Source organism: Lepeophtheirus salmonis, chromosome 10 (assembly GCF_016086655.4).
Source record: "Lepeophtheirus salmonis chromosome 10, UVic_Lsal_1.4, whole genome shotgun sequence".
Classification (NCBI taxonomy): Eukaryota; Metazoa; Arthropoda; class Copepoda; order Siphonostomatoida; family Caligidae; genus Lepeophtheirus; species Lepeophtheirus salmonis.
The window spans coordinates 21,469,848-21,599,300 of NC_052140.2; the positions used below are offsets into that span (position 1 = coordinate 21,469,848).

Below are 129,453 nucleotides of genomic sequence, written 5' to 3' on the forward strand. Positions count from 1 at the left end.
TATTTTTTGTAAAACAAGTGTAATAAGTACCATGATGGTGTATGACTGAACTAGATTACTTCTCCTTATACATATATTCTAGACTAACAACCTGAATTGAAGCCAGTGTATCACTTTTATAAAAATGTGAAAATATAACTTCTTTTTTTTTTGTACAAACCATATAAAATGTCTAAAATACATCTAGCAGTACAATGACCAATTTCAAAGAGTCGTCTTCTCCCTTCTTTGATGCCATAGAGGGACCTTCATATTCCAAAGATTGATTTAATTTCCGATCTTGGTCGGATTTCAACAAGTTGTTAAATTTGTGGAAACTACATTTTTCTATTCAGCAGTGAATGTGATCAACATTTTAATAACAGATAAAAAAATTGCTACTTTGGAATGAAATTATTGAGTTCCCTTTCTCTTTGAAAGAATAGATATGGTAGGAAGACACGGATTTCTACCAGAGCCAGATTAATAGTGGAAGCAATGTTAATTACTTTATGGTCATTATTTAGAATCAATGCACCTAAGAAAACGATCCAAACCAACAATCCAAACTTAGCCTCCACATTTATCTGACTTTGAGTCTGGCGATGATTTTTTGCCTGAGTTGGGATCTACTTATTCGTGTTTCTCTTTATGTCCACAGTACAAGCCAAATAAAAGAAGATCAGAGTGCACAACAGCAAATTTACCGGCGTGTAGAAACAATTTGCAACTATATTTGTACAAGGGTATAACATACCCAGGCCATGTCAGTCAACTATCTGGAAACAATAGACAAGATAAAGCAATGACTACTATGGACTTAAACTAGTTGAAAGAGTAACGGAAAGTGGACATCGGAGGGGGTAATATAAAAAAAAGAAACTGCTTCCTCAGAATTTAGTAGTATTTTGAATTATATTCTTTTTTATAACCTCTTCGTAGAAATAATATAGAGTTTTGTCTCCTCTAGAGTTCCTCTGCTGTTGTGATACAATGGCTAAAATATGTTGTGTGCCTGGATTTAAAACAGGGCATAAGAATGAAAGGAAAGATCCAGATGTTATTCCTGATAATTGTATGCAATGAAATTGTATTTTAATGGTCAAATAACTTGCAATGAATTTTTTAATGATCAAATAACTTGCAATGAATTTTTTAATGATCAAATAACTTGCAATGAATTTATTAATAGTCAAATTACTCACAATCATTTTACCTGACAATGTAAATGAAGTTAACCATTGACCGCTTTACTAGAAATTTTATAGATTTCTAAAGCATTTGTAATATTGCCCTAGCATTCTGCACATTACCTCCACTAACGAGTATTTTGCACACAGCCTGTAACATATATACTAGCAAAAGGTTACCCGACGTTGCTGAGGCCAAGGAGGAATCCTTAACCACTTTGGAAATTGGCTTTGAAGGCCTTGATGTTTGGACGAATAACACGGCATGCCTTTCCCTCGACATGGATCAGGGCTGTAGGGGACCAAAAGTGTCAAAAAATAGTTCATAAGACTCATTCAAAACTCTTCCAAAATAGTCTTGCCACGAAGTTGTTTCTTTCATTGCCTCTCCACCATCACCAGTCTCTTTGTAACCCTTTTTTATAGCTCTCTGGATAGAGCAAGGAAAATATTAAATGCTATTCAAAGGGAAGCACTTTTCGGAATGACTCATACATTTTGATCTAACGCAGAAATGGGGGCAGTTTTGGATGTTGCTCCTCTTGAATTATACATCTAGGAACAGACAACGAAATCAAGATGGAGAACGAAGCATATATAACGTAATACATGGGATGGAATTTGTAATCTTCCAAAACGTCGTGGGGATCAGTCGATAGTGATAAATACTTATATATCTCTGAATGGATCTCCTAAGTGACTACATGAAAAGTAATTGCATTTGGATAGATAATAGTCAGGTTAAGAATCCTGACGTGATAATCTATACGGAAAGGTCCAAGGATATTTGAAATAAAAGGTTAACGCATCATGTAAACGGGCTGGCTAGAATTTTCAATCTGATATATTGAACTGATTCCTGGGCAAGACAGGTAGATTTTAACAAACACTCATAACTTATGACGTCACCATTGCTAGAATTTTTATTTAATGTATCGTACCGAATGCTGTGCAGGAAAATCCAGATTTTGACAAAACACGCAACTACTCATCTACTTTGACGTCAATTTAATAGGGTGGTGGAAATCAAACAAGTGGCGTATACACGTTATGTATAACCTTGTATATCTATTAACCTTGGAACGGGTCTAAAGACCAAGACAGAAACACTGGGGCTGGATGGGGATCAATTTTTCATTCAATGGCCTCAATTAATTTATAGGTTTCTTTGTTTCAAGCAGAGATTTTCGACATAACACTAGGCGTAGAATCTTTTCTCAAGTACGGAAAAACACTGAACAATGTAATAATCAGATCAGACTCTCAATCAGTAATTGCTGCAATCTTTAATCCACTTAGCACTAGTAAATAAGTTTTTCAAAGTAAAGAAACCTTCGTTGAAGGAATGAGTGAGAAAAATATACATCTAGAATGGTGCAAGGGACACTCTGACATTACAGGAAACAGGATTACAGGCAACCCATCTTGCGAAAAGGGTACTGAGAGCCAAAACCAGTTTGCTCTTGGGATGTCTCCAAGCCAAATAAAGAAGGTACTTTATGACTTCTTTTATCAATATTGGCTTGACCGAAAAAATATCAAAGTATGAAACATACACATACTATGCTTAATAAACCAAAGTCGAAATGTAACATTTTACAAGCCTACACTGGACTTGGCCCTTTTCTAGCCTAACTAAGCAAGTGGAAGGACATAAGATCAATCTACAGTAAGTCTTATCTTTAATCAGGAGTTTCCTTATTTGAAATATTGAGAGGTTATGATATAGAAGAACGTACAAATGATGAAGGATTTATACTCAACAGTAAACAGGGGTTTCAGGACTATTTGCTATCTCCATTTCCTTGTTCTCCATTTGTCCTTCAGTATAGATTAGATATTGGATAATAAATCGTTTATGTGGAAATATGTTTTGACCCAAATAAGTGTTTATGGAATAGAGAAATATGGGGAGCTAAGATAATGCTGCTTTGACTACAAGAATATATGAATATTCTCTGTAAGCAAACCGAATTATGATATCGAACATAAAGGAGCAGGAAAAATTTCCCGCCGAATTTTAAATTTTATTTGGCTACATTTATTTTAACACTCCCTCTAAGGATATCGGTAAAATGTTTAATTCGACAGTGCAAGCCTGGCTCTCAACATTGAAAGAGAGTTTATCACGCTGAATGTTCCAAAGATTACAAAGAAATTTATCACCCCTTTATTGTTATTCGGACTCCCTTTTACAAGCCGTATTACTCAAAAATTTATTTATGAATATGCTATTTCAAGGTGCAAAAGCTTGATTGCAGAAAAATTAACTTTTTCAGAACCCACCAGGGTAAAAAAAACATAGAAAAATCATAATGGGGGCTGCAGCAAAAACCAGATTTCTAATAATGGTTTAACTTCATGGAGCTATACTGAAGATCTAATAAGATATCATCCCTCTAGCTCATATGAAACTTTTAAGTTCCTGCGTCAATTGGTTTGCAATTTTAGAAAGTTTCAAAATGATATAGTCGGACTCAATATCAAACCAATGAAAGTTATTTTTTCCCCTCATGAGATCTGGAAGAAAAAATCAAAATCCCAGCCCCTGGCACTTGAAAATGAAGGGCTCTCCATCATCCCATGTGTGCAAAAAAAATATGTAGCAACGCTAAGACTATCAAACACTTGGCTGATAAGAATTAGGTAATCCCTGCGTAGAGTAATGGAAGAAAACAAATTTACTTCACAATTTTTCCGCAAGATATTCTGCTTTTTGTCTCAAAATCCCAAACTTGTATGGTAGCTCCTGGGTGCACGCCCTGGAAATGATTCCGTATCATATGTCTGATTCCCTCCAATACTATTCGAAGTTGAAGAGGATTGTTTGACGGTAGGAAGAGATCAACGTTTTAAATTGAGGAATTTTTCACAAGTTTCACATTTTTTATCTCGTCTATACTTCTGGTTGGGTAGTCTAATTCTAAGCTGTATTGCTTATTTGTTTGTTTTTTTAGTACGCAATTGATCCCAACATTTTAAATTATTTTAAGTCTGTATCTATATTATGAGCAATATGAGTAAAAACATTATTTTAAAAAAACAAAACAATTTAACATATTCAGTTTATTGTTCTTTGTTTTTTGTTGTTGTTTTTTTCCAATAGTTTTTACTTCTTGAATAAATTCCCCAATTTGTATCCTATTTATTTTAAAGGCCTTGTATTTGAAGTATAGATATATTTCATTAGAGTAATTTTATTAATCATTATACCTATGTCTCAAACATCATAATTGTTTTCATGTTCATAACTTTTTTTTAAAGACTCAATTATTAACTAGAATTTCTTTTTTTGCAAATGTTATGTATGCAATCTCTCTCAAATGAATAAATTGAAAGAAATGCGGATTTGATATCTTTAAAACGTTAGGAAAATCTTGGAAAGACATGGTTTCTAAGCCCTTTATATGGTATATGTAAAAAAACTTTAATTTCTTCAAATGAAGGTTACGTATCCTAAAACCAATTAATTAACATATCTTTATTTTATATACCACATATATATTTATTTTTTTACATAGAGAGCCTTTTATCTAAATCTGAAAGTGAATTGATCCCATTAATTTTCTTGTGGAATGAATAATATATATCTAATTACCATATATTTAAATTTATAACCACTATCAGCCTTTGAAGTCATAATTCAACTCAAATCAATTCGAAGAAACACATTTCTAAAAGTTATTTGGAGTCCTGATTTCGAGAAACTTTTGATCATCAAAAATGTATTGGCAATTCCAGGGAAATTTATCGACTATAGTATTTATTTCTAATGTCGTCGTTATACTGAATCTTTAATAAGTAAATATTACTACATATATATCATTGGTAATCTAATGCACATAGTGGAAGGATGCAGGCTTAACCAGCTTAATCTTGTTTTTGTTATTTCCCATTCTATTGGTGCTCATTCTAAGCAAAATGTAGAATTTTGTGGTTGTGTGCAATACTCATTGTTGCAAAGTTTGGGATAATTTTATCCAAAATAGAAAGGCACCGTAAATCAAATTTAATTTTTGTGCCAAAATTTTAAATACTTAAAGGATCAACTAAAACCAGACTTCCGGGACTACCTTTATAAGAAAAGCAGCCCCAATGCATAATTGATCCATCAACATGATTTACTTTAGGTAAAGTGTTCCGAGGAGAGAAGATCTCTACAGATTTACTCCAAACAAACTGGGTAGAGCTGTGACCAAAAAGCTTCATTCTATTTACGAAAAGGTCATATCTTTCTCTAAGGATTCTTTGAAAAACTTTTATATTGATCGAAGGTGTCGAAACTTGAGTAATGAAGTCTTTCTTGTACGTCTTACATGATAGCCTTTCTCTGTGAAGTATTCTAGCTATCTTTCATTGTGAAACAATAGTTTCAACCTTCTCTAAATCATAAAAAACACTTTGCTAATTTTTCTGGGGTTAATTTTGACTTCCTTGGCCACTTTTCTGTGCCAATGAGGCAGAAGTTTTGATGACCGACCAGTTCTCTCACAATTACAAACTTCTCTATATTTTTTCCATATTTCTTGATTATATTACGAATAGTTGATTTAGGAACATCCAAATGTCTAACAAATCGGTTTGTATCCATTGCCTTGCATAAAGAATTGAACAATCTTCTCTCTAACTTGAACACAGATTTCTTTGGTCTTGTCCATACTAATACTGAGGTAGTTCATCACTTGTAAAAATATTGTTAAAGTAGGATTTCAAATACTCAGATTAAGAAGCTCTCAACTCTCCTACTCTTCTTGTTTCTGTAAAAGAATATTTACCTCTTTGAGTTTACAGAAAAAAAAACGAAGCCTAAATAGTTTTCTATTCATTAGTGAAAAAATATAAAAATTGATGGAGAGCATCAGTTTTTATGAGAATTTCAAATTTGTAAGTGCTGATAAATTATAAGAGGTATATCATGTTTGTGTTCTACTTATTCTTTTCCAGTCACTGAACATCCTACAATACACATCTATGCTGGTGTAGGTTTCGTGATTCAAACTACGACAGTCCTAAATGTTGAAAGGCCATATTTTGAGTGAGATAATAATAACAAAATCCATCCGTCATATTTAATACGCCCGTCTTAAGAAACCAGTTATTTATACGTATAATTCAAGGAGAAGACGGATTAAATTTTTGAACATGAATCTCCGAATTTCTCAGTAAATAGACAATGGATTTTAATCATTGAGGTATTTAATGGAAGAAGCACTCCTTACACAACGTAAAAAAACCTTTTCAAATTCATATTTTGACTTTTTTCAGTCTATATACCTACATATATACTTAACACACTTTTATAATATATAATTTTTCCCCCATCCACACCGTACTCTGTAAGAATACTCCTCTCTATAGCCTCTCTAATAGATAGAATCCTTGAGGACTTGTAGAACATGTGCTATTAATACTTGATATCATATCATCAAATTGAATACATATATAAGTTGCCCAACCGGTAATATCCATCTAAACGATGGGGAACTAGACACCCCTGGCAATTATTTGTGTTAGAATTGTAACAGAGAATTAATAGCGTACATAATGCATTTGTATATATTCAATGCATTAATTATTTGATCATACATATATTACAAAAAAATGTAAATTTTTACAAACAGAACTGTATCTAATTAGACTTTTACGAGAAAAATAAATCTAATTTGAAAAGTGCATTTTTATTGATTCATAGCATCTATGCATTTATCAAAATTATAATAATTTCTATATTAGAATTCAATCAATATAAAATAAAAAAGCCTAAAATTGAAAAGCAATCGAATAATATTAAAAATATCGAACTTGTCAATAAAAAAAACAACATATGATGATTAAAAAACGTAAAATTATTAGCATAACTCTGCACAGGGGTAAGCAAAAATTATGAGGGAATATTTTCAAGTAAGTTTATATATTAGTAAATATCATTTTAAAACAAAGTGTATAAGTTATTAAATTTAGATTAACCCTTGGGTTGTCTTTATTTTCTGTACACACCTTATGGCCAACTATACTTTGCTATACAATTATTTGACTTTTTTTAATATTTTAACGACTACAATTCAGTTTGCCAGAAGAACCACTTTTTAGTTCACAAAAAAATATCATTGAATGATTGTTTTTACCCTGCCCAAATCAACTTTATAGCTAAAATAATAATAAAAAATATGGGAAAGCAATTTATTTCTACATTTGTTTTCAATTTTCCTCTAAATAATTATAAATACTTACAAAACAATGACAAAATAATATAAATAGTGAAATAAATTCATCTATTGAGCACATGATGAACAGTATGATAAGGAACAGCCTTTGCATATGTATTTAATGCATTTAAAACATGTATTATTCGTCTTATTGTCCTTCTCTTTAGGGCAAAACTGGCAACTTTTTCTCCTGCTTGCATTGAAAGTAGAAGTTGAGGCTTGATCATCAGGTCGATCCATAAGTCCAGCACTCTGAAAAGCTTTCACAATCTGAGCTGAGGCCTCTGTTTGGGGGACGTTTTTCCTTCTTTCAATGAGTGGAGCTACAAGTGCCTTTCCTACCTGTTCCAGGAATACTCTTCTCTTGTGGCTCTAGTGAGACATCCAGGTCGGATTGATCTCTCTCCAAATTACAAAGGCATTGTAAGAGGAAATGTCAATGATATAGTGAAAGATGGCCAGGGGCCATCGGGCAGTCATCCTTCTGCAGCTGTATGCTCCAATTACCATGTCTAGATTGTCCACACCTCCTTTGTTTCGATTGTAGCCCATAATTATGATTGGCTTTCTATCGACACGATCACTAATGCTCCCGTCTCTGTGCAGTGTGCTTTGAAGAACTACATTTTTGTTTTTGTTAGGTAAATAAGAAACTAAAGTGGTAGTGGGTGTGAAGGCAAATTTTGATGAGAAGACTTCTCCCTCTTTTGATGGAAGCAATACGGGTGGGAACTCAGGCTTGTTTTTACGACCCGTACCAACAATGGTAATCTTCCTCTTCAGGAGCTGTTGTCCGAGTTGATAAGAGGTAAAAAAATTATCACAAGTCACATTGTGACACCTCAATCCCTTGGTCAGATCAAGTACAAGACTCATCCCTTGGTTTTTCTCTGGGGGTCCATCGGCCAACTTTCCTGTATGTACCTAGATTTTCCAAGCATAACTTGATTTGGCATTGCAAGCCACCCTCCTCCAGCCGTCCTTTCCTTCCAGTTCGGAATCAGAGTTTTCTTCAAGTATTAGCATAAGAAATTGCGTATTAGAGAGGCTAATCAAACAAAGAAACATTTTTTATTACGCAACTACTTTTGTAAGTTTCAATTCTGTTAAAATTTTATCATGGGTCATTTTGGCCCGAAAGACAAAATCTTTGTGCATTTTTTTGTACTGCTTACACAGAAATGTTTCTGCAAATTTTTTTTTAATTTTTTAAATATTCCGGACAAGTTTGGAAAAGTCAAAAACAATCAGGCCGAAAAAACGTTATTTTATTGGTTTTTATGGTTAGTTAAACTATGCGATGGGTCATTTTGAACCGAAGACAACAGGAGGGTTAAGCAATTAGGTGTTGCATCATTCAATATGAGCACCCACGGCATTCATTGCCAACTATATACGGAGTATAAAGGCTGACAGGCCTTAACAACATATTCATTGTAGAAACGGAACATGTTCCTTTACACAGAGAGCTTAAGGGATCTCAACGAGCTCTGGGAATGTTCGTTTACCTTCTTTCTCAGCTCTGACCCCAACTAGAAATCACACGGGTTAAGGTCAGATCTGTTTAAATGCCATTCATCAGCTTTGATAACGACGTGAAACTGGCTGTCCAGGTAATGAGTGACAGTTTTGGCAACATGACAAGGTGTTGAGTCTTAAACCACCATAACCCTTGTATCTATAGGCATTTAGGTTCTAGACATGGAGTCACATCATACCTAAGAATGTACTAGTACACTGATGAGGTCAACTCTAGAGCATTGTCAAAATGTGACCCAGCATGACTTTCCTGTTATTGGCGACCAAGCCAAACACAAATTTCGTGTAACATGTCAACAAGTGTCATAAGTGCTGCCATATTTAAATGTATTTAAGTATAATATGATAAAATAAAGCAACTTAAATGACCATATATGACCGTACTAGTGGGGGAACCTCCTCTCCTCATGGACAACTCAGATAACTATATCATAAAGGTTTTGTAAGAAAGAAGAAAAGGATTTGTAAAAAACAGGCTAGCCCAGGAAATCTCAAGAAGCATTCAAGATGCGATTGTTGAATCAAATAAAAGGAAATTAAACTATACAGTGCTTCTAATAGATGTTGAAAAGGCATTTGATAGCTTCTTGCACAAGTATATATAAGAACAGTTGTTGAAATATAAAATCACTCGGAAATTTATTGTCATGATATCTTGTACGATGAGAAAGACAACTTCCCGCATAAATGTAGCTGGATGCAACGTAAAATTTAATTTAAGTAGAGGAGTTAGACAACTTGGTATTCATCACAGGAGGAACATTACCGTTGTCCTCTCCCAGCCAGCAATCATTCTTTGGGCTGTAGGAAGCGTTCAAGGTCAAGTTTGGCTCATCACGGAATACCTTTATTATGCCTGGATTTGATTTACAAGTTTAGCAGAGTTTCTTAACCCTTTGCAACTTCCTTCATCACCCTTTCATCCTGTAGAAAACCTTTGACAACAACTTACTTCTCTCTAGACAGAACACTGAAAATGAGTCGTTTAATCGGTCTTCTAGAACAACAATGACCTAAAACATATCGCAATCTGTACCAAGTAGTGGCTCAAGAAAATCGCAGGCCAGGTCATGGAGTAATATAGGCAATATCTTGACCCTAGAGCATAAATATAAGCTCCTTCAGAAATACTATCACTGCATTGCTTGTAAAGCACTTCATTAGTGAACTAGGATTTTCGGCACCCCAATATAGTTAAAAAAAAATTAAATCTGATTCAAATATATATTAATGCAGTTTCCAGCATTAATATATTCCTGAAAAATGTATCATAATAAATTCAACTTTTTGTGATTACAAAAATGTGTTTTTTTGGAACTTATCGAAGTTTTTGTAATTTTTAATCATGGTTGGTGAATTTAAATAATTTGTTCACGTTTAAAACACACTGAAGTAGTACATGGGCTGAAAAGTACCCAGCTTCACACATGGCTCTATATACTTTTAATCGCCTCAATTCAGTTACAATCAACCTTCAGAAAAGACAGCTGTCAAAATTGTGCGTAACTTATTTTCAAAATGTATTGCTACTTTTGATATTTCCAAAACAATTGATAGAAAAGAATATCATGATTTAATTTTACACTGCGTTTGATACGAAGGGGGTGCTGCGTTAGCTGATTGTTGACCAAAAACAAAAACGTTTGGATGACTCTGAGCAGTGTTTGGCCATGTTCAAATGTAACATACCGGAATTCTTACGACAGTATGTGATAATGGATTAAATTTGTGGCTATCATTTCACTACAGAATCAAAACGATCATCATCTGAATGTCAAGCAACTGGTGAACCTCGTCCAAAGCGCCCAAAGCACATCAATTGGCTAAAAAGGTTATGGACTCTTTATTTTCACATGTGCATGGCACAATATTCATAGACTACATTAAGACAGTAAATATTATATTGTGATAGAAGACCATTTGAAGGAAGATGGAAAATTTCATATTCTGGAAGTTAAAAAGCTTGACACTTTTTGACTTCTGATCAAACAGGTTGATCGTAGGAGAATATATTTGAGGTAAATTATAGACTTAAATCTATTAACCAGCAAAATTTCACTCAAATAATATTAGTATACAAACCAGAAATTGAAAAAAAAATGTATTCGCTTATTCAATATTAGTAAGCATGTGTTGTGATGTATAGTATGTGAATATTTACAAACTCACAGCACTATCTAATGTTCAAGTAGACTGAACAAATAAATAATCACGGAATGTCCCAGAATTGTATGTGAGTAAACTCTGTCTCCAGAGCGGGGACCCAAAACTTGCAGTAGCATTTAATTACAATTTTATTCCTGTTATATCTAATTATAAAGTTTCATTACTCAATCAAATGACAGTTGAAACAAGAATAAGCAAGTTATGTATTTATCCCATATCTCTAAGTGTAAAAATGTGAAAGCAAAACAAAAAAATCGCGCGTCCGATCTCCTCTACGCTAGTATCAGTGCCGATAATGCTACAGAGACCGTTGGCATTTCTATCCGGACAGTATACAACATGAAAAAGTCAATTATATCTCCATAGATCCAAGAAGAACCATAATTTATAGAGCAACAATATGTCTCACTTTTGAACTGCCTCCTTGAGGCAGTCCTGCAGTCCTTTTCCAGACACTCTCGAATAAGCAGTTTGAGGCTTCTATTCGCCGTTCCGAAAAAGTATAATGTACAGGGTGTCCACAATAAATTGGAACTACTTTAAACTTCATCCAGATCCATAATGTGGATATTTGGGGTTAAATCATACTAATATAAAAGATTGCGTGAACAATACACTATAACTTCCACCACAATTGTTTTGGCAACAAACAATAGTCATCATGGAACAAGCAAGGAGAGACACCATCCTCGAATTGGCGTGCGCGGGACACAATCCCTCTGCTATCTACAAGCTTCTCAACTGCCCCAAGACCACAGTGTACCGGGTCTTCAATTCCTGGGAGGTTGAGGGGAAGGTCTGCTGCAAGGCCCACAACATGAAAAGAGACCGAATCCGCAATCCCCACTTCCTTGAAGGCCTCTGGAAGTCCATCAAGGCAAGGACTTCCTTGTCCAGATTGGCCAAGAACCGCGGAGTGAGCAAGCAGGTGGTCTCCAATGCTGTGAATGAGGACATCGGGTACAGGTCATACCGAATGACCAAACAACACATCCTCATGGCATCCATGAAGACAACCAGGATCACCAATGGTAATTGTCTCCTCAATGATCTGAAGAGCCATGGAGGAAGAATCATCTTTTTCTCCGACGAGAAGAACTGGACTGTCAACAGAAGCTACAACGTCCAGAATGACAGGTGGCTTGTCAAGGAGAGAGAAGAGGTCCCTGTGGTCTTCACCACAAAGTTCCCGGCCTCCGTGATGACCCTGGGTGTCATCTGCAGCACCGGTGAGGTGATGCCTCCTTTCTTCTTCAATCCCAAGGAAAGGGTATACGCGATAAGGTACTGCGAAGTCATGGAGGACTTTGTCATCCCCTGGATGAAGGATACGGCCGCTGGGAGGGAGTTCATATTCCAACAAGACTCAGCTTCCGCACACATCGCCATGAGGACCACTAACCTCTTCAACTCCCACTACATCACTTTTTGGGATCGCAACACCTGGCCCTCCAACTCACTTGACCTCAATCCCTGTGATTACTACTGGTAGGGGAAGTTGGAGAGGTCAGCCACAAGAGCATCGTAGCCCTGAAGGGCTCCATTACGATGGAGTGGAATGCAGTCGATTCCATGGAAGTCATCAGGGCATGCAAATCCTTTAGGGGCAGGATGGAGAAGATGGTGGCTGCTGAGGGAGGACATGTTGAATAAATTTATTGTTTAATATCATGTCTAACTTTTTCATATTAACAAATACACGCCAAATTCCATTTTTATCAAGCAGGTTGAATTTAAAGATAGTTCCAATTTATCGTGGACAACCTGTATTGCTCAGAGCTGCCATCATGGCATTGTGGTACGCCATGAACACGGTTTTATCATCGTAAAGAGCTGAAGAAATGTTTTTTGACGTATGATGGTCTGTGAAGGGAAATATATTGAGTATTGAATATAGCTAAACTTGATTTTGAGTTATCTTATGTTGATTCTACAAAAATCACATTTTCGTAATTTATTCATCCTAGTAAAAGTTTTGGGTCCACACTCCAAATATCCAACCAATTAAGATACCTTGTGTGTCTTTACATATTTTATCTTTAATTACTTAATTAATTTGTAATAAAAAAATACGTAATGGTGTTTTTTGATGTTATGTTAACATACCAACGAATTACACATAGGCTCATATGTGTATTATATATATTTAATGTAAGAAAAAACTGTATACTTTATTTTTATCAATGAGGCATGTAAAAGCAGCATGGGATTTTTTTTTTTTTTTTTTTTTTTTTTTTTTTTTTTTGTGCGTTATTGTGAACAATTTTTTTCTACTTTAGATACATTTGTATAAATAAAGTTAGACGAGTACCAAATAAAAAGAAGTTTATGTAAAAAAAAAAAAATTCAATATTTAGGAATTTTAAAAATACTATGTTTCAATCATAAATGTAATGAATTCAAGAAAATTAAATTATTTCCGTATTCTTTCTAATTATTGAAGAAAAGGTGAAAATTATCTTATTATATCCCAAGTTATTTTAGTTTATTGCTTACACTATAGAAATAAGATTTTATTAACATGTTGTAGGCATTAAGGATATAAAGATTTTTTATAGACAAAAACGTTTAAATCCTTTTATTCGTTGATCCAACTTTGACATTTTTTATTTGACACTTTGCTTTTAATGCGTACATTGGACCCATTAAAAGCTTATACACTTATTTACAAAACTTAAAATATATTGTAGAGTAATAGAAGTTCCCATGTTACAAAGAATAAAAGTTAAATAATTCATGGAATTCTAGATACTTGGAACAATGGCACCCTATTTCCTTTTCCCAAGAGAGTCATTTTGTCTGACATTGTATAGAATAATATCTTAGAGTGAAATAAAGCCCTAATATATTTTGTTTAATATTTTATAATGTAAAACTACAAATTTCAGCAAAAATTGGTCTTTCTCACAGGCTTTGAACTACAAATTTTAATCTGAAAAATTATCTTTGACATTTCTTTAACTTAAAAAACTCATTACATTTCTACAGAATTGCAAACAAAAAAGCATGTAAATACAAAGTAAGAACTAAGAAATGTAAAATTGTAAATTAAATAACAGGTGAAATAACAATAAATCAATTATTTTCCAATAAATGGCTTTAAGAATGTGTTTTTCGCGTAGTATAAGTGAGATTGGTTTACGCTAGATGGCATAATAAAGATAAAATTCCGTTCTAAAAAAAACATTTGAAACATTTTTGAGACTGTTCCACACGCTATTGTTTCAGCGTGCTTCAAATATGGACACCATTGAATAGATAATAAACACTCTTTACATTTTCATCTGTCTGGCTTTCATTTTTGTCTTTATCGAAGATTAACTATTGATAAAGACAAAAAAGCAACCCAGGTATCTGAAAAATTGAAAAGTGTTTATAGTCATGATACTTTAATAGCCGATCTGACACAATCTTAGCTTTGTCGATTCTGTTCTGGTAATATTTATGTCAAAGATGTACCACACTCTCGAATTTATCAAAAATGTGGATACAATGATGGAAGTTGTTGAGTACGATGTAAGCACTGTTTTGATTGCCAAAGAAATAAACATGTATAGATAAACTATTTATTAAAAAAATTGCATTTCTTGTTACAACATCTTGTAGAAGAAGAAGGATTTAATATATGACTCAAATATGAGGGAATAGAAAGGAAAACAAAATTATGTCAATAGAATTCCATGTATATAGAATTTTATGATTATTCAAACTTTTATTCAAATTAGCTATAAAATATGTTAATTTCAATTTTGCTTCTTGATTAAGGAAGGAACAACTAACTGGGAAATTTAAAAAAATTATACTGCAAAACAGTTTCTTTGTTCTTTCGAATATGAATAAGTTAATTAATATATATCTATATATATGAAGAAGTCTACACAGGTTGGTTATTTTACTTCAACTGACTTTATTAGAGTTGTTCTATGAGAAATATTATTGGTATAAACAAAAAAAAAACTCTAAGAGGTCCTTTAGGTGTCTCCCTAGATTCTACGCCAAGCTAAAATTAACCAATCAATTAAAAACATTAATAAATGAGAACATGCAAATAAATAAATATAAATGAGTGCATACAAATAAAAAACATAACAGGAGAAATTGAATTAAAAGCGTAAAATTAATGATGATAAAGTCCTTGGTGAAGAATCTAAAATAATTTTTTAAAAGTAGGGAGAAAGTCCTGAACACCAAAAGCAGGCTTCAATCGGTCGTCAGATACAATGTCGCACTGATGACCCAGGTCTATTCTGAAAGCCTTCTCGGATTTAGACAATACCTTGATGGACCAAGGCTGCTGTTAATAAACACGTGACACCCCGTTTTGAGCCGTTTCTTTGTTCCTTCGAATATGAATAAGTTAATTATTATATATGTGTTATCGATTTTATAAGGATTATGCTATAATAAAATTCATATTCAGCTATGACGGCATAAAAAGTTACCAAAGAGTAAATATGGGTTCAATAAATATAGTAAATACCCCCAGACAATTGTCAGGCATTTCTAGGGTTCAATTATATAGTAGCTGCTTCTACTGAAAAAAGTTATGTTTCATTTAATTGAATAAATACATGGGCATCCACCATCTCAGTGGACTTTTGTCCTACAAACTGCCTGATTTTTAATCTGACGGATTTTTTTTTTGTGTGGCCTGAAAAAATGGTAAACCAAGAGAACTCACTGACATTCCAAAAGCAAAACTATCAATCGGATCAAGCCGGAATTCTTGGATTTTCCAAGGGACCAAGTGGCAAAGGTCTGCTCAAGCTTTCGCCCTCATACAGATACTATAACTGAGGCTGGTGGTGATGACATTGAATAAAATGAATCCGAATCTGGGTTTTTTTTTTCAAAAGTTGATAACTGGTGGGAGATAAAATTGCATTTGAAAAAAAAAATCATTTTCGCGGCACAAATATCTCACGTACTCTCTATACTTCAAGCTTTGAACGATAAAGCTTTCTAAAAAGTTAAGTCTAGAAATCTTTAGTATATGTATAATATACTTTCATATAAAAAAAAATTTACATTACAGGAAAGCAAGAAAGATAAACCTTCATCTTTTGCCCCAAAAGATGTAATCCCTTTAAATCTCCATATCATAAACCTTTTAATTCATATTTTTATGCTTTTAACTTCACAAATATTTATAGTAAAGGGGAAACCCCATTAAATACGAATTAACTATAAAAGAACAAAAAGCCCCTTTAATGGTCAAACTATGTTTTATCCACTTTCAAAGTACGTCACGTAATGGGATAAGCAGTAGTATACTGCTAATAATAATTAATCAATATTTTAATGTGACCAGCTAGATTGTAGTTAGTTTGACATACATACAACGGTTGTTCTCAACAATTCCCTACAACAGTCATTGAATCTGTTGAATCTAAATTATTAATGTCATTACTTTGAAACAAAAACTTTTTTCATCGAAGCATACAATCAATATTTGTTCATATTTTATTACTTTCTTTTAACCAGCAGTCATAGTTAACACTGTTACCTAGAAGTATAAATCCTAAGCATTTTTAGCGTGTTTTTTTTTTTTTTTTTTTTTTTTTTGCAGTTGCCAATGTAAACATAGTTTTATTTATTTTTGTAAACTTCTTTGAAAACTTTTTTGGCAAAAATGACTTAAACAAATGCAATTTTGCCATACGGACACTTTGCATAAATTTATATATATTTTTTTTTAAATTTGGCAACTGGTTGGAGAGAAAATTACATTTGAAAAAAATTATTTGTTCATATTTAATATAATTCAAAAAAACTATTCACAAAAAGGTTAATTTTTAAGAAAAAAAAATCAAAATCCATAACTATTCACAAAATTTGATTTTTTTGGGAAAAAAACATATAAAATCTTTAGCTCTTCAAAGAAAATTTAATTGTTTGTAAAAAAAAAAAAAATTTTTTTAATTTAAGACAAAAAAATAAATTTAAAATGTTAAATTTTTGTTTAGTAAAAATTCAAAAATCCAACGTTATTCAAATAAAATTTAATTTTTGGAAAAAATATCAAATACCAATTTCAATTACTTAATTGATTTAAAAAGATTGCAATTTATATCAAAGCAGTCCATGTTCTTAAAGACATTAAAAACTATTTACTAGCTACCTTTGGAATTTATTCAAAAATGTTGTGTTTATTAACTTAACAATGAACGACGATTAAAAATTGAAAGATTTCCAGTTCATAATAGATTACATTGGGACATTGGTTTCGTGACGAAAACTGCCTTAAAGTTGCTGCAATGAGATGAATTGTTAATTTTTTTATGTTACCATATGATTTGGATCTACGTATTTAATGGGTTTAATTCCATTTGGCATGTTATACCCATCTATATACATGGTCTAAGTTTCTTTCCAGTTGATCTTCACCCCAAAATTAAGTACCATATTTACTTTCTGTTATCAATTATTACGTGAAATTGTAAATGATTAAGTGTTGGAAGAAACAGTTGAAATAATAAGTAAATCCAGCAATAAGATCTCACATACTGAAATGTTTGGCTAATTCTACAAGTAAAATTATTACAAGAACTTGTTGGTTCTGCCAGGCGAATGATAAATATTTATCCATCAATTAATCATATAGGTTTATTAAACGAAGCCTACGAATACAAGGATATTCCGGCTCAGTTTTTGGTTTAAGGTCAATATGCTCATTGTCTCAGTTCAGACGAAAATCCAATTTTACAAAAGAAAATTAAAATAGAGAATTGATACTAATACAAGAAGTATTATTACCTTGTCTTCCTTTGATGCAAATGAGTTATGAATAAATAAAATTGAACTTTTCATCCATTAACTGTATCGAAACATAAGAGGTAAACTTTTTCTATGATAATATTGAGTCTAGGTCTATCTAATTAATCTAACTATATCTCTTTGAGCACATCTTTAGATACACATAGTAAAAATGTATTGTTTAATGAGAATAAAAATATACATAGTGGACAAGGTAAATCTGGAATAACTTTAAATGCTAATTTTGAGACTTGTATAGAAGATAGAAATATTATTTTTGATACATTTGAAAGCCACATTAAATGTAAAATGATTATTTATAATTAAAGCCTTTGTTCTCGATTAAGATCTGTACAGGGCGTCTGAATGCGAGGTATGCCTTTGTTAACTTGTGCGGGTCCATATCCTTCATTGTATTGACGATGGAGCCTTCAAGGCCTCAACTGAGGGATGGTTATTCTTGCAAGCAATTTGCTCTACCTTGCCCGACAGGGAAAAACTATAGGAATTTAGATACGGCCTGTTGGCTGACCAATAAATTGGAGTTCAAAAATTTGGCTCATTTTGTCCTAAGAACTCTTGGACAATCTTTGTCTTATGAGGAGGTCTAGTCTTATTAGAATGTATAAGGCTTCTCATCAGTGACGTCATTCATCTGTGGGATGACCATGCCTTTGATAACTTCCTTGGTCACCTACTGGTCCTTTTAGAAGAAGTGGGAGGGGGACATAACTCGTCCCTCCGTGCTGATGACCTCCAGGACCATAACCAAAACAAGAATCTTTGTTTTCATGACTGGTTGGATCTAATCAGGGTCCATACAGTTCAATTTATCGTTTTTACGTTCATGATTGCCGTCACTGGTCAAGATTTTACCGTCTGAAAAAAAAAAACGACACGTAACCACCTATGCTCTTTATTTGATTAATAAGAATCTTACTTTTATTCATTCTTTCTGCCTTATAATGCTTTGTTAGCAGATGTTTTGAGGCTTTGACCCTAGACAAGAAATGTAGGTCAATTTTATGACATTTTTGATGGTCCCTTTGCTCACGTTGCAGTCCTTGGCCAGTCTAGCAATTGGTGTTTCTAGATGAGTGTCAATTGATCGTTTCAATCCAGCCTCGAGCTTTTCTGTCTGGATTTTATCAGATCTTGTAGAATGAGCGGCTCTCGCAGTCTTTCCCTCCTAACCCAAGGCATTAATCCCGTCATAAACTGTTGATTTTGGATATTTGAAGAAGGAAATTATCTCCTGTACGGAGTGTCCCGCGTGGTGAGCTTCGATGATGGGAATTCTTCTAACTATTTATATGCTTGAACGACGAGTTACTCAAAAAACATGTTATTAAATTCGACAACTAACACATATAGCTTGTCATAATCACTAAATTTTTTATCAAATAATCTATACAATTATCATCATTAGCCGTTAAAGTAATTCCTGATTTACCTTTCTCTTTCCACCCTTCTCTCCTGTTGTTTTTTTTTAAATATAAAGTAGATTTACTTTTTCAAAGAATGAACGAAATATTTTTGAACGACACTCGATTAACTGCAAAGTCCATTAATCAAAGTATATCATAATATGACACATTCAATGACAGTTGGTTATTAATCATTAAGTGACAAATATTGAAGATGATAAATAGAAAAAAGTGACTTCCATTTAATTCCTTTAGCCAGATATCTTGAGAGAAGAAAAGAAAAGAATATGCTGTCTCTTACAAGATGTGCGTAATTTAACGAAACTAAAATAGAAAATGATCATCTTCTTGAATCTAAAAAAAATCCTCAACAATGAGCCTTCAAAATTTTCAGGTGTTCCTGTTTATATACCAAAGTTGAAGCAGCCCATTACAGAAGCAATGTACCTTTCGAATAACGTTCCTCTTCAATTGAATATAAATAGATTTGGTTGGCCTTCAGTCGCTGATGCACATCTGCCTCTTGAAGTGATTAAGTCCTTTAATTTGTCTCAAATCACTGACGTGCTATAAAAGTCAACTAATTTAAAGTTATTATGTGCATCTTTGAAGTGCTCACTTGGTGACATAAATAATTAAATTCTTTGCATCAAGAAAACAAGTGACAATTGATAGGATGTATTAATAAGTGAAATATAAGTAACATGTAAGACTTTGTGTGTTTATGATGGTGTATCTATTTTATTACATCGTAGACGATGGAATATAAATTGGATCATAACTCCTCTTTTGAGCATGACTTCTATATTTTGTCTTTCATTGCCGGTAGTTATGATTTTTGGGCTTTTGTGAATATACAGTCAGTGATGATGTTAAATGTAATAAGTATTTGAAGAGAATAAGTAGTCCCCGTCCAATGCTGATAATTTTTTTTTAAATAAACTATTTATTTAAATATAATGACATTGATAAATTAATAATAAACGCTTTAACAAATATTTGGATTGAAGTTAGAGATAACTTTTAGAAAATGATGTTTAAACTTCTTCTTTTTTTTTCATTGCATTGTTCATTTGAATTAAATTATGCTTTCTTTATAAAATAATTATAGCTTTCTTTGATTTTGTATTTCTGAAAAATATCTTGAGAAAGCAAGATTGTTAATTCCTGGTTACTATTATTTCTTGAAGTAGAAGGTCTTGACTCCAACATATCTTGATTTCTAATAATTAAAATAATTGGATATTAATTCAAATAAATCATGTGTAATGTAAGTCAATATTTACAGCAGGGATTCCCTCTTGGTAATCAAATTTTTCAATTAATTTAAATACTAATACTGGTCTCTGGAGTCCATCCTGTGAGTTCACTCAGGGGTAATGGAACCCATGATAGTCTTTCTTTGTCGGTTTAACAAAAACCAAATTAAAGTAGAAAAAAATGGCTCAAGTACCAGATTCTTTCTGGTACACTAGAGGTAGGAGCTAAATTTTGTATTGGAGAAAAACGAAAATGTTCTTTCTGTCGAATCGATGATGAATCAAATGACCATTTAGTAAGTAAATGCACCACACATGGACCTTTGTACAAGGCCGTTAGAAATCTTCTACACGTACATTATGACTTTTATAATTTGAAGAGAAACAATTTTATAGCCTTTTATAACGCCATTATCATAACAGTTTACCAGATTTTATACGCAAAGCGGAGATCCTCGGACAATGATGACCTTTCTTTTGTATTATCTGTTGTGAAGCTACACGTAACTTTTTTTTAAATGATGTAATATTTTTAGCTGCTTTTATTTTAACTTTATACCCTTTTTATTTTGACATTTTACAATAATTATATATTTGTTTAAGTAACTCTAATTAAAAAATGTACTGATTTTGCTCTCCAACTCTTGTTAAATAAAAACAATTAAATTAAACAATTTTCGTTGTTTATGATGCTCTAATTTTAAAATCTGAAATATAGATACGCACCAACAAAAAAAAACCTCTTGAAGTAGAAGGCCTTGACTGCAATATATCTTGATTTCTATTAATAACAATAATTGGATATTAATTCAAAAAAGTATTTTTTATAATGTAAGTCTATATTTACAGTTTTGATTCGCATTTATTTATAACATTATTAATAAATTTAATTTAAGTATTCAATACAAAATTTGAATGAGTACTTTTAAGGGAATTTAAGAAATTAAATATAAAGTTTCCTATATTTTCTCTGACGTACCCCTAGGCCATCATTTGGCTTATTAAGAAACGTAAATGAGGAAAATATTACCATCCATTGAATGGTTCGCCCCACTCACACTCTTTAATTCTTTAAGATTTCTTTGGTCTTTAACGAATTTGCCTTTAAGGTATCTTCTTTTTCCATTGCATTTCATCTGCAGTAAGAAATCTGTAGTCGAAAAATGGACTCCGGTCCATATTTTGAAGATTTTCGACTCCATTGATGTCAATATCAAAGACTTACGACATAACTTGGATTCGAAGGCTAAAACTCTAGACTTGATTGGATTTCAGATAGTTTTTAATATTTTTTCTTCATCATTGGAAGGCTCCACAAAAATATTAAAGGACTTGAACTCGCAGTTTGTATAAAGACTAATTACCACTCAGCTATAAACCAAAGAAATATATTCCTGGAAATAAAACGAAATTTCATCAAATAAAATACCTACGGACATTGCAAGTCAAACTAATTTCATTACCGTTGTTGGATTTGCTTTTACTCCCTCTTTAATAATGAATTCTTATTTATTTCAATTAACATAAGCAACAGATGTCCTATGACAAAATACTCCAGGATAAATTAGAAGTCACACTATACAAAAGGACAATCATTAATAAAAACTAAGTTTATACAATTTTTTATATTTGAATATGTCAGATTCATGGCTCAAAATTTTATTTTTAACATTTCTTTGAAACATTTCTCTACAACAACAGAACAATACGATAAACTCAATTGGACACATCCAAACTCATCTTCGCACATTTGATGTAAGTTGAAACAACTTACTTAGGATTCTCCACACGTTAATTATTCTTTTGCATGTCGTTACCCTAAACTGTATCAACAGCCATTGTTCTAATAGGACACAGAAAAAAGGCCCTAAAAATCTAGTAATTAGTCAAATAAGTCAATCATACCAACTAATATTTATCTTTTAATTACTTCAAAACTATAATTATTCCTATTTATATTAAAATCTTACATAGCATTTTATTTGAGACTGTATATACATAGCGTTTCTTCATAATAGTTAATTAAAAGTGTTAGCTATGCACTTTTTATATGATATATGATAGCCAAAATTTGATCATAGAAATAATAAGATAGCCAATATATACAAATATATGCAACGAGGTATCACAAGAAATAGTAATCCTGTCCTTTAGGAAACGGAACATAAGTGTAAACAAGCTTATTACTTCGTTTATATATCAAAAAGAATAAATTATGAAATAGCCATGGCGTAACAAACCAGAGGTGGCAGCTGACAGCAAACAACAAAATCCATCAGGTAATTGTGAGTTAGCGAGGTAACTCTTTCTTTTCCCTCCAAAATTATAAAAATTTGAGAGGTTTTAAAAGTTTCAGGTAACTTGTTAGAGAAGCTATTGTAAAGAATGCCAGAGAAATAACATTAAATAGAAAAGAAGAAGATTTGCGTTGAAGTGCATACTTTGCGCACATCAGTGATCCCACCTGTATCCATCTCTACTTTTAATTTGCTAAGACGTTCATTACACGAATGTTTTAATTCAGTTCCCTCTTTCATTTCAAAACTATTCTACTAGTATGTCAAAGAAATTGAACAAAAAAAAGATTTTATGTTCCGTGTATTGAATTGGGTAGTGGTCACCAATCCCCGGGCAATGGACCGGTACAGTTCTGTGCATAAATCAGTACTGGGTCGCACAAAAATTAATTGATATTTCAGTTTTATCTATTATCCCAGTCTGGGACAATAATATAGGGTTTACTATTTAATCTTCCGTTGCTAGGAAAAGATAAAAATATGAATGCAAATTGCAAAAGGTAATTAGTGTACAAAGAAGTTATTAATTATTTTTGAGTCGATAATTTTTAATTGACTCACCGAATTTCCCGCCAACAAGCTACAATGCTTACTTCATATTCTCTTGTTTCTTTTGGTATTTGAGTCATACGTCAAGTTTTCTTCTTCTCCTCCAAACTTTAGATAGAGTAGTAAGTCACCCAACCTCTATTATCGTCCCATTTTAAGTTAAGCTGTTATTTTATCTTGAAACGCGAAAATTTAACCAGCTAGCAAAATGAGTAAGAAATAGGGGTTCTTGGTAAGTTTCTTTTGGTATTTTCTTAAGTAACTGTTAGAGAAAGAATGTAAAAATAGTTTTGCAAAATATCTGGTTCACCTATAGTACTTTTTAACATAAAAACCCTGTAACAGGGTTCAAATCGATAATTTTAAAGAAACGAAATCACAATTTCTTCTTTTTTTTTCGACATTTTACAGATTATCAAATCCAAAAGTGGGCGTAAAGGACCTTCTTTTTTTTTTTTGGACGTTTGATAGGTATTTTCTTGTTTAGAGGAAAAAAAGGCAAAATAAAAATATCCGGTAATACCAAATTCCCAACTATTTGTCATTACGGTACACCCTAAGATACATACAATATAAGTTAATATTTATTGAATTATCATAGGAGCACAAATATATCATAAACTGTAATATCTATTCATCAATTATGAAATTGTTGTATTTAAAACTAAAAGAGGAAAACTGGTAGAACATCTTACAAGAAGTAAATAATGAAAAAATTTCCCTTTATTGTTATTTAAAAATTAATAAATGATCTATTCATATTCACGAAGTAGTTACTAATTTAATTATAAATTGATATTACTAAACGAATATGAAAATTATTTGAAAAGGAAAACTATATTTTAATTTTTCCTCTTTTATTAACTGAAATATATTAGTGTCCTATTTATTTAATTAACAATCTACTTGCAATCGCTTATTGCTCCCTGCAATCAAAGACAGCATAGTGATAAAAAAATTATGAAGAAAGATCATTTGTATTTGATCAAAAATAGTTTTTACTTTTTCAGATGCTCTAAAAACAATCTATTACAAAAAATTTGCTTCATACGCTTTTATAAATTGTAATTGTGAACGAAGTAAACGTTAAGCAAATTTGAATCAGAGTTGTGTGTTTTGGTTCATCTTACATAATTGCAGTAACAAAAAGTAGAGTTCATTGATTCTAATAATGCAGGGGGGACTGTATCGCCCAACTGTGTTTACACGCCCCATGCTTTATTCACAGGACTGAAATATTTCACTAATATTACTACATTGTTATTTTTTAGATCAAAATATGTTATTGAGCTCATAGAGCACTATAGATAGTACACTCATGTACTAATACATGTTTTCATGTATTAGTACAGACAGATAGGCAAACCTTTCATTGTTAATATAGATTATAACTTTAATTTTTATAATAAATATGAAATATATATTATTAAGACGAAACAATATATGCACAATATTTCAGGGGAAAAATGTGGGGTTTTTTTTCCTTGTATATATTATATATACCCAAATACATTAAATTTATTTATGACTACTTTTGAAATTTGTATGTAATGTACATAAGACCGGGACAATTGCAGAACTGCTTGTTTCTGGCTCTACTCTTCATAGCAAATTATGCTCAAACACGCCAAAGTTAGACGAAATATATCAGCAATGATGAAAATCTAGAAAAGAATGGGCATGTTTAAAAAAAAAACTGGAAATCAACATGGTAACCCTGTCATTTTGAAGAATGTTTTGGAGGAGAGATAGAATAATGCTTTTGACGTTTCATTAGATCAGCTACAATCAGAAGTAACAAGATGGAAAGGAAAAAAGGATTTAACCAATTACATTTCCTATAATTACTCCGATATCAATCCCCCATTATACTTTGAGTCCAACAAGGACTTACAATTATAAGTCCTCAACAAAACTTTCAGAGTTACACTTTGTCTTTTATGTACACACACGAACATTCAAATAGGTTTTGAACATATGTTCTGAATGTGAATGTGAGCCCTTTGTTAGAAAACAGTGTGAAGAACGGGTTGGAAATTGTAATAAAACGCTCTGGACAATTGTTTGAATCAGAAGTGAGTGTGGCTCCTGGCGATGAGTCGGAAAAAATGCTCAAAAGATGCAGAGATTTTCTTAGAAATCATGGTTCGAAGATCCAAGAAAATAAAAATACCCTGTGTATCTCGAAAGCCTCAAATATAAGCAAAAGGTCGGAGTGGAAATATTCATAGAATGTGAGGACTTGGTTGGAGGAGACACTAGAGGGAAGATAATCTATTGTAGGTTCAAGATTAGAACTGAATACTTTAAGGGGTAGAGACCTCTTTAGAGAATGGAGAATGTAAAACAAGATAAAAAAAGTTTGAATACTTTGTTCAATAAACAAGGTAGGATCACTGAAGACCCAACGAAATTGCTGCAACTCTGAAAGATTACTACGAAAACCTTTACAAGTTTAGAAATTGTAATGAGGATAATCTGTGCCGGAAATTTAAGTACAATACAGCAGATTTTGTTGAAAAAATTACTTGTACAAAAGGTAGTGATAGAATTCTGAATGAGGAAGACAAAAAATTTACGGATACCAAAATTAGTACAGAGGAGATTTCGATTTATTTCAAAAATTATAAAAAGAAGAATAAGTCACCTGGAATTTCAGGATTCCCCGATGTAGTTCTACATAACCATTGGATAATGCTGGAGTAGAGTATATGAGGAATTTTTTGAGAAAGGAACCTTACAACTTTTATGGCTGAAGGTTTAATTTCTTTCATACAAAAAGGGAAAAAAGATCCCCGGTATGTACAAAATCTTAGATCGATTACTTTTTTAAATAGTTGGCATAAAATAATGAGGGGAATTATCACTGAAAGGTTAAAAATGGTATTAAGCAAAATTATAGATCGGAAAGGGTGTGTCCCTAGTATATCTATAGAGGACGCAGTGAGGAGTGTGCAAGACTTTTGTTGGAGAAAAAGAAACTACTGCGATAGCAATGGACTTTGAAAAAGTATTTGACTCTGTTTCACACAACCACATTATCATATGATTGAAACGCAAATATTTTGGAGACGTTTTTATTCGGTAGGTGAGGACATTAATTTTGAGAGCAGAATCTTGCATAAGTGGAAGTGGTCAACTAAGACATTTCAAGATCTAACATTCTTGTAGACCAGGATACAATACATAATAATGACCAAATATGTGGAATATTGGTCGGAGACATGAAGGTGAAGACAGAAATGTATGCAGACGACATTACTGTCCTATTACCTTCTTTAGAAAGATACGCATCCATTTTAGAATTCATGGAAGTGCTAGAAGGCTTTGGAAGGAAAAGTGGATTAAAAATAAATGAAAAGATGACTGGAGTGATCACTATTGGGAGGGAAACCGAAGAAAACAAAATCAAAACTAAGAAAAACTTCACATACAAAGGATTAGATGTCAGGAGAACAAGTGACCTAGACTTTGAAGAAATAGAAAGTAGAGTGAAACAAATGTGCTTTCACTTTCAAAATTACCACTTGGATTTGCCTGGGAAGACTACTTATGTGGAATCAAATGATCGCGTCCAAGATTAGTCATTTAATGTGTTTTGTTCCGTACACTGAATTAGAAGAAAAAATAATTGACCAAATGAAGAGAAGATTCATCTTCGATGGGAAAATGCGTGGCACAATATCATGTACTAGACTTAATGAAAAAAGTTATAATGGGGGTCTTGGACTTGTAGACACCAAGAAATGCTGGATTATGAGCAATTTCAGATGGTTTATAAGATGGAATGGGAGTCAAAGTACATGGGCAAGCATCATAAACAGGGATAACAAAAGAATATATGGTTATAATCTTCATTGCCATCCTGAATATGGTCATGCCGACCTTATTAAATTATTTAAAAAGAAGGGAAGCTTTTGGAGTGGTATAGGTGCTGCATGTTCGCAGTTGCTTGATAATGTTTTATTGGGTATGGAAGGAGCGGAACCTCTAGTTCAAACTCCAAGAGTATTGTGGATCTGTGGAGAACATGATCAGAGGAAACTGACCCCAAGAGGATGGAACGTGGTGGGTTATATAAAAGTGGAGAAATTACAAAATGATGGGCTCATTTAGATAACTGTATACGCATTTAAAAGAGATGCGTCATTTGGTTTGTCCTGAAAGACCTGTGAATGCATTTTTCCAATCAATAAGGAGTGTTTCGAAAGGGAGGATCAAGAACTACATCACTCCACCTACCTCATCTGGTTTGAAGCTTGTCGAAAAATTTAGGAAGGGATGGGGAATCAACAAATGTGCCATGGTCATTTTAAAAAGTATTCAAAGCCCTCTGATTTCCCTTTACTCATGGTGGGTAAATTATAGGCTGATTACAAATTCACTGCCTACAAGTAAGTGGGTAAAAAAAAGGTACAAGTATTTGTAGACTGTGTGCGGAAGAAGAGGAGGATGATATTCATTTATTCCTGAAGTGTCCTTATTCACAGAATGGAGGAATAAGAATTAGACAATATTTAAGTATTGTTGATGAGGGGAATATCTACTTATCGTCAGACTTAATGAAAGCTAATAGTATTACATTGAAATTTGTGTCGACAGTTTCTAGACTATTATCTATTGAAAAGAAACCAAAATTTCCGGATGGAAGTTTTATTGATTATAAATGGTCTATTTTAAATGATAGACTAGTTTTAGACATGTAAATATTTTAAGTAGGCATTTTATAATTAATGTTATTTTAAACATCTGTATATTGGCTATTTTAAGTGTTTGTTTGTTTTAGAGGGTAGTTATGTTGCTGTTACTTTGAGGACAATCCGGACCAAGAAAAAAAAATACATATACAAAGATCCTTGCTTTATATTTATGACGACAAAAAAATTAATGTGCAGTCACAAATCTCGGCTGGCCATATTTTTATATTACTCCGATTAAGAATTGTGTAACAACTTTAGACTCCTTTTCACACGCTTCCCTGGATTGTACCAGTTTTCAACTTCTGATGTAATATATTTTCTTTAACTTGAATAGACTAAATGACCCAGAATCAAAATTTACAAAAGCACTTTTTTTTTCTTTTTTTTTTTAATCGTTCAATGACGATGCTGATTTTCATTGCAAAATCAGAATCAGTGATTAACCTCATTTTTTGCTCAATAATATATTAATAAAACAATTTTTTGATCGTTGGGGATTTGGAACAGAGTAATTTTTTTTTCTTCAAAAAGGCCCCTTTTTGGGGGGGATTTCATCTTTCAACCGCTACAACAATTCGATCTAATAATCGCAGTTGATGTTTTGGCCCTTGTCGACGTAATCAATAGTCAAACTTAATTTTCAATCAAAAACAATTGACTTTTTGACATCCCTTTGGCAATATTATTATAATGTTGTTTTGTTTTTTCAGGGAGTACTTTTATTTATCTTTTTTTAAGTCCGAAACCCTGTCATGGTTGAACAAATGATGATTGCCCTCCCATGTCTCGGAATATCTTGTATTTTCTTTGAAGGAAAGGGAAATAAACATTTATTGAATAACCTATGGCTTCAAAGTTAGAGGAACGGGGTCCCAATGGGCCTAATATTTTAGTAGGCAACTCATTCTATAGGTAGCGAATTGAGAAATATATGCAAGTAGAATAGATTTTTATTTCTTAAACCAAGATCAAAATTCTTGCATACAAAAATTAATTTTTTTAAATTAACAATTTAAATCTGTAAATTAGAGAATTTTGAACACATGGCCACTTCTGTGAAAATTGAAACAGGCCATAACTGGTTGTAACCCATTGTTTGAGAACCCATGCTTTATGCCTATATATATTTTTTTGCAAAATTGTTTACCTTTAGACAATAGCATTATATGAGTTTAATTACTATTAAGTCTCTTTTCAAGTTTTTATTTTTTTATTTTGTTTTTTCATGCTGAGAGAAGGAAAATATTATATTTCATCTCCCAAAAGCAGCTTTTCTGAGAAAAGCAACAACTTTTCTTCATGAAAAAAAACATATTTCATACATATATTTTTATTTTCATTAGTAATATGCCGCAAGCTGAATTTTGCTGCATGAATATTTTCGAGTTTCTATAAAAAACACTCAAGGAATTACGATCTATACTCGTTACTTGCTTGAATACTCGTTCTCACCTCATAACTTTTGCTCGCTAAATAACTTGTCACACAAACAAATCATATTTCTTACAGAATGATTGAAACTTGCAATTTAAAAATTGTTTTTCGTAATTAGTTTGAGTTAAAACTTGATATAACTATGTACTATGAGAGATGCAGGGTTGACTACTTCACAATCTTCAGATTCAACTAGAGATTCAAAAAGATAAACAGTCTTTTTAAAGTCACATAGCTCTCGACCTTCACCATTAATTTACTCATGATTAAAATTCTTAATGCCCAATTTTTCATTATCCACGAGCTCGAAACAAAAAATTAATTCTTCGTCTTCAGAAAAATTATTTATCGAATACGAATACATATTAAAATTTTAACTAATGGATTCACTTCAAGATTTTATTAAAAAAAGAAGATAATGATAGTTACTAAGATAATACTCAAGTACAGAAATGTTGTCATTACTAGAGGAATGGGGATTGTGTTTAAGCTTAAATCTCTAGATATATGCCAAAGGAATTAGTTGCTAGTTGATTGAAAATCAAATTTGAAGATTGAAATTTATGTTTAATAGCGGCTTGTCTCTAAATGCATTCAGAAATATTAATTAATCTATATGAATGCAACCAAGTTTGTTGGATGTCTGAAGAGGATTTTTGAGTGTGTACTTAATAAATTATGTTATTCCAATCATTGACGATTACTCCCACTAGTCAAAAAAATCACACAAGGATTATTAAACGAACTGGGATTAGGAGTATAAATTGCTCAAAAGTCAACATGTTTCGACTCAGTGTTGCCACAGGGAAAACATATATTTTAAATTTCATAGACAAAGTAAAGTCAATCTAGGAATATTTACTTGTTAGAATGGTCTCGAAGAAGAAAAACAGAGAATCCAAAGTTTTGACATGTCCCGAGCTTTTGACGAGCTCCCAAGTAACACTCGGCTTTTTATGTCTACGAGCCGAGTTTTTGTGTCGTTATTTACTTACTTCATCAAAATGAAGTAGCAATTTACAAGTTTTGCTCTAGGTACATCACTAATTCTTATGGATAAAAGTACTTGTAAACTATATTTACAAACTATAATGGCTGTACATCTTTCTACATAAACGTATTTAAATAACTTAAGAAAAAAGTATGGTTTTTTTTACCAAAACTTGGTTGTAAAAAAAAAAAAAAAGAGTTATTTATAACTTATGAGTTTTAAAAAATGCTTTAATTTTATTTTATCTTAAGGTATACGTTCTGAATTATAATTTGACTTTTATTGCTTTTTAAACACTTGGATAAAGTTATTCCTTTGAAGAAATTATTCGGTAGGTATATAGTAACTATTAGCACAAATAGATGTTATTCCTTCGTAAGGCAGCTGAAGGTTTAGTGTTCACTTCTTTTGTAGTGATGGTTTCTGAGCGGGACTGGCACATAGTGATGGCTCCGGCAGTGGATGAAAATATGAAATATGACTGCATAATAACAGATGTTGTAATCGCAAGAGTAGAAGTCCCACGCCTTCATTCGTAAAATTATATCCAGATGATATCTAAGGATGTGAAAATTAAAATCTTCATGAACATGTATTTAAAAAAAGTATGCATTGGGAACCGGGAAGATTAATTATTTCTCCATATTTTGAAAATTGAAAAGCAGTAGCGAGTGGAGCGTTTTACGCGCTTCATTTATTGATATTATATCATCTATCAAAGTGTTCCTTCTGATTTGCACTCACGAGGATTTTTAATGATGAGCAGTGATGTAAGCCGTGTGTACTTATTATATGGCTTACTGTTTGTAATTGGAAATCTAAAGAGTGAATTTTCTTTTCCTTTACTCTTGTCATTATTATTTAACTTTTGTGTAGTTTACTTCCTTCTCTAACAAATTCATTTATATTTGAATCTGATTGAAGATTCGTGTGTGCAAATAAAAGACGAAAAAAACACTAAGGATTTTTTGCGGAGTTATAATTCTAAGCCCTTGTTGGACTCAGAGTGGAATTGGGGATCGATATCAGGAGTAAGTCTTTCCAAAGCCCTTGTTTATTTATTTCTCCCCCTCCTCCCTTGTGACAGCTGATTGTAGGTGATCTCCTCCAAAACACTTTTCAAATTGTCAGAGTCACCATATTGATTTTCGGTTTATTTTAAAAAAATGCACATTATACACGATTGGCATCACTATTTATGACCCTTCTCTGACTCATTACGGCTCTATACTTTTAGTGTCTGAGTAATTATATATTCTTTACTTTACACAAACGCGCTTGCTATGTTTAATCAAAGGTCTTCCTATTGGGTTTTTCTTATTAATTTTGAACTATTTTACTTAAGAGTCATTAAAGTTTAAAACTTTGCAATGATGTATTAAATTATTATTGCTCGGTCGAACTTAAAAATAAAAACACTTTAGAATTTAAGAAAAAGTTAAAGTTACCATCTTGATGAAATTATTTAGCAGATACCGGGTGTAGAAAAAGTAAGGAGACCTGCCTCTAAGTACTCATTAAAATACTCATAATTGATCAGAACGATAATGTACATAGAAAATTTAATTTTTTGTATATGGCAATGCACATTAATTAGGAATTTGGCCACCATCTGCCTCAATGACAGCCTCCAACCGCCTCCAGAAACCAACTCACACAATGGCTACGTAGTCCTCTTTCATGATCATCCACTTACGGTTAAAGTAGGTCTTCAGGGCATCAATACTCGCGTTCTGGATATTGCAGGTCTTCTTCTTAATTAGCCACCAAAAGAGATAATCCAGTGGATTCGGATCTGGGCTTTGAAGAGGCTGAAGGTTCTTATACCAAAAGTTCAAGTTGCTACCCATCCATTCTTGTACAATATTAGTAGTATGGACCGGAACTCCGTCCTGCGGAAATACGCACGTTGTCTTGTTGGACTTCTTTATGGTCTTGCTGATCTATGAGGCCATATTTTCATTTAACACCATCAAGTAGTTGGGTGCAGGTAACCGGTATTCAACAGGAAACCAAATTGGAGCAATTTTTCTACAGTTGATGTCACAACGCCCCAACATCATCACAGTTGCTGGACGTTTAGTCTGATGCTGTTGCCAGCCCCGCCCAAGCATATCAACCGATCATTTCGCTTGTTGTAGACGGGGTAAACGGTAAAGACCTTTTCACTAGGGAAAAAAGTTTATCAGTCCCTGTTGTGCTTCAAATCATTCAAGAGTTGTTGACGAAGGCTGAGTTCTTTTTGACATTGGTGCAGGAGTGGCCTCTCAATTCTTCTAAGCAACCTACCTCCAGCCTTTTAAATGGCCTTACCCATAAGAGAACGATGCACCTTCTTCTTCTTGGCGTACTCTGACATCTTCAACGTTGAGTTGACATTAAAAGCCTCCATGACGTCTTCAGGCTTTACTTTGGTGGTTCTTCCACTCTTGGGGTTTTCCTAAAGGATGTCCCCATCAGCCAAACGATGTCTGACAATGTAATGCCTTTATAATGTCCGAAGTGGTCCTCCCAGTGTGGATTAAATTGACTATGATGGCTCTTCGTCCCTCCATCGCAACATATACAGAATTTTTGTTTACAACATGTACATTAATCAAAGGTTTATAATCTAAGATATTCAAAAATAATCGGAACTTTAAGATTTAATCAACAAGACCTATTCAAAATTATATTTTTAGAAGGTATCATTACTTTTTCTACGCCCGGTAAATTATAACTATTCGCAAGAAAGGCCCTTCACGGGGAGAATAAATTACTCTTAAAAATCATATTCGTTAACAAACTGCATTAATATCATATAACAATACATTTTTTTGTTTGATGAAGGTGATGTCATCGTTCTTCCATAATTCTTGTCGATGACACATCATTGTAAATAAACATGTTTTGACATAAAAAGGTGTTTAAATAATGCTGCAATATCAATTTCCACATTTATCAGACGTCTTTACATAAACAATACGTTTAAAATAGGGGAGATATTTTCTAGGACTCATTTACATAAAAATCTTCAAACCTCAACAATTCTCATTTCGAGATAAAGAGGTAATGTCATAAAATGGAAAAATATATATTTGTAACACACAATTAGTAACTGTATTGCATGTAAAATTGAACTTATCGTAGTGTCTCACTCATACAAACATGAAACGTTATAAAGCATGAAACATGAAAAGAAAATTGTTTATGTTTGAAAATAACTGATATATGAATAAGTCTTACACCACGTCTTTAACTATATTTTTGAGAGCTGTAGATGGTTTCAAGCATAAAACTCTTGCTGGTATCCTTCAAACAAAATATTACGGACAAATACATCTCACTTCCAGAAAGAGATGGAAACAAAAAGGTGGGAGATGGCTGCGTGGATCCGCACCGGCAATTACACATCAAACATCGTTAAGCAGCTCGAGCTCAAACTTTACAACTACCTAAAAGAGGGACTCAAGAATATTCCTCGAAGTTGCCAAACGATCTATTGAGGCCAACCTCACAATAATGATGTCTCAATTCGTCTCAAAAGAAGACCCTTTTACTGTTTTAATGGGGCCACAGTAGTCAAAGTTACTAGGAAGGAGTATTCTGATTGATCTCAAACATAGCCCCAAAGCTTGGATCTGAACCTGTTGAACTATAATATCCCGTGGTAAGTGGAGTACAAAGCCTGTCAAGTCTGGCACATCAACATTGCTACATCAAACAAGTGTGTGTGGGCTATCAGATCTGTTTGGAGAATGGCACTGCCGCTAATGGAGGCATGTTTTTTTTCATAAAAAAAATATGATTTTATCTTTTTAAAGAACCAAACATATATTTTTGAAACTCCAAACTCTTGTTGTTAAAGTTACTTTTTCTTAATGCTTTGTTTTCAAAATGATATTTACGACTGCAATATGGATGAAATAGTTAAAAATGATGTAACACTAAAATGACTGAACTATTCATCTGTTTATGATGTAATTAAATACGCCTTATTTTTGGGATTGTTTTTTTAATTAGTTCACAAACAGCGTTCTAAAAAGTATGTTCACTACCATTTATTCAACTATAACTTTTGGTTTGTATTAAAATGCCAGAGCATTGTATTGCTCTGAGATGTAAAAACAGGCCATCTGGGTCATACAAAAACGGATAATATAATATTTAGACATATTTTACCATCTCAATGAGGAAGAAATGGATAAAGACGAATACCGATTAGACTTATTCTTTAAGTACCAAGAAACCTTCATTCCTGAATTCTTGGGAATTTGGAAAAGAGGTGAGCATCTCTCTGCATCATCATAAATTTTATTTTTTCACTTGTAAGCAATGTCAATAAAGACATTTTGTAAAAAACTATATTCTCAGAAATTAATTAGGAATGGAGAAAGCAATTAATCTGTTTATGTTACTGGCAATACTCGGGAAATGGAGGTGGAAGACTTAATCTATGAAATATCAAACAAAAAATGGAAAATTATTCATAGTTTAGGCAACAAAGCAATCATTATTGCTCAAAAAATTAAAAACTGTATTTATGATAAATTTTGTTACAGACACGAGGTATAGGTGATTCCCGCATAACGAGGGGTTGAACATTGCAGACTTTGTATAAAGTCGTGTTTGAATTATATTTTCCCTCAGCGTTGTTTTATATAATGAAAATAAATTATAAAAAAATTACATATTGATGTAAACATGAATTACGTCAATGTTGATGAGATTGTTCATATTATTTGAGCAAATCAAAACTTTATTCTATTATACAAACTTACGGAGGAAAAAAAGGTTGCTTGAATAAATATTTGTTAGGTTCTGATCATTTAAATTTTACAGTATTTAAATAACCGGTATAGAAATCAAGTAATTCACCATTCAAATTATATTTTACAAGTATTTTAAATAATTTAGAATAGTAAAAATGGACAATTAAAAATAATTTAACCCTACTCACGGGTTTAGTACCATCAAAGTCGCCGTAGCACGTGGATTCCATTTTCAGGGTCGACACAATATTTTGGACACTTTTCAGAAAATTTACAAAATAATGGTAAAAATCTTTAATAATTTGTTAAATCAAAAAAATTGAAAAACTATTTAAAAGGTGAGACTTCTAGCTTCGAATTTTACTCAAAGTAGGCACCCTCAATGGCGATGACCTTCATCAGCTTGGACTTGAACCTCTTACAGGCGCGCTCTACCTGGTCCCTGACAGCTTGTTGAAAATCACGATGATGTACTACTTTAATTCGGCCACCCTATTGCACGAGGTTTGTTTGGTGTACCGTTCAACTGCGCCCCACAGGTAGAAGTCACTAGGATTGCAGTCGTAGGTATTGGGAGGGCATATGTTAAGACTGATGTAGTCTTGAAAGTTTTAGGACAGCCAACATCTGGGACTTGTGGCCTTAAAAAAAACAAATGAAAAATCGCCCGTATGGTCTTCAATGTGTTCCTCACCATGCAGGCCGCCTTCATGGTGTCAATGTCCTTAAAACGGGGGATAATCTTCATAACTGGAGTGAGTCGTTTCCACTGGTTGGACGGGTTAAAGTCGTTGGATTCCGTCGTCGTCAGCACCACGTGTTCTCAACATCAGATCCAATATTTTGGAAAAATGTTACAGTAATTTACTGTCATTATGTGGAATAATCACAAGTGTCAAAAATATCGCGTCAACCCTGCAAGTCGAACTTTTCTTGTTCACTACATATCGCTGCAGGGATAAAAGATCTTAGGGATACCATAAGGAATAAGTTTGGTGGTTTTGGAGTTAATTTTGGAACGTCAAAACATATTATTGATATGTAAGCTTACGATATTACTTTGATTTTGGAGGCAAAGTCAGAAAACCAATTAAAAAGGAGGATTCAAGTTTTAATGAACTACTTCAGGAAATATAAAAACAGGTTTGGTTTGAAGATTAACAAAAAGAAGACAGTTATTTTCCCCTGGGTAAATGGGATCCCTTTGAAGGGCTTATAATAATTGATACAGAATAATTATTGTTTTATCCTTTCATTTAAATATTATACAACTATTGTTCATTCTTAAATCTTTTTTTTTTTTAGTGTATACTAAAAATAAGTTTTCATTATAAGTATTATTTTATAAAATACTTTCTTTTGTTTTCCCAGGCTATTTGGAGTTTATATATATTTTTGTATCTATTACAAATCATTATCAATTTTAGAAGTCATCACATTTCTAAAAAAAAATTCAAAATATCCAAATATTTACTGAATATAATTATGTTTTTTACGCCAATTAATAAATTTTGTTTGTTTTTGCCGTTCCATCTCTTGTAAGTCTTATTCTATGGGTTTATTTTATCACAATGTTATTATTATTGTATATGGTAGCTTTTTATCCAAAAATCAAACAGAAAAGAAAGCCCTAAATAAGTTTTTTGTTAGCCAATTATTTCAAACTATAAGCTTAACAGTAGACTAGGGATAATACTCAACAATACCTAGAATAATTAGTTATCAATTAAATGGCGAATTTTGCTAAACTCTTTAGTATCTGAATTTTATCTAATGAATTAAAAAGACAAATTCTCATTTATAAAAACTTTTATAACCATCACGATATAATATATAAATAGAAAAACATCAAAAATATTTTTAATAAGAAAAATATATTAACAAGACTATGAAATCCACTTAGTCACATGGCACATGTGCCATGGTTTTTAAAGTACATTCCGGAGAATGACTAGAAATAATAACACTAAAAATTCATAAAAAAAATAAAAATATTCTAAACATAGAAATATATATAATATCCATTACAAATAAATTCTTTTTATTGATCATAAACTAGCTTTTATCACAATTAGGTTCCATTTAACAATATTAACTATGTTATAATACATGTTTATTTAAAAAGAGACTTTGAATTACATTCAGGCAGTAAAGGGTGAAATAATATAGAAATGAAACGTTCCCCTGACGTTGGAATCAAACCAAGGTCGTCTTTGATGGCTCTAGCCACTGTCCTCCTACTGATAGACCTCCTCCGAGAATGAAGAGCCATTGATTTGTTTTGATGGGCCTCTTAAGCCCAGCTCCAAAGTAGCCAGTCCGCTTTTTGGCTTTGGGTGAAACACATGAGAAATGGGAAAGCCCTTTTACCCGCATTCTGTCGCTTTCAGAAGGTGCTCCTGGTAAATTTTGTTACTTTTATGATTGCCTAAGCATCGTTGCCTGTCTTAAATAATTCTGCAATGATTTTACGTTTGTCCGCTTGCTGCTTCATGGTAAAACTGAGCAGATTAAGTGTTAAAAAAAAAGTTGTTGTTCATAGACAGCATAACACAAGATAACACTAGGGAACACTAATTTTGTACAAATGAATTCCAGCCGAAAATGAATTCATCGTTGGGTGCAGAATCCATGTCATCTGAATTCTGAAATATTTGGAATTAAAGTTATTTGGGACTAGTACCTTTCAAAGTCTTTTTTACCCTTAAAACAATCATCAAATTAAAAGTAAGATTAATAAAACTTCTCTGAAAAGTTTTTTTTATGATTATATGGCGTTTTTATTGATTCTCTATCTTGTTCTTAACTCGATATATTTTCATTTTTGTAGTGAAAAATGATGAAAAATAATTCAAAACAACGCTTTTCCTAAGACCTTTATATTTTATTCATAATGCATATTGATGAGGAATATCCTAGCTTATACCTATAATAGAAAAATATTCAATGTATAATATACAAAAAATATTAGTTTAACAAATATGTATATATCTCCAAGGATTTTTGTTCAATTTTGCATTTTTTAAGTGATTTTTAAACATTAAAATTATCAACGCATCGTGAATTGTTTCAATCCTAGTATGGCATTCCCAAGAAAGGGGTCCCCTCTACTCTCTGGTAGTTTTCCTGGGATGAATTCTTCTTCCGTCGTACCTTTGTGGAATTTCGAACATCTCTTGAGATGGATGATCAAGTTAGATGGATGATCAAGTTAGATGTATTTTCCTTTGATCCCCTCGATCATCCTTTTAGGGGGTATGACGTCACGAAATTGGCATGGAAAAGGGAAAAAATATGATCATAATGAAGACCATTTGCTAGTACACTACTCTAAAAAATGAGATCCCTACATAATGAAGCAAAAATCCGTCATTCTGGTGACCAAGAAAGAAAGAGTGACAAAAAACATAACATTTTTGGCGGAGGTAATAAAAAACGTGCAACGAATGATTCAGTTTCTTACATTACTTTATATATTTGAAACACTTAAAAAATTAAATACATTTTTGGTATAAACAGTATAATGTACATACATACATATAGGATATTAACATATTTGTTAATTACAAAACCACATCGAAATAAAATTATTTAACATATACTAGCAGATCGAACAGTCGTAATAATTGGAGGATGCAAAGAGTTTGGCGCAAAACAAGAGAGTCGAGGGGAGGTTCCTGCATAACTACCCATTTCCAGGAACTGTTCCCTTGAATCACTACCCAGGAAATTGCTGGCATTATTCGAAAATATATTGACTAGAAGGATTTTAACGAGGAAAAAAGCTATGAAGATGTAGATGACCACCATTGAGGAGATGAGAGACGGAACATTAATCTGAAATAAATGTTTTCAAAATAAAATAACATTAGTTGTTATGAAAGTATTTGTAAAATACTCTAAGGAAAGAGGTGTCATTAATATCTATGGAAAAAAAGGGATCACTTTGATTTCTAATATTTTTAAATGTTTATGCGCTAAGTTCATGTTTTATCGCGCATCATAAATAAAAATAGGGATTTTGTAGAGAAAAATTAATGTTTGACACTTATTTTGCCAGTGACTCCGGAATGTATGTGCAGGTGGAGGTGAGCGTCATTTATGGCGTCTGCAGGATATTAATTTGGGTTTTTTTGGTCTTTTCAACAACCTTCTAAGTGACAGAAAACTTTTTTTTTTAATTTTTTGGAAAAAACTACATTTACACTAAAAACTTCATTTTTTTAAAGATGAGTTGAGAAAAACTTCTTATAAAGGTTAGAAATTGTTTGACTCAGTATTGACTTTTGGGGGATTGTAAAAGTAGGGCAGCAGTAAAGAAAAAATACACATATTTTACAGGGTTTTTTTTTTTTCATAGAAGTGAAAACGCAACGAAGTTGAATTTAAAATTTGAACATTTCTTATATTTTTCATATTGTAACATGCAATTACGTGCAATTTTACTTTTGTTGATGTCGTACGTCTTTAATTTGGATGTCAAAGACGTACCACGCTCTGGAAGGCCAATTGTCGAAAATGTGAATTAAATAATTGAAATATTTTACTCCGACCCTCATGTAAGCATTGTTTTTATTACCAGAGAGAAAAAATTAATGAAAATAAACTAAAAAAAAAAGTCCATTAAAAATAATACATTTCTTTTTACAACAAATACTATAATTTTGACACTTTGACATTTTTTAGACAAGACGATGATTTTACATGACGATAGCGATAGAAGTTTCAAAAAAAGTTGAAGGGCAATGCGACACTACATCGCACTTTACAAAAATCCATTCCTAGTCATTGAATGAGGTTGCATGATTGGGTGAACTTAATTTTGTCCCAAGTTTTGTTTGTCTTACATTATAATTTAATGTGTCTCATCGCCTTTTTCTGTAGAGTATTTTAGGGTATATGATGTATGATTAAAAAGTAATTGTTGTTTTTTGATTAAAAAATTAATTTTGTATTATATTGGTACAAAATACACATGTCCATAACGTTTGCATTGTGGGTTATTTCTTTACAGATAAAAAGGTTAGAGGTTTTTTTGGTGTGCTACGTGATTTTTTACTATTGAAATAAATGGAAAAATAAAATCAATTTATGGAATAAAATTTGTATGGCTTTTGAAAGACTTTTTTCCCTTCATTGATTTTCTAGAAGAATAAGCAATACTTAGTGTTTGAATCTGAAAACAACTTTAGCCAAATATTTAATGGGACTGGATGCCCTAGAATCAAAATTCACAAAAGCCCTGGTTTTGTTTGAAATTTCAAAAAGAAAGGGATTCTTGGAAAAACAATGGCGTTGGAATAAGAGTTGTTGAATTCCGAAGCTCCTATGGCCAACAAAATTACCAATTATGACCCCTAAGCTGCTGAGGAGATAAGAGCTGTTATCATCTCAGCTATTGCTAGATATGCGGAATTATCTTTGATGATTCCAGACACTTTTGAATATGGATGGAAATATGAGGCAGATGTTATTAGGGGTTACCCCCTTAATGTCAGCAAAATATTTGGACTCTTTAAATAGGATTGTAAGATCTTACAAAGCTCTCCAAAAAGAAATATCCTTACTGTGAGAACCACTGCTACTTTTAATAGTGAATTGCTTTCTTTTTTTTTTTTTGTTATTTTTCTACATGATCCTTCCTCCTTCTTCATTTATTTCTTATGACATTTGTACAATTACAATAATAGCCACAAAAAATGAAATAAATAATTGTTCAAAATTGCTTTCAAATGGTACCCTATATTGATTTAGTCCTTCCATTTTTTTTTCAATAGTAGAAAATAGCAAAGCACAACAAAAGATGTTTAACTTTTATATCGGTCAAAACATACTAACAATACAGAATGGCTCATATTGTTTAATTAACTTGTGGACAAAGTTACCCACATACTATAAAAAATACATTTGAAAATGGAATCATAAAATGAAAAATATAAAATGTTTTATTTTTGTTCAGAGTAGTATATAAATATCTACCTATATTAACACACACAATTGAAATGCTACTTACCCCATCTGAGCTTGTGTTTGAAAAGAGGAAAATAATGCATGTGACAACGGCTTCGATAAATAGAGCCGCGTGCATTACCATCCATGGGACAATATATACAATTTTAGACTTGGCAATTCCAAACATAAGACAGACATTACAGGTCATGAGGGAAAGGAATGTAATAACGACGGCAATGGAGGTTCCAATGTCAAACTTAGGGTAGGCCCAAGGAGTCTTTTCAAACCTGTGTAAGAGAATGAATTTAAACGTAGAGTAAAAATATTATGTATCATGTTAGAGACATCGAAAACAAAAGTAGACTATTATTTTATGACATTACCACTAGCATTATGTCAGTCCTTATTTATTCGGTCCAGTTCAGGCCAGGCTTAGAACAGATCCTTCAGCCTGTCAGTAGTAGAACTCATTAAAAAAAAAATTAAGCGACCAACCTTCATAAGTTTTACAACTACATATGCAGAACTCAACTATACCTGAACCATTCAGAACTGGAAGGGACTGTAGTCCTAAGCAGTGACAGGCCTAAGCCTAGTTTCCACCTAATGACTCTAAAGAACAAACATTGAGGCTATCAGATTTAGTGTCGTGCAAGGACTATAAATGAGTGGAAGTGTGCAAATCTAGTAATTGAAACCGGATTTATTCCAGAAAAACTAATATTTTTAAGACCTTAATAGAATTGCCAATTATAATTCAATGCATATTTAAGTACCTAATTCTCCACAGCTATGCAAACAAAATAAGATATGTTTGTACATTAAAACTAAATTTCCAAAAACGTTCTTTGAAAAGTTATTGAAAGAGAAAAGAAAAAGTGACTAAATCACTTTTGTTATTAAATACCAAGTTCCTTTTATTCAGAATATGGATGATTGGGAATTCGACACATTTTTCAAAATTGTCTAAAACAAAACCTTCAAAAACAGATTAATCCAACATGCCTTTTGGAAAAAATAAGTTAATTTGCCGCATCCTGTGCAGAAGGTAAAATATCAAAATAATATTTTACTTTTGAAACAGGACAGTTACAAACTAAATTGGACCAAGGAGAAAACATTATTTCTGTTCAACTTTGTTGGTGAAGTTATTTATAAATAAAATTTAAATTAATTTTTTTAATCACAAATTATTCATGGCTTCATCCCATTTGGAGGGATTTTTATAAATGAGAATTAAGGTTAAAGACCTTCATTTATATAATATATATGTGTTTTATACAAATACAAAAATGTTAGATTCAAAACTATTGTAAATATGATGTTCATAATTGTACGATATTACAATCAGAAAATATATTTTTATCAAAAAATAGGTGACATACAAAGATGAAAAATGCATTAAGTTTCCATCAATATTTGATATTGAATATTAAATATCTTGCAAGGAGAAATATTTTTCAAAAAATATTTACTATAAGACTTTTTTTGATGAGGTGTTGACCCCAGAAAAATATTCACGTTAGAATTTGAAGGGAAAGTTTAATGATTTATAAGTTTTTTTAACCTTTATTTAGATCGTCAAGGTGTGTTGGATGGATTAGGAAATTAAATTTGTCTTGTAATTGGATGCATAGGATTACGTCTTCGACTTCCCGAATAGCAGATGGAAGAAAATTCACAGTTCAATTTCAAATAGCCACAGGAATTTTGTTTTTCAGCACTCCATGTAAATATTGTGATCTATTATTCAACACTATTAGACACACTTTTTATGAATGTCCGCAATTACATATTCGGAGATAATTTATAAGCTTAAGCCTGAGAGGGTTGGAGGACAATAATGTTAATATAATTAAGGCGATAATTATATTCGGCGTGTTATTAAAAAATAATGAAAGTACTCTTAAATTTAGGTATATAGGTAATGGTTGATTAAATGCTAAGAGCTACCTAGCTACGAATATAACTGAAGGATAACCCATGGTTTCGGAGGATATTCGTGCTATTTATGTTCCGCAGTGGTAAGATATGGCGTATTCTATTTGAATATACTAAGGACGATTCAGGGTGCTCGGGACTGGACCTCAGAAATCATTAGATATCAGTCATCAAGACATTTTCGGACTTTGCAGAAAATACTTAAACTTTTTAGAAAGACATAAAAACGAGCTGGTTGTTAGTTTAGAAACAAATTTGCTCTTAGTGTGATATGTTTGTATTCTATTGATTTTAAATGCTTATATTATTAGATTAGAACTATTATAATCTAGTAAAGAAATTTTAAACTATAATGTTTAATTATGCGGTTGTAAATTCAACTTTACCAGAAACTTTTAGATAATGCTAATTTTTATAAATTATTTGCTGTCTATATAAAGGTTATAAGTTCTATTTTTCTGTTTTCTACTCCAAAGATCCCCTATTTGTTAAAGGGGGAGGAGAAGAATAAGCAACACTTGAAAAAGTAGATACCAAATGAAAAAATATTATACACATGTCCATTTTACTTTTGACACTAAAACTGACGTCTTTAATTATGATTATAGTTTTTTTGTAGTAGGTATAAAGAAGAAGATTTAGATAAAGTAAAAAATTTGATTTTTGAATATTTAAAAAAAATGGAAAATTAATATGGTATGCCTGACAATGTGGATAATTTATTATAGTAGAGCAGATTAGCTATTATGACGTTTCATTTGACTAACTGCAAGTAGCTACGATAATATGGAAAGAAACACAACTCTCACTCCGCATCAAGCAAGAACATAGGATGGAATTACTCATTTTTCGATCTCTATTCGATTCCAACTCTAATATGGGCTTATAATTGCTTGAACTCCGCCTGAAATCATACGTGTTACTCTTCCTCATTTATGAGCACACACACTCGTGGTTACACGTAGGTATATGAGTGTTGGCCCAATTGAGGTGAGCGTAAAAAACAAGCCTGAGAGAGTGTCATATAAAATATGGTACTTTTGAGAAACAAAGATTAAACTAATACTAACCAGCATGTTTTACAATTCATAATATTTTGGGAGAACAACAGCTAAGCTTTCATGACATTTTTAATAGATTAGATGTGAGTAGTTCTGAGGGGGTTGAAAAGGAAGTATATATAAATTCGAGTAAATATCGAGTAAAAACAAGGGAGGAGTTATTACGAAGTCGATACTACATTTGAGTCTTAGTCCAACAAGGACTTTTCATCACAACTTGCCAACTAATGTTATAAAGCCAAGACTCGGGGGCGTCTGCGGTATTAAATATATGTATATATATAATTTTTTAGGGGGAGGCTTGTGAATTTTTTGAAAAAAAAAACCTTTTTTCGGATACTAAATCCAAAATTTTTTTTTTTTTTTGATTTTTTTTTATTCAGAGTTATTCAGAAAAAATTAATTTAATTAAAATATTAAATTAATTGGATTTTTTTTTCTTTAAATCCAAAGCATTTCACAAAAAATTGAAAAATTAAATTTCTTGTAAAAAAAATATTAAACTTTTTCAATTAAAATTTCAAAAAATATTTGTTATTCCTCGCTGTTTCGTTATAATTTTCAAAATTGAGAGAAAAGGTTAACAAGAGCATGCACATTTTGCTCTTACCAACTGCACCGGAATGTATGTGCATGTGAGTGGAGAATTAAGTAATTCTCAAAGAGGGAATGAGTGTAAAGAAAAAACACAGTATTGCATTTAGAAAAGGAAAAACAGTTGTTGCGTGTTCTCTTTCTTCTTTTTAATTAATTATTTAATAATTCGGGTGTGTGCTAATATCTTCAACTGAAAGAAGAATTCTCGTCTATCTTTGGAGAAAAAATGCACAATTAGATCAATATAAGTATATTTTTTAAACATAATTATTATTTTTTCTCTGTACTAATACTATTTTAATTGTAGAAGGTCTTCTCAATAGCATTAATTTATATTCTTTCCCCCAAAAAATCATAAGAAACAGATGATATTAGCAATTATTAATTCAGATTGACCATATGGTTTTGCCTTCCCCTCACACCCTTACAAAAAGCCCATCTCTAAGTATGACTTCGTGTATTTGTTAAAAAGAAGAATTGAAAAAAATAATTATATTTATTTATCAAAGCAGAACCATTCAGCGTTCTCTGATTCATAATAATGATTAGTTATTTATAATATCTTAAATTGCTTTAATATATACATTGAAAGTCCGCAATGTCAGGCAATAAATAAACTAGTATATGATTTAAAAATCAGTACAATTTTTTCCCTCCACTAATCCAATTTTAAATCCAGAAGGGCCTTCTCTTTATAGCAGTAATTAGCACCTGATGTGAGTAGTGGCGTATACAGTGTATTTTTTGTAGGAGGGAGGGACTGGGCGTTTGGTATTTTAAATTTTATATATGCCAAATTTAAAAATAATATTTTTTATAAGAGACACAAAGTATTTCCTTTTATTTTAGGGAACGATTTTTAAAAGAGGAAATTTTTTCCCACAAAAATTATGACATTTGAATTTTTTTATAGTAATATTTTTAAAATTTTCGCAAAAGGGGGGTACCGATGTCCCCTTTGATTCCGGTGCCACTGGCTCTTCCTAACATATTTTTTTTTTAATTACACAAACTACAATTAAGCTAATCTCATCCATTGTTACGCTTTATACTTACACTGTCAAGGAAAACTGTGGAAAACAAAAGGGAGATCACTTACTTTTCTAACAATCCATAAATTTATCATCATGTAACACAGTAATTAGGCTCTTTAATTAAGAAAAATTAAGGTTCAATATGGGTATAAATATTTATTTGTAAAAAGTCAAAGTATATTGTTTAAATTTTAGCTTCATCATAAAATCCTCCTATGGCCGCTATAACTGCTTTCTAGACTTTTGGCATTCTGGCTGTTAATTTTTCAAGTTAAGTAGATGTGATATCATTCCAAGCCTTCTTCAAAATGTTCCACATTCTTCTGGGGCACTTTTCCCAAACTTTTCTGTCTAGGTGTTCCCCCAATAACTGTATTGGCTTCCAATCAGCTATTGAGCCGGCCATTGCATAATTGATAAGATGTGAGAGGCTTCTTTCTTTTCCAATAAGTTGTTGCAGAGGTTGGATGTATGTTTTGGGTGGTTGTCTTGTTGAAAAACAAACTTTCTTCTAATTAATCTCTGTCCGGAGGGATTCACTTGCGTCTTCAGGAAAAAATAATAATCATTCTGAAGGAATTAACCGCCAATCTCTCATATACTTACCAGAGAGAAGCATTACATATGCAAGTATGTAAGCCTGGCCAAAACAGCTGGGTTTTTTAATGACAAATAATTAAATAATATTTATTCAATCTATTTTTTTCATAATAATTTTAATCGTGTTAAAGTAAAAATTTTTGATAAAGTCATAAACATAGATAAAAATGACGAAAAAGTATTTTTTTTTTCCAAACTTTTTTTTTTGCTAGTGTATAAGTTCTCTCCTGAACAATTAAATAATTATGATAGTACCTTTAGAAGAAAAAACACTGAGCTGGTTACCAATGACAAAAATGCACACGCTAAAAAATGTTTAATATTTACAACCCTTTGTCAACTGCAACTCTCTGTAAATACATGTCATCTTTAGGAGGAAAAAACTAACATAAGATAACAATATGTGTAGTATTGGATCAGTCCTAGAGCACTGATCACCTTATTGGTCTTTTTCTCCTGCCTCTTTCAATCTTTTCTTCTTTTTATCAGTTCGATCTTTTTTTTACCATAGAACGGGCTCTTTCAGTCCTATGTTCCTAACTATCTTATCATTTCTTCACTCATAGCTAGGATTGAAGAGTATAAGAACTAAGAAAATAAGGAACGACAGTTAGAACTTTCTAGTCACACATCTCCCGCATGTCTCTTTAAAATATGATGTAACTTCCGCAAATCAAATGAAGTAGTTAGTAGTAACTACGTCATTTGAGCTGTTGTTGTTTCTACAAAAGACCGATAAGAACCGGTCCTAGGACTGACAAATTTGATTAGGACCGGACAAATATGACTGCAGTCTTTTCATTTTTTTTTTAGACCGATCCAACACTAATTGTATGACTTAAGCACAATTTTTTTTTAATTTCACAAGAATTCATGAATAAGAAATGGGCAAGATATTGTATATACTTTGAAAGATAGAAAACAAAAGGATTGTATAACTTATCTAAACATTGAATGTAGTAGACTGCTTGTATAAATATTAAACCAAGGACATTATACGCATGCAAAAAAAAAAAAAAAAAAAATGTCTTTAGGGAATATAAATAGGACATTGAATAGCATTATAGTTGATTAAAAAACTTTTATCTGTAAAAAAAAAATGTATATTGTACACATATCATTTTGTAAATTTTGCAAATCTTAGTAATAGATTAATGAAGAAACATTTTTTTAAATTAAACATTATTAATATTGTTTGTATAGTGATGGGCCGATTTCACAAAAATTCCCAATGCCGATTCTAAAATTTTTTTACAATTTGATATTTTTTTTTTTTTCAAAAATCAACAAATATTCATAAAAAAATTAATTTTTTTTTAAATATTTCATAAGCCCCATGGCCATTTTCAAAAAAAAAATAATTTTGGAATAAAAAAATCAAAAATCCACAGCTGTTCATCAAAAATTAAATTTGTTAGTAAAAAAAATCAAAGATAAAAACTTTTGTCAGAAAAAAAAATTGGAAAACAATTTTAAAAATTAAATTTCTAAGGTAAACCTATCTAAACAAACAATCAAATATTAAATTTATTTTGTGAAAAATGTGAAAAATAGTTATTCACAGAAAAAAAAATTGAAAAATTAAATTAAATATCCTATATTAAATTTTCTAGTAAAAGGGGGTTATTTTGTTTTCGCAACTTAGAGAAGTAATAAATAGTTAAATACTAGTAATAAATAAGAATTGGAATCGCAAATTAAACAGTATTTTCCCAATGCCGATTCTGACTCCAGAAAAAAAAAAAAATTCTCCGATTCTAATTAGTCGACCCATCACTACTATTTAAATATAGAATTATAAAAAAATGTGAGATATTTCGTTGGAGTTGTCAATTTGAATAATGGATTTTTTTTATTTTTCTACCCTGTTATTTTTTAATTTTCCTTTAATTGGAGTCCGAAGGAGTAGAACTAATTATATATTATATCTGAACCATCTGAATTGCCTTTGAAGTTTGTATATATAAAGTATATTTTCTTCGATAGGAGTGACCGTGAGTCGAACATTTGAGTACAAGAGAAAAACATCACCGGAGTGCATTCTCCACAGAGCTACCCCACTTCAACCAATGTGTTTATTGTTATTATTTTATTCTTGAGGACATAACTTCCAAGAATAATGTGATCACTAGTACGTCTGCTCATGAAAGACAAACAGACTTACTGAGGATTTGCTGAGGAGTTATAAGCAATGGTGCTTATCTAGAGTATTTTGAGAAACTTAGCTGTTATGACGTTTCAATAGATCAGCTCCAAGCAGATGTGACGAGGGGAGGGGGAAATAAACCAGACATGGTCAAGGATTACTCCGTTGTCGATCTCGAATTTACTCTGAATCCAACAAGGACTTACAATTATAACGCTGCAACAAATCCACAGGCTTACTTTTCGTCTTTTATGAGCTCATGTTCCATCAGGTGTTGTATCTATTAATGATATTGTGGTATGTAGTAGAAAATATATGATATTCACTGCTCAGGAATTAAAAGTAATGACAACATTTTAGGAAAAAGAATCTCAAGAAAAAAAAGGACCAAAATAAAAATGTATCAAATTTGCATCAGTGTAGCCCAGCTTTCACTCAAGATACAGAGGCACAAATTATTTCGGTCATCATTTTTTTCTGCCTCCCAATAAAGAATGGATGTCCTTCCTGGAAGCAATATATAATGTCCCTCTCTTGTACTATTAGAATGTGTACTTATTACGTCACAAAATGTGGCTTGCTTTTAAATCTTTATTTCATGGAAAAGTATCTCATATACCTTGTGTTTAGGTACTTTGGTTGAACACCGGGTAAGTATTTCTTTGTTTAGATACAGAATGGAATTAGTGTTTATTTCGTTTCTCTCAAAGTTGCTTGTGGCTAACATAATGAAACTGTATGATATTCGAAGTACTCCCTTTCAAACCATTCTTTAAGTTGTCAGGGTTAGAATCATATCAATTATTGCTTCAAAAATACTGGTAAGTTAGTAGATTTTACATTTTTGTAAAAAAAAAAAGAGAGGGAGGAACAGGCGTGAGGGTCATTCCAACTCAGTTCACCTAAGGGTTATAACCCTATCCTCACTGAGTTTGATGAAACTTGGCACAATTGACGCCTCAGTGTAGAAACTACCTCTTGTGAATTTTTTTTTTCCATTTCCCATTCCGTTTTCAAAACTCAAAAAAGTGGATCAGATCCTTTCAAAAAACTATTTCTAATACAAGGCTTGTTTGAAAAGTCCATACAAAGTCTGACAGATGGCGCAACTGGCGCATATCGAGTTTATGCACAGTTAGTAGCATCTCCTTGAAGAACACAACCCAACTTTCCGCCTGATTGGTCTATATCTTTCCGGTTGGCATTCGTTTAAATCAAGGAATTGGCCAGAAAGATTATGGCAACTGTCTTTTGGATTTTCAAGGAATACTCCTTATCGACTTTCTGAAAAAGGTTAAAACTATCACAGTTGAATATTATTCATCTTTATTGGAAGGTTTGTAAACCGAGCAGCAAGAAAAAACCCCCAGGATTGGCCCATAAAAAAAGTCATTTTCAATCATGACAATGCAGCAGCTCTCACTTCTGTAGTTGTGGTTGCAAAATTAGCACCAGCGATCTTACGAACCTTCACTCTTCCATCACCATATCATGGATTTTATCAATGATTTCTGGAGTAGTAACCTCAACAAGGCGATTCAGAGGCTATTACAAGTGGCTGTGCTAGCAAAGAGTTTCGGAAGCCACCTCAAAATTTAATTATAATAAGTCGTAAAGAGGAAGTCAAATGTATTCAGAGTAAAGAAAACCAAATAAACATGACTGCCTCTTAACGACTGATTATAATTAAAAATGAAATATTTATTTATTTTTTTCATGTCCTTTTCTACAAATTATTATTATATATGATTATCCAACCTTCGTTAATTGCTTCTTAACAAAAACTTAATTATGTATGGTTAAATATTTGATCTTCTCTAATTTGGTGGGGTTTTTTTTGGTTTTTTTATGGAAACCCTTTGTGCAAAACAAATAATACTGAGTGACCCATTTTAATCTGAACACTTTGAATTTTTAATTTCAACAAAATATAACTTATTTATTAACAGTAGAATTTCTACAAAATATAACTTATGTATAAACAATAGAATTTCTACAAAGTTAATACTATAAATAGATGTGGCTCTGAGCTCTCTTAACCTTGAGAGCTAAAGTGACTTCTAGGAGGAGGCAGCAGACTTGGCATCGTCTGCGGATGTAGTCCTCTGTTATGGTGTCTCAGTGATGGCTGACAGTGGCTTTGATGGCCTCGACGTTTAATCAACGGGCATGCACATAAAAGGTGTAGTCAAGGAGATTAGCAACAGGACTGTAGGTGGCCAAAAGTGTCAAAAAATAGTTGAAAAGAACTCAAAAGAGTCTTGCAACGAAGGAGATGAGTTTATTACATTTCTATTGTCAAAGGTGGACTCTCTACCCTGATAAGGATCTTTCTACCCACTTTTTTGATATCTCTCTTGACAGTCTGGTGTCACCATTACGTAGTAACCTAAAGGACTCGAATACTGTGAGTTGCATATGTAGGACTATGAATTTATACTTCCGATGGATCTCAAGCCAAGTTATGAGAGCCATAACAAACCACTTATAAGTAGTGATGAAAATCGTGTGTACTGTGGGATTGTTAAAATAAATATCAACATTGTAATCATTAACATTTGAAGAATGTTTTAGCAATAACAAGCTGTGGTATGAATGTTGATTGATTGAATTTGAAAGCTTCAATTCGTCCCAACAGTTATTCAATAATAACTACATAGTTTGGAATAATAAAATAGCTAAAAAGTGATTATGGGCATTTTTATGATTCTTTTATAGAGAAAAGTTACGTTATAAAAAAAAGTTTAGGACGTGTGTTATACATAGCTAACTAAGTTTGTCTATATGTTGTTTTTCTTTTACTTCTGGAAAGTCAAGGCTTTAAGTATAGATATAAAATATATAGAGTGATGATGTGAAGAGAAAATGACACTCTTAAAAAAGAAGAAATACTGGACCCAATTATTCGAATTGTAATAGTTTGGTATGTTATAAACGGTTTCTAGGACAAATGGCCAAAAAGATTTGTACAGAATAACATTTTGCCCAAGGACCATTTGGCCAAAAAATGATATTAAATTTTTTGATATATACGACTATAAGCTACTCTAATCAAAGGTACAGAGTCCCAATAATGATGACAAGCTTCTCTTTAGTTTCCTGAGGCATTTTGACTTTCATAAAGTAATGTTGCATCAAGACATAAAATAGTTTTTGGTCCATTTTTTGAAGATCCCTCCACTTTCTCGATTCAAATGAAAGGCAAACAGACAGAAATGGGCTGATTTGGCTCAAAATTGGTGTGTGTCCTTTCCAGAGATACTACTAACTAAACATAACCTCGATACACACCAGTAGAGTCGTCTTGGACACTTCAAAAAAGCTCTATAAATAATCATTATTTTCCTCCTCTCCTTTTTTGTGTTACCTTTGTAACCGGAAGGATGATCAAAAGTACATAATATAATCAACTATAAAAGGTCACATGAAATTAAGTTAAATAAACAGAAATAAATACATTCTCAAGATATCACGTTCCACACGTTCACATTCATACTACCAATGGGTGACCCCTACTACAAATGTATTGTAAAAAGTTACTTTATGTTTTTTTTTTTTTTTCCTTTTCAACCTTTACTTTTATTACGTAGTTACATACACGTGCAAGGAATTGAAATTGAAAGACACAGGTTAATAGTTGAAACATCAAATTTAATTTATTATTTTGACCCACAAATAGTAATAAATTAAATAAAAACCTTTTGCCCAACTATTCTTTGCAAAAATAATCAAATACATCATATATACATATTTGAACATAAAATTGTAAATGCTTACTTTTTCCAATGGACATAGTAGTAATATCCATAAGCTAAGAACAGAAGAGATTCTCCAAGGATTGTCGAAATGCCAATGGCATTTCCAGCATATTTGACACGTTGAGGATTCAAGCAACTACACATTGCTTAGAGTCTGATATATGCGTTCCTTTTATCCAACATTTTTTGTGCGTGTCCTCAAATTTAAAACCATATGGATGATGATGGTTCTTTTGTTTTTGAGTAGTTATGTCATTAATCCTAGTATGAACAAAAGAGTAGAATAATGTCGTCTTTCATATTCAGGAATGAGTATGTAAAATATATTTGAAATGAATTAAAAAAAGCGTACATTATAATTATATTTATGGCCTCCATTGAGTTATTGAACAGCTTTCTTTTTTTTTCTAAGCATAAACAAATAAATTAAAATTCAGTAACATATTATACAAAAATGCAGGGTTGTAAGTTTTCTATTTAATTGATTTGTTCCGCGTTCTGTTTAGTGTTAAATTCATAAAGTATGTTTCAAAAAAATGGGGATTAGAAGGTATATGTAAGGCTGAAATTGATTATACGGCTTATAATAAGTTTTTATTTTAGGAAGAGTCATAATTTGGAACAAACTTGAAACTATCCCAAAGGATAAATTGCTAGAATTGTATCAAGTGAACTTATAAATTAGCTTCGATTCATTTGGTTGAAATAGGGCGTTAGGATTTAAAAAGCATGTTTTAGTTGTAAAGTTGATTGATGATACAGATTTTTAATTAGTTTAGGCATGGGAGACAACTATCTCAACGTAAATTGGAATAGAAACAATCATTTCACATATCCAGGGAAAGATGCCACAAAGTCTCCCTTCCCACTAATTTAATTACCCATATGAAAAATGAAATGATGGTAATGAAAAATACTTAAAAATCTAACAGATTCATCATTTTATTAATAATTTCCCCTACAATATTATTTCACAAAATATTTTTATTTCATTTTTTTTTTCATGTTATGCTTTAATTTCAGTTTTTTTGTTAAAGTACTGTTTGTATTTTATGTTTTAAAATAAAAAAATCAAATAAGTTTAGATATATACACTTTTGATCCTAGCTAAACTCCAGCAAGTAAAATGTTTAACACCATTTCAAAGAATTCATTCCAGTTTTATGTTCAATTACTTCGCTAACATAACAATAACTGCTCTCAAAGATGTGAAATTGTAAAATATTTAAAACGACTCAAAAAAAAAATTAATAACTTGATTCAAATTACTTAAAATTGGGATCAATGTAACCAAAATATATTCATGAACTATTGAGCTGTATAGTTATATTATCTAAAAAAAAATGTTTTTTTACATATTTTTGTTCAGGATTGCTTTTATGCAATTACTCATCTAATGTTACTTTTTTCAGCTGTTGACTTGTTTAATTTATCCCTTTGTTAGTGTCTTGAAAGCCGATCTGTTAAATTCATATCATTTCTTATTTTACTGTCTCCCAAATATAAGGCTTTATCAAACCCTTATAAATTTTAACTTTTATTTGATAACTATTCTAATAATAAAATCTAGCCATAAGTTGGTCAAAAATAAGAAAGGGACAAAGGAGTGCATGTTTTATTTATAGAGTATTTCTATGTTACGTATATGAATAGTTGAAATCTTAGAATTAACGATTATATAACTGTTGTGTATTAATTTTCCGAGTATGATATATGAAATGTTGTATTTATGACGTCTTTTTCTTATTTTGTATAGTTATTTCCAATCTTTTTTCCAACAAAAGAAACTCTTGTTTGTTTTTTCTAAATAAGTAAAAAAAACATTTCTCGAAATGGAAAACTTATATGTTATAATTAGAGACTAGAAGAGCACAAAGGTGTTTGTATAAACTTTTTTTCCAAACATACATATGTTATAAATCTTTATTAGAATTCGGGCAAATGAATATAAAACCATCTCCCTTTATCCATTGTAAGTTCATTTTCTCAGAAAGGTGTCAAATTATTATAAAAGCTATAAAGTGTGGCACACCATTTTTAACTGTACTTTTCAATTATAAAGTCTTGGATATTAATGAAAACCTGTTGCTGTTATATTTCAGACGATATATTACAAAAGAAATATATCCGATTTCTGGACAAAGATGGAAGCAAAAACGGAGGAAATTGTAACTTTGATCGTCACCGGTCAAGACACCTTAGACATCTTCATGCATCTCTGTGCCAGCTGTCACACCATCTACTGGGTTTGGAAGCCCCTGAAATATAGTTTTGTCTTGAAGGATCATCCTCAAAGCGGTTGGCCAGGCCAAACCATGAAGCTACCAGACAGTCTTTTAAAATAAAACTGTCCTGACATAACCAAAAACCAAAAAAAGAAATCGCTAGACTGGTCTACCGTATTAATAGTGTACAAAAACAGCAGAAGAGAAGTCAAAGAAGTTTGAGGAGAGGCCATTATTGACTCAAAACCATCAACAATTTCGTGCAGAGCGTTGTAGAAGCTTCTTAACGAATTATTAATTAAGATATGGTTACGCCAGAACCCAGACCTCAACCCTTCACACTTAAGGATCAGATGACAAGTAGAGACTGTAAATGTTGATGATAAGCCAAAAAGTGGACGGCCAATGTCCCTCGGAACCCAAATAACGTCCGGAAAGTTAAATTCAAAATATAAAGAAACCTCACCAGATCAATGGCAAAAATGGCTAAGGAGATCAACGTTTCAAGGACTTCTATGAATTAAATCATCCATAAGGACTTAGGGAAGGTTTCTCTGAAGCTATGTTAGAGTTTGAATCTCAGAAAAGATGCACAGATAAACGGACTGAAAGAAGTCAAACGTTATTAGAACTAGGCGCGCAGAGAGGAAATTTTGTCTTTTCGGATGAGAAGAAATGAAACCTGGATCAAAAATTCAAATATCAAAACAACCAAATTGTGGCCTTATCACCAAAAGAATAACCCTTTGACAAAAGAATAATTCTGAAACGGGTTATTAGTTGATCCCTATTAGTTTGGGCAGGGATTTCAAGTAAATGGAATAAGCTTCCTTTGGTTTTTATTCCGGAGGGCTTCTGTATGAAGACGGGTGACTACATTTCATATGTTTTGGAGCCCGTGGTCCTTCTGTGGTTTAAAACCAATTCATCTAAAAAGTTTAAGGAGACCGTTCATCAACATGGAGCTCCAAAACATACCAGCGTTCAATACCGAGAGCAAATACTCAGTTTTAGGACAAATCTATGTGGCCCCTTCAAGTCCAGATCTTAACCCCCTCGACTACTTTGTGTAGGGTTATCTCAAGTCGAAGTAAAAACTCGTCAATATTTAAATTTGGGAGAACTCTGTGCCTCAATTCAGAGGGAAACGAAGAACCTTCCCGAATCTATGGTGCATGCAGTATGTGAAGCATTTCAATCACGTCTAAGAGAGGGGATCGATAAAGAACGCAGTTATATTGAGTAATTTATAAATATGGAATTTAATTTAATACATTTTATCAAATATTTAGTTTAAGGGATTTTTCTTTTTGATCAATCTAAAGGTTATTCATAAGACCATTCGGCATAGAACTTTAAAAAGTAAAAAAATAAAAATATATCGTCATGATAATCCGAAGTTTGTACTATTATTGATAATAATATATTATATATATATTATTTGCAAACTACAACAACATATTCATTTATTTATGATAGGGTTCAATCTGTAAGCCACCCTTAATTGTCTTATTCCTGCTATGTCTTTTTGAGATTCCTTATACCATACAGCAGATAAAATTCGACACTCTAAGGTGTAGCCACTTATGTCAGTCTTAATGCAATCGTATTATTTTAAATCTATTGCGGACTATAATTGTTTCCTTTGCGTGTTGATGGTAGACTAGCTGTGTACTTTGGATTATCATGATTATTTATTTTTGTTTTTTAATTACATAAAATTCTCTGTCGAAGGAACTTATGAATCCCCCTCTGTCACTCAATATATAAAATTTAAAAAGGTGTAAAACTTATAGTCCCTCCTGTATATATTGAATAAATCTAGTTTTGATGTCGAAGTTCATTGGATATAATAAAGATTAAAATGAAATAGAGCATGTCCAACAATGTTTAATTAATATAAAGTATGGCATCATTAAATTTACACCCGCAATATAGGTATGATAGACAGATATGGTTTTACATATGAGTTGCCCTTGAGTCAACATTAAAATGCAGACTCCAATTAAGTCCAAAATATAAATTTTGAATACCTTATTTTATTTTTAACTAACAAATGGATACTTTTACAATTTATTTGTCAAATATGGACTTAAATTTTTGTTAAACTAAAAAATTAACATTTATCAAATTCTGAGAGGATGTTTATAAAAAACCAAACAAATAATTTGGTATGGAATAACTCTTAGTAAAATTTGAAATTATATTCATTCTATTAGATAAATCAATTACTCAGTTAAAAAGCTGTTATATTCATAAATAAACTCTGATATATTTTATTCCTCCAAATCACCTCCAGCCACAATTACAGTGGCTATACGAGGCCAAAAGAGCGAGCAGGCTATTTCAAATTGGCCACTTAACAAATCATGGAATTTCAACTTGATCTTCTGATAATTTTATCCTTGGTCTTGCATGGGGGTCAGTTGGTTTGTTGTTCGATCGCACCTCAGACAAACAAAATACATAGGATTTTGCAAATTTGGAGGTCCAAATTCCGGCGAGATGAAGATGTTAATATTGTCATGGAGTATTTGACCCTTTGTTTCGAAGCGTGGGAGGGAGCTGAGCCCTGCTTCCTCATTCAATGTCGTCCATTGGCAACCATGTCGATCCAAAGCTTCATGAATGTCTCGCCGAATCTGGAAGCTCGGGCAATTTTTATGATGGTGCTCTGGGGAGGATTTCATGGAGGGCTCCGTACATTTTCCAAATATTTGGAGCAACGATTTTGCCAATTGATTATATTTTTTTCGACCTGGTGTAATTTTAAACAAGCTATCTAAAAAAAAAAGTTAGCTGCCAAAGTGCCTGCGATTGCTCAAGAGATCACGGAAAAGTGGAGGAATAAATAGCTTACGTATCCAGTATTCACAATATATTTTATTACTTTTTAATTACTAAGTGATAACGAACAAGTATTGTGTGGGACATTATAAAACTCAAATTTCCATAACTATACCACACGTATATACCGGGACGTGCAGAATTATTTACCGATTTTTGTTCAGAACATATCGCGGACAATAATGAGATATAAATGACTTGAGAAACAATTTATTCATACATTTTTAGAATAATTAAATAGTTTGTGATCAAATTTAATCAATGTAGCCACCATTTGACTCAATGACACTGGTCAGGCGACGTCTGAAGCTGCCACAGACTTGCTGGATGTAATCGGCGTCAATGGAGGCCCAGCCCTTGTTGACAGCAGCCTTTAAGGCATTTGTGTTCTTGTGTCGTTTTTTGCAGGCCTTGGTCTCCACGTGGGTCTAGATAGGTAAGTCTAGTGGGTTCAGATCTGGGCTTTGAGGGGGCCTGTAGTCCTTGGCCAAAAGTTCATGTTGTCCTTGAGCCACTCCTGAGCTTTCTTGTAAGCGTGGGTGGATGCTCTATCTTGTTGAAAACCCCAAGGAGAGTTGCCGACTATGGATTTGATCCACGGAAAGACCTTGGACGCCAGAATGTTAGCATAATCCTCCACTGTTAATCTGAGCCAGTGGGGAAGCATACCAGCTTCATGGCCTTCCCGTTGGATCTCCAAGCATCTGCAAAGCTCACAACACGGTCATTTTACCTGTTGAAAACAGGATCGACCGTAAAAGTTTTCTCATCTGGAAAAATGATGATGCGTCCAGATGAGCTCTTGATATCATTCAAGATGTTCTTGACACCCTCAAGTCTGACTTCTCGCTGACGTTCAGTTAGCAGAAGGCGTTCAGTACACCATAGGGACTTTCCTCCAGCCCTTTTCAATGCCCTTGAAACAGTTGATCTCGATGTTCCCATCTGTCTGGTCATGTCGGCAATGGACCTGTTGGGAGTCCTCTTGAACACTGCCTTTACTTGCCTTGTTGAGACAGTGGGCTTCCTGCCTGCCCCAGGAAGCCCCGCTTGGGAACGTTGTAAATTGTCTTCAACGAGGCCCCAACCTGTTTCTTAATGTTGTTATGAGGCACTCCCGCTCGGAGGAGGGCTGCAATTTCGATCCTCTTTGTTTCCTGATTGGACATGGTCTCACGTGTGGAAGTTGTTACGCTCTCACAGGAAGGATTTTTGTTTATTTTAACAGTAAAAATACGAAACAATCAAATTTGTTGCCACACAACCTCTTAAAAAGTATATTTACATCATCGGTAAATAATTTTACACGGATCGGTATATAATAAAAACGTCATTTTAATCGATCAAAATGAAAAGATAATATCGATATACTATTAGTTATCAAAATAACCAATAATGCTATTTTATCAAATATGATAGGCGTGTACAATATGTTTTGTACATGTTACAACTTGTACAGAAATACATTAATAATCATTTCACTTGCACATATTTATTTCACAAATAGATGAACAAAATCAATTTTTTTGAAATTATATCATTTAATATGATTAATGATTAGAATTTTCTTACCACACTCAATATTTTATGTATTGAAGACATTTTGCATACATGAATACTTAAATGTATATTTTTTTATGGGTCATAGCATTGATTTATATTTGTCTATATTTATATTCATAAAAATGTGCAAAAATGTAAACAATTCGTGAAGCTCTATCTCTATAATAAATGTATTTCTATACTTCTGTCTGTCTTATTGATGTTAAAACGAGTCGAGGGATTCAATGGATTATTATATATGTGAGTTTGTTGAGACATTCCGCTGAACATAAGCTATTTTTTCTCCTGATTGAAACGCCAGAGCGCCTTTATTTGGCCCTCATATCTATTTATTTTTTCTACTTTAGCACTTTTGCAAAAATATATTTATACAAAAATGTTGGTCTTATAGTTTTAGAAACTTGATTGAAATTTAAAGTACCCAGCAGAAAAACTGATATCACTGGAATTTAATTATATACTTTTAGCTTTTATATTCAGAATTCGTAATAAATTTTGTTAAGCATTTAAATCTGTCTAAACAAAACAAAATCTTCAATATTCCAAAATTAGAAATTTTGATTGACAACTATTGTGGAAGTTTATGATAAAAACATCTTATAAAAAAATAAAATCCAAAGATAATTTTATCTATAACTCCTCAGCTGTTATATGTAAATTTTTTTTTTCTTTTAAAATTTCTTAAAAATTGGATATCACATTTCAACTTTAAATAACTTTAAACTAATTCAGTTTATAAAATGTCCATTGTTGTACAATAACAACTCAATCCTTTTCGGATCGGAAAGACTTTAAATGTTAATTGACTAGCTACTAGGCTTTCTCTCCCGGGATTCCGCTTTTCCAAGTTTGACACCATTGTATCCCGTAGACGGAATTTCCATGTTTGATTATTTAACAATATAGGCTGTAATTTATTAAAGATTTATTAAATTAAACGTTAATACATATTGCAGAATCAGTAGGTTTAAAGTTTTTATGAATTAGGATTTTCAAATGATGCATATATGCATAGAAAATAAATCCTGCCAAACAAAGCACCCAAATGTTTAAAACTTTACTAAAACAACAATCTCCTACGTTCCTTGTCTATTTTTATCCCATACAAAAAGTAAAATACAAACATATACTGATAAACACATTTGCATCATACCTGTATTAATAAAGTAAAGTTTTTTCTTTTGCCTGTGGAGGCATCAATTAAAAAAGGAATGTTATCTTTTATATGAAAGCAATTTTTACTTGCTTGTCAATGTGAAATAACTACAACCAAGTTTGATAATTACAAAAAGGAAATACGGTCAAGGAATCAACACAAAAAACAACATATTATTTATGCGTTAGATAAATTATTTGTAAACTAGTTTATATCTGCACAGAAGTTCTGTATTTTAAATACAATATACGTTTTGTAAGTCGTATAAGACTTGACATTCCAGATGTATAATATTTTTATAAAATATATACTTACACTACAGTTTTGCAGGAAATGTGTTCTGTTAGCTATCATATGACATTATGTTTTTTATTTATCTTTTAGGATGGAAGGATGAGAGATGCAATAATTATATTCCAATGATATATAGTCAACTATGTAGCAATCTATATTAATAAAACAAAGTATTTGGGGAAGTTTGCGTGTACTTCATTTTTGAGTGTTTCTACACGATCGAAAAAATAACAATGTAACAACGAACCTGTATAGATAGAACACAGCTCGTCATTTTTAAAAAATACCAAAAAAAATATCGTTCTCTATACATTGCATGCTAGAGAGTTGATTTTTTTTTATTTGAAAGCCTCAACATTCCGGTTAATAATGGAACACCACTTTATTCAAATGGCCGCCGTCGCTGGCCTAACAGTAGCTCATTCTGTCCACCCAATTTTTCAATACATTTTCGATTGTGTGAGCTTCAATAGCTGCAATAGAGACTCCAATTTCGTGTTTCAAATCGTCAATCGTCTCTGGATGGTTGGTGTAACATTTATCCTTGACGGTTCCCCACAAAAAATAGTCCAACGGAGTCAAATTGTAGCTACGAGGTAGCCAGTTGACGTTGTCGTTTCGGTTAATGATGCGATTGTCGAAGACAGTGTGCAAAAGATCCACTGTAACGTTGGCTGTGTGGCACGTAGCACCATCCTGTTGGAACCAAATATCGTCGATGTCTTCCTTTTCCATTTGGGGTAACAAAAAAATCTTCCAATATGACCCGATAGCGCTCACCATTGACCATAACGGCAGCTCCTTGCTTATTTTTTCGCTTTTCGGCAACAGCAGCAATTTTTTCGATTGAGCGTACTGGACGAACACGGGAACACGTTGGTTTATCCATTAACGAACCAGTTTCGCGCACACGCTTCACAAATTTATCCACAAACTGCCTGGAAGGTGCTTTATTTCGACCGACGTAATTTTTTTGCAGTTTCGTGTGAAGACTCTCCATTTTGGAAGTAAATCTTATGTATTTCCCAATTTTCTTTGAGCGTAAACTTAACCATTTCGTAAACCGGAGACCTTTTACAAAATATTAAACACAATGCGAATGTTACTACAGCTGTCAGACGTCAAAAAAAAGTGGTAATTAAAAATACAACTGCTAGATGGACCACCTGTTATATTCTGTAATAGTATTTTCCATTGTGTGTTCAGGATTACAGTTGCTTGAGAGACGTAATCAAGGGCCACAAAGGAATTTCTTGTGATTCACTGCATATCAGGTGTACTTTGTACTTTGGAGATCAGCTTCCTAATCTTCCACCTATCATTATACTGTGAGGATTTTACCATGAGAAAATCTGAGGGACGCACTTTTACATCGAAGTTTATCAAGATCTCTTCCTCCACGATCTTAAGGATTAGGGTAGTTTTTATATATTTGTAGAATAGATGAAACAAGATCTACAATCCTTGATGACAAAAATAACAACATATCTCTTTCGAATCTGCCGAGGACTTGTATAAAAAAAAAAATTCCCAATGATTAATAAAAAAACTAAGTTGCATCATACTTCAATCTAAAAGCATCGATCAACCCATTAATTTGTATAAATGGGTTTTTATTAAACAGGAAATATATATTTTTGTGGTTAAAAAATTAGTACCCTTTACAAAATATTGACATACTAATTTTAGTGTGTAGAACACGTATGGAACACGCGTTCTCTATTATAAAAAGACGAAAACATTTATCTGAAGGAATGATAAAAATCCTTCGATTTTTTATGAACTTTTTCTAGATAATCAATAATATTTGGTTTTGTGAGTATAATTAAAAATCAACATTCAAAAAGACACCAGAAGGATCAAATAGGAATTACTCACTTATAAAAGTCGACACTAGAAAACATATCATGCAAATTAGAAATTGGTACTCAATAAATATATACAGTATATCTTCATATATAGCTAGAATATTTATAAAAATATCTTGGAAATTTTCCAAGATGATTTTTTTATCACTGTTTTCTTAGATTAACATTAGATGATAAAATAAGCATCATATAGGGAAAAGAGAAATTAATTAGCTATACTGTATAGGTTACAACCTCTAATTAACAACCAACTCGATTTTTTTAAAAGTGGATTCCTTCAAATTGAATACAAATCAATGCCAAATAGAAGCTGAATAATTTATTATTAAATATAATCACCTTTGAAGTCAATATAGTCCTCAACTCGACCTCAAAAACAGAATCGTGTCTGGATGATAGTCTCCTTGTGTAGATTCCGAAATTCCTACCGGATATTGGACATCAACTCGCATTTCATGTTATGTTAGTGTGACACTCAACAGCGCCTCACATAAAGATAGAGCACTCAAGACTATAGAAGAGGCAGTTATTGAATTCAGAATTTATTAAGTTTGTAGGGAAGAGGTATAACAAATTAATCTCCAATTATATCATATAATATATGAAATAATCGGCAATTTTAATTTATTTCACAAGTGGTTCGATATTAATGGTGTGTATATTTAAGTTTTTAATCAACTTAAATATCTTGTTTATGACTAAATATTTAATGTATCTATTTGTAATTTCAATTTATATTAAAACATTATATGGGCACAAGTATCGCAAGCTTATGGTATAAGAGGACATTTAAGGTTAGTTTTCCCTGAAAAAGTTATTTACACGTAGCTTGTAAGAGAATCTATATGTACACCACTAATCAAATTCGAAGGAAGATCCAAAAGATATATTGGCAAACAATGAGAACGAGTGGATCACTTGAAGGAAGCACCTTTTTAGAAAATTCACTTATCTAAAAAGATACGAAGCAATTGGTTCTTAATAATATAAATTATATTTTGAACTGCATTGAAACTACTCACCTCATAATAGCGATGCTTAAACAATGCATTCAGTTCTCCTGATTTAATCTCTGTAGGTAGGTATATAATTGTATTCTTCAAAGGAGGTAAAGGCGAACCCGAAAAAGAGATGCCAAATCCGGATGTTAAATTGATTGAATTCCCGGAGGATAGGAAAGCACGAGTCTCATCAATTTGACCATCAGTTTACAAAGAACGACTTCGACGGGAAAGAGGATAACCACAGACCTCCTTCCGTAACTTCATACTATTCATCTTCACCAGGGATCTCTTGATAGGAATCAAACTCTTTTCAAACATAAAGACGACAATGGTCAAATAGGTATCCAACAGTTTGCACTAAAGCCTTACAATCCTAATTGCAAGAGATTTACAAAGCTTTTGAAGAATTTTCGCTCCATTCAAATTGAGTCTTAGCATGATCAAAAATCTTGTCTGCTCTCTTAATTGACCTGGCTGGAGAGCTTACAGACTAAACCATTCTCAAAAGACTCTGATGGATTAATCTTAACATCAGACATCATTCATTTTCTAAAATGAAAGTATAACAATTAACTCAACTTTACTGCATAAATATTTATAAAGACTAGAAAATAGATAAACCTGTGTTATCGTCTTTAGTATAAATAAATGATTGGCGTCTAAGGAAAGAAACGATATGCTGGTTAAACATGCCATCATATCACACAACCTATCCAATAAAAAAAAGCAGGGGGAAAGACACAAAATCTGTTGCCAATTGGCCAATTCTTCTATTCTATGGAATTATTTTTAAATTATTGTTGAGAATTCTTCGCAGTTTTAAAGGAGCTAACTATAACTCAATCAATTAACGTACAAGCCCCTGATAAAAGACAAAAATATAAGAAAAAGTAATATCGACAGCAAACAACAAAATACAGGAGGTAACACGGAACAAATAAAGATGAATCCAAAAACATATACATCGAATATGTTTACTCATTCACTTATCCTCAATCAAAAATGGACTAGGAATGTGGCATTAGACCTATTCAAAAGCATACTTTTGTAATTTTTATATGTTTCTACATTTTTCCCATGCTTTAAGATGTGAGAAACCCGAAAATTATTTTTTTAGGGATCTATGTCATTGACCTTAAAGTGTTTTCAAAATGCCTTTTTGAGAATTTTTGTGTAGTTTTTTGACAAAAAATATAAACAAAACCCACCATTGAATGCCAAAAAGCATTAAACTAAAATAAAAACATTTTTGATGAATACTTTTAATATATATTTTATTATTTAAGTATCAAGATTATCAAGCGAAATGAAGGTAAGGAGAAACATCTTGGTGCGGGGACCGCAGTACTAAAATTGTATACTCTCATCCATCAATGTTATTTTTTTTATATTTGTCCACTTTTTGCGGAAAATATATTAATATTTTCAAATGATTATGCACTTACCTCAAATTTCTTATTGCAGCATAATTTTTGGGTATCAAAATGATTTACATTTTTTATATTTTCTTACACTTATATCAATAAAAACGTACGAATCACAGAAAAGGGACTTGATTGGATGTCCCCTTAAAGTCCGACTACCCCTATTCATATTGTTTGTCTTCTCTTTAGGTTCTCCTTAAGGGTTTATTTATCTTTATGCCAGTTTTCCGCTATATATTGGGTTTTTACCGCTAGGGTAAAAACCCAGGAAATCTTATAATTAATTATATTATAAGTTTATTTTGATAGTATAAAATTTATAGAAAAAGTAGCTGTTCATCAGTTACTATTTTATTATAAATTGAAATAATATTTTTTTTTATTTCAGTGTTCTTTTAATTAGTCAGATGGAGTTGCAATGAGTACGTATAAGTTAACATTATAGTATTACATTTACTCCATCTGAACCTAGGAATCTTCTTTGAAGTCCATACATTTACATTTTGTATATTTCCTTCTCTAGGAATGACCCAGACGAAAACCTACGCACATTGAGTTCAAGAGAATAATTTCTCCCGAGTACGTTGTCTGTTGAGCTACGTCGTTCCATTCTTTATTATTTTGTCAATGGGTCAGAACGGGTTACGGAATTCAAAAAATGATGGACACACGGGCTATAAAAACCACCAGCTCGTGCGCTATTTGTGATAATGATGATACACATGACCGTGCACATCAAATAATTTGATATGACAGACGCTACAAATGATTCGCAATAAGAGAACATAATAGTTGTATTGATGTCTGTATGTTTATTGCAGGAACATACAACTATTTTCTGTATATAAATACATTTTTACATGTCCTTAATTAGCAAGAAAGAAAAAACATTGGCTTAAAAAAAGTGAAAAACTGAATTTTAACTCCTTCACATAAAAAAGTTTCTTTAAAAAAAATTAGTCCAAACAGCTCACATTCAATAATGGCAACATTAATAAAACTTAATGAGAGACCCGCGGTTTGGCCTGCTCGCTCACAATGAATTGGATGTCAATGTGAATTTTTGTGGTCTCAATGAGCATCAAAAAACATAGTCTCATCGGCGTTTCTCTCTTTGAATTTTATATACTTCATGTGCAGGTCACACTGAGTGATGACGGGCCGCCTTTTGCCCATTCCTGTCAAAGATTAGACTTGCTAATAGTGTACTAATGTCGGTGTGAAGTTTCATTTGTATGAGTCAAATAGTTTTGTAATACCTTTTGTGAATTCAATTTGAATATCTAAAATATAAAACATTTAAAAAAATATATAAATTTATATTCTAATTTCAATTACATGTACATTGATGTTTATTTCTTTGAGTAAGAATCTAGTATCTAACAAAGAAATGAACAATTTTGTATGTTTTTTTTTTTTTTTTGGTTTTATCGCATTTACTACAAGGGCAAGGTAAATGCAATGTTGTATCTGTTTATAATCATATAATTAATCAATGTTTTCCAAAACATATAGAAGCATTTTTCAATTTTAAAAGGGTAATTTTTTGCATGGGCAACTTCCCACGATTGAAATTTTTCTAGAACTCATATAAATAGCTTTTACTCCATCTTTTTCACACGTTTATAATTATCATATCCTTTTGATAGGCTGGCTAGTGAACTCGGTAAAGAAATAACCCACAAAATAACATGTATTTAAGTATATGATAATTTGTATCGTTTTGTTAAGTATTACATCCGTTTTGTACTAGTTAAAAACAGGTTATAGTTTATAATTCGTTCAGAAAAAAAAATCTATATTTATTCGGGATAAACAATTTTTTGAAATATTCGTTACTTTATTCGACTTTTGGAAATCAAATTACCACTCATCTGTTTCGATGAGTTTGCGTGTATTTTATAATTACGTTTTTGTGGCTACTGGTTCATGCTTACACTGAGCAAAAGTGACCAAAATAATGAGATATTCATGTACAATGATGTGAATCCTCTGTGTTTTTAGTTGGCCTGTTCATTTGGTATTGGTAGTATAAAGTAAGAATTTTATTTCCCTTTGCAGTTATTATTTAATTCCTGAGTATTGACCATCCTTCCTAAATAGATGTAATTATATTCAAAACCTGATTGAACATTCGTGTGTCGTCATAAAAGAAGGAGCGTAAGACTGAGGATTTGTTGTGGAGTTATAATTGTAGGTCCTTTTTGGACTCGGAGTAGAATTGGGGACCGATATCAGAGTAATTCAATTAAATGTACTTGTTTATATACTTTTCTCTGTTCTCCCTTGTCACAGCTGATTGTAGCTGATCTAATGAAACGTCATGAACATTATTCTTTCTCTCCTTCAAAATATTCATCAAATTATCAGGGGTACCAATTTGATTTTAGGTTTTTCTTTTTTAACATGCCCATTCTACACTGGATTTTATTTTTTATTCATGTTTATCCGCTTTACTATCTGAAGAGAACTCATTGTTGACAACGAGTGTGTGTAACTATAGCTCAGTGCGTGATTTTAAAAAAGACAAGAGGAGTAAATATATGAAATAATGAATGTTACTTTAGATTAGGTTCTGTAACGAGGTTGAGGAGGTAAAGCTCAGAAATCCATTCTAAAAATGGAAAAGAAAGGAGAGAACAAAAAACATAATCCTGTAAGGGCACATTTTACATAATCTACTATTTCGTTAAGTGGAGTAAAAAGTGAGGCTACAGCCAAGGCAACCCAACCCTGCTTCTTTAATTTAATAGATCCATAGAAGAAATGATTATTCCTCTAATCGATGCTTATACAGATGATGTCACTTTAACAATAAAACTAATTCAGAGTCACTGCTTCTTAAAAGAATCAATATCCTGCTGAACTTCTTCGAAAAGTATGATAAAATATCTGGTACTGACCTCACTGAACAGTAAAATTCCTGCGCACTCCCCGATATGAACTGCAGCTCAACTCTTAATTGGTCAACTGCTCCTTTATTCAATGAGGATTCTATTCTGTATTTGATCCCAGGCAAGGTTAAGAAGCTTGTCTTCTTTAGGAATCTGAACACTCTGAAAAAAAAATTACAGGAAGAAGCCCTGGAAATAAATATTTGAACATTTGATGACCTAAAGGCTCAACCCCCCTTTTCCGAAGGTCCTTTTTACTAACCTTTTAAAAGATCGGCAAAACATTTTATTTATCCTAGACCCTGACATCTTAAAATGACTTTTTTTAAACCAGCAGACAAAGCTTAATCTATTTGTGAATACTATATTAATTTGTTAGGACTTCTAGAAAAATGGAGAAAAGTATTCGTTTGTTCCCTTTTGTATATTTCGAATCGTAGGAAATTTACTAACCAATTTCAGATCTCTACCAATTGTATCAAATTTTATAAGCCAAACAAAGATTGTGGGAAATTTTTAACAGTATATGGTATACCTTTCTGACTTGAAGGGCTTTTGCAATTCTGCCATGATTCGTCACCATCAACATGAAGGATCTGGAAAATGGACTTTAAAATTTAATCAAAGCTTCTATACTCTTGGATTATCTCAAAAGAAGAAGCTGTCTCATCAAAGGTCTAAAGCTATTGATTTTGCTTGATTAAACTCTAAGGCATTAACTGCTGGAAATCTTACATCCTATGAGCCAGTATACCCTTACGAACCTAAAGTAATTTTTATGGCATCTGCTGCTAGATATACCACACTTTCCTTCAAAGTCCCCAATGACACATCCTGGATCCCGGCGGCAAAAGAAGGGAAATTATATCCATCCGTGTCAATCCAACATAAGAAGCTACTAAATTCAATCCTAAGAAGTTTTAGGTTTTCTAATCCAGACTCTTGACTCGTTACAATTTTTTAAAACTATATTGTTTATTTATTTTACTACTTTGTTCGTATAAAAGAACGCTGAATAAAAAAAAATCATCCTCATCAAAAGGACTCTATTATTCTTACTTTCGTATCTACAAGAGTATTTTCGTGGCATGATGTTGTCATATGGTACATATACAAGTTTACAAATTTTCATTCCCTTTGATGTGATATCTTGTTTGTTAGATCATAAAATATTTTATTGGATCAGAGTATACAAAAAAATAAATTTGCTACGTAAATAAAGCCTTTACATTATTTTGTAGGCCTTACATAAATATGTTATGTCATTAAATTTAATGAGATATTTATTTGTTCTTTAGTTATTTACATCCTGCTACCGTAAATACAAAAGCAAACCATAGATTTATTTGTATTATTCAATTACTTTAGCCTCATTTATTTCTTTTAAAAAGATATTAGGATTTTATTATACAAATCCAAACACTAAATTTAAAAGAAAAAACATAACGAGACAAACAGAAAATTGGTAATTAAATTAACATTGAATTCTACATACGTAGGCTGCTATATATATTTCTGGCCTAGTAATGAAAATTCGAATATTTATCACCAAAAATGGTTTCAGTGTTTGTCAAAGTATTATCCAGCATGATTTGTACACTTTTGCATGCGCTCAAACCAATTGTTGAATCTTTTTTCCCACTCCAATTGAAACACTTCTAAAACATAGTTTTTAAACGCTTCAACATCATCTTCTGTCGACGAAAATTGTGGAATACGCATTTTTTTCTCCATACGCGGGAATAAAAAGAAGTCATTGGATGCCAAGTCAGGGGTGTACGGCGGATTGCCCATCAATTGGACGTTTTGGCCGGTCAAAAAGGAGCTGGTTTGAGCGGATGTGTGAGAGCTCACATTGTCATGGTAAACAGTGATTCGTCTTCTCTTGTTCGTTTGTCGAATTTCTCCGAAGACTTTAGTCAAACAAATTATGTTGTACCACTCAGAATTGACCTTCCTATGATACTCAAGTGGAACAGTCGCCCCATGACCAGTTTTGCCGAAGAAACAGGCGACATTTTTCTTCGAAATTCTTCTTCCCCGAACAACTTTCGTTGGACTTGGCTCATCTTCGAAGGCCCACAAGGTCGATTTTTGTTTTGTTTCGGGCTGATACGCATAAATCCATGATTCGTCAACTGTGACGGTCTTATAAACGTCTTTTGATGCACCGCAAGCATATTTTTTAAATATTACTTTGCACCAATTGACACGAGCCTTCTTTTGAGCGATTGTCAAATTGTGAGGGATCCAACAATAACAAACCTTTTTACGGCCAGGTGTACATGGAATATCTAATATTCGCTGGTGAAAGAAATGCCCAAAGATACCTCTATCTCATTGTATGTCACATGACCATCTTGCATTATCATATCACGCACGGCATCAATGTTCTCCGGCACAGAGCCCGTTTTTGGACAACCTTCACGGAATTTGTCTTTGAGCGAACGTCGGTCACGATTGAATTCACTAAAACTGTTTTTCACAGTGCTATAGGATGGTGCTTCATCGCCAAATAAAGATTTAAGTTAATCAATGTACTCTTGTCGTGATCCACGTTGAAAGTTGTAAAAAATGATCGGACGAAAATATTTCCGACTTAATTCTTTGCCAAATTAATTTTTTCAAGTCACTCTAAACAACACAAATGATGGTGGTACGTTTAAACAATCTGAGTACGACACTGCTACAAAAATGTCCAACTTACCAAAGGAAATGTCAAATTGCAACTGGCAATACTTAGTGTAGCCTAGGCCGGAAATATATATAGCCGCCTACGTATTGAAATAAGGAAGTTTACTATTAATTTCAATGTATATTTATTAAATGTAGTCTCTTTTTGTATTTTTGTTGTTATTTATTTCGAAGGAGGATTGATAAATAACCAATAATTATTGGTTAATTTTCAATTACCTCATATTTACGTAATTAATTAATGGAAAAGATAAAATTACGATGACAATTAAGAATAATAGAAAAATAAATGGGAAGAAGAAAGCCCGCGTGAATTTTAAAAAATCTATCATTGTAAAAGTACAAATGTACTAAAGTACATTCAGTAATCACTAATATTTTAAATGAACTGACGTCATAAGTCCTACTTTAAATTTAACTCTAGTCGGTGGAACTCAAAGCTATAAAACAAAAAGGCTAAATGCACCTCTTAGTTTTAGTCAATTCTATGTAATGATGGGACAATTAATCGGAATCGGAGAATTTGTTTTTTTTCTAGAATCAGGAAAGTACTGTTTAATTTGCAATTCCGATTCTCAAATATTAACTATATTTATTACATTTCTAAGTTATGGAAAAAAATTATTAAAAATATCCGTCAAAATACAAAAAACGACCTTGTGAATTCATTACTCGAGTCTTATAATTTTATAGATATTGTAATCAAATAATTTTTGATAAAAAATACTTGAAAACTGAGAAGAACAAAAGTGTTTTAAACACATGCAGTCGATGCAGATATGGTTATTTTAGGGGAATAAGTTATGTAGAGGGATCTAGGACAGCTTTCCTTTACAAAATTTGCCTTTGGAAAGTTTGTCGTGGGATTACTCGCCCTCGGAAAACTCACCTTGGAAAAGCTCGCCGGGATGAGGAATCACCTTCATTTATTTAATGTAATTAGTATTAAATAAAGGAAGGCGATTTATTTTATCAATTTTAATTCTTAGACATTTATTGCAAAATGGTATTTTTTTAACTATTATTTAAAATATTGAAGAACCGGAATATGGAGTATTTAGCATAATTGCGTGGGAATCGTTATAAGGATTTGTTTAGAAATCTTCCCATCTCAATTAAATTCCTTTTCATAAAAATATATTTTTTAATACGCAGTATGTTGCATTTTATCATATCACAAATGTCGTCACATTGTCATTTTCTGAAATTTTCCATCATCATGTATTTTCTTCCTTCCTTCTTAAAATTCGATTACAGGGGTGAATCAAAGAGGCTGTGTTATAAGTTAATAAAGTATTTTGTTATATAGTAAATATTTAAGGGTGGGTTATATGGATCCGTAAGGCAAAGGTTGTGTATATGAAATGTTGCGGTGTAGCCAACCAAGTTTAGGCAGATATTGATCATGTGTTTTTTTCTTTTCTCGCTTGCTATAAATGTTTGGTGTAATCCGCCCTAAAAATTGGACTTATCCTAATTATTTTGATCTTGTTGCTTTTATGAGAAATACGTAGAGTTTATCCTGACCAATTATGCACCAATTTTTACAAGTTCAACTGGATCAAAATTCTCAAAAGTACTAGTTGCAACGTTAGTAGAAATGCAAGGTTATAGCATAACGCACGTACCACTGATGTTTGAGTTCCACCAAGCTTTTTAATATTGACGTTATAGTGTATGAGTGGTTGCGTGTTTTGTCAGTAATGGAGCTTGCTAGAATTTTAAATTTGATGTACCGTACCAACTGCTTGGTAAGACAAACAGATTTTGACAAAACACGCCACCAGACAGATTTTAGCAAAACACTTAACGACTCATACACTATGACGTCAATATTAAAAGGCGTTGTAGAAGTCAAGCATCAGTCGTACACTATAGCCTCGATCCTAGGCCATTAGGCCTAGCAGATGATATTCATGTACTCATCTGTCATATTGGCCCACACCTTCTCTACGGCATCCTTTAGAACATTCATATGGGGATGACAAGGGCTTTCTCTCGATGGTGCCTCAGATCCCAAAGTCAGGAGGGTTACAGTCTGATGAGGATGGAGGCCATATTGATCAGTTATTTTTACACCACGTTTGAGGCTTTTTATAGCCTAGTGGCTTCCAGGCTTCCTCTCAAGGCTCTTGTTGTTGTCTTGGTAATGATACTCTTGGAGCAGGGTGAATATCCAAGAGATCTCTTCATAACTCAATCCAGAGGCAAGAGGCATTGACACAGGATTTCTTTTTTCTTCCATCTCAGTTATCCTAGGTTTGATGAAAAAATTTGTTCCACAATAATTATTTTTTTTACGCTCTAGCAGTTGAAACTTTGGAAATATTTTGGTTGGGTCCGCGATATCAACAAAGAACAAAAAAACAGGTAATTATTATTGCATTTTTTTAAGCAGTTTTGAAGAAAAAACTACTTTTTTTTGTGTGTGTATATCAAATTTTATTACAAGTCCGTTTCAACCTGAATAATTTATCCCTAAAACAAAATTACCATGCTCTCAAACTGTTCTATGATTTTCAAATCGAAACCCAACAAAAGTAATTATCTAATGTACCTTACTCTTGAACTGTATTTGTTAGTTATATTTATTATAGAAGAAATACAAAAATATATGTTTTATATCGTTTATAATTTATGACGGTTATTTTGTACAAAAACCCCTCTTTTAATACTAATAAATTAGGTTAGAAAGAACAAAAAAACGATTTTTATCACAATCAAACTTTTTTTCTAGATAATAAAAAGTTAAATTATGACATAAATATTTGGGGAATAGTAATTTATATATTAAACATATGATATTTCAGAAAAAAGTTATTAGTGTTAATCTGTAGAAAGAACTTATGCCATTTTCCTCCATTGCCGATGCTAAAGAATTAACTCAAGCAATACTCATTCAATCCAAAAAGGAACAAAGACCTTCAAAGTTGCCACATCGACTATACGGGACAAAATATCTTGGCTAGACACACAAACAAATTTAGAGAGGATGCTAGGGAAACAAAAAGAGTTAAATACTTTATCAAGCATGTTTAGGATCCTATTCTCCCAACAAAACAGATGTACTAACAATATCGTATCTCGTCTCGGGTATTTTCCACAGAAAGGCTCTTTAAGGATAACCTGTCAGTCTGGAAGGAAGTTAAAAAAACAAAAATAACTATGCATAATTTTAGAGACTGCAATTCCCAGAAGTATGTAATAAAAACAAGAAGCCAGGGTGTGGGATCTAAATTGGGTTGGAAGCTTGTATGGTATTGGGGGAGCTAGCAATCTTGAGGGAGTGGCATCGAAGGTCATTATTAAATTATAATAATTTACTATCTCCACCAAGTTAATCCCACGAGGAGTTTTGGTTTGGCCGCTCTAAACAAGTGTATGTGAGCCATGCTGGCCGAGATGAGAGAGAAAGATAAAAATGAAAATGCCTTCTCCTCGATTTATTTTCTTTGTCTTTTCTATTATGTATACAAATATGTGAATGAGTACTTTTAAAAAGATATGTTAAAGACCACGATCTATAATTAGAAATTGTGATTATTATAAGATTGTAGGATGGGAAAAAATTAATAAATGATAAAAAAGACTAATTCAAGATCCTCTCTTCATGATATAATTTAAATATTAGATTTCTAGATTTGCCAGTTTTTATTTTGTCTTTATTTTTATACTTGTGTCGTTGACCTAATCTTAATTAAATAAACAAGAGCCGTTTTTTCTTTGTTTTCATATAATAACGTTTCCATCGTTTTATAAATCTATTGTTTAAAGTAAATAAAAAAACTTATTCCATTCATGGGTTCCATTTCAGCAATATCATAGATTTTTTTTTGCAATGTTATGTAAAGAATAGGGGCCCATTGACGAATTTTTTACCACAAATATTTGAAAAAGGCACAGAGCCGTATGTATGGAATCTGCACTGGTAGCGACAACATGGACTTGCTAGAGACCCCTGGATTGTCATAGTTGTCAATAAGAGCCTGACATGTGAGTGGAAGACTAAGCTTCCTGTCACACCTCGAAAAAATGTCTTAAATTTTTGACAAAAAAAAATTTAAAATATGAACTGGTCTAATGGCCATAAACATGGATATCCGTTTCCTTTTTCTTCCCAGTCAAAATGGCGGCAATTCTTCCAACTGTGGGCTCAGAGGAGGGGAATTGGAAGAAAAAAGGAGAGAGTTTCTGTAGCAACTAGCGTGCACGCTAGTCAATAACCACCTATAATTTATAGGAATCTAGGGTCTAGGTTATATAGATAATTAATTATCCATACAGATTGTGCATCAACTTATTGTGATGTATATAACTTATTTCTGCGTTATATACATCAAATAAACTGAAGTACTCTTATTAAAAAAAATATTTTTTTAGAGAAAAAGACGAAGCAGAGGTGAATTCAGAAGAAAATAACTTCAGAATTTCAATGAAGGAGCATTTCCTCAATTGGGCTTTCTGTCAATTATTCTGTCTTTTTATGGTACTCATTAGTTCTTATAGGAGTATACAATTATTCTGTAGAAGATCTTGAGGAATTTATGTATTTTTATCTATAAAAGCAATGATTCACGATGTCAACAGTAACTATCACAGACCTTGATGGAAAGGGTGAAGCACACAGAGACGAAATCCCTTGAACAGAACAGGAGGGGAGGATCAGAAAGGATGTGGCTAGGATATCCAAATAGAAAATACGAACTCTTAGGGGAAATGGAAGGATGCAGGATTCTTCTTCCACAATAGCTTGAAGTAGGACAGAGAGTGCAAGGCTGAAGGTTTTGTGATATGATAAATATGGTGTTATACATATATTAATATATCCTGCTCCTGCCCAAACAATAGAATTGATGATCGATGTCGAAGTAATTCGAGTCAATATGTTCTTGATATATACGGAGTAAGATTTGAATTTATTTCCTTCTTCTCAAAGCGTTCTTGCAGCTGATCTAATGAAACGTCATGACAGCTAAGCTGTTCTCCTTCCTAACATTCTTCAAATTGTCAGGGGCCCCACAGTTGACTGTAGTTTGTAGCAAGGCTGCTCTCCTTCAAACATTTTCAACTTACTAAAATTACCATTTGATTTACGGTTTCCTTTTTTAGCACCCCCAGCAGGTCATATTTTTAACAACTCTAGTTTACATAAAATGAATATTAGGTTCTCATGTTGCCAAATTAGAAAAATTGTACTATATGTTTGCAAATTGTGATATAATCATTTTATTTTATTGCATCGAACACAAAAATGTGCATATAATGAAGCTATATTAATAATATTATCTAGATATAAAACACGTAGTCCCCCGATGACTTGTATTATTTTATATCCGAATCAAGGTTTTTTTTTAAATGTATATATAATTTTTTTTAAATAGATGAACAATGACTCATACTTTTTGTATTTACGTCAAATTAAACTACAATACCGTGTATGATAGTTAAAGTAAAAAAAAACCTCTAGTACATGGACCTGCTTTTGGCCATTGGTGTCTTAGTGAGCACCGTATTTCTAATAGGCCTTGCGCTATATTGGAAAAATAAATGAATAAATTTATTTTTCACAAATTGCCATTAGAGAAAAATGAGAAATTTCCTTTCAAAAAAAAAATAGAACATTATTCTTTTAAAAAAAAAGTGAATAAATGAACACAGTTTATTTTATGTTTTTTGCCTTCCCTTTAAAAAAAGTAATTTTCAAATAGAATAAAATATTCCCTTCTTTAAAAAAAAAGTCACTAAATGAATAATGGAAATAATGTAATAGAAGGCCACAAAAAAACTTGTCATTTCCTCAAAAAAGGGTATTCTTTATTTAATTTATAATAAAGAATCAATCATTGTTTAAACTTTAACAAAACACTTTTTGATTTGAGTCTGTCTTTTCAAAAGGTTTGATAAAAAAATTACTTTTAATGAATGGAAATAATTTAATTAACGTTATAAAGTTATAACTTGTATGAACAGGGTGGACAAGCTATCAGTGTATCCAATAAGATTTTCTTAAATATAATTTTCTCTTAAAATAGAGAAATAAAATAAAACTAGAATTGGAAAGCTTGATAATTTTCTAATTTATTTATTCAATAAGATTCCCTCCAGCCTCAAGTACAATCTCTATATGAGGCCGAAAGAACTAGCATACCTTTTTTCACTTTGTCCTTTTGGCAAATCCTGGAATTCATTCTTGATCAAACTAATTAGTTAGTCTTTGGGTTTGAGAGGATTTGTTAACTTTGTCGTTCTGATAAGCTTGTCCCCACAAATAAAAATCTATCAGATTCAGATCTAGTGAGTTTGGAGGCCAAAAGTACGAGGAGATTAAGTCGTCAAAATTATCTTGAAGCCATTTGAGAGCTGGGCCTACATTGCAGGGCCTCAAATTTACATTTAGAGGCCTTAAATTCCCTCCTAACTTTCCGAACGAACCTCTCACTTTGTCCCAGAGTTCAAGCAATTGTTATATTGTCGCCTACGGCGCGGTTTCCAAGTTTAAAGTCTAAGTTTAAACCCAAAAATGATAATATGTAAGGCATGAAAGCAGAGATGAAGACATGCTTGAGAGAAGCATGGGATATTGTAGAATCAAAGAGAAGGATGCAGTCCATGTTTAGGAACGGCATCTCTTTTTCCCACTGGAGGTTGGAGCAAGGAGATAAAATTGCACATCAATAGGCCTAAAAGCATAACCTTTACTCATATTAATCGCGAATTTGCTGACACTATCTTTGAAAATACAATTGTATACCTATGGATATGAAATTAGGAGAGCTTTTGTAGGGTGTCTAGATACTTTTTTGGCCTTAGCTCAAGTTCTCGGAAAACAAAATGTTGAAAACGTAAGATAAATAACAGAGTAATTTATAGAAAAGGCGTCATCTTGCAAAAAATAATCACGATTGTAAACTATATCTTTATTTATTTCAAAAATCTGCACGTGCTAAAACTCAAGTTTTGTGCCAGTCCTTATGTAGGATTGAAGACCAAAGTTCAGTCATGCCTCCCTTGTCCGTCTTTCATAAGGGTATAATCGATCCATTGTGTCCGTGCCTTTTTCAAATATTGTGGAAAATGAGTTCGTCTATTGATGCCATTTTTCCCCCAATTGGTGGAGGTTTGAACAAGCTATCTATTAAAAAAAATCAGCTGCCGAAATGCCCCATAGAGAGCACCAAAGTGGCGGCATAGATAGCTAGCCCACCCTGTAAATAATTTAATTTTGAACCAATCAAATAATAAAAACGATTTTTTATTTAGGCCCTCAGAATCAATCAAAACTTTTAATGTACAATTAAATAACGTTGTTATTTATAGAAAAAAGGGGTTTACTTTGATGTATTACTTTCAAGTTTCTAAATCTATCTACATTTTTTTAAAGAAAAATCTGTAGATTATGAATATGTCATTTTTTGGCATATTTTTCGAATTAAAAGAACCATCCAAATATTAAAAATGAAGGACTTATTTTTATAATTGCGGATGAGATCAAAGAGAAATATCGAACTAAAAATTAAAGAATAACTTTTTTAAAGTGAACCGACCAAAGGTGAGGACTGAGCATCCGTTAATTTTTTGTAAGTCCACTAAATGGTAATTTTCTTGGATGTTCCTCTATCGCTCATTCTACTAATTTTGTAGGTTCCTAGATTCGCTAATCCTAATCGACCAAGTAAATTATTTTAACGTAAAGGTATGTCAAATGATCGGGGAATTACAAAAGAATTTACATTGACATTGGACTTTGTATTGAAATATAAGCAGATGGAGAGTTGGCAATGAGACGCGAGTGATGCTTTAAACGCGATAAGATCAAGAAGAAAGAGAAATAGAACTAAATTTATAAACCAAGTGGTGAAATATGCTGTCCAAATATATTGGTTTTGAAGAAGTGGGCATCCCCTAATTTTTGTTAGTCCGCTAAACGCTCATCTACTAATTTGCTTGGCCGTTCAATTATCTCCAATTCCGATAATTTGCTAGTTAATGGGTACACTAAATTTAATCCACTAAGTAAACTATTTTAACAAAAATGTTCAAATGACCATTGGAGTACCAAGGAATCTGTCATGGTCAAATGTTCCCAAGAAGGAAGGAATTATGATTATACATGGGGTGAACAGAAGTGTACCTTGTTCTTCACCTAAAACTCTCTTCCCCAAAGTGAAAATGTAAAATATTATTCGAATATGAAACTTGTGAAACGTCCCCTAAGTTGATTTATTTTATTATTTTTGAGTCTTCATTATATTTTGTATGAAGAGTTCTTTAAGAGTTTCTTTTTTTTTTTAACCTCTTTAGACCTCAGTCACACTTGATTTTGTTGAAGTGAAGTAGTGATAGGAAGGTAACATGACGAAGGCAACGGGCTTATAAATCCATCTATTTGAAAATTGGATTTTGGCAAGCACATTAAAAACCAATATTGAGTTTTACTAAATTTGTAGGCTCTAATATCAAATCTTCAAAAAGCCGTAGATGTATTTGTAAGTAATCATTATTTATGGGATTAGCGTTCGTACACCTTTTGTATTTCACAAATCACTAATCTGCTAATTTGCCAATCTTCTATTTTTATTTCTTAGTCTTACCGGAATACACCCTGTACTCTCGACTAAAAGTCTACTTAAAATAAAAACACCACAAATTTGGAATACAATAGCCAAATAAATACGAGAAGCCAATGAATTACACGTTTTTAAATTGTAACGTAGGAATTTATAGAGTATACCATAATAAATATAAGACTTTATGAGTACTTTTTTGATTCCTAATGGGAGCTTGATTGTTTGAAATGAGACTAAATATATTTTATATTCATGTCCCTAAGTGTGAAAAATATTTTATGTAATATGCTATTCGTAATTATTTTGTACTAGATATTATTTAAAACTCAGTGTGTATTCAAGAGCATAATTATTTTATCTCAGTATCTCAACGAAAAGCGACTACGAAAGGAGATTCAAACACCCGTGGTTTTGGCAGAACTGAAATACAATACAAAAACTATTATTCATAGTCCTTTGTTAGTGAAGTGGGATATTAACCACCCCGGGATTATTCTTTTTAAACAATTTTTTATCGCGCTACTCCTGAAACATTAAATCAGATTATATCCAATTGTTTATTTATCTTAATAATGTCTTAATGAGGATTTATTTGTATATTGAGGGATTTATGATGTAGGTTTAGTTAATCTAATTAACTGTTTACCTGCATAAAAGTCGTCCTTTGGGTTCTCTTCTGATTTCTTGGATTCTTCTTGTGTTCAATGTGAGTATTGAGGCGTACAATGGCAGTTAAAAAATTAAAATGTAGCCAATATTTTATATAAGTCACGCAATCTGATTAAAAAATTGATGGTTACTCATTTGATTCACAAAATTGCTATACAATTATGAATAATTCATAGACATTCTTATGAAAGACAAAAATTTATGGTTATTACTACCGAGTGGTCCATTGAAATCTGAAACCTTATGCATTCAATCATTAATGAAGGTTGAGTGATTAAAATTAATTCATATTTCGATTTATTAAAGCACAAACAATTAGTGATATAACCAGACAAATCTGAGCTCTCTCGCACGTTTTCTCGTTTCTTGTACATGCCACTTGAACATGATCGACGAATTTTTTTTCGCACACTCCAAGTAGTTGGGCGTCTTCAGGGCCACCATCTACGCCACCAGCAAAGCTAAAACGTTAGAAAATAAGTAAGACTCTGTCAAAAAGGCCAAACTGGACCTGAAGAAAATAAAACAGCCCAGGCCAATCCCTATATGTCCACAAGGGCCCATGCAAGATATCTGGGGGTTTCACACCAAACTTTCCGGAGAGATATCAAAAAAGTGGGTGGAAAGTGCCTTGCGAGGGTGGAGAGGCCACTTTTGACACCATCAATGAAAGAACCCCATCTCCTTCGTTGGAAGAATATTTTGAATGAACACTTTTTTGACACTTTTGGCGTCACTACAGCCTGATGCCAAATCCCTCGATTACTATTTTTGTATGCATGTCGAGGGGAAGGCCTGCTGTGTACTTCATCCAAACACCGAGGCCCTCAAAGCAACTGACAGACAGTATTGGGACCCCATGAAAGAGGTCTACATCCATAGTGGGGATCAGGCCTTCCACCACCTGGAACTCATCATTGCCGCTAAGGACAGCTACAATCATGATTAAGAGAGCTCGACACACATCTATTTATTGTATTAATTTTGTTGAAATTCTATTATTAATTAATAAATTATATTATCTTGAAGTTTAAAATTCAAAGTGTTCGATTTTAATGAACCACTTGGTATAAGAAATACAAATTATATCTTATTAAAATCCCAAACTGATATTGTTAAGATTATTTTAAAATGAGGATGTATTTTTGATTTATGTTCTATATTCATACAGGTTTTATTAGAATCTTAATTGATATTTACGAGTATAAAATGAATTGAATATATTTTTAAATGATATAAGGTATAAATAAATGACGAAATTATTATAATCAATTAACTGTTTATCGTATAATTAAACACGTTTTCTTTTTAGGTTTTCTTTTTTGCCCAGTTCAGGAACTGGGTTATAAAAAAGATGTTCACTAACGGAGAGTCAAATATATGCTACTGTAGAGAAAAAAAAATACTACATAATATATAAAAAATTTCCATGAAAACGCAGATTTGTGTTTTGAATAATATTTAAAAAACGTGAAAAGTTTTTAAAATTTATGTGTGAATATAAATTATTTTGAAACACTAAAATAATTGGATAACTGACAAATGATTATTGAAAAAGTAATATTGATTCTTATAAACTGTTGAACTTCAACATAAAAATCGACTTTTTTATCCTGCCTATAATTTAACTTCGGATTACAAGGGATAATAATACCTTTGGGAGATGTAATCAATGTTCAAAATTGAATATGGATTATCTTTAATGGGTATGGAAAAAAAAAACTTTACACTTTCAATCTATACCTTTATCAAGATAAATTTCAGCAACCAGTTGTAATAGGGTATGTCAATAGAATAAAAATAGCTAATATTTGTCTTGGCTACCCTAATCATCGACGTAGCCCCCTTGGAAGAAATAATGGCTTCCAGGCGGCGACAGAAGGCTTTGCACCCATTGCAGATGTAGTCCTTAGACAAGGTATCCCAGTGCTGGTTGGTGGTAAGCTTGAGGTTGTTGATATTTGGGTGACAGAAGGTGCAGGCCTTGGACTCAACATACACCCAAAAAGTGAGGACCAATGGGTTGGCATCTGGGTAGTAGGGGGCCACATTTTTTTTTTTGCCCAGAAAGGCAAGTTGTCCTATAACCACTGCAGGGGATTTTTGGACGTGTGCAGGCGCACCATTTTGCTGGAAGACCACGTTCATGTCCCGTTTCATGTTGGATATCCCCAATTACTTTACAATCTCCGTTGGTTTCTAGCCAGCCCCAAAAGTGCGCGGAACGAAATTCGTTTATCATGTTAAGAAGGCATGTCTCATTTTATAAGACACTTAGGAAAATCTCGTTTTATTTATTTATTTTCAGTATTTGACCGAAACAATTTTACTGCATTCACAAAAACCTTGATTTATATTTTAAAAAAAATGAAGTGTAATGATTTTTTCGCCCACCCGCTATAAAAGTTAATTCACTACTATTCGATGTATCTATAATATTAGAAAAAGTGAAATGAGTTAACTTCATATAATCCTAGTATGAATAACGGATGGATAAGAGTAATACGTGTATTTGTGGACTTGTACCCAAAAAATCAATATAAAAAATGTCCGCATACTCGTATGTATGTATTCATGAAGAACTCAGAATTCTTTGGTGAGTACAACTATTTTTATGCTAGTCGAGAGCATTTTGGGCGTATTAAAAAAAAGAAACCTAAAATAAACATGAAAAGCATGAAAATTTGAAGAATGTTTCAAAGGAAAGCAGTTTAGCTCTGATGACGTTTCATTAGCTACAAGCAGCTTTGACGAAGGACGAAGGAAATAAACAAGGACATAGGCAATAACTCCTCAAATGTCGATCCTCAATTCGACTACGAGTCCAAAAAAGACTTACAAGAAACCTCCAACGCCTAGAAAAAATGCATGAAAGAGTTACACCAACCAAAGTCATACAGCTTCAGGAGTACAATGTAAATACCTACATATGATGCAATAATGGGAAGCAGTTTTGGGCATTACGCCTCCGGACATATACATTAAGGAACAGGCGACAAAATCAAGATGAAGAACGAAGGATTTCTTACGTGATACCAAGGATGGAATAGGTAATCTTTCAAAACGTCGTAGGCATCGATTCCACAGTGTTAAAATACTTATACAAGTCGGAATGGATCAAGCAAGTGACTGCATAATAACTAATATATTTGGAAAAATTTATCGGAAATAGAAGAACCTCCAAGGTCACAATATACGCAGAAGCTAATAAATGAAGGTGATAATTGACACAGGATTGCAACCAAAGAGTTTATCAATGCAAAAACGTTATTGATCTTGAAGTAACTGTTGAAGGGAAACCGTCAAACTTACCAACGTATGCACCTTTAGAGAACACCGTTTATCAGATGGAATACACTAACCAAACTAGGCAATGCTCCAACTGTTTCCATTTTGTAAATATAAAAAGGGAATATAATAATAGTTAAATTTCGACCAAATATCTGGTGCGGTGGATAAATACTTACACTTTGTTTTTTGCTACATAAATAAAGGTGATTGTGTATGCGGTAAAACTGTTCTGGTCAAGTTTTAAACATAAATAAAAAATGAAATAAACGAAAAAACTAAATCTTCCCATGTATCTTAGAAGCTGGCAAAAAAAAAAGGAAAAAGGCGAGCAAAGGAGAAAAAGGAATGTAAAAAAAATATTATGAAACAATGACATCCATCTGCACTAGTGGAAATGGAGGGAAATTTTGAACTAGAAGCAAATCAGCCTTTATCCGAGCAAGACAATTAAACTGAAATATCAATGAAAAATTTTTTAACTAATTCAAACTGTACGAAGAAAAATACAATTGTAATAATATAACTCTTTATAATGAAATAGGAGAATTAAGAAGTGATGACCAAGTGGTAGAAACGATTGTTGGAAGTTTCTACAAAAATATGCTTGAAAGACATGATAATACAAGCACAAATGAAAAATATGATTACAAAGCACAAATATCAAAGTAAAAGAAGAGGGTATTAGTAGAAGAATTTACAATTAAAGAGATGTACCAATATGTGTACAAAAAATGATTAATCGCCAAGGCCCACAGGATTAACTGCAAAATTCTAAAAAAAAAAAATCCTCATAAAATTATAATCTTATCGATAATTTACGATACAACTTTAGAAAACTCAAGACTACCAAAAAATATGAAAGAGGCATTTAAGAAGAAAAGCGAACCTAAGGCCAATTTCACTTTTAAATGTATGTACATTATAAATTTTTCACATGACTAGTAGGAAAAACAGATTACTTACCGATGCCGTTCTGTCTGTGCGAGAATGGAAAAGATGACAAGCGAAAAATAAATTTAACATAGCAACAGATTAAATAGATTTTACCAAAGCCTTTGGCACGATCTCTCACAGCCACATACTTCATCAACTAAATGTACTAGATATCCCCTCTCCTCTTATCAAATGATATCGGCAATCCTAATTGGAACAAAGATAATCATTGTAATTCTTCTGTCAGCTGATACATTTGCTCAATCATGCTTGCATCTTCACGTCTCTTACGGTGTTACTTCGCCAACACCAAAATACCCTATGTATTTTGTCGTTAGCTGAAGAAGGAATATATATATAAATAATTAAAGGATGCCCACAAGGTGATACCCTAAGGTCCCTACTATTCAATATTACCGTGAGACCACTTCAGAGAAGAGCAGATGAAATATTGAAGGAAACTCAAATAAATGGAAAAAAATTCACAAATATATTTTATCCACACAACATTTTTGATGTAAGAAAAATATATTGGTACGGACATGTATGATCAAATGAATATTTTGGAGGAATTTAATAATATTTGCGGCCTACAAACAAATTTGAATAAAAGCACATTCTTAACAAATATATCAAAGAAGAAAGTTCTATCCAAATGAGGGATGCAATAAAAAGAAGACACAGAGTTACTAGGAATCACAATAGGTAAAGTAGAAAATTATAATCATGATATCCAAAAAATAAAATGCATATTTAAAAACAGAATTAGTGACACAATCTAAATTTGATAGATAGAATTAAAGAACACAATGAAGTTATCTTTCCATCCATAAACCACTGGTTAAAAGTGACAAAATATGAGCACTAATCAGTACAAGATATATTAAATATACATATGTGAAGATTATTTCAGACTTCTTAAAAATATAAAGGATGATAGTATACAAATATATATATAGGTAGAATAAAAAGTCAAGGAGGACTAGGAGCGATAAACATAGATATACATTGGATTTTAATGTCTTCCTCAATAATTAAAAAAGAGAGAAAATATATAACGAATTGAATGTTTTGGAAAAATATAACTAAAAGATTTTGTATGTGCCCATTAAAGCAGTGGTTCCTAACCTGGGTTCGATCGAACCCCTGGAATTCGGTGAGCCACTTTCAGGGGTTTGGCAAGCCCTCTGCATCCACTAACGCAACTGTCGACCGGGGCAACCAACTTTCAGTGCGAGTATGCTGCAACAACGTTGCAACGTTGCCCATTCACGTAATTTTTGACGTTACACTCCCCTTGTCGATCAATGGCTGCAGGTGATCAAACCAGATTACTAAGCTTTGATATCTGTGCTGCAGGGAACTTGGTGAACTCATTAGCCAACTTGTAGCTGTAGTGATTGTACGCCAGTTGTAATTTTATTTTTATCTTTCATACTAACTATGTCAAGCAAAAAAAGAAAGTGATCTGACGAAGGTGTACAATATGGATTCACGTGTAAAAAGGAACGTGATGAGAGTCAGTGTCCTCAATTCATGATTTGCACTACGAATTTTATCCATTCTTGTCTAGCACCGACAAACTGAAGGAACACTTCCTAAAGCTGCACAAGAACACAACACTTGCTGAATTCTAGGTGAAGAGAGCTCGATTTGATGAAAAGGCTACTCTACCTGTTCTCAGCTTTGTACCCATCGACAAAACAATCCCCACAGCATCGAACAAAGTTGCTTACCTCATCATAAAGCAGAGCGAAGAACACACCATTGGTGAAACTCTTGTATAAACAGCTGCATTGAAGATGGCGAATATCATTATGCAGGAAAAAGCTTCTTAAGATAATTTATCACAAACCGTTTGTAACAACATATCTTTGTGATAAATCCTTTTTGAGTATTGTCGAGATAAAAACGAAAAAAAGGGAACAGAATCTATTGAGAAACCTATATAAGAGTGGTACTTGCCAAGGTGACGCCACGCATTTCTGAAATTGTATATGGATTTGCAGCAAATATTCATTGAGTTTTATTTTTGTATGAAAATCCTTTTTTTTTTTTGGTTTTGTTTTTTGGTTTCTGATGCATGGTTCAGTTTGTGGACTAATAAAATATATACCTATATTCTGAATCAATCATATTTTATTTTTCCAATCACGAAGGGGTTCGGTGAATGCACTGATGAAGCGTTCAGAGTTATGTACCATGAATAAGGTTAAAAACTACTGTTTAAAGTCTTGATCCAAAACCAAAAGGTTCCTTTGCAAGACTTAAAGACTTTGAAATATTTCATTACTTCACAAAGAGAAATTAATAAGTTGTAATCATTAAAGATTCACACAGTAGAAGAATTAATATCTACGTCAAATATATCGAATTAATTTGGGGCCTGATTAAAAGTACAGGTCAAGTCAATATCCGAAAAACTTAACCAGAAATACCAGGGACCTCACAAATAAATTTTTAAGGGAAATAATATCAAATGGAAGGGGGGAAGGGGAAGTAATTTTCTTCATCTACTTAAGAAAACTGGGGTCATCAACAATAGTCTTGGGGAGTACAATAAAATAATTTTTAATTAAGGAGCTGACAACGTTTCAAATGTTTATAAAGTACAAGGTAATAAATCTGGAACAGACAAAGAAATCCATTAGTCATTGTCTGGGATGCTACCCAACAATCAGAGAACAATTTGAATATTTGACCCTAGAAATATATATTAACAAAGTCCTATCTGAGAAAAAGATTAGATATGGAGTTATTAGAAAAGACAAAAAGATGCACAAACAAATAAATCTATAATTAAATGTCAAACGATGGTGATTGGGGAGGCAGGATCAAACAAAACGTTCAATAACACTGGTCTGACAGAATTAGCACTGACAGAAATAAAATTAGAAATATAAGCTGAAATCCTAAGAGTAGCCTTGAGTGTTGAAACCCAATAACATACGAGTCCAAAGTCAAGGGTAATATTTCGTTTGTCTATATTACAGGGAGCAGGGATCAAGTTGTCGCCTACTTTAAACCTTGATAACTTGAAGACGACATTATCAAATAAAAAACTGGTTACCAAATAGAAAAGCTATTCTTGTCAGCTGACGATACGTAGTTCAGTTAGCATCATGCCGTCATCATATGAGGAGATAAAGAGCTATAAGTGGAACGAGGAGCTTTCGAGGTCCGCCGTAGTCATCGCATTGGTGTATAATGGAGGTGAAATCTCCAATTCAACGATTGCTTCAACCTTAGGAGTGAATTTACGGACTGTTCAGCGTATCCGTAAGAAGCTAGAGGACACCTGGGATGTTGATGCCACCATAAAGAGGGCACCCAAGGAGGAGGGCGCCGACAGGAAGGTCAGGGACACCGACTTTGTCGACAAGGTGAAGAAGATGGTTGAGGATGACCCTACCAGGTTCCATGAAGGCCATGGCGAGGGATCTGGGGCCCTGGGTGTATGAACAGGAGTCAGCACCCTGCCATGTGTCCAAAATCTCCATGCAGTGGTTAACCGAGAAATGTTATGACGTCGTAACCAAGGATTTGTGGCCTCCTAACTCTCCCGACCTTAATCTTTTGGACTATTTCGTCTGGGACTAAGTCAAGAGACATACCAACAGACATCCCCATAGCACCAAGGCCAGCCTGATGGACTCCATCAAGGAGATATTCGGCAACATGGACAATGAGATGGTCAGAAGAGCCTGCGGTCGGTTCAGAGGCCGTATTGAGGCTGTTAGTGATGCCAACGGTAATTATATCGAATGAATGGCTACTCTATACCTATATGCTTGTCATAGTTTTGATTTTCAATAAAAAGTTAAAAAATCTATATTTTGTGTTGTTTTTTGTAGAAAAATATTTTGACGACAATTTGATCCCCGCTCCCTGTATAATATTGTCGTGTTCTTTTGTTTATGTGAATACTGAACCTTTCAAAATCCCATAACGGATTGCGACTATTAGTTTCAATTATGTAGTATACGGTTAGATGTTTGTTTTGTTTTTTAGTACATATTACTGCTGAATACCCCCCCCCAAGAGGAAGAAGAAATAATATTAGTTCTTTACTCCATTCATAAGATGCATTCCATAAAGTAATATTTCTATCACTTTTTTTGTAATTAAAGCCATTTTAACAAATGATCTTAAATAATTATAGCTGTGTTGACAAGTGAATAAAAATTATTCTTATGGAGCGGAAGAAAAAAAAATCTCTGTGTAAAAATGACAAAGAGAAAAAATGAATTTTTGCTTTTTAAAAAATAAATTTTATATTTGAAATTTTTTTCAAAAAAATTATTTTTCAAATGTTTTTCAAAAAATTGAATTTGTCAATTTTTACTCTACAAAATTTAATTTTTTGTGAACAATTGTGTATTTTTAAACTTTTTCCCAAAAAAAATTCTTTTGTGAATAGCTTTGGTTTTTGGGGGAAAAATCTATTAATAGAATTTGTTTTCCAACAATTTTTAATTTTTATAAATAGCTGTGTATTTTTAGAAAATTATTATAAGAAGTTGCTTTATTTTTTTTTAAATTTAATTTTTGGTGCAAAAATTTAATATTTGAAAAAAATAAAATTTAAGTTTTTTCGGAAAAGTTTTCTTCTCAATTTTTTTCAAAACCTTTCCATTTTTCCTTTTTTTTTACAATAAAAAACAAGTTGAACTACGACTTTTTTGTACATTTCTAGTAATTAGGATAGCGTAATATAGTATTGTTAACTAGAAAAAGAACACAGTCAACAAATATTAGCTCTTGGATTGATATTACGTGCTCGTAATTGTTTTTACCTCAAGAAACCAGACAATGAGAGAACAATCAGAAACGCATTATCATAATCCAAAGGCAAAAAAAAGTTGAAACAATGTCGTCTATTAAAATTACGATTGTAAGGATTACAAATTAAAATTATTTTTTCTTAAGTAAGTGCAAATTTTAGCACTTTGAATAACAAATATAAAAATAAATTTGTTGTATTTTAAAAGAGTTTTTGAGAGGGGCTTTCCACTTATTCAAAATCATTATTTGACTTCATATACCTTTAACACAAATTAGCATATTATTTTAAAATATGTTCAGCTTTGACAAAATACTTGTTTAACAAAACAAAAAATCAATTTTGTACAAAAATCAAGAAAAAGAGACGCGCTAAATTGACTTTTTTATTTTATTTGAACGTTACAATATTAAAAAGATTGCATTTTTTGTCTACTCTCGATGTTTCCACTTCTTCTGAAAGTTGTTTGGTTGAATTCGAATTAGCACCTTTTCAACTGTGAGAAGAGGGGTTTGGCATCAAGGCTCAAGGGGACCAAATGTGTCCCAAAAGAGTTCAAAACAACTCAAAAGACTCATTCGAAACTCATTCAAAAAAGTCTAACAACAAAGGAGATGTTTTTTTTGTTGTTTTTTTTCATTGCTGGTGTCAAAAGTGACGTCTCCACCCTCACAGGGCTCTTTCCACTCACTTTTTTGATTGCCCATATTTTAAATTATATACAGCATTCACAACATTTTTGATGCGACAAAAGAAAATCAATTTCGTTCAAAATAAATAAAAGAGATGCCCGAAATTGACTTTTTTTATTTCAACGTTACTTTTTTAACTTAGCTTTCTAATTATCTTCTCCAGGCCCAGTTTGACCTTTAAGTCAGAGTCCTTCTTTCTCTTCAACGTTTTAGACTTGTGTAGACGGTGGACCTAGAGACGTTCAAGGGCTGGGAGTGTGGGAATGGAAATTCGTCGATGACGTTCAAGTGTCATTTTCTCGACTAGTACTTGAGCTAGAGAACTCAGGTTTGTAAGTTTTGTAACTAACTGTTTATGCTTTAATATATCGATATATGAATTAATTTCAATCAATCAACCTTCATTAATTATTGACAAAGTAAGTTTCATATTTCAATGGACCACCCGGTAAACATTAATGTAAAAATGCCCATTTTCGACAAACTGTTCAAACAATAACGAGTCAAACAATTACGAAACACACAAATAAGATTTTTTATTATGTAGTTTTATCTTTCCTACAGCATCTAATGTAAGCCAGTCGCACTTATAAAACACAAAATACACATGACTTCAGTCTAGGTGGCCCATCTAGCGGTTGCATTTTGAACTACCACTTTTTTGACATCCTACAGCTGTAGTAACATTCTTATTGTATCTAATATTTTGTAAAAGGTCTCCGGTTTACAAAATGGTTAAGTTTACGCTCAAAGAAAATTGGGAAATACTGAAGACATACTTCCAAAATGGAGAGTCTTCAAACGAAACTGCAAGAAAATTACGTTGGTTGAAATAAAGCGCCTTCCAGGCAGTTTGTGGAAAAATTTGTGGAGCGTGTGAGCAAAACTGGTTCGTTAATGGATAAAACAACGCGTTCCCGTGTTCGTCCAGTGCACTCAATCGATAACATTGCTGCTGTTGCCGAAAGCAAATAAACGAGAAAACGTGCAAGGAGCTGCCGTTACGGTTAATGGTGAGCGCAATCGGGTCATGTTGGAAGATTTTTTGTTACCCCAAATGGAAAAGGAAGACATCGACGACATTTGGTTCCAACAACATGGCGCTACGTGCCACACAGCCAACGTTACAGTGGATCTTTTGCGCTCTGTCTTCGACAATCGCATAATAAGCCGAAATGGTAGCGTCCACTGGCCACCTCGTAGCGGCAATTTGACTCCGTTGGACTATTTTTTGTGGGAAGCCGTCACGGATAAGTGTTACACCAACCATCCAGAGACGATTGACGATTTGAAACACGAAATTGGAGTCGTCATTGTAGCTATTGAAGCTGACACAATCGAAAATGTATTGAAAAAATTAGGTCGATGGAATGGGCTACTGTAAGGCCAGTTACAGCTATATGAATGAAATTGTGTTCTATCATCAACCGGAATGTTGAGGCTTTCATATAAAAAGAAATGATTGAAAAATATCCATTTGGTTTTTTATAGCGATATCAAAAGGTAAAAGTTTTGTGGGTCACTCTTTATAATAAAATAGTTGGTTTCTTCATAATACACATTTTCCTAGCTGTATTTTTGTGATGACCACAAATTATGCAATTTCTAATGAAAATAATAATTCATTTTTTCAGAAGGACCAAATTTTTTTTGAGTTGATTCACATATTTGGCTAATTAACAACTGATTTTGTTCCTTTTTTTTTTTTTTGTTCTTTGGGATAAAACGGTGCGTGATATAATAAATGTAACGTCCTGTGCACTAAACCGTAATTATAGTAAGGAAAACAAAGAAGTAAATGGATATATTTGCAGAAAGAAAAAGAAATGAATTCATCAACATGTAATATCAGATTAATAAATGATATCATTATTTGGAAAATGAACCAATTAAGATCTTATTTTCACCAATATAATTTTTTGCTATTATAACTAAATATGTGAAACAAACACTTTTTACAATATATTATTAGTCTATTAGCGTTGTCACGATACCAATAATTTTATACTTGGTTGAATATCAAAACTACTATCTGTAATTTGATACTTTGTCGATTAAAATAGAAAAAAAATGTCGTTTAGAGCAACTCACACGCACTTAATTTGTCTGCAGGATTTTTGTTCGGGGTGGTGGAAGGGGATTAGTTCAAAAATTTGATGATGTTATAATGAAAATATTTCATTTTTTCTTTGTTTTAGATAAGAAAATTTCTAGCTTAGAAACTTAGGGGGATGCTTCATTGGTAGGACAATTTATTTTTGACGTAATAACACTGCATATACCTGTTTTAATATTTATTTCTTTTCTCCAGGAGCCACTGAGGCCATTGGATCATATCGCAGGGAGAATAAGTTCCGGTTGTAAAAAATTGACAAAGAGTCCAGCAGTTTCTACGGCCTTCCCAAAGGTCTTATGAGACCTAGAAAATCCCTGTGGCAAGGGAAAAGGGGAATAGGAAGTTAACAATTACATTGGCAAGAATTACCAATTACAAAAAAAGGTCGAGCTTAAAAATACACCGGATTTGCATCACTATGCATCAGTCGTACTCATGTCCAAAGAAAGATCTCCTTGGTAATTATCTTCTGGTTGATAGGAATTAATTTCATTATAGTTTTTTTCGTACTAACAATAGTCCGGTATATTGGAAAGAAAAAAAAAACACACACAATCATCCACAGAGTGCGACAGAAAGAAATTTTTCGAGATCAAAAAGCGAAACTAAGACCTTAATAACTTTTTATTAGAGAAGAATAATGAAAAATGTTATTGAAAAACTTTTAACAATTAATGATTAAATATGGCCACCTCCAGCTTCTAGAGGAAATTGGAACTTGCTTGCTACAATTTAAACGGCAGACATTTTGGCCTATTACTTCTTGATGGGAAACTAGCTCTTGCACATTTCTGTGTGATCTCGTCCCAGAAGTCAGCAAAGTGCTCCTTGAGAAGCTATGTGTCTTCAATGCCATATGGCTGGAGGCACCGTCTTGGGTCCAGACAAAGTTGTTCTCAGAATAGTTAACCTTCAGCCACAGTAAGAGTTTACACCTCAGGACCTTATGGTAGGCTCAACTCCGATTTCCTCATTGGGCTTGAAGAAAAAGGGATCCATTTTCTACCCATCCAAAGCCACGACTCCCAAGCATACTGTTTAGACCTGATATTTTGTCCTGAAGGTGATGCTGCTATAAATATGTCGTTTCTGCGGTTCAAATTCTGGTCGACTGTGATGATCTTCTTGTTTGGGAAGATCTTCACAGTCAACGGACGACTCTTCAAGTAATTAAGGACTTTCTTGCATCTCTCAAGCCTTAATGCCTTCATCCTGTCGGAGAGGAGATGTCTTGGAGTCCTGACAAAGCTCTTTATGCCAAGGGTCTAGTTAACTGCGCCCCTGAGGGTAATTTCGTCCACATTGAACTTGTCAGCCAAGCGGTGCATTGATTCTGTTGTATCTTCCTTGATCGTGGTCTCCAGGGACTTGAAAAATGGTTTATCTCGCTTCAAACTATTTCCTCCACTTCCTGTTCTTTTTCACTCCTTCCCCATTCTCCTTGGGCAACCTAACGTTCCGAACTCTCCTCAAGGTCACACCGACAATGTCTGAAATTCTTTTTGGATCAACATCCATGTCGAGGAGATCCGAAACCCTTTGCACTTTTGATCCCTGTTCACTCATTTTTCGTCCGATTAAAGATAAAATCAAAACAACATATCGGAACCTGAAACCTTAATTAATTTTATTGAAGTAGAAAAATTTTCCTACTGCACTCTGTCCGAAAATCTGTAATTTTATGGGGCAACAAGTTGAAATTAACTCCCAAACAAATCCTGTGTTACTTGCCGTTTTTCATGAGCAAAGTCACACAATACTTAGACATTTAAAATTTGATGACGCAGAAAGTACTTTAGCTCACTGCTAAACCTCATCTTGAGTCACATTCATTTTACTTTCTATATAAACAGTACTTCCCTCTTTTTTTTTTTAAATCTGAGTTGAACTCAACTACTGCAGGATTCAATTCATTTTATAGAGTGCTCCTTGTTTCTAATACTCCTTTTTTTCTGTATACTGTATCATTATATGATATACATCATGGAGCACTACATACAGCTAGTGGGGTGTCAGTCCTTATTCCTTCCGTTCAGTACAGTAAGTCTTAGGACCGGTCCTATCGGTCCTTGGGACCGGTACTTAGGACTGTCGATCCTTGGATTTTTTCATAAAAATATTGACGGTTTATTAAGACAAATAAAATAGATGAAATATGTATTAAGATTATTCCACGTATCTTGCAAAACATATTATTTTTTTCCAGGGTTGTTGATTTTTTTGATTAAAATGACTTTTATGAAGCTCTGCTGAGGAGCTATTGTCTCGATTACAGCCAATAGCCTAGGCTCAGATTAGATACAAATGGACAAATGCACTATTGCTCAAGCATTTTATATTTGGAAAGAGTTATGTGACCATCTCAAAAACAACCAGCAAGTGGAAAAACTGTTGAGAAAAAGATATCAACAGTTCATTACAAACATGTTTGATCTTTGACTGGAGGGGAAGAAGCTTAATGAAGAAGAGATGAACATGGCAATGTTCCTAGCATCATGAAGTTTCAGGCTAGATCGCCTCCTTTTCAGTTATTTAAGTTTACAGAACCTATGACCAAGACAATGTACACTACTGAATGGTGGGAATCTCATGTGCAATACTGTAGTGATATTCGGACTGCAGTTTATCAGCTTATAACTGCTGTAGCCTCGTCATCTGGAGTAGAACGAGTCTTCTCATCTTTTGGACATATACATTCTAAGCTACAGAACCGCCACGGTACAGAGAATGCAGCAAAACATGTTTTCTTTTCAAATCCATGAATGAACAGAACTCTAACAACTATTTAGTTTCAGATGAAGTCATGTTTTTCTTTTGTAATCGATGTTTGCATGAATAAACTCATGATAAGGATATTTCATAAAAATATGTTAGATTCAGTCAGACTCAGCAGAAATTTATCTTAAAAGAACAATATTTTAATTTACAATTAAGGAATAATAATTTCAGTTGTGTAAGAAATCTCAGAAAAAAAGTTAAAAAGGACAAAATTTATTAAGTTGACCATAAAGTACAAATCATTTCAGTTCTATATGTAAACTCAGAAGAAATTTAGTTAGTAAAGACAAAATATACTTAATTCATAATCAAGAAATAATTCTTTCAGTTGTATAAGTAGACAAGGTCATTTTTCTTTAATTATGCTGCATTAAGAAAATAATTATTGTCCATCAAAATGTCTGATTATTTTTTTAATTTTCCCTTATTTTTTATTTATATATTTTTATTTTATAAAAGTATGATTTAAATCATTGACTTTTATAAAAAAAATCATTTGATTAAAATCAACCTGATTTAAATTAAACAACCCTGTTTTCTTCATTATCATACAATAAAATGCAAACATATTATAAATTATAATGTTAATTAGTGATATGATTTATTCTTTCTAAACTGTCTCATGATGAAATGTAAGGTTTTGAAATGCCTGGTAGAGACGTATAAATAAAATTTCTTTAAATTTTCCTGGAAAATCCCAATTTCTTCCGTGCAACTATGCCGAATAACATTCTAGCTTTTAAAACTTTGAACTGTGTTTCATTCATATTCAAACCTAAAAAAATATTGTTGTACCTCAGGTAATGGAAGGTTTTTGGAAGAAGTGTCTTCTATGTCGATTTTGATGAATGATATCAATCCTACAATTGTTGTCAATTCTCAAAGTCCTGGACCAAACTATTATATAGTAGATATATTGAGTTTTTATTATTTTTAGATACTGGTAGGACATATTTAATGCATCATAGCTGATGAATTTCTTATATATTCTTCATTTTTTTGCAACAGTAATATTTTTAACTATATTAGCAACATTACTAATATTCTTAAAAATATAACTTTTTTTTTTATATAAATACTTAATCATTCAATAAGAATTTGAAAAATGAGTTATAATTAACTTCATTTTAACATTTAAAAATATATGGCTAAGAAAAATATTAGGATACATTTAAACTACACTTAAAAGTATTTACAATTTAAAGGATATTTAATTTGAGTAGGTATCTCAAGAAACAATTTTTATTGTATTTTTACTCTTTTAAATTCCCCACTAAAGCAATTGTAATACTGTAACCTTTTAAAAACGATACAGTTTATTTATGTGAAGCTCATGTCTCGACATTCTGAGACCTTAAAATAACGCACTACATAGGTATTTAAAAAATAAACCCTCAATTGTTATTGTTTAGAGCTTATATTTGAAGTTGCAAATTGTAAGCATTTTTTGGCATGTTAAAAAAATAAGGAACCCAAAAAAAACCAACACGGCACACCTGACAATTTGAAGAATGTTTTGGGGGAGAGGAAATTAGCTTTCATAACATTTCAATAGTTTTGGTCCAAGTATCTACGTATGAAGCAAGTATATAGAGAGGAGTTACTCCATTGTCGATCTTTAAATCCTACTTTCAGTCCAATAGGGACTTTCCTTTACAACGTGTGCGTGAAAATGGTCCAAACCCCTGTTGGTGTAAACCAAAAAGAAAACCATATCTTGGCAACTTATATAGATGACATATTTACTGAAAAATATCACTAAATAAATGATAATGCTCCTTGCTCGAAAAAAACGTCAGAATTTTCTAAAATAAGAAGAAATCATTCATAATAGTAGTAATATATTGCAAATTACCAACATTTACATTTTTTAAATATATATACATGCTAGTATTTTGACAACTTTCTCGTACCTTTCGCATGGTCCAGATGTAGTACTCTGTCAAGGCGTCCCAGTGCTGACTGACCGTGGCTTTGAGAGCCTCGGTGTTTGGATGACGACCAACTGAAGGCTCCCTCTCGGCATGTACCCAAAAGCTGAAGTCAAGGGGGTTGGCATCAAGGCGGCTGCATGGGGGGGGGCGAAAAGTGTCTAAAAAACGAGTCTTACAACGGCTCTCCACCCTTACAAGTCTCTTTCCACCCTCTTTTTTATAGATCTCAGGACAGTATGTTGTGAAACCCCGAGATCTATTGTATGGGCTTTGATGGAAATGAAGGGATTGCCCTGGGCTATTTTCTTTAACTCCTCCGGATCAACTTTGGCCTTTTTGACAAAGCCCATTTTCCTCTCCACGTTTCAGACTTGTTGACGGCTTCGACAGTGGTCCTAGAGACACCCAACTCCTTGGAGTGCGCGAATGGAAATTTGTTCATCACGTTCAAGTGTCATTTTCTCGACTTGTACGATAGCTAGAAAGCTCTAGTTTATTTTGTTTTCTAACCCATGGGTTATGCTTTAATGTATTGAAATATGAATAAATTTTAATCACTCAACCAGTGTTTAGATTTTAATGGAACACCTGGTATTTATGACTCTCTAACAGCTCTTCAGTGTTATTCTCAATCATTGATGGGTATTGTAACCAAATTGATTTTAATTTATTTATTATTGAGCCTAGGGGTTTGCCTCTGAAGGATATAAGTAATTTATCCTTGGTTGTTATATTTACACATGTATTTTGTTATGAAACGTCTTACTTCAACAATAATTATACAAAGAGTCCACATACCTTCTACGAGGAACTTGAACTTTCAGACAAGACGGCCAACCGTAGTATTTTTGGACCTATTGGTCAATTGTCATATTTTTAGTTGCAATACTAGAACAATTATAGAAATGGAAGAAAATTTCCTTGAATTAGAGGTACCACAAGAGTATGACAATATTCCTACAGTGGTCGAACATAAGTCGAATAATTATTCAAAATTAAATTAATATCAGGCTTTTTCGACTGCGAATCTGAAAATAACTTGTTCCACAACAGCTAGTTGGGGAAGTAATGATGGGTTATGTAAAAATCGCAGTATGGGGTTTTGCATTAAATATATACAATACCCACTAATTGCATCCAATTAGTCTCTAAAGTCATAAAGAGATTATATTAAATATTTGAATAATTGCATTATAAAATTGTCAGACAAAAATTAATAAATTCGTTTTTCTAATAATGGAAAAGTTCATTTGTAAAGAAAAGTAATTAAGATATTATGTTTCTAGAAAAAAGGACATTGAAAATATATTAAGATCCTGATTATTCGATTATGTTTCGACAAAATTTGAAAATTTTTCGGTATTATTTATTTATATAAGAAAAAAAAACTATATGAAAATTTGAACAAAAGACTTGTAACTATTTTTGTTAAATTTTAAACCATGGAATTTTGTAGCATATATCAATGCTTTTCGACATAATTTATTACATTAAAGGAAAAAATACTTTTGTAGAATAAATTATATTGAATATAACCTTACGGAGCGAAAAAAAGGGGATTTTTTAAAAGTTGATTTTCATCATTTGGCTGTGATTTCATCACGGCCTCTGATCTTTTTATGCTTGTAGTGATTTTGTTTTTTCCATAAATTTCATATGTTTCAAAATATTCGTTAAAATTGTCAATTTCACATTTTGTACATTCTACTTATCTCCTTGTTCTAATGATATTTATATTGAATATTTATAGTAAGTAATATGTCTAAACAAACTGAAAAAGATGTAGTCTATACATCTTCATTATTCATTTGTCATCCATTATTAAAATGCACTCGATTTGTATGACAAGTTATTAGTTTACTCAGATTTTTCATCTTTTAAAATTAAATAGTAATGATTACATATTTGGAAAAAGCTTATTCAGATTTCTAGGACAGGTTTTGTACAAAGTGGCGTAAATTTTGTGAATTTATTAGCTGGCCCTTATTTTTGGAATTAGTAATGGGAAGTATGTAAGTATTTTCTTTTCCTTAGCATTTGTCATTATTATTCAATAATTCCTGAGTAGTGAACATCCTTTCCTAAATGGATTCAATTATATTCAAAACGTTTGAACGTTTGTGCATGCTCATAAAAGACGGAGCGTAACCCTGAGGATTTGTTGCAGAGTAATAATTGTAAGTCCTTGTTGGACTCAGAGTAGAATTGAGGATCAACATTGGATTAATTCTTGCCTATGTCCTTGTGTATTTCCTTCTTCCCCTTTTGTCTTGTCACAATGGATTGTAGCTGCTCTGGAGAAATGGCATGAGCGTTATTCTTTCTCTCCTCTGAAATATTCTTCAAAATGAGGGGATACGTTGTTGATTTTTGACTTCCTTTTTTTTTTAAACATGCCCATTATACACACGATTTACATCACTACTTATAATTTTAATATCGTCTTATAAACAACTACTAGAATCACCTTACCTTTTAGTGGATAGGAAAAATAATATTTTAAAAATATATATTTCAAACGTAAGTTAGTATGTAATCAAACATTTCAGTCTCAATAGAAATACGCTGCACAAACACCCATGAACGACCACCACTTTCAAACTATTATATTGTTATAACTTGTTGAATAGATAAATGTGCTCAATGAAAGAGGAGTTTTATTATAAACCTTGCTCACTCTGTATACTAAAGCACGTTACGATCCCTCATACAGCATGCGTCTTCAGCATTTTTCCTTCTTTTTATTTTCAAGAGGGAAAAAAAGAAAAAAATCCTTCTCTTTTTTGTTGATATATGTTTACAGATCAAAGATTTATTTCTCTTCAGAAGGTTTCTTTAGTAACTATTATGTTAGTAGTTCAAAGATATATACGTTAGACTAAGATATGGCCTTACTGTAGAGTTGTCTTGGTATTTATTTAGGTATGCATTGCAGTCCAATCCCACTTGGAGCTCCTTAAAGTAGGTAAAACTAAAGGACTTTAGAGAAAGAGCGGTTAAGGAAAAATAAAACAATTGAATCTAAAAAGAGGAAAGACTATGTTTCTAACACTGAACTATAATATCGTGTTATTGTGCCGTGGTACCCCTTATTTTTCTCTTTTTGCTAGGGGGGAGACGTCTGTTCAAACTGTCTGCGTGAATAGAGGAACATATAGCAGCTTCTAATTTTAAGCCAATCAGAATAGAGAATTACTCAATCCTACCTTCCTTACCTTGAGTGTCTACTCTTCGCCTAGAGCCCACTAGGTAAAATATATCCCTCGTGACGTCATTTTATTATTCTGGTATATGGGGTGTCATAGAGTAACTTCCTTTTCTAAAAGATAATAATAAAATAAGTTTTATTTTGTAATGATGGAACACATTTAAAGTTTTTGTATATATAGTTTTGTGAAATGAAGGACGTCTTCTATTGTTCATACACTTAACAAACAAAATTTTGGTATTTAAATACCCTGCCATTTTTCTTTAAATAACTTGTCAATAAAAGGTTTTAGATATTTACATGTTTTGCAGAAGTTGGGATTTTGTACAAGTTTTAACTTGTATGATCAAATTGTACAAGTTGGAACCAAAAAAGGAGATACATAATTTGAAATGAATGATTTACAGCATTTGGGATAAGGATATTAGAATACTTTTACTATCTTAATTAGTTTAATTATATATATTTTTATCCTTTGTATTTATTGATAAATGTCCTGGTGGGTTAGTCACTGCTAGGTAGTATGTAGGTAGAAGATTTATTTCAATAATTTATTCAACCTGAATACAGAAATAAAATGCACATTTGCTTGATACAATATCTTTGGATTTAGACACATACAATGAGTAGTATTAATAGTAATATTTCTTTGAAAAAGAGGCCTTTATGAATGCCTTAGAGCCTTTGGAAAGATGGAGGTAGTCAACAAGGGTACATAGAAGGATGTAAGCAAGTAAAAACAGACAGGTTTCTTTCCAAAATAATACAAAAAAACACAAAGAAGAGCAGTACTGTTATTTATAATAGTGACGTCTGTGTGTTGGTTCAGCAAAATTCAAAATAAATGGAGAACAGATGAGCCTTCAGCGTGTCCTCTTTCAGTGGAAGTATGGGAGGCCTATCCGCATCTATGGAAAGCTTTAAAGTAGTAGGTAGTTTATAATAAAGTGTTAAACATACTAAGTTTCCTCCAAGCCTTTTATTATCGTTAACGTCACAAAAAATTAATAATCTGATTTTTGTCTTATATGGTTGAAAGAATATTAATACATTTTGGTGTCATCAATTTTTTTTCATTGTTACGTAAAAAAAACCAGTTTTTTAAATACATCTAGATAAAAAAAAACACTTAGGAATATATGTACCAACTTTTGAATAGATGATGGAACAATCCCTCCAAATTATGCATACACGTGCCAACTAGTAGCTCAGACTAAATAAATGAAATTAAATATTATTATAATGTTTTTTTCTCCATAGACAAGGCTGGATTAAGGGTACTGTAGGCCTAAGGCTGCTTACTAGAGAAGGCCCTTATTTTGCAAACCAAGCTACTAAAATAATACAAGTACATACATGACAAATTGAAATGATTGACTGTAAAAAAAAACATAAACATAACATAAAAACATGTATTAAATCTAGTGTATTACAATGTATATTTAAAATTAAATTGTCCTAGCCTTACAGCTAGCAAACGTATGAATGATGTCATCGACATTCAAACCTCTTCCAACATCACTCTCCATGCTGAAATGTGATAGCGCAGATAGGCGTGTATCTGACATTGTTGAACGTAGATAGTTAGTTATTAACTCGTTTAAGTACGGAAAGAGATCGTTTTCACCTATAATTGGTAACCATGAAGTCAAAACCAAGGGTATAACTATTTCAACATTTGGAAAACTCACAGTAATCTTGGTCTCAATGATTATTCTCTATAGCCACATAGATTTTGTCTCCGTATCTTTTTTATGAGAGGGCAATCTTTCATATTTGCCACAAATTGAATAAATTCTCGACAGAAGTCTTCCTTAAGATCATCAGTGTACTTTTTACATATGCGTCGAATACCTTCAGCAATGTCTTCAGTGTCTATATTTATTGTAAAGTTGCCAATGATCCCAAATACTTTATAAATACTATCATATCCTTTTCTGCATCAGTTTATCACAGGTGAAAATTAATGTTTGAATTTGAAATGCTTCCTTGGGAGTTAAATCTGCTGATGTACCCTCATCATGTGTTTCTTTCTTTTACGAGCTTTGTAGTCTTGGTTGTGTGTTTCATTGACTTCCTTTTGTTCATAGACATCAAAATTGTCCCTTATTGTTTGAATAACTGTTTGTAAAGATTTCTAGTGCCCAACTGCTCTTGAAATATCAATATGTGAACTTTGCAGATTAATGCTATATTTATTGAAAGTTTATAATATTTCATTCCACATTTTACATAATATACCAGTTTCCTGAAGTTACAAAGAGTTATTTAGATTTCTTGCCAATTTTCTTCTACCTGCTCTTTCATGTTCATTATCCTGAACATTTTCAAGAGCAGTAGTAACTTTTGTAACTTGGCAACCTTTTTCAAGTGAATCTGTTAAGATCTTCCATCATTATGTTAATGCAGAGAAAAAGTTGTGCAACTCTTGCATTAAGCAAAAGAAAGACATAGCTGCAATACAGCAATCAACAGCTGATTGGCCCACAAGGCTTAATGAGTGAGCAAGACAATGTATACAATCTGCCAATCCATTTTTCATTTTAATGTGAGCTTGCATTCCTTAGTAATTTCCAATCATAATGTTGACATTCTCATACCTCTGACACTTGCAAAGTTCAATATCTACTTTATGCTCTTCTAAAAAGTTTGTTAGGTAACATGCAAGCTGTTCACCTGTATGGATGTATATACTTATAAAGGTAAGAAAACATTCAACAGGACCTTCCGGAAGAACATACCGTAATATTACTGTAAGAGTGTCTACATGTGAAAGGTCTGGGGTGTTGAGTCCTCAGACACTGAATAATATTGTGCAGTTTTGACTTCATTAATTATAACCTCAAGAGTATTTTCTTGCGTTTCATTTTTTCTTCACCAGTTTTTAATTTTTCTAGTAATTTGCGCAGTAATGTAGGCTCGCACACTGGAAAACAAAAAATATTAATAATACTCCGTCTTTCTCTGATAAATATAATGTTAAATGAAGATATTAATAATACATTTGCGCAGTAATGTAGGCTTGCACACTGAAAACAAAAAATATTAATAATACTCCGTCTCTCTCTGATAAATATAATGTTAAATGAAGATATTAATAATACACTCTGTTTCTCTCCGTAAAATGCAAGAGCCTGTATGAAAAACTTCCTTTCAATCGAGAATGAAGTTACGCTTGTTTCGTTCCTGCCAATAACATGCAGTGCGAGTGATGCGTGTGTGCGTCACGCGAACAAATGATTGTTTAGCTTGTATGTTGTATCGTCAGTCCTCACTGACATGTGACAATAACATAACATCCATTGCGAGGGGATTTCGAAATACGAGTTAAAAAGGATAGTGCAATGTGCAGGTGAAAGATTAAAAAAATTGAATTTTTCCAGGGCCTAGGGCTACAACCTTAGTAGCCTAATAGTTTATCCGGCCTTGTCCATAGATTATCTTAAAGTGGAATAAATAGAAAATTTAGTAGAATAACTTGCAACTCAGCTCTACCGCCATTCATTGCGCTGTAAACACTAAAGCAAAAAGCTATTTAGGTTGGTTTTTTATATGATTGTGTGAGCCATAACCAGTGATGAAAATCCTGTTTTAAAAAAACAAGAAACCGAAACCCAACATGGTAACCCTACCAATTGGGTTAATATTTTGGAGGAGATCAGCTACAATCAGCTGTGGCAAGGGAGAAGGGAGAGAAGGAAATAAACAAGGACATTGATAGGAATTATGTCGATGTCGATCCCCAATTCTGCTCTGAGTTCTAAAAGGACTTACTGTTATAACTCTGAAACAAACCTTCTGGGTTTAGCTCCATCTTATATGAGCACACACGAATGTTTAATCAGGTTATGAATATAATTGAATCTGTTTAAGAAAGGAAGTTCACTACTCAGGAGCTCTATATTAATAGGGTTTTTTGTTTTTAATTAAAAAATTATAATTTCTTGGAAACAAAATTTAAAAATTAATTTAAATAAAAATATGATACAAACATTGCATCTATTTTTATAGAATAAAACTGTAAGTAGACTCCGATCGTTTCTTTTGGGCTTAAAGTAGGTAAAACCGATCCCTCGTCATTGAAGGGATATTTTCCTTATTTTTTTTCTGTACAACAAGCTGCGGCAGCATGATGTTCTTTTTTCAAAAAGCAATAAAACAAGTTTTTTTATTTTTCTTTTCACAATGATAGTAGTCATTTAAAGTTTTCTGATTAACCATCATACGCAAGGACGTTCGCAGGGGAAGGTCGTGAATTTGAGAAATTTTTGATTCTTACAAGAAAATGTAATAAAAATTTTCAAACCGAAAAACCTTTTGCAACCTATTGAAATTGCGCTCTGTTTTCTTAACTTATATTAAATAAAATGAAGAAAATAATATTCAGTTTATTTGGGGATCAATTAATTATAATTATAACTCACTGATCAGAATAACATGGATCATAGTTAACGCGTATAAAATTGGGAATTCTAACTCCAGAGAGACTCGATTTGGACAAGAAAAAAAAAAATTCAGATTTGACTAGGACTCAATATAAAAGACACATGCTATTATTATATTATACTAATAGATTTATCATTTGTAACTGTGGATAGATACAATAAATATGATTAAGCAATAATCATATTTATACTATTATAATTAATAAGTTTCGATGTAACTGATACAACAAATATTATACTTGGTGCGTACTCTTTTCTATTTATGAGTCATTATTTGTCCAAGAAGACTTATACATAAAAACCATTCTTCGAAAGTTTGTAAACATAATATTGTTTACTTAATTCTAAGCGAATAGTATCAGCATATACTAAAAATACTAACTAAGAATTTTACGACAATAAAATTAATATTCAAGTAATTCGAATAAAATTGTGGTTTATGAAGAGTGAATGGATAATAACGATATTTAATTAATGGAATTAATTATACGTCTAGCATTAAGTAATATAGATATAAATTATATTAGTAACTTCTCATAAGAAAATGAATAGCTTGTAGTTTTTCTAATATACACACGCTCGTTTTGAGCGTTCAAATCCTTTAGTAAAAGATGACTTTCCACCAACACAACACTACGTGCGGGCATGTTAAAAAAGAAACCGAAAAGCAACATGGTAACCCTGACAATATAAAGAACGTTTATGAGGAGATGAATAATAATGCTCATGACGTTGCATTAGATCAGTTACAATCAGCTGTGACAAGGGATGAAAGATATAAACAAGGATATTGGCTAGAATTACTCCGATATGGATGCCCAATTCTACTCTTAGTCCAAGAAGGGTTTACAATTATAAATCCACAACAAATCCTCAGGGTTACGCTCTGTCTTTTATGAGTACACACAAACGTTCAAACGTTTTGATATAATTGAATCCATTTAGGAATGGATGTTCACTACTCAGGAATTAAATAATAATGATAACTGCTCAGGAAAATTGCACCCTATTATATATTAGCAATTACAAATCAACGCACCGTCTAAAAAAACATAATGGATTTACATCATTGGTTATACTATTCTTGTCTCCAAAACCAAGGAGTAATCTAGTAAATGAAAATCACGGGATGGAGAGGAATGAGTTGTAGACGACAAGGGAATTAATACGGAAATACAGTTTATTTGTTAAAGGATAAAAGAGGACTAAATAAGGAATTAACTGAATTGGTTAATAAAAGTTAAGGAGGGAAGAAGGTACGTTTGTCATTAATACGAGTAAATATTAAAAGAGATTAAGAACATACATTTATAAAACAAAGGGGCTTAATAGAATTAGGGCATGCGAATATAATTCGTAACTCTGTTTTTTTTAAAGTAGTTTTACAGAAAACAGCTGAGCTTTCATTCAGTTTTATAAGACTAACTACAAGTAGATAGGTAGTTGACAACGATGGAGAATGCTTTCCCCCGACTAAATTTTATTCAAATTTATGTAAAACAACGTTTTTTGATAGAATTTTGAAGATTTTTTTTTTTTTCATTATTGTCAAAAAAAAAAAAAAAAGTCCTAAAAAAGGTTATTTTTCAAATTTGGCTTTAAAATTAATTTAATTTGGCTTAAAAAAAAGTAATTAAAAAACATCTAGGTTAAAAAAAAGTAATTAAAAAACATCTAGGTTAAAAAAAGTAATTAAAAAACATCTAAGTTAAAAAAAAACATTTAATTTTCAGTTATTAGCAATGGGTTTTGATATTTTTTATCCAAAATTATAATATTTGAAAAAAAAATTTCAAAAATTTTCTTATTCGAAATTTAAATTTTCAATATTTTTTTTTACACAACTGGGGATTTACTAAATTTTTTGAACGTAGTTATAGATTTCTGAAAAAATTTCCGAAAAAGATTGAAAATTTGAAATTTTTTATCAAAAAAAAATTTTTTCATTAAAAATCAATATAGGCCCCCACCCCATATATATATATATATATACATTATCCATGGGCGCCCCTGATTAGAATATAGAAATATATCGCGTGAGTGTGGATGCTCACCTGATCAAATAGTTAATGATCAAAATCTTCCATCAAAGATCCCTCCCCATAAATTAGCAATAAAGAACCCCATAAACGATATTAAAAAGACAGTGGAAGATGGACATATCATACTACGACATGAATTCCAATAATCTATTGGAATTAGTAATAGGAAGTCGAGTCCGAGTACAAAACCCTATTACAAAGTTAATGGACAAATTTGGAAAAGTGACTTCGAGTAAATATCAAACATGTAAAATTTATATCGAAAAATGAAAGGTATATTGGAGGAATAGACGATTCTTAAGAGTCACCAGCCAATGGGGAAAAAGCAAAGAACCGACTTTGAATATACCAAATAAACGACGCTACCACAATTAAAAGAGTTTCGTTCAGAATATAACTTTAACTTAAATTATTTATTTATTTATATTTGAAAATTAGATTATAATTTCCATATATCTATTCATACATATAAATGTATAAGTTATATTCTGTAAAATTATGTAAGATAAAATATATTGTCAGTTAATTAGGGAATATAATACTAGAAACCTGCAAGTGAAGTCTGAAGCGCGCTCGATATAAATGGTGAAGAAGAACTCCAAAATTACTAGAATGACATAGCACAAGTTCAAAAGGTCATTTGTAATATTTAAAAGGCAAAAAAGTATTTATTAGATTCAAAGAGTCAAACATATACCTAAATAAAAAAATCAGAGCGTTGAAATTCATAAGTAACAGGTTTCTAGTATTATATTTAAGGTTGGGGATCGAGTGAGGGCGAGGAAAACGTGAGAGCGAGACATATGGTAAAACTGATTAAAATATGGTTTTGTAGGATATAATTCACGCGGTTCTGCTTTATAAATACGAATCTTCTATATTTCAAGTAACACTGGAAGAGTAAATTTAATATCAAAAGTAGTAAAAATTTTCAATTCAGGAATATTTGATTTACGTGAAACTCATAAAACAAAAGTCCATTTTTTTATATTATAGATCTATTAACTTTGAGATCTACTAAATTACTTCCCTTAAAGTTGCTAACATGATATGTTATTCAATGAGTAATCAAAAAATAATGGTCAACACTTTTACTGTAGCGATAGATTACTTGTAAATTGATCAGCTTAATTATTATATCGTGTATTAAAAAAGTATGGTTAAACAAAAAACAAAAAAAAAAAACGATTCACTATTAAAAAGAGGATATTAATAAGAAATTTTAATATAAGTTATAGAGAAAATCTAGGAAATTAATGATGGTAAATGATACGAAAGAGAAATTATTAATATTAACGATTACAAATGGAGTCAAGAAATTATTAGCAACAAATTTAAATCATATATTTACAAATATAATGAGATTTTTTACACTGAAATAAATATACTAATTATTAATAGAAATCCAATCATACTTCAAATACAATAGAATAACTATAATTATCTTAAATAAGTTGCACATCTAATGGTTCCAATCGATGGAGCCTACCCAAGTATTAACATGAAGAAACAAATGTTGGACAAACACCTTGCACACAATTTGAAGCTAAGACCACCTTTGAAACCATTCAGGTTGTTGCTTTTCTTTATTCGTAAATCCAGATACAACTTAACTTACAACTACGAAAATCAGAGCCTGTATTTTCAATGAGACGAAAATGTGCAAACTTTTCAGATATATAATCCAAGAGATAGGACCACAGCCAGATAGAGTAAATTGGAAAATTATACTTTTAACTTGATTATCCATCTCAGGAGAGCAGATTCAACTCCTTCCTTGTAAAGGAGATTCCAAGATTTCAACACTAAATAGATCCATTCACGAAGAGTAGAGAATTTCAATATTTCAAAGTTAGTTAGTATTTACTTTATTTGAATTGATACGAAGCACGATATTATATTGTGATATTAATTATTAGTATTCATTACAAAGTATGACGTATTTATTATTACCTTGAAATAGTGAACATTATTAAAATAATTTATTAAATTATTATAACGTATATTTATACTAGTAAGTTAATTAAGTCTGGGTAAATTTAAAACTATAAATTTTAATAGATGTTATACGATATGGAAGTTATCAATTTAATATAAAATAAATAGATTCAACAAACTATTAATGACATTATACATATACAAAATGAAATGAAACTTTTTTATTCAAAAATAAATTATAATTATTAGCAGAATTGGCAATGCAGACAAAACTATTGAGAAAAGAGAGGCACATTATCTTTAGGAGTCTTCCACTCTTTTTCCAATGATAAAAGAGGCACGCACGTAATAAAAAAATCAAGGGTTCAGGTTATATGACTATCCATATAGATACCAAAGTCCACCTTATAAATGGAATTGTGATTGAGATAAGTTATATATTTTTTATATACATCCATTAAATAGTTTTCTTATAGTAAGAGACGAAGCCGAGTTGACTTAAGAACAGAAGGACTTCAGAATTTCAATGAAGGAGCAGTGGATGGTGGATTGAACCCTTTCTATTCGTTTGGGCCTTCGGGCGATTATTCTGTCTTTTTACGGCACTTATGAGTTCTTTTAGCAGTATACAATTATTCAGTAGAAGATTTGGATGAATTTATGTATATTTTAGATTTTAGAGGCAATAATTCAAAATGTCAGAAGTCACAATCAAAGACCTTGATGGGAAGGGGCATCTACACAATGATCGATCCTTCCATTAAAAAAGATGAAATCCATCGAGTCAGACACACAGAGACGAGATCCCTTGAAGAGAACACAAAGAGAGGATCATAAGGCATATGGCTAGGATATCCAAATGGAAAAATATGAACTCTTAGCGAAAATGGATAGATGCAGATCCAATTAAATGAATACAAACATTTCAGCATTAAAAAAATGAATTATATACTACTTCAGAAATTCAATAAGCTGGTCAGGTATTCTGAATACAAATTACAATAATATTTCGGGGGGGAGGGAAATTGAATCATTTATATAAATATAACTAGCTTATTAAATTTAAATTTTCTAAATAAATATTCAAATCTAAATTGATCAATAATCAATCAAAATCGACCTTTTTTAAAGGATTTTTTTTTAAATTGAAATTTAAAGTCTAACTTCGTTTTGAACTTGAATAGAAAATAAAAAGTAGATTATCTTCTAAGTAATGTCCTTCATTTTACTCAATTATTTGGAGGTTACATACACTTTTTATTATTTATAATCAATATAAATCAGTAAATAATTTATTTTTCAAATGCTGAGATGTATATTTGTAAAAAAAATATGACCTGTTGCTATGGTAAAATAAAGAGGGGAGCAGTAGGGTTCGTTCAGTTTCCTTAAACCTTTCCGTCTATCACAACTTGCTTTCTGAAATAAAAAAAAGATGCAGTGAATTTTACCTTTCAGATGAAATTTCTTCATTTATGGCCTTCATAAAAAACATTTCATACACCATCAATAAACCTTGACGGTTAAATAGATAAATACAAATATTTTTTCATGCAACAAATGCTACATGGTTTTAAAATATGAATTTTTATAAGGCCTACTTTTTCTTATTATGATGTTGTATGTTTTTATTTTACCACAAAATATGATGTCTGAAATAAGGAAGAGATTAGTATAGATGAAAATAATGCTATAATGGAAGAAAGCCCAGCTTTTTGTGGGTTGTTTCCTGAATAAATGTTTGTTTGTTATTCTAAAAATGTTTTTGTACTAATTTTTCATCTATAGGAGAGAACATATACGTTCAAACTATAAAGTGTCATCACGAATGTGTTTGAAAATGAATGACGATGAGTAAAGGAGAAGAGTTATAAGTGCAAGTCCTTGTAAGGCTCGGAGTAGAATTAAGGATCGACATCGGAGTAATTCCTGCCTAATCATGGAGAGTGGTGTTTGTATTTATGCTACTCGCAGCTAATTTAATGTAGCCTCATGACAGCTAAGATGCTTTCCACTAAAAAAAATTTTTTATTTTTTTTTCATAAATATTAAAAAGAGATCTAAAGACCCCCAAAAAATATATATATAATCCTTCGGACGGACGCCTCTAACTATGATTATTGCAATTCCAAAAAAGGTTCAATTTTTGTCATATTTTTGTACTTGCGAGGTATTTTCTGCAATTCAGATATACATACAAATATAATTATATAAATTTTAAAATCTGGAAAAATGTACCTACAAACAATATATTTTGTGGATTTAGCTTTTATTTGGTTCTTTTAAGCGCAAAGAATAACACTTAATTATTTTGATGTTGAAAAAAAATTATTTTTCCAAAAAGACTCTGTTGGCAAGAATACCAGAAGATATACAGGGTTGATACGATATTTTTGGCACTTGATATTATTGCACATAATGACCGCTAGGTAGCAGTAAATTACTTAAGTATTTTTCCAAAATATGGGGCCTGTAGTTGAGAACAATGGAATCAAACGACTTTAACCTGTCCCACAAGTGGAAAAGAATAACCGTGGTTATGTTAATTTGCGCCAGTTTTAAGGAATGCGACATCATGAAGAGTACCTTCAAGGTGAGGAACACAGTCAAGACGATCAAGGCCATTTTTAATTTTTTTTGTGTGTGTGTCTTTTAACCCGTAAGTCTCAGATATGGGCTGTCTAAGAACTTTGAGAACTATAGCAGCCATAATATCTAGCCTCCCAACTGCCCGACTGCAATCACTGTGACCTTTATCTATGCACCGCAGTTGAACGGGACACTAACCGAACCTCGTGCAACACGTTGTCAGAGTTAAAGCAGCGAATCATCGTGATTTTCAACAAGTTGCTCGGGGACCAGGTTGAGTGCACCTCTTACAGGTTCAGGTCCAGGCTGGAGAAGGTCATATGAACTGAGGGATCGTACTTTGAGTAGAATACGAAGCCAGCACCCACACCTTTCAAAGAGTTTTTGATTTTTTTGGCTATGTTTCTTGAGATACAAGCAATCAGGAATTCAACATTTGATTCAAAGGGCAAAAATAATTTGAAATTTTGTAAACTAGTGTAATTAATCTTTGTATACCAACTCGATACAGCACGATTAAATACAAGAATCCTTCTCATTTGATATATTTTATACTCAAGTACAGACAAAGAAGATATCTATTATAACCTTTACTATGATGTAATTTTTAATGATTCTATATACATGTTATACTGTTACATATATAGTTTGACGAGAAAACTTTTAAAAATCATTATATATTTATATACATATGTCTGTATATTGACAGATTTTCGTTTTATATCATTTATATAAAAACCATTAAAAATTAGATAACATTGTGAAAAAATATTTTGAATTAATGTTTTAATTGTGCAAATTATATCAATTTATACAGAACTTAAATAGTGTTAAGTGGTAGAAAGAAGGAAAAATTCAATAATATATTTACAACCAATTTAGATATATAGGGTGCGCAAGCTATTTTGGCCTCGAAAATGATTTTTTTTTCCCAATGTAATTTTTCTCCAACCAGTAATCCGATTTTTTTTTTTAAACAGATTCAGAAAGTATATCTTCATTTATTTTATTCCTTAAAATCACCTCCAACCTCAATTACAGTCTCTATATGAAGCCGATGCGTGAAGAGACTTTCGCCTCTTTGTCTCTTGGCAAACTCTGGAATTCCTTCGTGATCCGACTTATAAGTATGTCCTTAGTGTTGCAGGGAATTTTGGTTGGTGTGTCATTCAATCGCACCCTACACAAAAAAAAATCCATCCGATTCACATCTGGCGAGTTTGTAGGCCATAAGTCCGGTGAGTTTAGAGGCCGAAATTCCGGGGAAATTAAGTCGTCAAAAATGCCCTAGAGCCGTTTGATACTTTGATATGTCAGCAATTGATGAATTAGGAGTTATCTTCAAGGCCGACTTCAGGTAGTTGACAGACACTGAGGGCTCCCTACATACTCCTGTAGAATGTCTGAGGCCCTCCCTGACCTTCAACCACATGGAGACATTGTAAATCGTCTTTCTCGAGGCCCCAATCTTCTCCCAGATGGTCTTCTGGGACAATCCCGCGTGGAGAAGCGCTGTGATCTCAATACTCTTCTCATACTGTGTGCTCATGTGCTAAGACAATGTTTTTCTTTGTAATTGAAAGCTAATTGTAGAACGTGTTGTTCTACAGCATTACTCATAGGAATATTGTAAAACAAAATTACTTATAACCTCTCAAAAATTGCATAATAAAGATGAGTTAACAATAACAGTTGGCCCGATATAATAGCATTGGGACATTTGATCTATTTGCTAATAAAGTTCCATATGAGTAAAAGGAGGATTCAAGTTTATTATTATTATTAACTCAACAACACCCCTCCCCCTGGTCATCAATTAGAAAAATGTTGGGAATCACTGATCCGAAGGACGCTTTAAAACAAAAATGCTAAAAGAAATTTTTTTTTTTTTCTTTTGCATATTCCTTTGAGTAAAAGTAGGAAAAAAGTTGACGACAAAATATGATTTTTACAAAGATGTTTTAAAAAAAAAAAGACAATTACTTATTCAAACACATTTTAAAACTTTTAGCGTAACATCTGTTGTGATCATTACTCTTTTGATTTATTGCACAAAAGTAGTTAAAGTCATTTATAATTCAAGGTGAACTTCTTTGTTTAAAATAACGTGTCGTGCAGAAACATTAATGTCACTCAAAAGTATATTTTTTTGTCGGGAAAATAAGTATAAAAAACTTACTCTGCTTTTAAACTATTAAATTTGGAAAGAGAAAAAACGTAATGAGATTATGTTTGAGGTATTATTTCCAGATAAAAATATACACGGGAACGTTTCTGTATCAATCTACTTTATTAAAGTTGTGGGCATAATGGAGGAAGCTGACCAGATATAACCAAGTATGAATATACAAAGGAGGAACGGGATTGCACCAATACGATTATTTTTGTGCAAAAAATCATGGAGATTTCAAATCGGGAGGTCCCAAATGTAACTGACGTCCCAATTCAGACCCTGCAACAAGATTCAGCACCTTATCATGTATCAAACAGGTCGTTGAAGTGGATGAGTGAGCCCTACCAAGACTTTATTGGGAACGAAATATGACCCCCAAGCAGTCCAGATCTTATGTGAGGCTACTTTAAATCTAAAGCAAATCAAAAATGTCAATGCATTGTTAAATATCATGTACATTGTTCATATTTACTCCGTGTTTTTATCGAAAAATATGAGATAGAAGGATAGAAATGTTCAAAAGTGTTCAGCAATACTTGGTGAGTACTTGGGCTCGAGTCTTGTGACTCGACTTGGATTCAAAAGCAACGAATTATGACTCAACTTAAACTTGGCAAAATTTCATTTTTTTCGTTGGATATAAAGGAATCGTTAAAGGATCTTTTATTTACTGAGAAATACAACTTCTACATGAAATATTGACGGATGAACTGCCAAACGATAATCCCAGGTTGTATACATAGGAGGATATATTTTCTGACCTACAGCTTACTTCAGTTAGCCAACTGCATAAAGAGCCCGTGAAGAGATTATCAAAATATTTAATGATGACTTCCTTGGTCCTCCAACTCCCTTTTATTTTGCTTTGGAGATCGTGCTGTTGAAGCAAGTTTTTGAGCCTATCAATCGAAGCCTTATAAAGGAAACTCCAGTAAACTAAGTCAAGAGGAGGTTCCAATGTCTTGGATGCCTTGCTAATGAAACTGTTGTCGAGGGGTCAAACAAGAGCTTCATAAAAGCCTTCACCAGTAAAAAGGAGAGATGCTTCCTATAAAAACTTCAACAAGATCGAACTAATTATTTCAAAAGTCCTACTTGTCCTCTACTCTGAATATTCAAACAAGCTCATGTTTCCTAAAGGGCTTGATCAATTGGTTGGAAAATAACTTCATCTTTTGGAGAAGTTTGCGGAGAGGGAAACCTTGTTTTGTCTTTAAATATACTCAATGTTCAACCTAAGGCATAAAATCCTTTCTCCTCCTTAGTGTCGGAGGTTTTATCAAGTTTTTTCCGAAATTTTTCGACGAGAAGTCCTAAAAATTATCAGTCCTATCAACTCAAAATACAAGGATGTTGTCTGGATTTCGTTTGTTTCTTTCTCGCCTGGTCTGATCGCCTTCATAAATATACCTTATTCAGACCAGTAACTGAGAATCTGTTGATTCGTCAAGCTAGATACTAAATATTCCAAGTGTAACTGATTTTATTTCCTAGATTACTTTTCCTTAATACGTGCAGACATATCGTCCATTCTTCTACTGGTGGTGTTATTAGACAAGGATATTATATTCAATCTGTTAACATACTCAGTACTTCGCTCCAGGCATAACTCGAACAATTTTTTTGTTGCTGCCAGCACCAACTTCTCTTCTCGGCAATTATATGAGGTTTCTTGACTTTGGCGATTCTGAGAGCCACCAGGGGTGGGAGTGAGGTAGATATGATGCTTCAATGGCTGCCATATTCTGCTGTAGGTACTTGCTGCAGAAAACAAACATGTTTTTAGACACCATCATCTTTGTTCTTAAAATAAAAGAATTCCTTGCCCACAAATTTAAATTGTTTAAAGGACAAATGTATGTTTAGCCTCGTTGACTACATATTATAATGAGTTAATATTGATATAATGAAAGAGTAGAGCACAAGGACATTCGGTATCTTACAACAACATTTTGAAAGGTCTTAGGTGACCCTGGTTTGGGTTCCTACCTAAAGATTAGAAAACGTTGATCTTACTTACTAGTCCTTCTATCATATTTTATAGATATTATTGAACTTTAAAAAGGATATATTTCTATTTTCAGAAATAGAAGGATTTTAAAATACTTTTTTTTATTATATTATTCGATAAATATTTTATTAAATTTCTTATTATAAGTTTATGCTTTTAAAAAAAAACATTTTTGTATAAAAGCATAGAAATATTTTACATAACATATTTTTAAAGAATCTAATTATAATAATTGAGTCAAAATAACCCTTACATATTGCATGTCTTCTTTTAAAAAGAAAGTATGATGGTTTTTTTACGGTCTATAGTTTTACTTAACGTACATTATGCCATTGACTATCTATACAAAGTTGATGGAGACAGCTGTTGTGTAGGTCTATATTTATTTAGTCATAGGAACGGCTTTAATACTTTTAGGAGATTGGTCTTCTTTTTTTTAAAATGTTCCTTTAATTGGCCAGATAGAGTTGCACAGGTTAAGCATAAGGGAAATTAATAGTAGGTATTACATTTACAACGTCTGACTTAGGAATTGTCTTTGAAGTACAAATAGACAAGTATATTTCCCCATCAAAATTGCCACATCAGGGGCAGCATCTCTTGGCAAGACCACACAGACAAATTTAGAGAAGCTAGGGAAACAAAAAGAGTGAAATACTTTATCAAGTATGTTTGGGATACTATCCTCACATCAAAACAATTGTACTTGAAATATCGTATCTCGTCTTGGGTCTTTTTCACAGAAAGGCTCTTTTAGGACAACTTGTCAATCTGTAAGGAAGTGAAAAAAACAAAAATAATAACGCATCACTATAGGAACTACAATTCCCTGAAGATTAAAATAAATACAGGAAAATAGCCAGAGTGTGGAGTCTAAATTGGGTAAGAAGCCATCAAACCACGAACTCTTGTATGGTTTTGGGGGAGCTAGCGATCTTGAGCGAGTGGCATCGAGGCGTATTATTAAATTATAATATTTAATATCTTCAGCAAGTTAATCCCATGAGGAGTTTTGCTTTGGCCGTTCTAAACGAGTGTATGTGGACAAAGCTGGTCGACACGAGAGAGAAGTCTTATCTTTTATGTTTACAAATATGTGAATAAGTACTTTTAAAATTATATGTTAAAGACCACGATTCATAATTGGAAATTATGTTTATTTCAAGATTGTAGGATGGGAAAAAAATAATAAGTATTGTTAAAAACTACTTCAAGATCCTCTCTTCATGATATAATTTAAATATCAGATTTCTAGATTTGCCAGTTTTTATTTTGATCCTTGTGTCGTTGACCTAATCTTAATTAAATAAACAAGTGTCGTTTCTTCTTTGTTTTTATATTATAATATTAATGTAAATAAAGTGTATATCTTTCTCTAGGAGCTACCGAGACGATAATCTACGCACATTGAGTTAAAGAAAATAATTTATCCTGAGCGCGTTGTCCATTAAGGGACTGTTGGACCTTTAATTTATACTAAATAGGTTGATAGTAAAATTAAGCCAAATAAGATCTATGAGATATATTGAACATATGTTTCAAAATATTCATGTTTTCATTATAATGCAATACTGGGACAATTGTTATTATTTACCCATTTTAACACACAAAGTATTGAAGTCCATGGCAGGATACTGGGGGATTTAAGAAACAAGTTTATAAACTATGAATTATTAACTAAAACCACAAGAACATGTTTTGGTCAATATATCCGCTCTCAGAATTGATGGTGAGCTCCATGTGGTGGCAAAAGCTACTGCAAACTCTCTGGATGTACTCGATGCTCATGGAGGCCCAGGTCTTGTTGACGGAGGTCCTCTGGGCGTGGGTTCTGTTGTGGCGTCTACTGCAGGCCTTGGACTCCACGTGCGCTTAGGTGGAATAGTCTAGGGCGTTGAGATCTTGGCTCTTCAGAGGTGATAAATCCTTAGCCCCGAGCTGTATGTTTCCCTTGAGCCACTCTTGAGTTTTCTTTGCGTTGTGGGCCGATGCTTCATCTTGTTGGAACACCAAGGAATAATTGCAACGATGGATTTGATCCATGAGATAACTTTGGTGTTAATAACTTTGACGTACTAATCAGCCTTTTTCATCCTGTATCCTAAAAAGAACCCAACGGGATTCCTGGCCTTCCTGTTGAATGCAACCAGGTCTAACATCATCTCTGAAGGGGTTTTTGGTGGTAGAGACATATCGGTACTCTTCTGCTATGACCCCAAATCCCTCGACGCAGATACTTTCCTCCTACCTGCCTTAGAGCCCGGGACACCGCTTATGGCTACTTGTTCATCTTCATGTCCAGATAAATTGAGGAATTTGGCTTTTTCTTGAAGGTCAACTTCAACCAGGTGACGGACATGGAATGTTTCCTGCCTCCTTTTGGAAAGTGTCTGAGATCCTCCCCGACCTTTAACATCATGCAGACATTGTAAATCGACTTCCTCGAGGCCAAGCCTTCTCCCATATAGTCTGTTGGGACAATCCTGCACGAAGGAGTTCTGCGATATCAATCCTCTTCCCGAACTGTAGGCTCATGGTGGCGACTAGGTCAATGTTTTCTTAGTAATCGACAGCAAATTATGTGTTTTATAACATAGCTCATCCGAACATTATAAAAACAATGACTCTAGCCACTCAAAATTTCCCTAATAGAGATGAGTAAATATAAACAGTTGCCTGGTATAATAGAAACATATTACATTTTACTTAGTTATATCATTTGTACTATCATACAATGGAATAATTTAAAAAAGACAAACACTATCTTTGGTGTCACAAGGGATCAATTTCACTTACAGTTTTCTCAAATATAATAATTTCTTAGAAAAAATTGTAATTAAAATATTGTTATGTTAAATATAGTGCGCATTTGTTTTTGTTTTTTTTGAAAAACATATTTCAAAAAGAAAAGGTCCATATTTTCCTAAAAAAAAAAAATATTTTCCTTGCACAATACCGGGACGTGCAAAATTATTTACCAATGATGTAAATATACTTTTTAAGAGGTTTTGTGGCAACCAATCTGATTGTTTCGTATTTTTACTGTTAAAATAAACAAAAATCCTTCCTGTGAGAGCGTAGCAACTTCCACACGTGAGACCTTGTCCAATCAGGAAACAAAGAGAACCGAAATTGCAGCCCTCCTCCGAGCGGGAGTGCCTCATAACAACATTAAGGAAGATGTTGGGGCCTCGTTGAAGACAACTTACAACGTTTCCAAGCGCTTGGAGGCTGGGCTCGTCTCAAGCATTCCCCTGGGGCTGGCAGGAAGCCCAATGTCTCAACAAGGCAAGTAAAGGCAGTGTTCAAGGGGACTCCTAACAGGTCCATTGCCAACACGGCCTGAAAGATGGGAACGTCGACATCAACTGTTTCAAGGGCATGGAAAAGGGCTGGAGGAAAGTCTCTGAGGCGCACTGAACGTCAGCGAGAAGTCAGACTTGAGCGTGCCAAGAAAATCTTTAATGATATCAAGAGCTCATCTGGACGCATCATCATTTTTTCAGATGAGAAAACTTTTACTGTCGATCCTGTTTTCAACAGGCAAAATAACCTTATTGTGAGCTTTGGAGATGTGCAAGATAAGCACCGCTATGTGGCAACAACAAAGCACCCTGCTTCGGTGATGATGTTGGGCCTCGTGGCCTCCAACAAGAAGGCCATGAAGCCGGTATGGTTCCCCACCGGTATGGTTAGTCGGCAACTCTCCTTGGGTTTTTCAGCAAGAGGGAGCACCCGCTCACGCTTCCAAAAAAGCTCAAAAGTGGCTCAAGGACAACATGAACTTTTGACTCAAGGACTACTGGCCCCCTCAGAGCCCAGATCTGAACCCACTAGACTTCTCTATCTAGGTGCACGTGGAGACCAAGGCCTGCAAAAAACGACACAAGAACATAAATGCCTTAAAGGCTGCTGTCAACAAGGCCTGGGCCTCCATGGACGCCGATTACATCCAGCAAGTCTGTGGCAGCTTCAGACGTCGCCTGACCAGTGTCATTGAGTCAAATGATTAAATTTGATCACAAACTATTTTATTATTCTAAAAATGTATGAATAAATTGTTTTTCAAGTCATTCGAAATGTCATTATTGTCCGCGATATGTTCTGAAAAAAAATCGGTAAAAAATTCTGCACGGCCCGGTAGTAGTATTAAAAAATAATTATGTATGATAAAACGACATGAAGTGATTTTAAGTAAAGAGATGATCTGTGTAAAGACAAAAACTAAGTATAGCCATTAGAAAAGGAAAAACGGTTGTTGGGTGCGCTTTTTTTTCTTTTTTGTTCATTATTTAAGCAGTCGTGGGGGTGATGACATCTCCCTCGTTGCTGAAAACTGATTTAAAAATGCAGGATTTGATAAATTTTTATTAATTTAAATATTATTACAATGTTTTCCCACGAAAAAGCTTTTTTAAATCTAGAAAATTATCCTCTTTATAGAAGTGATTCATTTTATCCCTCCCAAATCATAAAGGAAGCAGCTAATTTTAACAAAAGTCTTGATCCAAAGATACCAGATGTCTCCCCCCTCCCTTTCTCCTCACACTTTGACAAAAAGAAACATCTCTAATTATAGGGTTTCTTAGTACTAATACTGATTTTCTTAAGTGGTATTCCACCAAGAGAAAAACAATGGAGTCATCCCAGTGCAACCAATATGCTAGTGTGTGGTACACGGATATATTTAATAGAAATGTGCATTTTTTCACTCTGAAAAAAATGTTTTTCAAAAAAATAGTTTCTTTTTTAAACAACCTGTCTTTGTTTGTCTTTGTACTCAAGTACAGCTATATTTAAACTTGCTATAATATAATGTGAGGGTAAAGCTGTACCTAAAACATTAAAAATACACACAAAAAAAAATAAATGATATTTTTATTATGAAAAGTTATACATCTATCAATGATTTGGACATAAGCATCAGGCAATATTGCTCTAGTATATTTCAATTTGTACAATCTTTTTTGATCATAAATTAATTTATTTTTGATTTAGGCCAATACACAAATATGTAATATCTTTTGGACTGTATAATATTTTAAAATTAAAGCAAACATTGATACCTCATTCCATTAATTTTACTTTCACACGAAAGTGGCTGCTGTTGTTAAAATGGTGATTGTATTGTTTGTGAAAATTAGGACCCAAAACTCAGTGCTTTGGGTTGGCTAGAGTAAGTTTACGCGACGTTGCCCGGGACATTGATAGATTAAAATTAATTAAGAACTCTTCATCTTAATATAAAGCAAAAAATAAAAAGCGTAAAATTTTAAGAATTATTCAAATGTTGGTTGTATTAGTATGATCATACTAATATATAGGCATTATATAGGGACTCTTCTGTCACGTGATGAGGAAGAAGTTGCTTAATTCATGGTCAGACGCCGATCTCGTAGTATTGCAGCCCCATCCTTGAGCATCAAGGAACCCTATAATATCCCAAAATACACATCAGTATTTATCCCGATTCTAGTCGATCTCAATTAATATATTAATGAATCGCATTAATATACAAAATACACATTTTGGATTGGCTAGAGTATGTTTGCGGCCCTGAAATCCATGTAGAGTACGACCAGGAACTCAGCATTTTGGATTGGCAAATAGCAACCTCATCGACATACAAAGAAAACCTGGAAATTGAATATATTATTTCAAAGTCCAAGGGATAATATATGCCCTTAAAAATAAATTTTTGCCTATTCCACGAAGGCTGGAAAAGTATGTACTCCATTCAATGGGTATTCTAGAAGCCTGTTCTGCTCAGTTGAAGATTACAGGTACATGAAGACGTCTTGAATTGATCTTTTTATTATTTTCTACAATTTTAATTATTGTATCTCTTATGGTTTTTTGTTTTTTTACTGTATATTTAAGAATTTTCAATTTTCTGTTAGATGAAAAGGCCTTCCCAATAGACTTCCAAGCTTTTATTGAGCGGGTTTATAAACAGTACTACCATATAATGTACATATTACTATTGGGTAGTTCCATTATATTTAAAACAAATTTATCCCCTCTAGGATAAAAATTTATTTTAACTACACTGTTGCATAGAATATTATAAAATATGATCACCTAAAAAAAATCCTTTTAAAATTGGCCAACCGGTTAGCGAGATATGGTCCTTTTTAAAATCTTAACCACTAGGTGGAACTCGGATATTGGAAAAACTTTAAGCACACTTATAATAGAACTATGATTTTGCTATCAAATTATATGTTTTTAGGGGTGATGAGCTGCAATTTCATGGTATAATCAGTGTAAAACTAAGGGAAAGCAAGGATTTTCAATGTTTTTATGCTTCAAGAGGCATATCTTTAGTACCCAATCTGAGGATGAAGGATTGCACAAAATTTAAAAAAAAATATTTTTGATTTCTTCAAGAGTATATCTGGTTAACTGGTGGGCTAATTTTAACATTATTTTTTTTTGAAGTGTAGGTTTAACTGTATATATGTCATTTTTAATATTTTTTCACATAATTCAACCATGGGCATATTGCATTTGTTGAAATATAATGGAAATACACTATTACATTTTAATATACCTGATGTAGTTTATATTAGGTTAAGTAAAATGTTTTTGGCTAGATGTCTTTAGTCAGGTATATCTTACGATTAATACGTTGCATCAAAAAAAGCTTAGAGAATGCCTAAGGTTAAGCGTACACTTTAAAAAAGTTCATTTACAGTTTTGTGTTTGAAGAAGCCAGGTTGTGTAGTACACCTTTCTATAATGAAAGTAAAAAAGAGAAAATTCAACTATATAAATGTTATTGTCAAAATAATGCGAAAAAGCGCTCAAAAACTTTTTAAATCATCTATTTTTACTTTCATTCACTCATTATTTTAAAGAACTTTGAGGAATTTATTGAATGCAATCTCATTATTGATGTGTTTGTTATATTTTCTTGATATTGATTTGAAATATATGACAATTTGTTCTTTTTTTTAAAACAGTTTAAAATTCAAATAAGTGATCCCAAACATTTGATATATGCTCACATTTAAATAAAAAAGGCCTGGCCGTTTCTTTTGATACCCTGCAAAAGAAGGAAATTATCTCTTCGTTAGCCTTACCATAGACACTGCCCAGAGACAAGGTAACTGTTTTTTATGACATTCAAAATTGTGAATGATTGTAGAGTGTGCACCTTGAAATTTATTTATTTGTAAAAAAATACATATTTATTTCTTAAAATTCAAAATATGAGCCTCAATTGCAGCCTCTACAGGAGGTTGGAAGGCCTTGAACATCTGATGAAATACTCATCAGACATAGTCATCTCTTACCGCTTAATTGAGGCATTCTTCGCTCAACAGTAGGGGAGAGCAGAGGGCTTAGCCTTAATGAGCCTTAATTAGGCCATAGTTAAGTGGGTTTATTGTGCAAAATGTCCCTTCATCCAATTTCCAAGTTTTTAGGCCTTGGGCAATCTTGTAGCTTTTACCGTGCTGGTTGTGAGCTGGTGTTTTCGTAGGACGTAGCTTTTGAGGCCCATGTCTTTTACGGCATTTCTGATCGTCCCTTTACTAACGTTGGGCTTTTTTGCATACTTGCGCATCGAAGTTTGAGGATTATATTAAATTTATTGATTTATTCGATTGTCTATTTTAATTCAATTTGTAAATTAATGTATATAATAATCAACACACAACATGAAATGTTCGTAAGAAACATTGGAGCAATTCTAAGGGAAGAAGTGCTAATCAATTCTCCGTTATGAATTTATTTTCATTCCATTCGATGGATTATTCATATTGGAAAATAGTCATGGATTGATCATTTTAAATTGAATTAAATATCAGTTTTCTGCCAAATATCCAAAATCATCCTTTGGCCAAAATTACACTCATGCTGTCAACCTATGTATATAATTCTCCTACAAGGCTGTACCAAAATATGTCAATGACCAAGGGTGTCTACGGAATTATATATATTTTTTTAATTTTTTGGGGAGAGGCTTTGTTTTTGGAAAAAAAATTGAAAAATTTAATTTTTCTGGAAACAAATTTTAAATATTAAATTTTTTGAACAAAAATATCAAAAAAATCTAGTATATTCACAAAAAACAAAATATTTTGGAAAAGAAACTGTAAAATTAAGTTTAAAATTAAAAAATATCAAATATTACATTTTTTGGAGACAAATTTCTAAGATCTATAGTTATTCATAGACAATTAAATTTTTTGAAAAAATAAAATTCAAATTATAAATTTTCTAGTAAAAATCAAAAAATCCTTAACTATTGGGGGGGGGATAAAGCCCCTCCAGCCCTCCCCCTGCGGACGCCGATCATAACTGTTTCCCTAATCCTGGTTACAAATAAAAAAACTACACCAACAAACAAACGGAGACGTTTAAATAACCTCCTTCCAACTTTGTTGGCGGAGGTAAATATATAATTTTTCCAAAATTATATTTTGGGAGAATTTAAGTAATTTTCAAAAATGGTCGTTTTTATTCCAAACAAGTTTGTTTTTTTAGTTTGAGCATTACTGTATCCCAAAACTACTTTAAATGTGCATATTTATCGCTAAATGTATGAAAACCATTTGAAAGCAAACGGATACCTCAAAGAGATGATATGCACTTTTTTCCTTGAAATGCATAAATAAATATATGTAAATACCAACAAGTCAATAACCATAATTTCGAATTATACATCGAAAAAGTCTGTAAATATCTTATAGGCTTTAGTATAATTTGACGAGTATTGTAACTAATTTCAAAGTCACATAAATTATATGTGGGTGTGGGAGCATACGCTACATTTAATCACTGTTAATGTCATATATCACCAGAGTATTCGTAGAAATATATATATTCTTAGTAGAGCATTGACGGTATGGGTTGTACCAGGGTTCGGTTTGGAATGTTTTCACTAAAGCATTAAACGAAGTAGCACATCGAGCACTGTTAGCCTGAGAAAATAGTATGACTTATTTTTGCCATAATATTTCGCAAGGTGTCACTTTCTATGACGTCACTCATTTATTTATTGTATCTACTACGTAGTATTAATAAGTTTGAATAAGTACTAATACGTATATAAAAATAGTCTTAAATATTTTATATTTACATTTTATTATAAAGCAAATTTGAAGCAAATTACTCAAAATAATGGGTCATTTTAACGTCCGAAGATGTAAAAATAGAACTGAGTTAAAATTCCAAAAGCTTCATGGAAACGTTCGCTTTTTTAAATTTCCCATTCCAAAAAATCCATAAGAAGTCGCAAGAAGAACAAAATCAAATCTTAAATATCTTCCTAATTGGAAACCAGCTGACAATTATGTATGTGAAAATCATTTTGAACATGAAATGTTTTTCCCAAGGACATCACCAAAGGCCAGAAAGTATCTAAAGCACAATGTTGTTCCAACCATAACTTATGGGTGTAAAACTGATCATACCTATGGTATGAAAGCTCAATTTTTTCGGCAGAACAAATGGATTTCGTAGCCTCTCCAGATGATATGATACAGGAAGTATCAACAATGACACATTTGGATATGATGAGAGAAGTCCGACTTGAGTCTTTGTGTCATAATTACTTAGACAAGATTAAAGCATTACATCTTCCCTTAAAAAAACTACCAAACACATAAACAAAGAGCCAAGTAATTTTCGGAAGGGAAGTATATCGTGGGTAAAAATATTTCATGATGATCTCCAAAAAAATCTCAGAGTAAGAAATTCGAAAAATAGAAAATTTATGAATGAGTCAATTAAAGGGGACCTCAAATTAAGAATGGCATGTGGTAAATCTGGTTATGAATAATATAGAGAATATTTACCTCTTCCATTTGTAAGGAACCCTTCAGAAAAGAACCGAGTTTTTTTTATGTTCAACAAAGGAATTTTGCATGAAGTTTTTGATATACTAAAAGTGATGGTTAGAATTATGACAAAGATGGATAGGAAAGCTTCTTTGACTTTAGACGAAAGCTCAATTAAAGTTTCTGTAGATTATGACGGAAAAAGGAAATTCAAAGCAAGATATTTTGTAAAATATTTAGAAAATCGAATAAAAATGATCAAATTGGTCAAATGCTTAGCATGTTTTAGGAGATGCTATTGAAGTTATTTGAATGTTTGAGCATGTCTCTCCAGCAATTTTTTTGTCTCCTATCAAAACTTGAACTCTTCACTTTCTCTGTACAAAAATTTTAAAGTCGAGAAATGTCTAAAAGTGTTCTTTTTTCCGAAGAACAAAGGCAAGGTTTTTGGGGCGCGCGAATTTAAACTTTACAACTTTTGTAAAAAGAAAATTGAAAAAAATGTGCTTTCTTCAAATTATCAGGGTTACCAAGTTGATTTTTGGCTTTTTTTTCTTTAGCATGCCCAAAATATCAAAATTACCTAATTTTCCTTTAAATTATTTTTCCTCACGACATTTTGCATTAAAGTATTTCGCCTTTCGTCATTTTGCCTTAAAGCTATTTTGCCTCAAGAATATTTCGCCTTAATATATAAATTAATGAAGTTAATATGTCGTGTTTGGTATTTTTGGTTAAAATATGTAATGAGTAATTCTATAAAACTCATTAAATTGTTATTATTTTTTGTTGGGACAACTGTGGAATCCTGTCCCAAAATTTCAATTCATACACCAACAAAATCTCACTAGGCAATATGTATGTAATAAAATTATTTTGATAAGAAAAAAAATATGGCAACGATTGGAAACGAAATATTGCTTATCACTTCTCCATTAGTAAGGATTATTAGACATGATGGATTAACAATACTAAAAAAGACTCATATATTTATGAGTATGAAGTATAATATGAGGCAAGAAGTTAATTCCATCATTATTCCAACAGAAAAAAAAACATTTAATTCATTTTATAGTAAGTTATATTCCAACCAATTTCAATCAAAAATAAATAATAATAACGTATAAACATCCTTTATATATACATAAAGGCGAAATATACTTGAGGCAAAATGGATTTCAGTCAAAATGTCCTGATATAAAATAGTTTAAGGCAAAATTACCGGGCACCACCTTAAATATACTCAATTTTAATGACTAATAAGATCATTTTCATTTTCGACGCCTTATAACGAAGAGATTTCTATTTTAATGTATGTAAATCCCTTTTTTCTTTTATAATGTACAAATATTTGACCACTAAATCATATTTTAACTACTTATACAGACCTCTGAATAACATTGTCTAAAAGAATATCAATATGTATGAAGAAAAAAATCTAATTTTTTATGGTAAAATAGGAACGAAATGAAATAAGGTTAGAAATTGAATTGAATTATTTCAAATTGAATCATATACGACTAGCTTTTGAAAATAAGCAAACAGCACATGTATTTTCCTTGCAGTTGTTTTCATTGAAAGCAGATGATTCTACGTATAATAAGCTCAAAAAATATAATAATTTTAAATTGTATTGATTTTATATTTATAAAATTATCAATTGACTGAATTTAGTTTATTTTTAATTTCGAATACATCTCGCCAAAAATTTCTCATATCAAGATATTTATTTACAACATCAATTCTAGAGGAGTACATGCATGAATAATTCATTCAATATAATCGCGATTGGCTTCAATAACAGCCTTGATACCTATGTCTGAAACATTGGAATGCCTTTTTTTTTTTTTTTTTTTTTAATAGAAATTTATAATCCTTATTGGAGTAACACTTGTTAAAAGATCAAATAGGTAAACATCTTTTTTTTTTTAACACCAAATACATGATGTATAAATTATGTCAGCTATTTTTATATTTCTAATCTTCTATAAAAGCATATTTCGTAAAATATAGTAAGTATTTGAATTAACTCAAAGTACAATGTCAAATACAAGGTTTAAAATAAATAATAACATATATTTGACTAACATAATATTAAAGTTAAAAAAAGATTGATTATAATGTTATAACCAACAAGACCCTTATCATTTTTAACTATGGAGGTTATACACATAACGAGGCCTGTACTACGACAAAACTCTACGCGGGCAAAATCCCTTTAGGACAAAGAACCCTCGATATAAAAACCTCTGATGGCTAATAAAATAGCCATTTGAAAAGTATCATTTTTATACGCCTGTTTACGACCGGTTTTCTAAAAAAAAATGTTTGATAACGAATCACTTCGCGTTATAAATTTTTACCTTATATGTAAAAATGTAATCAATAACCAAACCATTGTAATATTAATATTTATTAAATCAGATGTTGTGGCATTTAAAGATGTTTGATATTTCAAAGATTAGATTAGAGGCTCCCATACGAGAGTGAGATTTAGGTCTCACAAATATTGTAAGGGTGAAAAAACTTAAATCTTACATGGCTAAAAATAATTTAAGTTATGTAATAACCATTTTTGGTCATTGCAAAACACGAATTTAAATAGATACCTGTTTGGAAATTGAATAGCTATGGGATCAAACTAAATATTAAAACTTGTGTGAAAGCTTCAAATATATTGGGGACAGATGTCAAACTAACGGATTTCCATCTAGAAGTAATTTTTTTTTTAAAAGGACTAGATAAGCTATTAAATTTAAACTCCATGATATTTCCCGAAAATTCCTATTGAAAGAATACCACCTGCCTACAATTGGGCAATCCCAGATATCTAAATCATTGTTATGTATTTAATATTTCCTTACATGTTCTTAACTTCTTGTATATTCGGCTATGTATTATAAGTACTGTGTTTTACGTATTATAAATAGTCCTGTATTGTGTAAATAAATTAGAGTATAGTTAGAATACACATGATCTTATAAACAGTGTTACATTATTCCTCCACGTGAATTCTTCTCCTCATTTCTCTCGGTCATCCTGGATCTCTCCTATTATAAATAAGCTTGTGTCTCTCCCTCGTCAAGACGCAACAATCATCAACCACACCTCAAAGGTGCATTTGTCTGAAAAGAATAGTGTCAGTAAAAATACTAATCCCGATAAAGTTGATGCACCACCAACTAAATTCTACCCAATTAGTCCATATAAATTTGATGACGACTTCAGATGTACCTTCTCCAAAATATTTTAGTGAGAAAATGCTATCAAACATAGAATGCCTCTAATATATTTTGTTGTGAAGTTGATGCATATCTCCCATCGTAATTTAACCCAACTAATTTAAGCTTATAACATTTAAGCAGGGTTGTACCGATGCATCGGAATCGGCAAGAACTTGACCTTTTTAAGTATCGGAGTAGGCTGAATAATGCCAATTCCAAATATAACTTATTTGAGCTAATTTTTGGAAACAAAATATTGGTTATAAATCAATAAAATACCTAAACTAGAGTGGCCATATTGTTAGTGATGTGGGCATCTCCAAGATGGACCCCTTTTTCCATTAGTTTTGCTATTACATTGTCGTGACGGAAATTGACTTTCCTGTAGGTCAATCGTTTTTCTTGTAGCTTATATTTCCAATAGTCCAATGACGATGAATAATATGGACCTGTACTTTTTTCAGATAGTCGATGAGGATTGGTCCTTACAAATCCAAAAGACAGTCCCCATAATCTTTCCAGCAGATTCCTCGATTAACACAAATGACAAACAGAAAGAAATCGACCGATCGGCCTGAAATTTGGCGTGTGTTCTTCCAAGAGATACTTCTAACTAAATATAATCTCGATAGTCACCATTTGTGCCATCTCTTGGACTTTGAACGGACTTTTCAAACTACCTTCGTACTAAAAGAGTGACTTTTGTGGTTGCCCTACAATTTACTCATTGCTAACTTTGTTCTAATAACATTGATTTTAGGACTGATATGCAAGTATGAACTGGAAAGGACCGCAGTCTTGAGTTCTAAATAAGACTAGAACAAAACTACTATTGACTATTGTTAAATATACGTCATATTTATAAAAAAATCGATCGTCAAAATATAATTATGAGGTTTTTTCGGGGTTACATTTTGTTCAAATGAATTTTTTATTCGTACTTTGTTGTATATGTTTGTGATTAAATTTTGTTTGAGAAAGTTTCTTTTTATTTATGTTTATTAGTAAGCTTAATAATAATTCCTAGTAATTAACTTCTGTACCCCTCTAAATATGTATATTTAGACAAAAAGTATTTAGTTGACTCTTAAGAGGATTAAGAAACTCCGAAGAAAAGAGGCACCTAGAAAATATAAGTAAAAGTAGATCAATTCCTCATTTTTTATTCTTCCGAATCGTAATTACGACGCAATGATATACTTAGTTAGAAGTTTAAGATCAGTTATATTTTGAATACATCAAAAACCAATGGAGGATTAAATTGATTCTCGATATAATAAAGAGCTCAAAAGGACATTTTATGTTAAAGGCTTTTATAAATATGTATTTTTTCAAAGAATTGCAAAAGTTATTAGGAACAATGAATTAACAAGTTATTGGGATAATTAATCATTATAAAAGATGATGTTGTGAAAAATCTTGACCTCAATAAAGAATATTCTGACCCTTAAGGAAAGTTACCACGACTACCGTGTGTTACATACAATTTATGTTGGATTGTAATGCTATAGACAGGTATTGGAAGAGGAGTTGCTATTACAATGACGATTATTATTCTGCACAAAATCTTTTATTCTATTTAACATTGATTGCACAACCAGAAACACATCCCCCTCATAACTGCAGCTTTTGGGATACGTCCAGAATTATACTTACAACTCCTTCATTAACTTCGGGATCGTCCATGATGCTCGAGCTAAGTGTCCACTGGTTTTTATGTCTAAGTTCCTTTAACTGTGATTTTAATACTAAGTTAATTGCCTTGTGATCTGAAAGCTTAGCATCTATTACATCATAACAATCAATTGCATCTTCTACAAATCCCTTCATCAGGAATAAGTCGATTCTTGACGACACAGGCTTAGAACTCTTATCAATAGAAAATACGGTATGATTTAAATTGTTCATTTTGCAGCCGACGTCAAAAAAAACGAGGTACGTAATAGTTGACGACAGTACTTTTGTGGATC

At 32.3% G+C, this 129,453-nt stretch overlaps 1 protein-coding gene across 1 annotated transcript; it reads right to left on the reverse strand.

Moving 5' to 3' along the window:
• Positions 1-38,688: 38,688 nt before the first annotated feature.
• On the reverse strand, positions 38,689-98,749 carry LOC121125559 (uncharacterized). The gene is made up of 4 exons (XM_040720756.2): positions 98,538-98,749; positions 52,353-52,594; positions 41,258-41,483; positions 38,689-39,081 (listed from the first exon to the last, which is right to left on the reverse strand). The coding sequence occupies exons 2-4, from the start codon at positions 52,475-52,477 to the stop codon at positions 38,836-38,838; spliced, it is 597 nt and encodes a 198-aa protein (XP_040576690.2). The 5' UTR covers positions 52,478-52,594; positions 98,538-98,749; the 3' UTR covers positions 38,689-38,835.
• Positions 98,750-129,453: the final 30,704 nt, after the last annotated feature.

Coding starts and splice junctions, on each gene's coding strand:
- LOC121125559 (XM_040720756.2), bottom strand. CDS start 52,477: ATGTGTAGTTGCTTGAATCCTCAACGTGTCAAATATGCTGGAAATGCC. Junction 41,484..52,352: donor TACTATGTCCATTGGAAAAA/GTAAGCATTTAC, acceptor TCTCTTACACAG/GTTTGAAAAGACTCCTTGGG. Junction 39,082..41,257: donor CAAACACAAGCTCAGATGGG/GTAAGTAGCATT, acceptor CATTTATTTCAG/ATTAATGTTCCGTCTCTCAT.